The sequence below is a fragment of the Loxodonta africana genome, chromosome 24 (assembly GCF_030014295.1).
Source record: "Loxodonta africana isolate mLoxAfr1 chromosome 24, mLoxAfr1.hap2, whole genome shotgun sequence".
Taxonomy (NCBI): Eukaryota; Metazoa; Chordata; class Mammalia; order Proboscidea; family Elephantidae; genus Loxodonta; species Loxodonta africana.
Genome location: NC_087365.1, coordinates 6,303,947 through 6,448,125, shown reverse-complemented (window position 1 = coordinate 6,448,125; position 144,179 = coordinate 6,303,947). Strand labels below are relative to the sequence as shown.

Genomic DNA, 144,179 nt, shown 5'->3' with positions numbered 1-144,179 from the left:
AGTGTCATCCTTAGGGGGGTTAAGGATGAACATGGGAACAAAGCTAGGGGTGCTACTTGCAGAAGAAGGGGGAGTAAATGCTGAATGGTCATAAACATCAGAAAATGTTGACCTTACCTACCTTAGTTTCTGGCACCTCCTTCCACCAGTTGCTCATTCTAGAACCTTGAGTCCTTCTTCTTCCCTTACCCTCCATCCTCCAATTAATTTCCATGACCTTCTTATTGATTGACCTAAATATTTTGCTAACCCATCCACTTCCTTCCATTCCCATTGCTAATGTCTTTATCTTGCCCAGGCCACCCAATGGCTTTAGTAGCAGTTAGAAGGTGGAAGCCTTGCCTGTTATTTTAAGAGACAACTTAATGCAAACAGTTGTTAACGTTGTAACTGAAAGGGTACACAGTGAACTCTAAGGTGTCATGAAGGTAGCAACTGGAGGAAGCAGTTACCATTTCCAGGGCTGGGGGATGAAAGGGAAGTGGTTGGAACTATTAAAACTTAGTATGGATAAGGGACTCCCTAGAGCTGAAATTTTCACCACTGAAAGGGGGCCCTGGCCACCCTGGGCTGGTACCTTCAAGCACAAGCAATAAGGCTAGCTCTGCAAGTGTTATTAAAACTGCAAAGTGCTACTGCTGGGGTGAAGAAGCAAGACTGGGAGATGCTGTCAAGAACAGGAAGTAATCAGGGCCAGGAAGCAATCAGGAAGCCAACTGAAAGGAGTAACTTCCTTCTTGCTGCAGCTTTGCGGTCTCCTTCGAGCACCCCCATATTGCCAAGGCCCAAAGGAGAGTGGTTGGCAAAGCAGACACGAGGTTTGCATGTTTGCAGCCCCAGGATCACAGAGCAAAGTCTAAAGGAATGGGCTTGGAGCTGAGAGACAATATCTTAATCACTGTCTTCCAGTCTATCCTTCAACCCCACCACCCAACTAATAGCTAAATGTGTCACAGCATCATGGCTGGACCAGTAAAGGATCAACAGTAGTTCTAACAGGGAAAAGTTAGGTATCTTGGGGGCTGGACATCTTGGAGGACAGATTAGCGCAGCCACGCTGGAAGTGAAAGAAGGTACACTCTAGTGATCAGCACTCTACTTGTGTTGTGAGTGAAGACTTAGATTTTGCAAAACAATCCTTGATGTTAGATTAGTCTAAACTGAACAATTCGAATGTTGTTGAATTCGTAGGGTTCTTTTTGTACTGGATTTGCAAAATCTTTAATAGTTGTTTAAGACCTATACTCGTAGATGTTAGTATGCATTTGTACATACTTCAGTAACAGTTTTGGAGACCCTGTGGTGCAAAAGGTTAAGTGCTCAACTACTAACCAAAAAGTTGGCTGTTTGAACCATCCCAGAGATGCCTCAGAAGAAAGCTTTGGCAATCTACTACTTCTGAAAGCTCACAGCCTTGAAAACCACATGGAATCCAATTCTACCCTGCAATACATGAGGTCGCCATGAGTTGGAATCAACTCGATGACAACTGGTTTAAGTAATGGTTTTATTATAGTAAGAAAAAGTCAACACCGGGGGTTCACGAGAATTTTTTCACTTTAAAATGGATCCATGCATTATTCAAGTTGGTGAAAAGCAAAATGCTGCCTCTTGGCCAGGAGGTATTATAGCACCTACTCCATAGCCCCCTCACCTGGAAGGTGGGAAAATGGCACAATCGTGAACACGTGTGAAGCAGAAGATAATCGGCTACACTTTGGGTGTGTTGATAGCTTGAGATGGTTGGAAGGGATAACAGCAATGCGGAGGGCAACCGGATGATAGCCCTGGATAAGTGACTCAAGAACAACAGACAGCAAAACACTTGGTACCTTTAAGTGTGATCCTTTTTAAAACGTTGCTTCTGATTAATCTGCCATCTGTATGTATTGGATGAAGGCACAGAAGTTGTGCTAAGGGCATAGAGAAGAAAGATTAGGGACCGTCAGAGAAGAGAGATGCTGTGGCATTTGAGTTGGGCCTTAAACGATGGAGACCTGGGGTTCAGGACAGACAGGCTGAGAGATTGGCATGGCAAAGGTGCAGAACTGACTGGGCCAGAGTGTGAAGTGGTGGGTGAGGACACAGAAAGGCCAGAAGGCTTTGTCACTGCAGGGCTGGGATTCCAGGTAAAGGAGTTGGGCGTCTATTCTGCAATAAAGCCAGAGGCCCTCTACGGTTTTCTGAGGAAGGGAGGCCAAAATCCAAATCTGTTGTCATCAGTTTCCGTCTTTCCATGGAAGAGGGTGAACTTCAGAGATGCTGGTGACCTCCCCAACATCACAGAGCAATTCAAACCCTTGTGCAGATGCTGCGCCTTTCTCCTGAATCCTTGACTTCAAGGGGACATTGCTTCTATTCCCGTTTTGCAGGATGCTCAGGGAAAACAGGTTAAAATTCTATGTTTGACTTGAATCCCCATCAAAAGTCTTATTTGCCTAGGGATGGCCGAGGGGATGGCCAGGCCAGGGAGGAAATCGACCACCTCTCTCCAGGCTCTGTTCTTGGTGCACTGGGGATTGGAGGTATTCCCAGGCTCACTGCAACGTAGAGTCGCACAGACTTCGCTGAGGTGCCATTAGCACTTTATCTGAAAAGGCCACACCGCTCCTGCCCTGTAAATTGTATCTCATTTCTTTAAAAAATGTGTGTGCAAGGGGTAGGGGTAGGGGTAGTGGGAGGGGAACTGGGAAGAGGGCAGTGAGGAAGGCTAAATAGATAAAATAAATGGGCTTGGTGCATGCCTTTTGACCATTTTGCTTCAGTCTATTGATTTGGATTTCTCCCCCTACTCTGAGAGTAATCAATTTTTCGGTAGATGGGCAGAATACAATCATTTCAAGCAAACTCTTCAAATGGGTTGTCATTAATTTGCCTTTTGCCGGTCCTTGTTCCCTCGGAGTAGCCAGTTGCAGTCACATTTAGCTTTCTCCAAACACCACTGGAGGTATACTCTGGGGACTTTCGGGGGCTGACTGGCGAGGGGCAGGGCGTGTGGGATCTGGGAGTGGGGAGAGAGCTGGTGCAAACTAATGAAGATACTGTGTTTGCTCATCTTTACAGAGTCACTTATTACTGCTAATTGGGAGGGACAGCTCAAATAAGCACAGAGCAGCAGTTGTCACACGAGCGTGACATGGTTTTAAAGAGGCCTCCCTGATGCCCGGAACTACTGCCACAGGCTGGCTGGACGCCGCAGTCCAAGGCCTCCAAAGAGCAGAGGCTTTGTCAGAAGCCCCACAGAAGTCAGCAGTCTTGAGAAACCTGGGCTTGGCAAGTCCTCGTAGGGAGCCGCGGACAGACACGCAGCTGCCTAGGACACTTAGAAAGTCAACAGCTGACGGAAGGGGAGGACTCTGAGCTTGGCTGTAAATGGACTTGAAGATGTGCTCAGAATTAATCTGCAGAACATAGTTAGAGGTTGTTTTTTTGTTTTGTTTTTTTAAAGGGCTCAATTGGTTTTAAAGAATATTCATTAGTGTGAGTGTTAAAATATTAAAACCCAACATACATTTCTGAGGGCTTCACCACTTTATTTTATGATTGTGTTCTTTATAAGAAGACACATTAATCTCCTCTCCAGTCTGTTAAATAGATATGAGTGAACACACCACGCATCCTCCATGTTAGGGCCAATATTTTCAAAATTTTTGGTTGCACTGTTGCTGACCAATTAGTCATTCGTCAAGGCTACCAAAAGACACCTGGGTGATCCAGATGTCCATGAGGAACAAGTCACAACCCCCAACTCATTCATTTCGCAGAAGTGTTAGGTGCCACAAACCAATTTAGGCGCTGGGGACACAGCCTCGAATGAAATGACGTCCCTGCTGTGGTGGGGCTTTCATCCAAATGGAAGGTGAGAACACTGAGAGAGAGCACGCAATGAGCAGGGCCATTTCAGAGTGATCCGGGTTGAGGGAACAGTAAAGCAGGAGGCAGAGTTGTTCCATATCTTACTTGGATTTCAGACTCTGGCGATGGCTTTTGTGGAAGACATAAGCCAGTGCTGACCACAGGCACATGGTAAAGCCCATACCTTTGAAAGAGTTTGGTAAGGCTAAGTGCAGTTGCAGGAAATACAAAATCTTCTGATTCAAGTTATAATCCCTCCCTGGGAAAATCTGTATAAGAGATTCTGGTGATACGTTATTCTCACCTGGGAAAATTTATCATACGCCACGTTTTTTGGTCAAAGCCGTCACACCTTTCCTTTCTTACGACCCAGATTTTTAAAAATGTCCTTACACACACAAGAAGCATTCTGTTTCAACAGCATGTGTAAAATTAAAGGATCCAGCCTTATAATAACTGTCATGAGCTTTGAGGCTATGGGGCCATGTTGGACGCTACAGTACAATGGACGCCACAGGTGGTAGAGAAGAGGATGAGAGAGGGACTTAGGTGGGGGCTGGTTTCATCGTCACTCTAGCTCAATCTGTGGTTGTCGACATGATGTACAGTTTGAAAGAACACACATACATCATAATCGTCATCACCACACATATCCGTATGCTCAAATGGAAAATTGTAGGCGGGAGCACCTTGGGAGAAAAAAGTCATTCCTTTTCTACTGAACACTGAAAATAGCACTATTTGTGCCGCAAGCAGATGGTATGTATCTGGACTTTTGCTTTGAAAGTATTTTCAAGAAGGGTGACAGACCTCCCCCAGGGAAGAGAGCATACCTAAAAAAGAATACTTGTTTATGAAATTCACATAAAGCTATTCCTGCAAACCTTTGTATTTGTTTTGAGATTTAAATTGGGATAATGAGCTATTAAAGCAGACCAGTGGGTAAGCAGTCAAATGCTTTCCTGGAAAATGTAAGCCTTGGCACTTAACAAAAAATTAGGTTTGGGTTTCCCGGCATGTAAAATAGAAAGTTATTTGCTGGGTGATACATTCCATTTTAGATTTCCTGTGATATATTAAGAATGAATTTGTTGTTCATTGATACCTTCCAAGAGACCCCAACGTAAGGAAAAACAATGCCCCCTTCACTTTTGCGTGAATGCATTCTGTTTTTTCTTCCCATCTGAAAGTCATTTATTTTACCCTGAGACATCTGCAGGGGCTGCTGACATACGATGGAGGCAGGGAGCTGGCGAGCATGGCGAGACCTGGGGCCGTCATCGTTCTTGGTGAGGCCTGGCTTTGTTGGTGCCCAGAGGAAAACCTGCCTCCCCACTGGGGTGGTGAGTACAGTTTGACCAATTAAGAAGCCAATTGAATAGGCCATTGCAGAAAAAGGAATTTATGTTGCTGAAATGAAACCTTCATTTTGAGACCTAAAAGGAAAACTTCTGGCTCAGCTCTCTGTGGGATTTCTTTCTTAATGGGCCTAAGCAGAAAATGTCTTTTTGGCGACAGAGATGTATATGTATACATGAATAGATGTGTAACAGTGAAAATTTGTTATTGAGAAGTAACTGATGCGATGACCACTTTGGCCTCTCTGCACACCCTTTGGTCAGAAGCAATGCCTGGGATTTCAGTTTGGGAGCAAGTATCAGGAGCACTGAGCTGGGTGTTTTGGGAGGCAACAGGCATCTGTTGAAGCCCATGGAGAGTCTTCGTCTGCTTTCATGAGCAACAGAGCTTACGGAATTATCCATGCCCCTATGTCACAAGCTGGAACCCCCGGGTGGCCCAAAAGATTAACTGCTGGTCTACAAACTGAAAGGTTGGCAGTTCGAATCCACCCGGAAGTGTCTTGGAAGAAAGTCCTGGTGATCTTGGTGATCTACCTCCAAAGATCACAGCCCCTGAGAGCCCTGTGGAGTAGAGCTTACCCCGACACATACGGGGCTGCCACGGGCAGGATTTGACCAACAACAACTGTTTTATGTCACAGGCTATGCTGTCAGGCTGTGCCATGTTTAGGATGAGCATCGCACTCCAAAAGGTTGGCCCCAATATGGAAGGAAGGACAAAGGAAGCCTGTTGACCACCCCCTGACCCCAACATCTCACTTCCTAGCCTGGAATGCCGTCATCAGAGTTTACAGATGTTGTGGTCATTGCCTTTTCCTCTCCACCTTACTGAACATGCAAACACCCCTGCTAGGGGCAGTTCCTGGGGTTGCTAAGAATCTACTGGGCCTCTCCAGTAATCACAGCAGCTTGATATGGAGAGAGGAAGGGAAAGCATGAGAATGCTATTTGAGGCTGAAGGTTAGAAAGGGAACTCCAAAGACTGGCTGGACCTACTATGTAATTTTAATAAAAGCTGTCCTGCTGAAGGCTCAAGGAAGGCATTTGAATGGCTGAGAAGAAGAAGCAGGATGTGATATAGGAATTGTTCCCAATAATGCTGAGTCCTTGAAGATTTTCACAGAGCACATTGCGGGGGAGGTGGCAATGTAAACAGGCTGTCGGAATATGCAGCAGGAATGCAGTGAAGCCGGTGGGGTAGAGAGATGTTTATGGTGGGAACAAAAGGAAGCCACAGAGGAGGAAGTTTGGCTCTAGGGAGCCAAACGGTGAAACCTCAGGTTGGGCCACAAAGTAAAGGCCATGCCATTAGCCTAAGGCTAATGTGATGAGACAGTAGTTGGTAGTATTCATAATTGAAACTCTCTACTTGAAACCCAGGAGCTTCTTCCAGCCCCTAGAAAAGAATTGTGTACTTCTGAACAAGAAACCAGATCTACAAATATTGCCTACTGGGTGAAAGGAAGACAGGGAGAGGGGAGACCATGGCCATGGCCAGGACAGAAGATTCGAAGGCATAATTCTCACAGTATTCCAGCTCTGACTGAGAAGATAAGAAATTGCCATGATATGATCACAAAAGGGAAGGGAAGGATGAGCTACAGGGACAACAAAAGGTGTGGGTGAGAAACCAAGAGATAACACCAGAGCAGTCGGTTAACCATGCCAGTGTATTGCAATGAATTTGTTCATTTATTCAGTACCTAGTATTTACCAGCTACTGTTCTAGGCACTTAGGAGTCCCTGTGTGGTTCAAATGCTTAAGTGTTTGGCTGCTAACCAAAAGGTTGGTGGTTTGGAACACATCAGAGGCCCCTTGGAAGAAAATCCTGGAGATCTGCTTCCAAAAGTTCACAGCCTTGAAAACCTTACGGAGCGTAGTTCTTCTCTGAAGCACATGGAGTTGCCATGAGTCAAAATCAACGGTATGTCAACTGGTTTACTGGTTTGGTTCTAGTCCCAGCCCCTGTGGAAATTTTATTCAAGCAGAGAAGACAGACAGTACCAGTAAACACAAATAAATAGTGGATAGCTGGTTAGAGGGTAACACATGCCAAGAATAAAGGACAAGGACAGAGGATGAGGTGCTCTGCAGTGGATTAAGGGAGTTATAACTTAAAGTGGAGATTGCAGCCAGAACATGAGACAGGAGAGAGAAAACCAGGCCAGCTGTGTGCCCAGGGATCACTGCGCTGTCCAGTAATGCCCTTGCTCCCAGTCCACAGCCTGTCTATTGCTTACTTTGAAAACAGCTTGTCTGTATCCTCAAAATTCCACCCATCCCTCCATGACCTGTTCCATGAAAACCACTACCTTCTAACAGCCCAGCACACACCCAGAATGAAGGGAGAGGACTGGGGCTTTGAGAAGGTAGAGTGGAGTATAGAAAGCCATGATGGTAAGCAAAGTGCATGAGGCAGAGACAGGGTTACAGAATCAATCGCCCATGAGCTAGGACATAGGTGGAACCTGCAACCAAAGCTAATTATCTTGTATTTTACAACATCGCCCAAAACGCAACCTCCAAGTGAGATTTTAGAGACTTGGCAGTTTATGTTTTTGTTGGTTTCGTCCTAATAGGGTTTACATTTTAGAACTGACTGTGCCCAGGACTCAGCCTACATCTTGTGATATTTTCCCCCTGCTGGAGGGCTGATTTCACTTTGACCACTGAGTCACTACACTTCATACTAGTTAAGCATCATATTAATACTTTTTCTTGGCATAGATGCTGTCAATTGCTCTATTTGAGAAGCCACAAATTCATGAAGAAAAAAAGCAGGGTGTAAGATTTATGAAGTCCTTGTATCCCCAATTTTCTCAGGTTGCCTTAATTTAAAAATCTTGTTCCCAGCAACGTGACCATGTACTAGAAATTCAAACTTTATCCCCCAGCCTGTCGCCCACACTCACAAACCAGTTGCTGTTGAGTCAGTTCTGACTCATGGTGACCCCACGTGTGTCAGAGCGGAGCTGTGCTCCATGAGTTTTCAGTGGCTGATTTTTTGGAAATAGATCCAAAAAAAAAGCAGCCTGGAAATTGGTTGTTGACTGGAATCACCAGGTGTCCTAATTTTTGTCTTAGAATGTGTGGCCATGGGAGATGTGTGTGTGTGTGTGTGTGTGTGTGTGTATGCATGTGTGTCCATTTTGTGGACTGTCCTCTTTATGAGTCCTCAGGAATATCTGAGCCTTTTTGCTTTCTTTATTTGGGAACAACCTCAAAGACTAACATCTACAGGAGTTGAGATTAGGTTCCCAGAGTCATGAATTCCAAGTTTTCATGGGCCCTTGTTCTTTGCTGATAGAATCCTTCCTTTGGGTAACAGCAGGATTTCCCTTGGTACATTTACAGTGATAATCAATCACATCTATCCAAGGAGCCAGTTTAATGATCAAGAGTGTGGGTTAAAATACTCAAAAGCTCAAAGCTATATTTCTGAATGGGGTCCCACCCCATTCTTGCCATCCCCCATTTTCAGTACCATTATGGGGTACTTGGAAACCCTGGTGGCGTAGTGGTTAAGTGCTACGGCTGCTAACCAAGAGGGCAGCAGTTCGAATCCACCAGGCACTCCTTGGAAACTCTACGGGACAGTTCTACTCTGTTCTATAGGGTCGCTATGAGTCGGAATCGACTCGATGGCAGTGGGTTTGGTTTGGTGTGGGGTACTTAAAATAAAGTAGAGAAACTGGAGTCCAACCTGGATTTATCGGTGCCATAATGACTTTTAGCATGAAAGGAGTATGTACAGCTGGAACCTAGCTCAAAGGAAATGCGGCTCCTCCCACTGTTCCCCCCCAGGTTCAACCATCATCACATCCACTTAACTCCCATCACAAGCAGTGGAAGCTCAAATAGAAGACCTTCATCCGCGTTGTAGCCACTCTTCTTTTCGCACTCAGCATCATATTGCATACAGCACCATTCATGGCCCAGAGAGGTTTCCAAAAGAATACTCACTTTCTTCCACATCTTGACACCAAAGGGCATTATTTGGCTCTTTTTTCACATTCTATATCAGTAGGTCTGATTGTACCATAAAACCTGTGAAGGGCAAGAAAGGCAAATGGTGGAAAGTGAATGGAAGTGAAAAATATTAACCAAAGTAAATTTGACTGCAGACCCTCATCAGTTATGCAAGCAGTAGCTGATAGCTTCCCAGTTCTGATCACAGCCCCCAAAGCTGTTCTTCTCTATGGGAATATGGTGTTTCTTTATGTCCCATCCCTTCCCCTCTGTGACCTCCCGCTTCATCAGGTGTAAATTTGAAAAAGCATGATCCACATTACAGGGTTGTTGTCAGGGTTAGATGAGAAAAGATCTATAAAAGCCCTTATACACTTTCCTGCAGGTAATAAAACAGAATAAATGGTGGTGATGATGATAAGTAATGAATGGAAGTCAACTTTAATTATTTCTAATATTATTTCTTGATTCAATTCAACAAGCGTTTCTTAAGTGCATCCCCAAAACTTCTGCGAGTGCACATGGGGAAGGCCACATGCACTAGTTAGGAAAACTCTGGAGTGAGCAAGGAGGCATGAGCGCAACAGGAAACTTCACAGGTATTCCCGGATTTCTCATGGTGGTGGGTAAAAGCCTGGAACCTTCATTCCCATCTAAAAATGGGCTTAATCCCCACCTGCACTTATAGAGATAAAAGTTTATTGTGGTTACTAGGGGCAGGAGAGGAAGAGAAGGAGTGGGGAGTCATTGGTTAGGAAGCACGGAGTATCTGTTAATGGTGATGGAAAATTTGGCAAAGGATAAGGATTATGGTTGCACAATATGGCTAATGTAATCAAAGCCACTGAACTGTATGTGTAAAAAATGTTGAATTAGAAACTTTGTGTGTGGAGGGGGGTTGTAAATGCATTGTTGTTAGGTGCCATCTAGTCAGTTCTGACTCAGAGTGACTCTATGTACAACAGAACAAAACACTGCCCAGTCCTATGCCATCTTCCCAACCTTTGGTTTGTTTGAGCCCATTGTTGTAGCCACTGTGTCAATCCATCTCACTGAGAGTCTTCCTCTTTTTCAATGACCCTCTACCTTACCAAGCATGATGTCCTTCTCTGGGGACTAGGCTCTCTTGATAACACATCCAAAGTACGTGAAACAAAGTCTCGTCCTCCTCTCTTCTAAGGAGCATTCTGGCTGTACTTCTTCCAAGATGTAGTTGTTCATTCTTCTGGCACCTCATAACCCAATATTCAATATTCTTCTCCAACACCATAATTGAAAGGCATCATTTCTTCTTCCATCCTCCTTATTCATTGTCCAGCTTTTGGCGTAGGAGGCAATGGAAAATACCATGCTTGTATCAGGCACACCTTAGTCCTCAAAGTGAATTCTTTGCTTTTTAATACCTGGAAGAGGTCTTTTGCAGCAGATTTGCCTGATGCACTATGTCATTTGATTTCTTCACTGCTTCTTCCATGGGCGTTGATTGCAATGCAAGTAAAATGAAATCCTTGACATCTTCAATCTTTTCTCCGTTTATCATGATGTTGCTTATGGGTCCCGTTGCGAGGATTTTTGTTTTCTTTATGTTGAGGTGTAATCCCAACTGAAGGCTGCACTCTTTGATTTTCATCAGTAAGTGCTTAAAGTCTTCTCTACTTTCAGCAAGCAAGGTCAGCTGTAGAGGCTGGAAAGTCCCAAGTCAGGCTGGAGAGTTCTCCTGACTCACGTAGCTGCAGGGCTGAAGAACCCAAGGTTGGCAGGTCAGATGGAAGGCCTCTGGCTCACAGGCTGTGAAGGCAAACAAATACCAAGGTCAACAAGTTAAACAGCAAACTGCTGGTTCACAGGCTTTGGAGGCTGACAATCCCCAAATCAGCAGGTAGGCTGCTAGCTCAAGTACCAAGAAATGGAGATCAGATGCAGGATCCAGAGCGAGTAAGAGCCACCGAGCTTTGTCAGAGGGTCAATATCAGATACAGGCAGCACCCCCAAGGAAACTCCCTTTCAACTGATTGGCTGCTCGTAGCAGATCTCATCACGGAGGCGGTTATATTATCAGATCTCGTTATGGAGGTAATTACATCATTACATAGCTGCAAAGCTGCATCATAACTGCCAAACCACTGAGAATCATGGCCCAGCCAAGTTGACACATGAACTTAACCATCACACTGTCTATAAAATTTTGGTGCAGTGTTTCAGTGTAAATTTATTATTTTTTGAAAAAATATCCTGGCAGTCAGTTATAAGAACAAAAAAACTTCTGGTAAGCCCAGCTTACATGTATCAGTATAGCTACAAGGCTAAAACTCTATGCTAATTGACTTTTTGAGCTTTCTAATGGGCTCTGGTCAGAGTTGTCATTATTATCTAGTTACAACGATGCTTTGAATCACGTGGTTTCATCTGTAGGCGCTACAAGCTTGAGCTGTTTTCGCTGCTGCCTATGTTTTTATAGTCACTGATTTTGTCAAATTTTCTGGGTTTTTAGCTACAATATTGTGGTAATTAGCATAGGGAGGAGGCGACACCAACCCTAGAGATGCCACTGAGCAAGGCTGTGGTATCTGCATATTGCAGGTTATTAATATGCCTTCCTCAAATCCTGATGCCTCATTCTTCTTCAAACAGTCCACCTCCTGGGATTACTTGCTCAGCATACGGATTGAAAAAGTATGGTAAAAGGATACAACCTTGACATATATATCGTATATACGTGTGTGTATATGTATGTTTAGGTATATATATATTTAAAAAAACAGACAGCCACATGTGGCTAGTGGCTACCATGTCGGCTATCACAGGACCAGACAATGAGGATTCAGCAATGAACAGAACAGTTAAAAATCCTTGCCTTCTTGAAGCTTATGTTCTAGTGGGGTGGGTTGGAAACAGACAATAAACAAGATAAATAAATAAAATACATAGTAAGCCAGATAGTGAAAAGTGTTATAGAAAAACAAACAGAACTAGAAGGGAGTTAGAAAGGTCAGAATTCTAAAAGCAGTAATGTACTTAAATACTTTTGTGTCCAAAGAACATCCTGTAAAGGTGCACCTCTCGGCTTTTATTTCAGGTGTTTCCTAAAACAGACTGTGGAGTCCAGAGCACACAGTTTATTAATGTATCCATGAGTCCAGCCTCTGATTTGGACTGTTGCTTTCATCCTTCTCCCCTCTGTACTCAAAATGTACCACTTCTCACTCGGCACAATAATCAGGAATAATATGTATCTTAATGAAACTTCTCCATTAAAAGGTTTTGGAAATAATATATAAAATTAATGGTTTACAAGAATAGTTTTAGACACTTGAAAACATAGCTAACCTAAAGACCTCCAGTGCAGCATGAATACATTCATTCCCCAGCTAAAAATGAATCCCAAAATTGGTTTTGATTTTTATTTAAAATTCAAATGTATGATGTCCTTAAACTGAACAAATGATATTTAAAAATGTCACTATCAGCTTCCAACATCTGCAGATTGCGATTTGCATTTTGAAATTGGCTGCTTGAGATGAGCACTGTCACCCTGCCGTCCTTCCTCCGGCTACTTAATGAAATGCAAGAGGTCAACCCTTTGTCCTTAACTTAGTTCCCATAAAAATCTTTTTGTATTTTGCAGCTTGTTATGATGTCTTGCGGCTGAAGGAAACGTTGCCATTAATTACGTCTTTGTTGAATATGGATATCTATTCAGAATTAGTTGAACAGTTTCAAACAAAATTAGCATTGAATGACACTCGGGCCAGCTTTGGGTTGGTTATCAAGAATATTTCTCTCTCTATTTTTTTTTTCTTCTCTCTTTTCCTTTAATTTTTTTTTAATAGCTAAGAGAAAGCTCTTTGGCAAGCGTGTATTATCTAATATATTCAGCTTTCCATTGCTACTTTTTCCAGATGAAGATGAGCTTAATTGAGGTTGTCCTTTTAAGTTTGTAGAGCTCTTCAGCATCTCACACAAAAGCATCTAGAGGCTTTTCATTTGTCTGGAGTATGTTTCAGATGTATAAATATTATTTACTTTAAACTCCAAATCAAAAGGTGTGTCATAACTGTTTTAAATAAAACATTAGTCAAGACTGAAATACATATAAATTCAAAGGAAGACTTTTTTTTTTTTTTCCATTATCAAATCATTTATGTGGTGGGAGCTCAGCTGATAAATTTAGGACACATTGAAGGAATCGTTTAGCAACTAACTGCAGGCAAGCACTTAATAAAGAAATTTGTTCTCAGCTCTCCAAGGATAAATACTGCAAGTCCACTCTACCACTAAGCTACCGGTGAGTTTCCTGTGCAGACTCTCTTAAATGTTTGCATGGATTAAAATGAGGTAAAATTTGGTTTTGAAGAAGTGAAATTCGTCAGTGAAATGCTCCCAGTGGGTTCATTTGTAGGGGCATTTTGAAGAAATGAAGAAAAAAATTCAGCTACAAGTTGAGCTCCATAGAGTCGATTTGTAGCATGAGGGTCCTGAGGACTGGTGAGTGGCGCTGAACCCGGGGAGCCAAACTCCACCCTGTGAGTATCTAAATCAATACTTTGGAAATCACAGTACGTCCTCGGGAACGTAAAAGAAATCATGAAAAACAGGATAAGATCTTTTTGTTAAAAGAAAGAGAAAGGAAAAAAAAAAAAAAAGCCCCAAGTGCTACCCTAACAAAGTAGATTAATTGGTTTAGGAATAAAATTCTCCAACAGCCCAGTGAAACATAATTATCCCCTATTTTAGGAAAGACAAAGGGTATGGATTTTCTTTCCGTCATGAGGGGCTTGTTTAATATCTTAAAAAGATTTTTTAGTGATTTTTCTTTTCTTTCATTTTTCCTCCAGCTCCTGACCACGGAACAGGAGCGTCCCTTGTTAAGCGTGCCGGGGAAGAGGCGCTAACCTTGTATCGCTTTTAAGTGCAATATACATTTTTCCTTCTAAATGCGAGCTCATAATGAGAGTGTATAGAAGGGATTCCAAACCTCCTGATTACCACCACGTCTCCTTGAGCTACGCCTCTGGGGGGAAAAAAAAATGTGAAGGGGCTAGCCCTCCGGAATGAATACATTCTATAGCTGCCTGTAATTATTTATTAAAATAGATTAAAGCAATGGGCTAAAAAGGAACCTGCCACCCATGTTAGAGATAGCATAATAAGAGTACACAGAATAGGAAAATTAACGCCAGGGAGGAAAGAATGTTAGCTATGTGCCTTCAGGAATAGGGCCCTGTCTGTGTGGCTGGCTCACCCGCAGACACACTCCGCGCCGTTCATTGGCGGGGCGGGCTGTGCTAATGAAGACGTGGGTCACTAATATGGATGTGTGTGTGTCTCTAATTAACATTAGAATTGAGTGGTAAACATAACCAGGAGAGAATTCAAGACAGAAATGGGCTAAGAGAGAAGCTAGTGTATTGGTTGGGGGCGGGGGACTTGGAGAGAAGACATCGGTCAGCTCTTGTTCAGATGGGTTTAATTTTGTCACTTGAGTCAAAATTAGAAACTCGTTTTCTAGTACAATTGCTTCTGTGTTTAGTGGGCGCTGTACTTATAGGCTCCTTTTATTGCAGGAGAATTTTATAAACTTAGCACCGCCATCATCAAACCATCTCGGAGGTCAACTTTCCACTTGTGCCTTTAGCTCTCACGCAAGTACCTTTATAGTGTCTTCTAATATATAGGATTTATCTTCCGTTCTGAGGAGAGCTTTTAAACTTAATCCCTTGCTGGAGTACTAATTTGTTTCGTCATCCTTAAAACAGCACTTTCAATTAACTTTCCTCAGATGCAGCGGATTTCCGTGGTATAGCCTCTTAGGACACGTAGGTCTGTGTTAATTTTTTGTATTGTTGTTTGTGATGGCTGGGGGTTTCGTGTGTGAGGGGGATTTTGCTTACGGATGCTGATATAGTAATGTATTTTTTTTAAGTCCCAGAAAATTAGGACTGAAAATGATATTTGTGAACAGGTGCCTCAAAATGCTTCAAATCATATTTGACTAAAGAAAAAAAAACCTATTGAGAAAAAGGAAGCCTTTAAAGATATGTTTTAATATGCCACAATTTAATTTCGCTTTTTTATTTTTGCTTATTTACTGGCTTTTCCCATGATATTTGAGTGGAATAATTTGCTATGATGTTTATGTATGAAAAACCCAGAAGACACCTGCATATGTTATACAGGAGAAAGGTCTTCCTAAGAAAATGAACATTTTACCTTTTCTTATGTTCTTGGACATGGTTTATCAAAGTAACAAAAGGATTCATTGGGAAAAGCTGTGTTATCTCTAAAAATAATCCATGTTTTATCTCCTGTTGTATTTATAAGGCTAATGTAACCAGGGTGTTGCAGAGGCAAAATGCGTTAGGATCCATTTAGCCATACAAACACTTAGGAATTTTAGTAAAGCTCATATGTAACCACTATATTTAACCAGATTAATAAAGTGTGTGCTTTTTTTTAATATTTAATTCTCAGCCCCCAAAAATGTGTTCAAGGAAAACTGACATTTCCTGAATACTGTCTGCCCTACCTTGTTAATTTGTTGGGGGAAAAAAATGAATGCACTCACAGAAACGCTTTGGTTTTGTTCTGGAAGTAACACATAGACGTGCACAGAGCAGCGGTCTACGCTTACACACGTGAACGGAAAGCAGAGCGCACCGGGCTGCAGTTTCGAAAATGAGGAGGACTTATAAAAACCTGCAGCTGGAAACGCCATTCCAGTGGATCTCCCACCGAAAAATTATTACCGTGTGAACAATTTTCATTAGCTTCACCAATATTGTACTTCTGTTTATCTGCCTATTACCATCCTAACAAAGTCAATCATTCCAGTTCTTCCCCTGTCTCGTCCCTCCCCCGCCTTCTGAAAACCAGCATTTGTTCCCCATAAACAGGAGGAAGGCTCAGTGATTAGTATAATAGCATAAATTGAATTTTCCTCCGAATGATTTAGTGAAGACTAGAACACATTTTTACTTTGTTGTTTAGACTCAAGAAGGCATAAAATCTCCACCATCTATTTATCATGTAGTTATTTTAATGTAAACATGTGTCCATTTAGATGAAGTGTTTTCATTATTAAGCTAATTCCAAGGCATCTCAGCTAGACCCTGAGAAGGGAGCAGAACTCTTGCTGATGGGGACCTGAAATCTGCCTTAGCTCAGCCGGCTGTCAGCTATGTCTTCATTAGTTCTTTTGTCATTCACCGGTGGCAAATGCTGTATAAATGGAATGACGATCCGCCCGCCTTGCTAACTTGTCTTATCTCATTAGTTTTCACACCAAAGTTAATCAGCAATGCGAATTGTAATTGCTCGAGGAGACAATGCATAGATCACTGGTCGCTTCCCCCCCCCCCCCCCCCCGCCCTCCCCTGTATGGCATCTTGAAACATCAGCAGGCTGGTTGGAGCAGATAGGCTCGGGAGGAAAATGATGTGGAAGGCATAATAAGCAAGCTGCTCAGAATTAATGAGCTAACCCAATAAGAAAAGAATAGCCAATCAATGTGAGTTAGGCAAATATAATTTAGAAATAATTGCTTGATTGGTTGCCCATAGTAGACTGATTTGACCACACACAAGGATTGAGAATTAAGATGTCAAGGCAAAAAAATAATTTGGCGACTGAGGGCATGTAATTTTTTGTTTCCTTCCCTTTATGATTGAAAGAGATGGGCGTTTGATATGTTTTTCGATGAAATGAAAACATTACACATTCTCTCGCTCTTATTCTCTTCCCGTCACAAAGCAGGCCCACTCAGAACACAATCAAGGTCCTCCTGGACAGGACATGGAAAAGGTGTGGAACAGGAGAGAGAGTGTGTGCGTTCCCATTTACGGCAGTTACGCCTAAAGGATGAATGGGTTGGTACACACGGTGTTCGTGTTTGCACTGAGCGGCGGGCAACATCATTTGGAGGTATGGCAGTGTTCCATGTGGATATTTGCAAAATTGTCTCTCCCAGTGCCGAAGAACCCTGACAGCAGCCTGCATACTGCTAATGCAATCTTCCCTACAGCTATCACCAATTAGCAAAGGGCCCTTGCTACAGTCTTCTGTCTCAGCTATTGGAAAGGTTCAGCCAGAAGGTAAATTTGCTTTGATCTGCATTACACCTAATTGAGTCACCAGCAATGTCTCTATCCCAACATCAAGAAATGTGAAAATGTTAGATTATTTCACTGGGGATTAAACCTCATTTTCGCGTGTTCTGCATTAACCTATTAGGCTGGCTAATCTGCATTGCTAATATGGCTGAGGCAGCTGTCACTGCTAGAGAAAAACATGATCACGCAATCCTTGAATGAATGATTCTCAGCCTGATTAGTCTTAGTGAAGTTAGCTGAGCCCTGGTGATAAGGAAGGAAAATTCCCAGGTTGCCAATAGCTTTGAAAATTATCAGACTGTAGGCAAAAAATATACCTCATGATTCACAGGCTTCGGTCCAAATGCCCAGTTGAGTGACATTATTTAGGACTGACGAAGGCTAACTCGAATCGTCACTCGCATAAATGTTTGTGTTTATTTTAAGGGACTAATGTAATGCATGCAGATTTAAATGCTAATAGAAGCCAGCCAGACACATAAAACCCCAGGCGTTGTTACCCTGTTGGTCTTTTATTAACACAGATTAAATTGTAATATTTTCTAGATAAATTGGCAAAATCAGAAAGATGCATGGCTACCCAGAACTCTCGATAAGGATGACTTTTGCAAGACTGCAGGTTTTCCGGAAGATGCACAGATCATGTCTGCACTTCACGGTTCTCCTTTGTTGTCAGTTTTAAAAAGAAGTTTAGAAAAAATATACAGATACTTATAAGGATGAAAATCAGTGTCTGCAGCTCATTGGCCAGGACGGCTTTCTCTGCCCATCCACTTAATTGTAAGTGTCTGGCGTGTATTTTCCTCATCCTTGCACTTTGCTCATTTGGAGACAGGCTTTGCTGTGATTTCACCTCTCCATTTGATTTAAACACCATGATGGGCATCCTTCAGATACGAAAATGTTCAAGGGAGTTTGGTGGCCACAAGTAGAGCAAGAAGTCCACTTAATCCGATTAGCAGTTTCAAACAATGGGCCGGCCCAACCCATTGTGGACAGACGCCTTTATTTGTTTCTATTAGCCCAAGAATCAGATATCAAAAAAGTGGAATTTTGCCCCATCAGATTGCCCAGACAATCAACAGAAATAGCCTGATGTGTCAATATTTACCTTTGGGCCCTAATTGTCTGCAAAGAGGACTTGTTGAGTATGCACAATGGGCACCCAGTTTATCTGTGTGCTCTTGGTTGTCTTTTCCATTGTTTGGGTGCTGTGGCAGCTCTTGCAGGGCAATGATGTCCCAAAGGCCAAGAGTGCCGGCGGGAGATTAAAGGCATTTAAAAAGTCTACAGCCACTGAATGGGGAGCCAGGGAGAACCCTTGTGGACGGGAGGAGGAGAAAGCCCAGTAGATTACAGGGCATCTGCGGCTGGATTTCAAATGCTGAGGAAATGTGAGACGAAAGGATCCCTGGCCTGGTTCCTAGCATGTCTTCCTCGTCCCGGCCCAGGAAGCAGAGTGAGCTATAAGCCTGTGGAATACAGCTGCCTTCTTTCTTTTGTTGACTTTTGTTGGTTGGAAAGGTTTCATGCCTAAAATGCCCTCAAATCGTCTTTAATGATAATGATAATAAAAGCAATTCTAGCTAACAATATTTGAGCATTCACTACATACCAGAGACATTTAATTTTTTCCCCAGGCCCCATGGGATGACCACTATCATTGGGCCCATTTTACAGACAGGGATCTGAGACCCAAAGAATAACTTGCTAAGGTCACTCAGCTAGTGGCTATGGGGGGTGTGGGTGGGGCTAGGACTTGATCCAGGCAGTCTGACTCCATACTCTGCATTACTACTGGACCCCAGAGTCCAGGGCAGGGACTAGAGGGTGACTGTCTCAAATTTTGTACCCTAGGTACCTCACTTGCCTGTACACCCACTGGAGTCTTCTTACCTGGAGACCTCCTCCCCTTTCTGTGAGGTATCTTTCTCTCAGCTATCTTGAAAAGCTCGAGCTCACAGGAAGGGTACAAATGGTATGTATGCCATCTTGCATAGTCCACTGACCAACTCTTCCGAATAACACAATCCCACTGAGCCCTTACAGCCTCTCTTCAAGGAAGTCAGGGAAGAATTTTTGATCATTCAAGCTTCCATGAGGCCTCTCGGATCACGGTGACACTCCTGTCCCGAGTCACCTATAGATCACTCCAGAGGTTCATGCCTCCACAACTTATCTGAGCTGTGGACAACGGCTGTGAACGTGACCCCCTTTCCCTCACTCAGCTGAAAGGCAGCTGTCCTCTGGTTCCCTGAGATAAGCTGTGGCTCCCCATTCATTCTGAGAAGAGCAATTGGATCTAATCACTGAGCACAGCACCTGCTGGACTGACCCGTAGCAACAGAGCCATAACCCTTGCCTGGACTTCCTCCGTAACTCCAGCAAATTGCACAGAGGTAGCAGGCTCCTTTCTACCCAGACTGGATCAGATAGCGCTTCAGGGACCCTTTGTATCCCTTTGTATCACAGGATCACTCTACCTATGTGGAAATGTTAACAAACCTATGGTTATAAATTCCTGATATTATCTTTCAGTAAATTAAATTTGCCTTCCTCCTGAATAGCAGAGTTAAGAAAGCTGAGACAAATTATTTTTTAGAAAAGTATTTCTTTGAATTTTACATTACTCACACACAAGTTATTTTCTGTCTTCCTAGCAATTATGCTGGGCTCTTTCCTTCTCTAATAATGTGAGGCATCATCACGATGCCAAACATATGTTTGACCTCCAACAATAGCTTTTCACAGACACAGGTGAGGGTCACTAACGTCAGCATCCATCTCTATACCAGCCGAACATCCATGAGCTGCCCAGTGACATTTGATGTGTATGTTAGTTTCCTGTGTTGCCGCAACTAATTACCACCAAGTCAATAGCTTAAAACAACATAAATTTATTCTCTTACAATCCTGGAGGTCAGAAGTCCTAAATGAGTCTTCTTATTGTTGTTAGTTGCTGTCAAGTTAGCTCTGACTCATGGCGACCTTATATGTAACAGAACAAAATGTTACCTGGTCCTGTGTCATCTTCATGGTCAATGGTATGTTTGAGTCCATCGTTGTGACTACTTGTCAGTCCATCTCATAGAGTCTTTTTCTAGCAATTGGTCCTTCCCAATCATGTACAAAGTCTCGCCATCCTTGCTTCTAAGGAACATTCTGATTGTACTTCTTCTAAGACCGACTTGTTCATTCTTCTGGTGATCCACAGTGTATTCAATATTCTTCACCAACACTACAATTCCAATTCTTCAGCCTTCTTTTTTTATTATCTAACTTTTGCATGTGAAGCAATTGAAAACACCATGGCTTAGGTCAGATGTGCCTTAGTCATCAAAGTAACATGGTTTTGCTTTTTAAAACTTTAAAGAAGCCTCTTGCAGCAGATTTGCTAATACAATACATTGTTCGATTTCTTGACTACCACTTCCTTGGATGCTGATTGTTGATCCAAGTAGAATGAAATCATTAACAACTCCAATTTTTTTCTCCACTTATCATGATGTTGCTTATTAGTCTGGTTGTGAGGATTTTCATTTTCTTTATGTTCAGGTATAATTCATACTGAAGGCTATATAGTCTTTGACCTTCATCAGTAAGCGCTTTAAGTTGTCTTCATTGTTGACAAGTAAGGTTGTGTCATGTACATATTGCAAGTTGTTAATGAGCCTTCTTCCAATCCTGATACCATGTTCTTCTTCATATAGTCTGGCTTCTTGGATTATTTGCCCAGCATACAAAATTGAATAAGTAAGGTGAAAGGATACATCCTGCTGTATTCCTTTCCCAATTTTACACTATGCAGCATCCCCTTGTTCTGTCCAAATGACTGCCTCTTGATCCATGTACAGGTTCCACATGAGCACAAGTAAATGTTCTGAAATTTCCACTCTTTGCAATGTTATCCATAATTTGTTATGATTCACTCAGCCAAATGCCTTTGCATAGTTGATAAAACACATCTTTCTGGTATTCTCTGCTTTTGGCCAAGATTGATCGAAGAACAGCAATGATATCTCTCATTCTATGTCCTATTCTATCCAATTTGAACTTCTGGAAGTTCCCTGTCAATATACAGGACTAAAATCAAGGGATAAGCAGAGCTGGTTCCTTCTGGAGACTCCATGGGAAATTTTATTCCTTGCCTCTTCCAACTTCTAGAGGCTACCTGCATTCCTGGGCTCCTGGCTGCATCACTTGAATCTCTGCCTCCATCTTTACATTGGCTTCTCCCTTCTGATCTGCTCTCTCTTTCTTATAACCCTGCAATTACATCAGGCCCATTCAGATAATCCAGGATAATCTCTCCATTTTGAGATCCTTAACTTGATCCATCTGCAAAGTCCCATTTGCCATGTAAGGGAACATTCACAGGTTCCAGGGATTAGGATATGGACATTTCTGGGGGCACGGGATGGGGGGGGGAGGGCATTGTTCAGCTGATCATGACATGCAATAGATTCTGGGAAGATAGGCAGAGTGTTTGTCAATCATTCATTCAATTATTTGCTTGCCCATACACAAATACTTATTGACTGGCACTGTCCTGGTCACTGGGGCTGCAGCAGTGAGCAGACCAACCATCACTTTGCAAAGCCTTAGATACAGTGAGACAGCTGGACACCTAGTCAACCATCACTCTAAAAGGAACAGTAGAGAGTACGGATGACAGGGCAGCTAACCCATTCTGGCGTAGGTGCTGGTGTTCAGAAGGTCTTCCCTGAGAAAATTACGTTTAAGCATGGACCTGAGAGATAGGTAGGAGTTTGTAGGGGAAGATGTTGGGAAAAAGCAAAAACTCACAAAAATAAAATGACTACCAAGGCTCAAATAATTGTTGACCTAAAGGAGAAGCTTTTATTTGCAGTGGCAGAGATTGTTAGTGTCTACTGTAGTCTAAGTGATGGTCCCTGCCTTGAGTGAGTATCAATGTTTCTGTTATTTCCTAAAAAGGCAAAGGACACCTGGGGGTGGGAGGAAGATAGGGCAAGCTCTGTGTGTGCTCAGCAGGAAAGGGGGCAGAAGACTTCCTCTGTCGTCTACTTCTTGAGCTCTGGTGGCCTCTGTCTCAGGGAAGGAGGGCTTTGGTTAAGTGTCATAAGTTCTGTACAGAGCTGAGTTGCCTGCTTCCCAGAAGGGCCAGGCGTACAGGAGTGTGGGACAGGCAGCTTCACTCACTTTTTACTGCACTCATGGGTTGCATAACTTCCATGACCAAAATGTCAAGGATATTTACACAGTTCTCAAAATAGCTCCCAACAAGATACTTAGTAATTACAAAGAGAAAAACAGTAAACTTACAGTGAAGAAACCTGGTGGACACTACCTTAAAATCAGAGTTAACATTACCAGTAACGGGACAAAATGACATGAAGAAGCATCGCATGAACCCAAATCTAAGGGCATTCTCCAAAATAGGTGGCCTGTGTTCGTCAAAACTATTGTCAACATCAAAGACAAAGACAGTCACGGGGGAAGGGCTTTTCTAGATTAAAGGAGACAAAAGAGACATGACAACTGAGTGCACTGATAAATCAGGAATTTCTTTTGGTAAAAGGACATTATTGAGACAATTGGTGAAATTGTATTGTAAACTCTTCATCAGATAATGGTATTATATCAAAGATTAACTTCCTGGTTTTGCTAATTATACTATGGTTATATAAAAGAATGTTCTTGCCTCTAGGAAATATACATTGAAGTATTTAAGGGTAACCACCACCTGTCTGTCAGTTTGTCATCCTGTGGTGGCTTTCATGTTGCTATGATTCTGGGAGCTATGCCACTAGTATTTCAAGTACCAACAGAGTCGCCCATGGTGGGCAGATTTCAGCAAAGCTTCCAAACTAAGATGGACTAAGAAGAAAGGCCTGGCAATCTACTTCCAAAAATTAGCCTATGGAACACAGAATATTATCTGAGACTTTGACTAGTTTACTTGGGAAGTACCATTATGAGGGACCAGTCACTGGAGAAGGACATCATGTTTGGTAAAGTGAAAGGATAGCAAAAGTGTAGGAGACCTCAACGATGCGGATTGACACCATAGCCACCACAGTGGACTCACACACACCGAGGACCACGAAGATGGCAATACTTCATTCTGTCATTCACGGAATCACCATGAGTTAGAGCCAACTCTACGGCAGCTAACGACAACATTTAAGGGTCATCATGTTCACAACTTAATGGTTCAAGAACAAATTTTATATAAAAAAATTACTTCTGGAACAATTTGCGAGTGTATATATTTGTATATATATGTATGTACAAATCAATAAGAAGCCCCGGTGGCGCAGTGGCTAAGAGCTATGGCAACTCACCAAAAGTTCAGCAGTTCGAATCTACCAGCCACTCCCTGGAAACCCTATAGGGCAATTCTACTCTGTCCTATAGGGTCGCTATGAGTCGGAGTCAGCTCGGCGGCAACAGGTTTGGTTTTGGTTTATATATCAACATACATACACAGGTAGTCCCCGACTTATACCGGGTTCCGTCATAAGTCGATTCTGATGTAAGTCAGCATCTCTCTCTCTCTTTTTTAGTTTTCTTTATTGTCCGCTATATGGCAGTGATTTGAACAGTAAATCATAACATTGAACACCTGCAGTTGAGCATCTGAGAGTAACATCAGCGAATTACGTGCTGCAACGTTGTATGTAGTACATATTACTAACAATAAGATGTACAAAAAAAGAGACGGTCGTAAGCGCAGTTCGTCGTTGCTCAAATACGTCCTAACTCCGGGACTATCTGTATACCCATGTGCGTGTATATAAAAATAGAGACAGAGAGAACCCAAATATGGTAAAATGTTAAGATTCGGAGAATCCGAGCAAAGAATATAAATAAGGTAATTCTTTACACTATTCTTCATAATTTATTTTAAAGATAACAGTACAAGGTTAAAGAAACATGTAATTTCAATAATAATAATTCAAAAATAACGTACTACCACCTTCAACACAAGACTTCACCGTTGCATCAAATCCTCCACAGATATACGTTCCAAGGAGTGAGCCTACAGCCTAGTGCCTGGCCCCTGGGGTGAACCACTCGGTCAGGGTCCTGGCTCCACCACTCAGGCAAGTGGACCCTGGGACCTTGGGAAAAGTTCTGAACCTCTCTGAGCTTCCATTTTCTCGTGGGTATGATGAACCTACCTACGTCCTAGGATTGTTGTCAGGAGGGTTAAATGAGTTTATACATAAAGCATTTTAAAGTGCCTGCCAGAAAGTTAGTAGAGGTTGTTGATAAGGGCGTCCACACGAGGGTTTCATTTCCTTTGCAATAGCTGTTATCTACTTGCTCTCTAACACTGATGACTCTCTATATTCTTATGCCCTTAGTTTTTCATTTCTACTTGTCTCCTTGTACTTCTTCCTGCAGTAGTCCCTCCACGTCACCCACATTCACAACTTATTTGCATCCTACACTTTGTCTCTGCTCACCTAATCATATGCAAACTTGCAGAGAGGGAGGTGTGAGTACGTGTTTGAGACATCGAGAATGTTTGTTTTTAAATAGGATTGTAATGTATGCATTTTTTTCATATTTTGAAATAACAGCTTTATTGGTACACCATACAATTCATTCTCTTAAAGTGTACAATTCAATGGGTTTTAGAATATTCACAGAATTGTGCAACCAGGAGCTCTGGTGGCGTAGTGGTTAAGAGCTTAGCTGCTAACCAAAAGGTCGGCAGTTCAAATCCACCAGCTGCTCCTTGGAAACCCTATGGGACGGTTCTACTCTCTCCTACATGGTGGCTATGGGTCACAATCAACTCGACGGCAATAGATTTGTTTTTTGTTTTTTTTTTTTGGTTTTGTGCAACCATCACCACTACCTAATTTTCATCACCCACATCCATTAGTAGTCATTCCTCATTCCTCCTCAAGCCCATTAACCCTAGACAATCACCAGTCAGCCTTCTGTGTCAATGGGCTTGCTTAGTCTAGACATTTCATACAGATGGAGTCATAAAACATGTGGTTTTCTGTGACTGGTATCTTTCACTTAGCCTAAGGTTTTTAAGGTTTGAAGTGTATATCAGAACTTCATTTCTCTTTATGGCTGAGTAATATCCCATCAGATGTATACACCATGTTTTCTTTATCCATTCATCAGTTAATTGTCATTTAGGATTTTTCCACCATTTGCCTGTTGTGAATACTGCTACAATGAACATTCATATACAAGTTTTTATGTGGCCATATGTTTTCATTTCTCTTAGGTATATATCTAGGAGTGGAACTGCTAGGTCGTGTGGTAACACTACCTTTAATCTGTTGAGGAACTGCCAAAGCTACAGCACCATTTTACATTTCCACCGGCACTGCATGAGGGCTGCGATTTCCCCACATCTTTGTCTACACTTGTTATTATCTGTCCTTTTTATTATAGCTGTTTTAATGGGTGCGAAGTGGTATCTCAATGTGGTTTTTATTCTTTATACTATCCTTTTAATTCTTCATAACTCTTAAATTATGTCAAAATAAAAAATGAAAGAAAAAAGTCCTGTATCATAATTACTCTGTAATTAAAGGATTTGGGGAAAAAGTCCTCTCTTTATCTTAACCTGAGATGATAAATCAACAAAATAGACCTTGAGAAAAAGTGCAGAGCTGGTGACCTGAGTTCCAGGAGTCTGAATATTTCCTAAGTTCAGTGTTTCCATTCATTTACTCAACAAGCATTCCCAATGTGGGAATGAATTCAGATCACACCCCATATACAGAATTCCTCTAAACTATTAAAAACCTATTAAAATACTACAAAAGAGGAAACAAAATTTGCCAAGATATTTGCACACTACCCAGACTCATGATAGCTACTGTTTCCTTCTTCTTGTTGGTATTGTTAGGTGCCACCGAGTAGGTTCTGACTCATAGCCACCCTATGTACACAGAACAAAACACTGCCTGGTCCTGCACCATCCTCACAATCGTTATTGCAGCCACTGTGCCAATCCATCCTATTGAGGGTCTTCCTCTTTCTCACTGACCCTATAATCTACCAAGCATGTTGTCCTTCTCCAGAGACTGGTCCCTTCTGACAACATGTCCAAAGTATATGAGATGGAGTCTCACCATCTTCCTTCTAAGGAGCACTCTGGCTGTGTTTCTTCCAAGACAGATTTTTTCATTCTTCTGGCAGTCCATATTATGTTCGATATTCTTCGCCAACACCATAATTCAAAAGGTATCGATTCTTCTGTGGTCTTCCTTAGTCAGTGTCCAGCTTTCACATGCCTATGAGGTTATTGAAAACACCATGGCTTGGGTAAGGCATATTTTAGTCCTTAAAGTGACATCCTTGCTTTTTAATACTTAAAGAGATCTTTTGCAGCAGACTTGCCCAGTGCAATACGTTGTTTGTTATCTTGACTGCTGCTTCCATGGGACTTGATTGTGGATCCAAGTAAAATGAGATCTTCGCAACTTCAATCTTTTCTCCATTTATCATGATGTTGCTTATTGGTCCAGTTGTGAGGTCAAACTGAAGGCTGTGGTCTTTGATCTTCATCAGTAAGTCCTTCAAGTCCTCCTCATTTTCAGCAAGCAAGGTTGTGTCATCTGCATATCGCAGGCTGTTAAAGAGACTTTCTCAAATCTTCAAGCCATGTTCTTCTTCATATAGTTCAGCTTCTCAGATTATTTGCTCAGCATACAGACTGAATAAGTACGGTGAAAGGATACAACCTTTATGCACACCTTTCCTGACTTTAAACCACGCAGTATCCCCTTGTTCTGTTCGAACAACTGCCTCTTGGTCTAAGTACAGGTTCTTCATGAGCACAATTAAATGTTCTGAAATTCCCACTCTTTACAATGTTATCCATAATTTATGACCCACACAGCCAAATGTCTTTGCATAGTCAATAAAACACAGGTGAATATCTTTCTGGTATTCTCTGCTTTTAGCTATGATCCACTTGGCATCAGCAAAGATATGTTTCATTCCACGTCCTCTTCTGAATCCAGCTTGAATTTCTGGAAGTTCCCTATCGATGTACTGCTGCAAGAGCTTTTGAATGATCTTTGGCAAAATTTTACTTGTGTGTGATATTAATGATATTTTTTGATAATTCCTGCATTCTGTTGGATCATCTTTCTAGGGAATGGGTACAAATATGGCTCTCTTCTAGTCTTTTGGCCAGGTAGCTGTCTTCCAAATTTCTTGGCATAGATGAGTAAGCGCTTCCAGTGTTACATCCATTTGCTCAAACATTTCAATTGGTATTCCATCAATTCTTGGAGGTTTGTTTTCACCAATGCCTTCAGTGAAGCTTGGGCTTCTTCCTTCAGTACCATTGTTTCCTGATCGTACGTTACCTTCTGAAATGGTTGAACATCAACCAATTCTTTTTGTTACAGTGTCTCTATGTATTCTTTCCATTTTCTTTTCATGTTTCCCACGTAGTTTAGTATTTTCCTCGTAGAATCCTACAATATTGCAACTCGAGGCTTGAATTTTTTCTTCAGTTCTTCCAGCTTGAGAAATGGTGAGCATGTTCTTTCCTTTGGGTTTTCTATCTCCAGGTCCTTGCACATGCCATTATAATACTTTACTTTGTCTTCTCGAGCCACCCTTTGAAATCTTCTGTTCAGCCTTTTTATTTCATCATTTCTTCCATTTGCTTTAGCTACTCTACTTTCGAGAGCAACTTTCAGAGTCTCTTCTGACATCCATTTTGGTCTTTTCTTTCTGTCCTGTCTTTTTAATTACCTCTTGCTTTCTTCATGTATGATGTCCTGGATGTCGTTCCACAGCTTATTTGGTCTTTGGTCACTAATGTTAGATGGTTTCTAAACTCAGGTGGGGTATACTCAAGGTCGTAGTTTGGCTCTCGTTGACTTGTTCTAATTTTCAACTTCAACTTCGACTTGCATATGAGTAATTGATGGTCTGTTCCACAGTCAGCCCCTGGGCTTGTCCTGACTGATGATATTGAGTTTTCCATCATCTCTTTCCACGGATGAAGTTGATTTGAATCCTGTGTATTTCATCAGGTGAGGTCCACGTGTATAGTTGCTGTTTATGTTGTTGAAAAAGGTATTTGCCATGAAGAAGACTTTGGTCTTGCAAAATTCTATCATGTGATCTCCAGCATCATTTCTATCACCAAGGCCATATTTTCCAACTACCAGTCCTTCTTTGTTTCCAGCTTTCACATTCCAATCACCAGTAATTATCAATGCATCTCGATTATGTATTTGATCAATTTCGGACTGCAGAAGTTGGTAAAAAATCTTCAATTTCTTCATCTTTGACCTTAGTGGTTTGTGTGTAAATTTGACTAATAGTCGTATTAACTGGTCTTCCTTGTAGGTGTATGGATATTATCCTATCACTGACAGTGTCGTATTTCAGGATAGATCGTGAAATGTTCTGACAATGAATGCGATGCCATTCCTCTCCAATCTGTCATTCCCAGCATAGTAGACCTGTCATGGATTGAATTATGTCCCCCCAAGAATGTGTGTATCAACTTGGTTAGGCCATGATTTCCAGTATTGTGTGGTTGTCCTCCATTATGTGATTGTAATTTTATGTTAAGAGGAATAGGATGGTATTGTTACACCAGCTTTACTCCAGTCACCTCCCTGATCCAAGGTAAAGGGAGTTTCCCTGGGGTGTGGCCTGTACCACCTTTTATCTTTCAAGAGATAAAAGGAAAAGGAAGCAAGCAGAGAGTTGAGAACCTCATACCACCAAGAAAGCAGCACCCGGAGCAGAGCATGTTCTTTGGGCCCGAGCTTCCTGCACTAAGATGCTGCCAGGCCAAGGGAAAGCTGATGACAAGGACCTCGCTCCAGAGCTGACAGAGAGAGAAAGACTTCCCCTGGAGCTGGCCCTCTAAATTCAGACTTCTAGCCTACTGGACTGTGAGAAAATAAACTTCTCTTTGTTAAAGCCATCCACTTGTGGTATTTCTATTATCGCAGCACTAGATGACTAAGAAAAGACCATATGATTGTCTAATTCAAAATGGCCAATATCAGTCCATTTCAGCTCACTAATGCCTAGGATATTGATGTTTATGTGTTCCATTTCATTTTTGATGATTTCCAATTTTTCTAGATTCATACTTCATACATTCCTTGTTCTGATTATTAGTGGATGTTTGCAGCTGTTTCTTCTCATTTGGTGTCATGCCACATAAGCAAATGAAGGTCCTGAAAACTTGACTCCACCCACATCATTCAGGTTGACTCTTCTTTGAGGAGGCAGCTCTTCCCCAGTCATATTTTATGTGCCTTCCAAATTGAGGGGCTCATCTTCTGGCATTATATCAGTCAGTGTTCCACTGTTATTTATAAGGTTTTCACTGGCTAATTTTTTCAGAAGTAGGCTGCCAGGTCCTTCTTCCTAGTCTGTCTTAGTCTGGAAGCTCAGCTGAAACATGTCCACCATGGGTGACCTTACTGGTATTTGAGTACTGGAGACATAGCTTCCAGCATCACAGCAACACGTAAGCTCCCACAGTATGACAAATTGACAGGCGCTTGGGGTGTTTCCTTCTTAATTCTCATAAATTATCTGCTTATTAATTCATTCATTTTGCCAGAAATTGACATTAATTCTCATAGCATCCAGTTGATTGCAAATAAAACAAATTCAACTAAAACTGGCTTAAGAAAAAAGATCAAAGAGTGTATTGGCACATGGCTTTGAAAATTGTAGGATCCAGGGTCCTTCCACAGCTCAGCTCTGGTGTTCTCTCTTTTGGTTTCATTCTAAGGAATGCCTCCATGTATTGGGTTCAATATCTCCAGGCCCATACCTTCTTCGCAATCCCAACAGTTCAAAAATTAGAATTGAGTATCTTTAGCTTATCATCTTTACTTCTGTCCTACTCCCTCACATCTCACTTTCAGTCTGTCAGTAAATCATGTCAGCTTCCCTCAAATTGGATCCTGGACCTGATAAATCATCACCGCCTCCACCAATCAGCTATTACTAAGCCGTTTTTACCTCATCTTGACCTTTTCCATAATAATTAGTATTCTTGATTTTCATTCTTGAACTCAGCAGTCTATTATTTATACAGTAGCTGGAGTGGACCTTTCAAACTTTGTCAGATCTTGTCACTCTGTACAAAAATGTCCAATGATCCATCTAGGACAGAGTGAAATCCAAGTCCTTATCAAAGCCTCACCTGATCTGGCCACCAACTTCCCATAGCCTCGCCCTCTGCCTTTTCCCATCTCACCCGGTTCTTATTTCTGGCTTCCTCGCTATTCCTCAAACATGAGAATCTTACTCCTAACTCAGGGGTTTTGCACTTATATAATTCCCTTTGCCTGGAATACTTTTCCAGATACACACACTCCTCTTACTCGTTTTATTCAGGTCTCTGCTCAAATGTCACCTTCTCAAATGTTTCCAGGCCTTCCCTGATGACTGTATCCAAAATAGCTATGCCTGTCAAGCTTTATCCCCCTGCCCATCTTTATTTTTCTTCACTGCAATTATCAGCACCTGATATAAAATGTCCTTATTACTTATTGCCTGCTGCCCCCAACTACAATACAGAGGAAAAGACTTTGTTTACTGCTAAATTCCTAGCGTCTACAACAGTTCTTAGGCACTACATATTTATCTAATGTTAAGGTTATTCCTCCCTTCAAACAATTATTATAGCCATGGGAAAGAAACATGGTGATTGCCTAGTCTGCTTTTCATACCCTAGGGCTGGTGGACAGAGGGATCAGCTTATCCCAAATCTTATGGAATAAGAAAAACTAAGAGCCAGAATTGGCTTTCTTTCTTAACCTGGCATCTCCCAGAAAGCAGAGCCTGAAACAGGGGCTTGGTGCTACAGTTTCTTTTGGGAAGTACTCCCAAAGAGTGAAGTAGAGGCTGGGAACAGTAAAATGGGGGAAAACTATTATAGGTGTGCATTTAAAGTAGTTTACTGTTGTGGGAAACAGGATTTCTTTCCAAATGGATCCTCTGAAGAGTTCTGTTGAATGCACCTCAGAACTTTCTGCCCAAAGGACAGAAGATCGAAGCATTTATTCCCACCGGTCAATGGTTTCCCTATGAAGTGGTTCACAGCTCAGCACTTCCAGTTTGCTCATGTGTGTGAGCTAAGCAGATTTCCACAGGTAGCCTGTGCCCCAAGCAGAAAGTGAGAGATAATGGTACAATTGAAGCATGATGCTTTCAGATTTCCCCTGCGTGAAGCTGGTTTCCACATCATGTGTTGGAGTAAACAGTAGCCAAAAAAAAAAGTAGACAGGGCACAAAAAGTGACCAATACAGTTTATTGCTTTACCATTTGGATATGCTAATGCTCTCCATTAAGGCCAATTCAGCATAGAGCCTTCAAGATGGCCACTGGTTGATATCTTTACAAAAGACAGGAGGATCCGTGGGACAAGTGGAGTCCCTGGGTTATACAAATGGTTAAGCACTCAACTCCTAACCAAAAGGTGGGCAGCTCCAACCCACCCAGCGACACCTCAGAAAAACAGGTCTAATGATCTGCTTCTGAAAGATCACAGCCTTGAAAACCCTATGGAGCAGTTCTACCCTGCACATACCGGTCATCATGAGTTGAAATCAACTCAATGGCAACTAACGACAACAGTGGAGCAAATAATGGATCCTGAGTCTGTAATTGATATTCATTATCTCCCTTCTTTGCTGATCGTTCTTAATTTCCCTAACTTAACCAATAAGTTGGAAGGTCTAGGTTACTTGCCTGGTGAGATGACTTAGACACTCATCCTTGAAGGGCCCTAGTCTATAGTCACTTTACCCTTAACAGATTGCTATAGTTACACCAACTCTTAATCTACTAGAAAGCTACTAGGGCTAATAAATAAATTCAACAAAGCAGCAAGGTACAAGATCAACTCAAAAATCAGTTACATTTCTATATACCAGCAGTAATCAGGCTGAAATGGAAAGTAAAGAAAAAATTCCAGTTAGGATAACATCTAAAAGAATAAAATACCTAGGAATAAATTTAACTAAGGAGGTGAAAGACTTGTTCACTGAAAACTATAAAACATTGCTGAAAGAAATTTTAAAAGACCACAATAAATGGGAAGATATTGTGTGTTCGCAAATTGGAAGAAGACTTAATATTTTTAAGATATCAACACTACCCAAAGCAATCTACAGATTCAACACAATCTCTCAAAATTCCAACAGCTCCAATTGCATAGTCACTTGGGCTAGGTGCTCAATCCCTCCTAATGACTAGAAATATAACAGGGGCTGTTTTTCAGGTGGCAAGTAGTTCCCTGCTGCAGATGGCCTCGCCTTACTCCACAACCCTAAGGATGGGTGCTGAAACCCTGATGTTGGTGTTTTCTAGAAATTCCACAGAGCATCCCTGCCTACAACAGACACCTCTAAAATCACCAGATCTGATGGATCGTAGGGCCTGGGCAGCTTGGACCTACTTCAGAGCCCATTTTCATTAGCAGTCTCAGAGTCATGTAATAAATGGTTCAGAGCAGTATTCTCAAGCGCAGTATAAGCTGTCTCCAAATGCCAAGGAGGCTCATCAAATGCCATGCCTCTTCCCTAAGGGCAGGAGGTGTGAAGCCCTCAGACCCAGCAACTCGGTCCTGTGAAGTATTTGGTTGTGTCTAGGAAGCTTCTATGACTGCCCAATGTGCTCTATTATATTTATGAATATATGTGCTGCACATACAAGTATGTATATAAAAATATTCACAGCCAAACCTATATATGTACGTGGGTGTGCTGCTATACTCCCTTTACCCCTCCGCATTCAGCATACGTATCTACCTATGCATCCGCTTGTAAATTATTGTTTGTTTTTACTTTTATCGTAGGGTTGTAGATGTTATAGTATTTACTGTGGTTGTCTTTTTTTTTTTGCATTCTCCTCAGTCTTTCCTTTGCCTTGGTCAGATTGTGCTGACTTTCCCTATACTATGTATTGCCTTTCCCTTCACCAAAGTTAACATATGTCTACTATCCAGTTAGTGATTTTCCCTCCACCTCTTTCTCCCACCTAGTAACCATCGAAGATTGTTTCTTTCTGTGTGTAATTCTTTTCTTTTTTTTTCTTAATTTTTATTGTGCTTTAAGTGAAAGTTTACAGATCAAGTCAGTCTCTCATACAAAAATTTATATACGCCTTGCTATATATACTCCTAATTGCTTTCCCCCTAATGAGACAGTCCGCTCCTTCCCTCCACTCTCTCTTTTCTTGTCCATTCCATCAGCTTCTAACCCCTTCTGCCCTCTCATCTCCCCTCCAGAGAGTAGATGCCAACATAGTCTCAAGTGTCTACATGATCTAAGAAGCTCATTCTCCACCAGCATCTATTTCTATCCCATTTTCCAGTCCAATCCCTGTCTGAAGAGTTGGCTTTGGGAATGATTCCTGTCTTGGGCTAATAGAAGGCCTGGGGGCCATGACCTCCGGGGTCCTTCTAGTCTCAGTCAGACCATTAAGTCTGGTCTTTTTACGAGAATTTGTTCCCTGTCAGGGCTGTCATCGGTTGTAGCCAGGTCTCAGGCTGATGCAGTCTCTAGTTTATGTGGCCGTTTCTGTCTCTTGGGCTTGTAATTACCTTGTGTCCTTGGGGTTCTTCATTTTCCTTTGGTCCAGGTGGGTTGAGAGCAATTGATGCATCTCAGATGGCCGCTTGCTAACGTTTAAGACCCCAGATGCCACTCTCCAAAGTGGGATGCAGAATGTTTTCTTAATAGATTTTATTGTGCCAATCGACTTAGATGTCCCCTGAAACCATGACCCCCACACCCCCACCCCTGCCACACTGGCCTTCCAAGCATTCAGTTTATTCAGGAAACTTCTTTGCTTTTGGTTTAGTCCAGTTGTGCTCATCTCGCCTGTATTGTGTGTTTTCTTTCCCGTCACCTAAAGTAGTTCTTATCTACTATCTTATTAGTGAGTACTCCCCTCCCACTCTTTCTCCCTTCCCCCTCTCGTAACCATCAAAGAATATTTTATTCTCAGTTTAAACTAATTCTCCAGTTCTTATAACAGTAGTCTTATACAATATTTGTCCTTTTGCAACTGACAAATTTCACTCAGCATAATGCCTTCCAGATTCCTCCATGTTATGAAATGTTTCACAGATTCCTCACTGTTCTTTATCAATGAGTAGTATTCCATTATGTGAATATACCATAATTTATTTATCCATTCATCCATTGATGGGCACCTTGGTTGCTTCCATCTTTTTGCTATTGTGAACAGTGCTGCAGTGAACATGAGTGTGCATATATCTGTTCGTATAAAGACTCTTATTTCTCTAAGATATAATCCAAGGAATGGGATTGTTGGATCGTACGATAGTTCTATTTCTAGCTTTTTAAGGAAGTGCCAAATCGATTTCCAAAGTGGTTGTACCATTTGACATTCCCACCAGCAGTGTATAAGTGTCCCAGTCTCTCCACAACCTCTCCAATATTTATTATTTTGTGTTTTTTTGATTAATTCCAGCCTTGTTGGAGTGAGATGGAATCTTATTGTAGTTTTGATTTGCATTTCTCTAACAGCTAATGATCGTGAGCATTTCCTCATGTACCTGTTAGCTACCTGTATGTCTTCTTTATGTAAACCTTTTCTTGATTTTTTATAGTAGTGGTCTCATACAATATTTGTCCTTTTGTGATTGACTTATCTCCTTCAGCATAGTGTCCTCCAGGTTCATCCATGCCATGTGATATTTCACAGATTCATCATTGTTCTTTATCATTGTGTAGTATTCCATTGTGTGTATATACCATAGTTTATCCATTCATTTGTTGATGATCACTTAGATTGTTTCCATCTTTTTGCTATCGTGAATAATGCTGTAACGAACATGAGTGTGCATATGTCTATTCGTGTGATGGCTCTTAGTTCTTTAGGGTATATACCTAGGAGTGGGATTGCTGGATCATATGGTATTTCTATTTCTAGCTTTTTAAGGAGGTGCCATATCATTTTCCATAGTGGTTGTGTGATTTTACATTCCCACCAGCAGCGTATGAGAGTTCCAAGCTCCCCAAATCCTCGTCAGCACTTATTGTTTGTTTTTTTGATCAGTGCCATCCTTGCAGGGGTGAGATGGTATCTTAATGTAGTTTTGATTTGCATCTCTCTGACAGCTAATGGGAAACCCTGGTGGTGTAGAGGTTAAGTGCTATGGCTGCTAACCAAAATGTCAGCAGTTCAAATCTGCCAGGCGCTCCTTGGAAGCTCTATGGGACAGTTCTACTCTGTCCTATAGGGTTGCTATAAGTCGGAATTGAATCTACTGCAGTGGGTCTGGGGTTGAACAGCTGATGATCGAGAGTATCTTTTCATGTATTTGTTGGTCATCTGAATGTCTTCTTTGGTGAAGTGTCGATTCATGTCCCTTGTCCATTTTATGATTGGGTTGATTGCCTTTTTTGTTGTTGAGTTGTTAACGTTTTCTGTATATTTTAGAGATTAAGTCTTTATCAGGTATGTCATTGCCAGAGGATTTGGTTCTCTTCTTATGCTCTTGGTAAAGTCTTTTGATGAGCATAAGCATTTAATTTTTAGGAGGGCCCAGTTATTTAGTTCATCTTCTTGAGTTTGCATTTTAAGTTATGCTTAATATTCTATTTATGCAGTAGATTATGGCCAATAATGTTCTCTCTCATGATCTTTATAGTTTTAGGGTTTACATATAAGTCTTTGATCCATTTTGAGTTGGTTTTTGCATATGTTGTGATGTATGGATGCTGTTTCATTTTTCGGCAAATGGATATCCAGTTTTGCAGCACAATTTCTTGAAGAAACTCTCTCTTCCACATTTAATGGACGTCAACCCTTTGTCAAAGATGAGGTGTCCATAGGTGAATGGATTTACTTCTGGGCTCTTAATCCTGTTCCATTGTTCTATGTGTTTGTTGTTGTACCAGTGCCAGGCTTTTTTGACTACACGGTATAGTAGCTTTTGAGATAGGGAAGTGTGAGACCTCCTACTTTGCTCTTTTTCAATAATGCTTTGCTTATCTGGGAGTTCTTTCCTTTCCATATAAAGTTAGTGATTAGTTTTTCCATCTCATTAACAAATGCTGTTGGAATTTGGGTCAGGAGTGCATTGTATCTATAGATCACTTTGGGTAGTATTAACATTTTTCACAATGTTAAGTCTTTCTATCCATGAGCATGGTATGTTATTCCATTTATGAAGGTCTCTTTTGGTTTCTTGTGGTAGTGTTTTGTAGTTTTCTTTGTTCAAGTATTTTACCTTCCTAGTTAGATTTATTCCTAAGTATTTTATCTTTTGGGGGGCTATTGTAAATGGTATTATTTTCCTGATTTCCTTTTTGGAGTTCTCTTTGTTAGCGTAGAGGAATCCAACTGATTTTTGTATGTTGATCTTATACCCTGTCACTTTGCTGAATCCTTCTATTAGTTCCAGTAGTTATCTTGTGGAATGTCTGGAATTTTCTATGTTAGGATCATATTGTCTGCAAATAGGGATAGTTTTACTTCTTCCTTACCAATTTGGATGCTGTTTATTTCCCTTTCTTTTCTTATTGCTCTAGCTAGGACTTCCAGTACAATATTGAACAAGAGTGCTGATAAAGGGCATCCTTGTCTGGTTCCTGTTCTCAAGGGGAATGTTTTCAATCTCTCTCCATTGCAAATAATGTCGGCTGTTAATTATGCTAAGGAATTTCCCTTCTATTTCTATTTTAGTGAGAGTTTTTATCGGGAATACATGTTGGGCTTTACCGAATGTCTTTTCTGCATTGATTAAGATGATCATGTGATTCTTTTCCTTTTTATTATTTATGTCTTGCATTGCATTGATTGCTCTTCTAATGTTGAACCATCCTTTCATGCTGTTGTTCTGGTTAGATGCCGTTGAGTCAGTTCTGACTCACAGCAACCCTATGTACAGCAGAACGAAACACTGCCTGGTCTTGTGCCATTCTCACAATCATTGTTATGTTTGAACCCATTGTTGCAGCCACTGTGTGAATTCATCTCTCTGAGGGTCTTCCTCTTTTTCACTGATCCTCTTCTTTACCAAGCATAATGTCCTTCTCTAGGGATTTCTCCCTTCTGATAACATGTCCAAAGTACACGAGACAATGTCTCACCATCCTTGCTTCCAAGGAGCATTCTGGCTGTACTTTCTCCAAGACAGACATGTTCATTCTTCCGGCAGTTCATGGTATATTCGATATTCTTCACCAACGTCATAGTTCAAAGGCATCAATTCTTCTTCGGTACCCCTTATTCATTGTCCATCTTTCGCATGCATATGTGGCAATTGAAAATACCATTGCGTGGATCAGGCACACCTTAGTCCTCAAAGTGACATCTTTGCTTTTTAACACTTGAAAGAAGTCTTTTGCAGCAGATGCACCCAGTGCAATACATTGTTTGATTTCTTGACTGCTGCTTCCATGAGTGCTGATTGTGGATTCATGTAAAATGAAATCTTGACAACTTAAGTATTTTCTCTGTTTATCATGGTGTTGCTTACTGGTGCATTTGTGAGAATTCTTGTTTTCTTTATGTTGAGGTGCAATCCATACTGAAGGCTGTGCTTCAAGTCCTCTTCGCTTTCCACAAGCAAGGCTGTGTCATCTGCATATCACAAATTGTTAATGAGTCTTCCACAAATCCTGATGCCACATTCTTCTTCATATAGTCCAGCTTCTTGGATTATTTGCTCAGTATACAAATTGAATAAGTATGGTGAAAGGATACATCCCTGACACACACCTTTCCTGATTTTAAACCACACTATATCCCCTTGTTTTGTTCTCACAACTGCCTCTTGGTCTGTGTGCAGTTTCTGCATTAGCATAATTAAGTGTTCTGGAATTCTCATTCTTCATAATTTTGTTCATAATTTGTTATCCACACAGTCAAATGCCTTTCCATAGTCAATAAAATGCAGATAAATACCTTTCTGGTATTCTCTGCTTTCAGCCAAGATACATCTGACATCAGCAATGACATCCTTCATTCCACATCCTCTTCGGAATTTGGCTAGACTTTCTGGCAGTTCCCAGTTGATGTACTGCTGCAACTGTTTTTTAATTATCTCCAACAAAATTTTACTTGTATGTGATATCAATGATATTGTTGGATAATTTATGCATTCTGTTGGATCACGTTTCTTTGGAATGAATACAAATATGGATCTCTTCCAGTCGATTGGCCAGGTAGCTGTCTTCCAAGTTTCTTGGCATAGATGAGTGAATATCTCCAGCATTGCATCCCTTTGTTGAAACATCTCAATTGGTATTCCATCAATTCCTGGAGGCTTGTTTTTTGCCAATGCTTTCAGTGCAGCTTGGACTTCTTCTTTCAGAACCATCAGTTCTTGATCAGATGCTACCTTCTGAAATGGTTGAACATCAACCAATACTTTTTTTTTTAATTGTGTTTGAGGTGAAAGTTTACAGCACAAATTAGTTTCTCATTCAAAAATTTATACACAAACTGTTTTGTGACATTGGTTGCAATCCCCCCAATGTGTCAGCACTCTCCCCCTATCCCTTTACACCTGGGTTCCCATGTCCATTCGTCCAGATTTCCTGTCTCTTCCTGCCTTCTCACCTTTGCTTTTGGGCAAGCGTTGCCCATTTGGTCTTGTACACTTGATTGAGCTAAGAAGCACATTCCTAAGGTGTGTTATTGTTTGTTTTATAGGCCTGTCTAATCTTTGGCTGAAAGGTGGACTTTGGGAGTGGCTTCAGTTCTGAGTTAGCAGGGTGCCATAGTCTCAGGGGTTCCTCTAGTCTTTGTCAGACCAGTAAGCCTGGTCTTTTTTACAAATTTGAATTTTGGTCTACATTTTTCTCTCAATCTGTCCAGAACCCTATATTGTGATCCCTGTCAGAGTGGTGGGTAGTGGTAGCCAGGCACCATCTAGTTCTTCTGGGCTCAGGAAGGTGGAGGCTGTGGTTCATGTGATCCATTAGTCCTTTGGACTAATATTTTCCTCGTGTCTTTAGTTTTCTTCATTCTCTTTTGCTCCAAACTTGATGAGATCAATAGGTATATTTTAGATGGTCTCTCACAAGCTTTTAAGAACCCAGGCGATACGCACCAAAGTAGGATGTAGAACATTTTCTTTATGAACTATGTTATGTCAATTGACATAGACCATGGTCCAGAGACCTCAGCCCCAGTAACTCTGTCCCACAAGGTGTTTGGATGTGTCTAGGAAACTTCTATAGCTTTGTCTTAGTCAAGCTGTGCTGACTTCCTCTGTATTGTGTGCTGTCTTCCCTTCACCAAAGTTAGCAATCATCTACTATCTAGTTAGCAACTTCCCCTCCCTCGTAACCATCAAAGTTTTTTTTTTTTTTCTGTGTGCAAACCTTTTCTCCCTTCCATAATATTTCTTAACTCACATAAATGTGAACCAATGAGAGGATTCTGTTAGCTACTAAGAATTTTCATCCTGATTATGCATGTGGCTGCTGGGAAAACAGTACAAGGTGGACTGAGGATCCCCTGGACACACTGAGATGGGCTTGGGTTTATCTCCTGATATCCATAAACCTCAGCTCTAATAGGACTACAGTGCTGTATCAGTGTCAGCTCAGATGTATATCAAATCACTTTCCGAAGGTCTGGGTATTTCCTTTTCCCTAGTGCACAGATATTACGGCAAATGGCCAGAGTGGTCTAATTAACTGAAAACCAAATATGATGCAGGGAAACTGTGGAAAAGAATGCAGAGGAAACACAAAAATTTCCAGACCCATAGAAAGAACATGGACTTTTAATCCAGGCATATCTGGGTTGGATCTCTGCTCCTCCGCTCATTGCCATGTAAGCCTCAACATTATCATCTGTAAAATGGGACTGTTAATACCTATCTTTCAGGGAAATTTCAAATCAGGGACATTCCAAATACATGTATCCCAGAAGGACGTGACACAGAGGCAACCATCACTAAACAAGTAGCTCTTTCTATGAATATTACCAATAGGATGCCCCCCACCCGCCGCTGAGGTTCTGGCAGCACAGTCTTAGCCAGTTGAATTATGAGAACCTTGTGAATATGGAACAGTTTCACTTGGTGACTCTGAAGTAAAAGGACAATGAGTACCTTCATATAATAAAGAAAGTGTACCTTTGGGGCAACTGGACTTTATGAAGGAGTAGGAATTTATTCTGGGTTTTTATGGCAATGAAAACAGGAAGCTCGATTTCTACACTGCCTTAGTTTGGATTCTACAAAAGCAGAGACCTAGTTGGGGACTTGGCTGCTGGTAGTTTATTTAGGAGGTGACCCTAAGAAGCAGGAGAGTGTGATAGAGGAGAAAACCCAATAAAATATGTGTTATTAACCTTGTTACTGCTATGGGCAACTGAGGCTCAGTTCAGCTGGGAAATCCTGTAGAACGCATTTCATTATTGTCTCTTCAAAAACTAGAAGTTGGAAATTTTCTCTTTAACTCCTGTCAGCTTTCGTTTGATGGTTACCCCTGGAGGCATTGCTCTCAGCCTACTTAGGAGCAGCTGTGACTGAGCATGCTTCCGTGGCTTCAGAGAACCCTAACAAAGACAAGTGGAGCTGTGTGGTAGGAACTTGATTTGGGACACTGAAACGTGCTGAGAAGACGTCTAAAAGAAACCACTTGCCATCAAGTTAACTACAGCTCATGGTGACCCCATGCATGTAAGAGTTGAACTGTGCTCAAAGAGTTTTCAATGACTGATTTTTCTGAAGTAGATTGCCAGGTCTCTCTTCCAAAGACCCAAAAGTCAAACTTTTTGGTTACCAGCTGAGCATGCTAACCATTTGTGTCACCCAGGGACTCCAAGGAGATACCCACCACAGGTAAAACGAGAGACAGAACACATCGTGCAGGGCACAAAGAGTCTTTGTCATACGCAATCCTTTTATTCCTTCAGATTTCACTTTACTCCCTTGACCAAACAACTGAGATGTTTTTGTTACTCAATTAATTTCGGTTTACCCATCTGCAGTAGTCTCAAGGAAGACCACAATGATTTTGATCTTTTTTTTTTTGTCGTTTACTTCTGAGAATACCTAACATACAGCAGCAAAAGATTGCTTGAGAATCTTTTGAACATTCTGGTCTTTCCTGATGTACAGTCTCTATAAATGACAAGAAGTGAATAACGTGGAGTAATAAGTCCATCACAAATATCAGACACAAAAAGTGGTATTTGGATTTGAGCTGTACAGGCATAGCATTGTTGGCAGTTTGGGACAGCTATACTCCTCTGTCCACAAATTTCAGTTTTATTTTAAGAGGAACTGTGCCTATTTTCCTGTAGCTGATAAGAAATCCCCTTACATTATGAATAAACTCCAAAGCTTATGAGAAAATTCATTTGGCTCTACCTCAGAAATTTCCCAGTTTCCCATTTCAGGCCTGTGTAGAATGGAAATAGCTTTTGTTTAATTGATTCTGGAGAAAAGTATAATAATTTCTCTTTGACTTGGGCCTTGCAGCTTTAGGAGGTGAAAGGGTTTTTGCTATGATTCATTTTCTAGCTTCTTGGTGGCCCCACGGAGGATGTACACAATGCTGGGGGTCATCTCCACTTCCTCTGAAGCCTGGGCTATGGGATGACAGCGGAAGAAAAAGGGCCTGGAGCCTCCATGTCATCAAGTTTTCCTAGGATTATCCCACCCCATTACAACTTGAGTTCACATCCTGACTCTTCCACTCACAAGCTGGTGACTTTGATCCAGCTCCTTAACCTCTCTATGCCTCAGTTTCTTCATCCTTAAAATCGGTCCACTGATAGCACCCAGTTCAAGTGGTTGTTTTGAGAATTAAATGAGTTAACACAGGTAATGTGATTAGAGCAGTGTTTGGCATGTGGGGACACTCACGAATATTTACTGTTATCATTTACATTCTTGCATCAGTTACTGCTGGGACACAGTCTTGCTGAGCTCTTCAAAAATGTGTCAGACAAAGCGTAGATTGGTTATTTCCAAAGACCCCAGGTCTGAGTTGTTTGGTCTGCTTAGGCCTGGCTCCTGGAGCAAGCAGGTAGCAGAGAAAGGTCACCCTCAGCAGCCCCCTCATCCCATCTGGGGACCTTATCCCTCTGTCACATGGCCCTCAAGCCCTGGGTACTGGGGGCCCTCACGCTGTCCCTGGGTATCCAGGACTCCACCAATACCCTCCTCCCCCACTGGTCGCCTGTCCCAGGCTCAGCAAAGCCTTTAGGTCTGGTCTCTTCGTGGACACTTCTCTATAATAAGGATATCAGTCAGTCCTGCATCTTACTGTCAACAAAGGTGATAAACGAAAAAACCAAACGTGTGGTGATCCCATGTGTGTCAGAGTAGAACGGTGCTCCTTAGGTCTTTCAATGGCTGATTTTTCAGAAGTAGATTACCAGGTCTTTCTTCCAAGGCACCTCTGGGAGGATATGAACCTCCAACCTTTGGTATTGTGGTGGTGGTGGTAAGAGTTTCTTGTGTTTCCCTTCCCAGTGAATAAGTTATGTTAATAGCTGCCTTTCTGTATAATACTTTATTCCAAAAGAGGCCATCTGGGGTAAGAACTTGAGACAATGAGGGAAACCAAGAAAGGGAATATTCTGAGTGGAAGGGCCTTTCATTACCCCTTAAATTCACTGCTCTCAGCAGTGATGAATGGATGGAGCAGGAAGGGACCATTAAAAAGATACTCAGTTGGGATCAGCCATATCCCTGCTATGCCTTTTCCTTGACCTCCTGGTTACCCCTTGTTTTAGTTTGCTTCCCCCAGAAGTAGACCCTGAGACAAGGAGATTGCAAGTAGTTTCTTTGGGAGGTGATCCTAGGAAATACTTGTCAGGGAAGAGAGAAGTGAGACCTTGAGAGAAGCCAGCCAATGCAGACGTGTTGTCGAGGTGGCTACCCTGGGGTACCCAGAGCTTAATCCTGCTGGGGAGCGTTAGGAGCAGTGAAGACCTCACACCTCACAATCATCCCATCTTGGAGGATTCTGGGGAATCATCTGCCCATGGAGGACCCCTCTCAATCTCCTGTGAGCAGGTGCATCATCAGGTGACTGTGGGGAGGCCTACGGGGATGTGTGTGACCCCACAGCATCTGCTGCCCATCTTCTTGGATAAATGGGTCTCTGCCTTTGGGAAGGTTAATGCCAGATTTCACAGGAGGTCACTTTTCCACAGTGTGAGACCCAGCAAATTAGACTTTCCAGCAATGCAGGGTATGTCTGTGCAGGAGACACTTGTGAGGCCCTGACCACATTTGCTTCCTAAACCACAATGTCCCTCAGAAGCAAATTGGGCAAAATCAGTCCTGAGGCTCCTTATGTGTGTGCCTCCCCCTCCAGTGGCACTTGCCATGAGCTGGGCTTGGGTGGGAAGCATGCATTCCTGCCATGATGTAGATAGGTCATTCTGGCAGATTCTAGTCCCAGAAAAGTTTTAAAAAATAGCCAGGCATACTAATCTTCACTGAAGCACTTTTCACAATAGCCAAAATATGGAAACAACCTAAATATCCATCCACAGATGAATGAATAAACAAAATGTGGTATACACTTACAATGGAATATCACTTAGCCATTAAGAGAAATGAAGTTCAGATATGTTCTATGACATGGACGAACTTTGAAAACACACTGAGTGAAGTGAGCCAATCACAGGACAAATATTGTATGATTCCACTTACGTGAAATATCTAGAATAGGCAAATGTATAGAGGTCAGAGTTTAACAGTGGTTACCAGGGGCAGGAGGTAGAGGGGACGAGGGGCTCATCGTTCAAGAGGCTTTCAGTGTCTTTTTATGGTGATGGAAGCAGATACTGGTGATGGTTGCACAACAAGATTAATTGAATTGGTGTCACTATATTGTACCCACGAAATAAGTTGAACTGGCAAATGGTGTGTTATATATATTTTTACAATTTAAAAAATATGTTTTTTAAATAGCCAGGAAGTTAGGGAATGCAAATCTTCCTCACTCCCATTTCTCCTTCCTCCTCCACTAAATAAAGGTGGGAACCTCACCCAATGGGATCATAGGGTTGGTGACACCCAGTGCAGTAACTCATGGTGTCACTCCACCCTGTTAATTACCACAATATTATAGCTAAAATCCCAGAAAAACTGACAAAATCATCAACTATAACATAACCAGCAGCAACAAAAACAACAGCGCATGCTTGCATGCAGATGAAACCACGTGACTCGAAGCGTTACTGTAATCGGATAATAATGTCAGCTCTGACTGGAGTGCATTGGAAGGTTCAAAGAGTAAATTAACGTAGAGTTTTAGCCTTGTAGTTATTGATACATGTAAGCAGGGCTCATAAAAAAAAAGAAAGAAATTAGTTGTTCAAACTAACTACAGTGATATTTTTATAAAAAATAATAAATTTCTACTGAAACACTGTACAAAAGTTCTGTAGATAGTCATTTTGATGTCACCCCTCTGACAGTGTCACCTCATGTAGTCCACAGCCCCCTAGTGACTCCACTGACCACAGCATGCTGCCTTCTCCCCCTTCTCCTTTGGTGAACTTGGGGTGTAGGTTTCTTAACGTTAACAAATGTGGCACCTAAGGAACCAGAACAGTGTCCCAGCTCTCGGATGTGGAGCCAGACACCATTCCCTGGGGTGGGAATTTCCAAAACCACACAGGAGCAGCGTTGTCTTTTCAGCCCTGCTAGCTGAGATGTGTGGTTTCCTGAACCAATCTCCAGTGCTCGTTGAGAGAGGTGGAACCAGTTTAGGGCCATTTTTACAAGGGAGTGGGGAGGAAGAACAGACTTGAAAGTGTATTACCACCTGACCCCTTTAAGATCTTCTCTACTATACGCCAGCACAGTAACACAGTGGAAATGTGTGCTAATTACCCCTGTAGTATCCGTGTGTGTATGCTTGCTGTGCAGCCTCTGACCTTTACGTCGATGACTTTACCTTATATTCTTTGACCTGAAACAAACTGAATTCGGTGGCACTCACTCAAGAATTGAATTACATAGTCTTCCTAATGGATCTGTTCTTTACATGTGAAAATGTAACAGCTTGCCACCAGTCGTATTATTTCCAACAACAAAAATAAATAAATAGAATTTTAATTTTTTTCCTCAACCTAGATGATTTCCACAAGAATTGGCTATGAAACTATAGTTCTAGTATTATCTCCAAAAAGAAACATATATATATTTTTTGCCACTGCCCTGAAAATGTCGGTATAAATATCAAAAACCAAACCTATTGCCGTGAAGCGACCCTATAGGACAGAGTAGAACTGCCCGTAGGGTTTCCAAGGCTGTAATCTTTATGGAAGCACACTGTCACAGTTTTCTTTCGAGGAGTGGCTGGTGGGTGGGTTCGAACCACTGACCTTTTGGTTAACAGCCAAGCACTTAACCACTGTGCCACCAGGGCTTCTTTGATACAGCTGTTTTTAATGAGGGGAGATTTATGTAAATCAGCTGGGCTAGGCAGGCTTTTCTGGAAGTGGCCCTCAGAACACGTGGCATGCCATCTCTGAGCACAACAGGTACACTGTCTCACCCTCCCCAGCTCTTTGGAGCCTTCTTACATGATTTAAAACACCTTTGGCTGGCAAAATAGGGAGTGTTAAGGTAGGAGTACGTTAAGCATGTGAAGATATTTTCCACTGCGTTTGTTAGTTTTAAGTCCTTAAGCCTTATTGTCTGTGGGCTGGAGGGGTGGCAAAGATCTAATTTAGGAGTTTAGTGATGTTCTCCTATCAACGGTTTCACAGGCAATAGATACTGCTGCGAACGTTGTTCTTAACACTGTTCACTCATCTCCTTCCTTGGAGGATTCTTGCAAGTGATTGAAGAGATAGAAGCCGCTGGAAATTTTGGCTTTGCTTTCTAATTCCAGTGTGAAATTAATTGTCCCAACTGCAAAGAACTACTTACTCCTTTACTTACTATATTTAACTTAAAAATGCAAATGTTATTAGCGGCCTGATCACTGATAAGGGTGCCTTTGTGCTGGGCTTCACCCTCGATTAGTGAAGATTATGAGGACGTAGCCACAGTGGCATTTTCTGAGTGTCACCGTGACAGCACTTGCTGCACAAATGCCTAGCTGTCACCGTGAGGTTTATCACTTGGTTCTCCCTCCGAATGTAGACTAATAAGCCCAGAAATTACAATTGCCTCCCTGCCGAATCTGTGATAGGCGGAAATAATGATATCAGTGCCCTGCTAATCTTCTTGCTTCTGCGTTTGGCACTGTCCTATTGAGTCACCTGTCACACTCTGCTTTGATGAGGCAAATTCAATCTCCCTGCTGTAATGACAATGGGGCCATTTTAATGTTTGGAAATGATTATGTGGGAGCTTCTCTGAGCTCCCTCTTGGCAAGCCAGCCAGGGCAATGTGCACACCGGAAGAGCAGGCTGGGGCTGTTGGCTATGTGTAGGCAGTGGGGATGCTAAGTCATTAGGAAGTAGACATACATTCTGCCTAATCGTGGAGCCGTCTGGGGTGGGCTTACAGGAGGGAGGCATGGGGAAAGGGAGAGGCAGTGTCACCCTTGCAGAAGAGTAGCCATTGGCCAGTCTCTCCATTGTCTGCAAGAATTCGCCTCTAGAAGAATTTCCCGGGACTGTCTCTGTTGTTCAGGGAGGCAGGAATGGCACGAACTTATGAATAATTACTGTTACATATCAATAGCACTTCCTGGATTAAGAGCAAGGCGGGGCGTACGGATGGTGGGGTACATCGCCAGGACATTAACCAAACTAAAGGAAATTACTCTTACCCCAGGCCTAGTCTTCCCTTATTCATTGAGAGCGTACTGCTGCAAAGCCAAAAGTATAAAACTTGGAAACTCTTAGGTATTGGTGAGGACTTGGAGCAGCCAGAACCCTACGCTGCTGGTGCCGATTTCTAAAACCACTTTGGGAAACTGGCAGTCTTTACTAAAACCAAGCATGCAAACCCAGCAATTTTACACCTAGGTAGATACCCAACAGAGATTCATATATGTTTTGAACAAAAGACATGAGCTGGAATGTTCATAGCAACCTCATTCATAGTAGCACCAAGATGAAATCCATCCAGATGCCCATGAACAGAACAAATTAACCAGCTAGGGTGTGCCCACACAGTGACGTACTGAGCAGCCATTAGAATGAATGAATTACAACTACATGGGTAGATTTCACAAACACAATGCTGAATGAAAGAAGCCAAACTTAAAGGATACATATACATAAGGATTGTTGGTGGTGGTGTTAACAGTTGTCAAGTCCATTCTGTACAATAGAACAAAATGCTGCCCAGTCCTGTGACATCCTCACAACCACCAGCATGTTCGAGTCCATTGTTACAACTATTGTGCCAGTCTTTTGCACCGAGGGTCTCCCTCACTTCAGTAAACGTGATGTCCTTCTCTTCCAACTCATTTCTCTTGATGATGTGTCCAAAGGAAGCAAGTTGGATAATGTTTTGTTGTGATCCATAAGGTTTTCATTGGATAATTTTTAGCAGTAAATAGCCAAGCCGTTCTTCCTAGCCTGTCTTAGTCTGGAAACTCTGCTAAAGCCCATCCACCATGGATGACTCTGCTGGTATTTGAAATACCAGTAGCTTAGCTTCTAGCATCACAGCAGCACATATGCCATGACAGTACAACAAACTCACAGAAGAGTTCAAAGGCAGGCAAAACTACCCTCTGGGGTGAGAAGCTGTGATAGTGGTTGTCCTTGGTGGAGGAAGTGTCTGAAATAGGACACAAGGGGGAGCTTCTTGGAACTGGGAATTTTCTGCTCCTTGATCTGGGTGCTGGTTACACTCTTGTATTTGGTTTCTGAAAAATCAATCATTTGTGTATTTTTCTCCATGCACCTTCAGTAAAGTTTTAAAATCACATTAAATTTAATGTTTTAGTATCCATATAAGGCATTTGAGTTACTCAAAATACAACTGGGGAAGAGCTCTACCTCCTCAAAGTAGAGTCAACCTTAATGACATGGATGGAGTCAAGCTTTCCAGACCTTCATTTGCTGATGTGGCATGACTCAAAATGAGAAGAAACAGCTGCAAACACCCATCAATAATTGGAACCTGGAATGTATGAAGTATGAATCTAGGAAAATTGGAAATTGTCAAAAGTGAAATGGAATGCATTGATATTCTAGGCATTAGTGAGCTGAAATGGACTGGTATTGGCCATTTTGAATTGGACAATCATATAGTCTACTCTGCTAGGAATGACAGAATGAAGAGGAATGGCATTGCATTCATCGTCAAAAAGAACATTGCAAGATCAATCCTGAAGTACAATGCTGTCAGTGATAGGATAATATCCATACACCTACAAGGAATACCAGTTAGTACAACTATTATTCAAATTTATGCACTAACCATTAAGGCCAAAGATAAATTGAAGATTTTTATCAACTTCTGCAGTCTGAAATTGACCAAACATGTAATCGGGATGCGTTGATAATTACTGGTGATTAGGATGCGAAAATTGGAAACAAAGAAGAAGGATCAGCAGTTGGAAAATATGGCCTTGGTGATAGAAACAATGCCAGAGATCCTGTGATTGAATTTTGCAAGACCAATGACTTCTTTATTGCAAATATCTTTTTCACCAACATAAACCGCAACTATACGTGTGGATCTTGCCAGACAGAACACACAGGAATCAAATCAAATCAAATCAAATCTGTGGAAAGAGATGATAGAAACGCTCAATATCATCAGTCAAAACAAGGCCGGGGCCAATTGCGGGACAGACCATCAATTGCTCACATGCAAGTTCAAGTTGAAACTGAAGAAAATTAGAACAAGTCTATGAGAGCCAAAGTACAACCCGTCTGAATTTACAGACCATCTCAATAGAATAGATTTGATGTGTTGAACACTAATGACTGAAGACCAGAAAGTTGTGGAATGACATCAGGAGCATCATACATGAAGAAAGCAAGAGGTTATTAAAAAGACAGGACAGAAAGAAAAGACCAAAATGGATGTCCAAAGAGACTCTGAAACTTGCTCTTGAACGTTGAGTAGCTAAAGCAAAAGGAAGAAATGATGAAGTAAAAGAGCTGAACAGAAGATTTCAAAAGGCAGCTTGAGAAGACAAAGTAAAGTGTTATAATGGCATGTGCAAAGACCTGGAGATAGAAAACCAAAAGGGAAGAACATGCTTGGCATTTCTCAAGCTGAGAGAACTAAAGAAAAAATTCAAGTCTTGAGTTGTAATAGTGAAGGATTCTATGGGGAAAATATTAAACAATGCAGGAAGCATCAAAAAAAGGTGGAAGGAAGACACTATACCAAAAAGAACTGGTCGGCATTTGACCATTTCAAGAGGCAGCATATGATCAGGAACCAATGGTACTGCAGGAAGAAGCCCAAGCTGCACTGAAGGCACTGGGGAAAAACAAGGCTTCAGAAATTGACAGAATACTAATTGGGATGTTTCAACAAACGGATGCAGCAATGGAAGTGCTCACTCTTCTATGCAAAAAATTTGGAAGACAGCTACCTGGCCAACTGACTGGAAGAGACCCATATTTATGTCTATTCCGAAGAAAGGTGATCCAACCAAATGTGAAAATTATGGAACAGTGTCATTAATGTCACACGTAAACAAAATTTTGCTGAAGATCATTCCAAAGCATCTGCAGCAGGGTATCAACAGAAAACAAGCAGAGATTCAGGCCAGATTCAAAAGACGACGTGGAACCAGGGACATCATTGCTGATGTCAGAGGGATCCTGGCTGAAAGCAGAGAATACCAGAAGGATGTTTACCTGTGTTTTACTGACTATGTAAAGGCATTCAACTGTGTGGATCATAACAAATTGTGGATAACATTGCAAAGCATGGGAATTCCAGAACATTTAATTGTGCTTTTGAGGAACCTGTACATAGATCAGGAGGCAGTTGTTCAAAGAGAACAAGAGAATACCGCATGGTTTAAGTCAAGAAAGGTGTGTGTCAGGGTTGTATCCTTTCACCATACCTATTCAATCTGTATGCTGAGCAAATAATCCAAGAAGCTGGACTATATGAAGAAGAACGGGGCATCAGGACTGGAGGAAGATTCATTAACAAACTGTGTTATGCAGATGACACAACCTTGCTTGCTGAAAGTGAAGAGGACTTGAAGCACTTACTGATGAAGATCGAAGACTACAGCCTTCAGTATGGATTATACCTCAACATAAAGAAAACAAAAATCCTCACAACTGGACCAATAAGCAACATCATGATAAATGGAGAAAAGATTGAAGTTGTTAAGGATTTCATTTTACTTGGATCCACAATCAACACCCATGGAAGCAGAAGTCAAGAAATCAAAAGACACATTGCACTGGGAAAATCTGCTGCAAAAGAGCTGTTTAAAGTGTTGAAAAACAAAGATGTCATCTTGAAGACTAAAGTGGGCCTGACCCAAACCATGGTGTTTTCAATCATCTTGTATGCATGCAAAAGCTCAGTGATGAATAAGGAAGATCCAGGAAGAATTGATGTCTTTAAATTGTGGTGTTGGTGAAGAATATTGAATATACACATGGACTGCCAAAAGAATGAACAAATCTGTTTTGAAAGAAGTACATCGAGAGTGTTCATTAGAAGTGAGGAAGGACTTCAATACTTTGTCTCACATACCTTGGACATGTCATCAGGAGGGACCAGTCCCTGGAAAAGGACATCATGCTCAGTAGAGGGTCAGCAAAAGAGAAGAAGACCCTCAATGAGGTGGATTGACACAGTGGCTGCAACAATGGGCTCAAGCGTAACAACAATTGTGAGGATGGTGCAGGACCGGGCAGTGTTTCGTTCTGTTGTACATAGGGTCACTGTGAATCAGAACTGACTTGACGGCACCTAACAACAACATGAGGCATTTGTGCCTCAGTTGCGTGGCACTCTGTGTGTTCTCCCTACCTCTATAGCACAGAGGGACGAAGGACAGAAAGACCACGCTGTAGCAGGACCACAGGCTCCCTCACCCACCACAGGCTGATGTTTTGCTTACACAGAATCTGGGAGTAGGCTATTGTTGGAACCAGGCACATTCCCCTCTCAAAGGTTGCTAGTTGTTGTTGTTAGGTGCCATTGAGTTGGTTCCAACTCATAGCGACCCTATGCACAACGGAACGAAACACTGCCCGGTCCTGCGCCATCCTTAGAATAGTTGTTAGTGACTGAAAATTGGAGGGGAAAGTGCTGAGCCATCTGAACATCTCCTTGTCTATGGGTGAGAAAGCGAGAAGGGGCTGAAACCCATGGCAAGTGTGTTCATGGGGTTGCCACTCTGCAGGTTGTGGGTCAGGTACCATAGTCACAGGAGTGAAGAGTCTTTGCCCCTGGACTATTTCCCACTACTTTTCCTGTGAACACATCCCCTTTTGGAGCTTCTACTGATATGTAGCTTCCTCATTTGAACATTAAAGCTCAAGGAAGGCATTTTTATCTCTAATAATCACATCCCAGAGGAATAGCAGCAGGTGGAACATCCAGACGCACAGCTTCTGATCTTTCTAGAAAGACAGCTCCCAAGTTGTCTGTTAACATGATAAAAAGACATGAGGAAACGAGCCACAATTCAGCAGGCAAAAGCACGCACCTTTGGCCTGGGCTCTGTAATGTCAATTGCTTGACTTGTTTCCAAAGCAAAATGGAAATGTCCTGGGCCCATTACCTAGTCTTCAAACTCATCTCAAACTTCATTTGTTTCTCTGGCAATCCTTTGATTCGTTTTATCTGCCCAGACATAGAGTTCATTTAGGTTGGTGTTCACTGTTTTTCAGATGCATTAAAAGTCAACTACATACTTATTTTTATCTTATTACACAAGACTCTTTGCAGGTTCTTGGTCTTTCTTAAGCATCGAACCTGAACAATAATTAAAAAAATTATAATTACAGCAATTCACACAAATTTAAATTATGTTCAAGAAAATAGGGTTCTCCACTATCTGTTAGCTGTATGATCTTAGAAACATTATTTAACCTCTCTGAACTTTAGTTTCCTTATCTGTAAAGTAGGGACAAGAAAAGTATCTGCCCCAAAGGGTTCTTGTGAGACTAAAATAAAATGATACACATAAAGCACTCAAAATGATGCCTAGTACATTGAATCCACTCAATAAATGAAGGCTTCAAAAATGACAATTAAGGTGCTATTTTCTTGAGCAAAACTCATCAACAGGCTTCCACTGCCTGGAAGACAAAATACACACTTGGCCATGGCAGTTCAAAGCCCTTTATGATCTGACCCCAACAGGCTGCACAGCCGTAATGTCCCAGACAGTTTGGACCACTCCTTATTTTCCAAATTGCTCCATCTTTTTTCTTTTCTCCACCCCTTTTTCCACAAGCATTTGTGATAGAATTTCCTCCATTTATTTCTTCCACTTTGTTGTTGTTGTTAGCTGCCATCAAGTGGGCCCCAACTATAGCAACCCCATGCACAATGGAATGAAATGCTGTTCAAGCCTGCGCCATCCCCATAATAGGTTGAGAATTGGACCATCATCATCCGTAGGGTTTTCACTGGCTGATTTTCAGAAGTAGATCTCCGGGCCTTTCTTCTTGGTTATTCTTAGCCTGGAAGTGCCTCTGAAACCTTTCAGTATTGTAACAACATGCAAGCCTCCACTGACAGACAGGTGGTGGCTACTCCTGAGGTACATTGGCAGGGAATTTACCCTGATTTCCCACATTGAAGGCAAGCATTCTACCATGAACTACCACTTACCCATTCTTCCAGTTTGTTGTTGTTGTTGTTAGTTGCTGACAAGTCGATTCCAATCACAGCAATTCCATGTGTGCAGAGCAGCACTGCTCCATAGGGTTTCCAAGACTGTGATCTTTCAGAAGCAGATCGCCAGGCCATATTTCTGAGGAGCCTCTGACTGGGTTTGAACAGCCAACCTTTGTGTTAGTAGTCAAGCACTTGAAAAAGCACAGACAAAAAGCTGTTTCTTTCATAAACTCTTTGCTCCCTTGGGTGGGTACCCAGAGGAAGACACACAGCAGGATCTCATGAGTCTTTGTTTTGCGGCACACCAGTTATTACTTGACTATTACCCATGTGGTCACCTTTATTTCTAAGCCTCCCTTCTAATGTAACTTGTTCTGACCAATAAAAGAGTGAACAGAAGTGATGTCATATGTGTGAAGTGTGTGTGGTTTGTTGCTGGAGATGTGTGGGAGAGTGTGAAGTGTGTGTGCATGTGTGTGTGTGTGCTGTGGTGTGTGTGGAATGTGTGTGTGTGGTGTGGATGTGGTATGTATGTAGGGATGTGTGTGTATGTGTGTGTGATGTATGTTATGTGGGTATGCCTGTGTATGGCATGTGAGGTGTGTGTAAGTGTGTGCATTCAATTCCTTTCACTACTGAGTCAGTATGCATCATTGTAAAATGGCTATGTTTTTGTTGTTAGTTAGCTGCCCTTGAGTAGATTCCGACTCATGGTGAGTCCACGTGTGCAGAGTAGAACTGTTCCAGAGGGTTTTCAAGGCTGTGGCTTTTAGGAAGCATATCACCAGACCTGCCTTCCAAGGTGCCTCTGGGGGGTTTGAACCACCAACCTTTCAACTAGTAGTCCAGCACTTAGCCATTTGCTCCATCCAGAGACTTTTAGGGCCAAGCCCATAGTATCAGGGCTCCCTGATGCTGGAGCACGTGTCACTACCACCTCTTCATGCCAGTATGGCATAGAGAGGAAAGGAAATTCCTGCAATGCAGGGGACTTTTGTGTACCTTCAGTTTATTTGAATCTGTTCTTTACTGCTCACGACAAGTAGCCTCTTCATGTATAAAATAATCAGTGACAGTGGCCAGCCTTTCACTTAAATTTCAAAAAAGTTCAATGAGAATGGTTCAGGTTCTTTAGATAACCCTATAACACTCTGGTGGACCCCTGGTGGTGCAATAGTTAAGAACTTGGCTGCTAACCAAAAGTCAACAGTTTGAATCCACCAGCTGCTCCTTGGAAACCTTATGGGGCAGTTCTACTCTGTCATATAGGATCGCTATGTGTCAGAATCAACTTGCCGGCAACAAGTTTTTTTTTTAACAATCTGATTTTTTGTCTGGTTTGACAAAGGAAAAATAGAAAAGGCCCCAATTAGACTGAATTGACTGTGAATTTATTTATTTACATTGTGGAAAAACTGTGGGTTGAGCCATAAGCTTGGTCCAAGAGATCCCTAGAGGAAACAAAACACCAACTTGTCTAAGTTCAAATCAATTTGGTTTGAAGAAGTCATTAAGAAAAGACATGTCTGGAGAGGTGGGGCCAAGATGGCAGAGTAGTCAGACAATTCCTGTGGTCCTTCTTACAACAAAGACCTGAAAAAACAAATGAATCAATTATATACGACAATCTAGGAGCCTTGAACATCAAAGACAAAGATGAGGAGTCGAATTGAGTGGAAGGGGGAGGGAGAGGCAGTTCAGAAGCAGTGTGGATTTGCCAGACTTGACCTAGCCAGCAGCCTCATGGCTATATCAGCTGGTGTGTGCAGGCTGAGGCAAGCAGTAGTGCTAGGGACAAGTTTTCCACATCAGGAAAAACCAAACAGTAGAGAGTCTGCTCAAGCCTCCAGAACCAGGGAGAAGTGATGCTGAATCAGCAAAAGTTAAGTACAAGCCTCTAACATACTGCAAGGAATACAAAAAAAAACCTTCCCCTCTCTGAGAAGTACCTGTCTCCCATTTACCTGCTCCCACCCAGCACTTCTCCAGGTTCTGCTCCAGCTTCAGTGATTGCTGTACCCTCTTGGCGGGAAGTAGGACTCATCTTGCAGCCCGAGCCACTCTCCTGGCTTTGGAGAGGGAACAAATTAACAAACAGGAAAAAATAATCTGCCAACTCCCCTAAGCCAGGAACTCAAGGCAGGCACAGTCCCTTTGCTTAGGCACAGGCATAATGGGTCCACAAACTTTGAATCCCTTTCACCCCCACATAGACCTGTGTGTGCCCATTTCAACAGCAGATCCATCACATTTGACACTGCCCTGCCCGTTAAGCAGGGTCCTCACCCGTGCACATCCAAGACCTGAGAAATGGTGGCTCCATCCACTCCACCTAGTCATTCACGACAGGGGTGTGAGAATAACTGGTACTTCCCAGTCGTTACAGCCAACAGCATTGGGTGTCCAAATCCAGCTGCAAAACTCACCCACCCATGTACTCTAGGGAACAGGGACACGCCTCACACCCAGATACTGAGGGGCAACCGTCAGCCATCTGCATTGCTTGACACATGGCTCCCTACTGCAGCCGCATACCTGTGCCTACTCCAATCACCCCTGCCAATCTAGGACTGCAGGTGAGAGCCTGCACCACATGCTCGATGACCAATGACCTGGACACCTGAGCTGAATCCACACAAGAAAAATTAACAGACTCCTGGGCTCACATACTTAGTAACAGCTTTAACTACCTGATGACAGGATGTGAGAACTTCAAAGACACCAGTAATCAAAGTAGCTCACACAACCAGCCTATTTGGACATATCAAAACAAAACAAGAAGCTAGGACACAGTAAGCAAATGTAAAATAAATAATATGATAACATATTGATGGCTTGGGGCACCAATGAATATCAATAACATGAAGAGGCAGACAATGATGGCTTCAGCAAGTGACCAAAACAAAGAACCAGGAGGAAAATAATTTCTTTGAATTACCAGAGGCAGAATTCAAAAGATTGACATACAGAGCTCTTCAAGAAATCAGGAAGGAGAGCAGGCAAAACACAGAACAAGCCAAGGAACACACAGACAAATCAACAGAGGAACAAAAGAAAGTTATACAAGAGCGTAATAACAAATTTAACAGGTTGCAAGAAGCCATAGACAACAAACAGAAATCCAAAAGACCAAAAATAAAATTTCACAATTAGACAACTCAATAGAAAGTCATAGATGGAGAATCGAGGCAATGGAAGTCAGAATTAGTGAGACTGAAGATAAAGCACCTGACACCAATTTATTTGAGAAAAAAAACACATAAAAGAATTTTAAACAATTAAGAAACCCTAAGAATTATGTGGGACTCTATCAAGAGGAATAACCTACAAGTGACTGGAGTATAAGAACAGGTGGGGATAACAGAAAATACAGAGAGAATTGTTGGAGATTTGTTGGCAGAAAATTTCCCTAATGTCATGAAAGATGAGAAGATACCTATAAAAGAAGCTCATCAAACCCCACACAGGGTACACCTCAAAAGAATGTTACCAAGACATATTATAATCAAACTTGCCAAAACCAAAGATAAAGAGAGAATTTTAAGAGCACTAGGGATAAATGAAAAGTCACCTACAAAGGAGAGTCAATAAGACCAAACTCTCAACACTTAACAGAAACCACGCTGGCAAGAAGGCAATGGGATAAAATATAAAAACCCTGGAAGGAAAAAAAAATTGCCAACCAAGAACTATATATCCAGCAAAAGTGTCTCTCGAATATGATGGCAAAATTAGGGCATTCCCAGGTAAACAGAAGTTTAGGGAATTTGTAAAACCCAAGCCAAAATTACAAGAAATGCTAAAGGGAGCCCTCCGGTTAGAAAATCAATAACATCAAATTACAACCCAAGACTAGAACACATAACAGAACAACCAGACATCAACCCAGACAGGGAACTCACAAAAATAAATCAAAGCTAAAACACTGAAAATAGGAAAACAGAGAACAATATGTAAAAGATGATGACATGAAAACAGGGACTAAATAATATAGTCATAGAACTTTCATATGGAGAAGAAGTCAAGGCAACATCAAGAAATAAAAGATTGGTTTAAACTTAGAAAAATAGAGGTAAATATTAAGATAACCTCAAAGGAAACACCATCATACACATCAAAATAAAAAAAAGAAAAACATAAAGACTCAGAAAATAAAAAATCAACAATGAAAAAGTTGAAAAGAAAATACATAAAGAAAAATGACTTGTCACAGAAAATAAAGTGGAAGAAAGAAAATGACAAAAACACACACACAAAAAGTAACCAAAATCACAACACTAAACTCAAAAACTCATAGATACCAATAATTACACTGAACATAAATGGACTAAATACACCAGTAAAGGGACAGAGAGTGGCAGAATGGATTGAAAAAACACAATCTGTCTATACGCTGACTAAAGGAGACACACCTTAGACTTAAAGACAGAAACAAACTGAAACTCAAAGGATGGAAAAAAATATATCAAGCAAACAACAATCAAAAAAAGAGCAGGAGAGGCAATATTAATCTCTGACAAAATAGGCTTTAAAGCAAAATCCACCACAAATGAAAAGGAAGGACAGTATATAATGATTAAATGGTCAGTACACCAGGAGAACGTAGTCATAACAAATATTCACACATGCAATGACAGGGCTTTGAAATGCATAAAACAAACTCTAACAGCATTGAAAAGAGAAATACACAGTTCCACAATAACAGTAGAAGACTTCAACACACCATTTTCATTGAAGGACAGAACATCCAGAAAGAAGCTCAGTAAAGAAACGGAAGATCTAAGTGTAACAACCAACTAACTTGATCTGATCATATACACAACACCCCACTCAATAGCAGCCAAGTATACTTTCTTGTCCAATCCACAGGGGACATTCTCCAGAATAGACCACATATTAGGCCACCAAGTAACCCCTAACAGAATCCAAAACATTGAAATATTATAAAGCATCTTTTCTGACCATAAAGCCATAAAAGTCGAAATCAATAACAAAAAAAGCAAGGAAAAAAATCAAATACATGGAACCTGAACAACACCTTGCTCAAAAACTGCTGGGTTATAGAAGAAATCAAGGGTGGAATAAATAAATTCACAGAATCAAATGAGAATGAAAACACATCCTCCCAGAACCTTTGGGAATGAAAACACATCCTCCCAGAATCTTTGCTCAGAGGTCAACTTATAGCAATAAATGCACACATCCAAAAAGAAAACAAGGACAAAATGAAAACATTAATCATACAACTCGAACAAACAGAAAGAGAGCAGCAAAAGAAGCCCACGAACACCAGAAGAAAGGCAATAACAACAATTAGAGCAGAAATAAATGAAATAGAGAATAGAAAAACAATTGAAAGAGTTAACAAGAGCAAAAGCTGGTTCTTTGAAAAGGTCAACAAAATTGATAAACCACTGGCCAAACTAACAAAAGAAAAACAGAAGAGGAAGCAAATAACCCAGATAAGAAACAAAATGGGTGATATCACAACAAACCCAACTGAAATTAAAAGCATCATAACAGAATACTATGAAAAACTGCACTCCAACAAATCAGAAAACCAACAGGAAATGGACAAATTTCTAGAAACACACTACCTACCTAAACTAACACAAACAGAGGTAGAACAACTAAATAATCCCATATCAAAAGAAGAGATTGAAGAGGTAATTTAAACCTCCCCCCCTTCCCAAAAAAAAAGCCCTGGCCCTGACGGCTTCACTAAGAATTCTACCAAACTTTCAAGAAGAGTTAACACCACTACTGCTAAAGGTGCTTCAGAGCATAGAATATGATGGAACACTCCTGAACTCATTCTATGAAGCCAGCATAACCCTGATAAAGACACCACAAAAAAAGAAAATTACAGAACAATATCCCTCATGAGCATAGACGCAAAGATCCTTAACAAAATTCTAGCCCAAAGAATTCAACAACATATCAAAAAAAATAATCCACTATGACCAAATGGGATTCATATCAGGTATGGAGGAATGGTTCAACATTAGAAAACAATCAATGTAATCCACCATATAAATAACACAAAAGACAACAACCACATAATGTTATCAATTGATGCAGAAAGGACATTTGACAAAGCCCAACACACATTCATGATAAACACTCTCAGCAAAATAGGAATAGAAGGAAAATTCCTCAACATAAAAAAAAGTGTTTATACAAAACCAACAGCCAACATCGTCCTAAATGGAGAGAGTCTTAAAGCATTTCCCTTGAGAACAGGAACCAGACAAGGATGCCCTTTATCACCACTCTTATTCAACATTGTGCTGGAGGTCCTAGCCAGAGCAATTAGGATAGATAAAGAAATAAAGGGCATCCAGATTGGCAAGGAAGAAGTAAAAGTATCTCTAGTTGCAGATGACATGATCTTATACACAGAAAACCCTAAGGAATCTTCCAGAAAACTACTGAAACTAATGGAAGAGTTCAGCGGAGTATCGGGATACAAGATAAACATACAAAAATCAGCTGGATTCCTCTACAGCAACAAAAAGAACATCGAAGAGGAAATCACCAAATCAACACCATTTACAGTAGCCCCCAAGAAGATAAAATACTTAGGAATAAATCTGACCGGAGATGTAAAAGACTTATACAAAGAAAACTAAAAACACTACTAAAAGAGACCTATATAAGTGGAAAAACATACCTTGCTCATGGATAGGAAGACTTAACATTGTAAAAATGTGTATTCTACCAGAAGCTATCTATAGATACAATGCAATTCCAATCCAAATTCCAATGACATTTTTTAATGAGATGGAGAAACAAATCACCAACTTCATATGGAAGAGCTCCCAGATAATTAAAGCATTACTGAAGAAGAAGAACAAAGTGAGAGGCCTCACACTACCTGATTTTAGGACCTATTATAGTGCCAATGTAGTCAAAACAGATTGGTACTGGTACAACAGATACATACACAAATGGTACAGAATTGAGAATCCAGACATAAATTCATCTACCTATGAGCAGCTCATATTTGACAAAGGCCCAAAGTCTGTTAAATGGGGACAAGACAGTCTCTTTAAAATGGTGATGGCATAACTGGATATCCATCTGCAAAAAAATGAATCAAAACCCATACCCTACACCATGCACAAAAATGAACTCAAAATAGATCAAAGACCTAAATATAAAATCTAAAACGATAAAGATCATGGGAGAAAAAATAGGGACAACACTAGGAACCTAATACATGACATAAACAGAATAGAAAACTTTACAAACAATGCACAAACACCAGAAGAGAAACTAGGTAACTGAGAACTTCTAAAAATCAAACACCTATGCTCATCAAAAGACTTCACCAAAAGATTAGAAAGACAGACTATAGACTGGGGGAAAAATTTTTGGCTACGACAAATCAGAACAGCGTCTAATCTCTAAAATCTGCAAGATACTGCAAAACCTCAATAATAAAAAGACAACCCAATTAAAAAAATGGGCAAAGGATATAAATAGGCACCTCATCAAAGAAGACATTCTGGCAGCTAACAGACACATGAGGAAATGCCCATGATCATTAGCCATTAGAGAAATGCAAATCAAAACTAAAATGAGATACCATCTTACGCCAACAAGGCTGGCATTAATCAAAAAAACACAAAATAATAATTGTTGGAGAGGTTGTGGAGAGATTGGAACACTTACACACTGCTGATGGGAATGTAAAATGGTACAACCACTTTGGAAATCAGTTTGGCACTTCCTTAAAAAGCTAGAAATAGAACTACCATACGACGCAGCAATCCCACTCCTTGGAATATATCCTAGAGAAATAAGAGCCTTTACACAAACAGATATATGCACTCCCATGTTTATTGCAGCACTGTTTACAATAGCAAAAAGATAGAAGCAACCAAGGTGCCCATCAATGGATGAATGGATAAATAAATTATGGTATATTCACACAATGGAATACTATGCATCAATAAAGAACAATGAGGAATCTGTGAAACATTTCATAACATGGAGAAACCTGGCAGGCATTATGCTGATTAAAATTAGTCAGTTGCAAAAGGATAAATATTGTGTAAGACCATTGCAAAACTCTCATTCAAATATGATGGTGAAATTAGGATATTTCCAGATAAACAGAAATTAAGGAAATATGTAAAAACCAACCCAAACTTACAAGAATTATTAAAGGGAATCCTTTGCTCTGAGAACAAAAGACATCAGACCACAGCCTGAATCTAGGAGGCAAGACTGCACCAGCCAGATACCAACCTAGGAAATGAACTCTCAAGGACTGTCCAAAACCAAAAGAATTACAACCGGGAACCAGAGAGGTTAATCTGTAAATGACAACTATGTCAGAAGAATAAAAGAGGGTATAAACAGTATAGATATAAAACTTTTAATGGAGAGGAAGGCAAGGTGATACCAAGTAATAACAGACTGGTTCAAAGCTAGGAAGATAAGGGTAAATTTCAAAGTAACCACAAAGAAATATAACAAATCCTACTCATAAAAATAAAGAAGAACATGAAGTCTCAGTAAAAACAAAATGTACAAAACAAATGAAAAAGAAATCCACAAACAAAAGAAAAACAGTGCAGGATACTAAGAGAAACAAAGAAAACATCAGCACCACAAAAAAAGCACTACAAAATGGCAGCGATAAACTCACACCTATCAATAATTACAGAATGTAAATGGCCTAAATGCACCCATAAAGAGACAAAGAGTGACAGAATGGATTAAAAAAAAAAAAGATCCATCATTATTTTGTCTACAAAGAGAGACACCTTAGAAACGAAGACTTGAATTTATTAAAAATCAAAGGATGGAAAAAAATATATCAAGCAAACGGCTACCTAAAAAGAGCAGGAGTGGCAATACTAATCTCAGATAAAACAGACTTTAAGACAAAATCCACCATAAAAGACAAAGAAGGGCACTGTATAATGATTAAAGGAACAATCCATCATGAAGACATAACCATAATAAACACCTATGTACTCAACGACAGGGCTACAAAAGACATAAAAAAAAAAAAAAACTCTAACAGCACGGAAAAGAGAAACTAACAGTTCCACAATAATAGTAGGAGACTTCAACATACCACTCTCAGTAAAGGAAAAAACATCTAGAAAGAAACTCAACAAAGACACGGAAGAGCTAAAGGGCACAATCATACAACTTGGCCTCGGAGACATATATAGAACATTCTACCCAGCAGCCACAAAGTACACATTCTTTTCCAGTGCATTTGGAACTTTCTCCAGAATAGACCACATCTTAGGCCACAGAACAACCCTCAAAAAAATCAAAACATTGAGATAATACAAAATATCTTCCCTGACCACAACACTATCAAGGTAGAAATTAACAACAGGAAGAGCGAGGAAAAAAAATCAATTACATGGAAACTGAATAATACCCTGCTTAAAAACCATTGGGTAAAAGGAGAAATCAAAGACGGAATCAAAAAATTCCTAGAATCAAATGAGAATGAAAACACATCATACCAAAACCTTTGAGACACAGCAAAGGCGGCCCTCAGAGGTCAGTTTACAGCAATAGATGCACACATCAAAAAAGAAGAAAGGGACAAAATCAAAGCTTTAGCTACACAACTTGATCAAATACAAAAAAAAAAAAAATCCCACAGCCACCAGAAGAAGGGAATAGTAAAGATCAGAGCAAAAATAAATGAAATAGAGAACAGAAAAACAATAGAAAGAATCAACAAAACCAAAAGCTGATTCTTTGAAAGAATCAACAAAATTGACAAACCACCGGCCAAACTGACAAAACAAAAACAGGGAAGGACACAAAGAACCCAAATAAGAAATGAAATGGGCGACATTACAACAGACTCAACTGAAATAAAAAGGATCAAAACAGAGTATCATGAAAAACTATACTTCAAAAAATTTGAAAACCTAGAGGAAATGAACAAATTTCTAGAAACACACTATCTACCCAAACTAACACAAAATGATGTTGAAAATCTGAACAGACCCATAACAAGAGAAGGGATTGAAAAGGTAATAAAAAAAACTTCCAACAACTACAACAAAAAAAGCCCTGGCCCTAATGGCTTCACTGGAGAATTCTATCAAACAATCAGAGAAGAGCTAACATGAGTACTACTCAAACTATTTCAGAACACAGAAAAGGAAGCGATACTTCCAAATTCATTCTATGAAGCCAGCATAACCCTGATATCAAAACCAGGCAAAGACACCACAAAAAAAGAAAATTGCAGGCCAATATCTCTCATGAATATAGATGCAAAAATTCTTGGCAAAATTCTAGCCAATAGAATTCAGCATCATATTGAAAAAATAATACACCAAGGCCAAGTAGTATTCATACCAGTTATGCAAGGATGTTTCAAAAACAGAAACTCAATCAACATAATCCACCACATAAATAAAAAGAAAGAAAAGAATAACATGATCATCTCAACTGACGCAGAAAAGGCATTCGACAAAGTCCAACACCCATTCCTGATTAAAAAACTCTCAATAAAATAGGTATAAAAGGGAAATTCCTCAGCATAATAAAGGGCATCTATGCAAAACTAGGAAACCCTGATGGCATAGTGGTTAAGAGCTATGGCTGCTAACCAGAAGGTCAACAGTTCATAGCCACCAGGTGTCCCTATGGGACAGTTCTACTCAATCCTTCAGTGTCGCTATAAGTCAGAACCAACTTGAGAGCACCAGGTTTGGTTTTTTTTTTTTTTTGGTATCCAAAACTAATGGCCAACATCATTCTTAATGGAGAGAGGCTGAAAACACACCCCTTGAGAACAGGAACAAGACAAAGATGCCCTTTATCACTACTCCTATTTAACATTGTGCTGGAAGTCCTAGCTAGAGCAATAAGGCAAGAAAAAGAAATAAAGGGCACCCAAATTGGTAATGAAGAAATTAAACTGCACCTACTTGTGGATGATATGATATTATACACAGAAAACCGAAAAGATTCCATGACACAACTACTGGAATTAATAGAAAGATTCAGCAGAGTGGCAGGATACAAGATAAACATACTAAAATCAGTTGCTAAAATAGCAACAAAGAGAACAATGAAAAGGAAATCAGGAAAACAACACCATTTATAATAAAAAAAAAAATAGCCCCTAAAAAAACAAAATACTTAGGACTAAATCTAACCGGGAGTATCAAAGACCTGTACAAAGAACCCTTCAAAACACTACTTCCAGAAACCAAAAGAGATTTACATAAATGGAAAAACATACCATGCTCATGGATAGGCAGACTCAACATTGTGAAAATGACAATTCTACCCAAAGCAATTTACAAATACAACACAATCCCGATCCAAATATCAATAACATTCTTTAAAGAGATGGAAAAACCAATCATTAACTTTACATGGAAAGGGAAGAAGCCAAGGATAAGTAAAGCATAATTGAAGAAGAAGAATAAAGTAGAAGGACTCGCACTACCTAACTTCAGAAACTACGATACAACATCAGTAGTCAAAACAGCCTGGTACTGGTACTATGACAGAAACACGGACCAGTAGAACAGAAATGAGAACCGAGATGTATATCCATCCACCTACAGTCACCTGATCTTTGACAAGGTCCCAATGTCCATCAGATTTGGAAAAGACAGTCTTTTTAACAAATGGTGCTGGCAAAACCGGATGTCCATCAGCAAAAAAATGAAACAGGTCCTGTACCTCACACCATACACAAAAATGAATTCAAAATGGATCAAAGACCTAAATATAAAACCTAAAACTATAAAGTTCATAGAAGAAAAAATAGGATCAACACTAGAGACCCTAATACATGCCATTAACAGTATACGAACCATAGCTTACATCACACAAACTACAGAAGATAACCTAGATAACCAGGATCTTCTAAAAATGAAACACTTATGCTTATCAAAAGACTTCATCAAGAGTAAAAAGAGAAACTATAGCCTGGAAAAGATTTTTTGTCTATTACAAATCAAAGATCTAACCTCTAAAATCTATAAGAAAATCCAACACCTCTATAACAAAAAGACAAATAATCCAGTTAAAAAATGGGCAAAAGAAATGAGCAGACACTTCACCAAAGAAGACATTCAAGTGGTCAACAGACACATGAGGAAATGCTCAAGATCACTAGCCGTTAGAAAAATGCAAATCAAAACAACAACGAGATACCATCTCACTCCAGCATTACCCGCACACATTAAAAAAACAGGAAATAACAAATGTTAGAGAGACTACGGGGAGATTGGAACTCTTAGGCACTACCAGTGGGAATGCAAAATGATGCAAACATTTTGGAAAATGATATGGTTCTTCTTTAGAAAGCTAGAAATAGAAATACCATATGATTCAGCAATCCCACTCCTAGGAATATATCCTAGAAAACTATGAGTCTTCACATGAATAGATATATGCACACCCATATTCATTGCAACATTGTTCACAATAGCAAAAAGATGGAAAAACCTAGATGCCCATCAACAGAGGAATGGGTAAACTATGGTATATACACAATGATGTATTATGCAACGATAAAGAACAATGATGAATCTGCAAAGCATCTCATAACGTGGATGAATCTGACAGGCATTATGCTAAGTGAAATAAGTCAATCACAAAAGGACAAATATTGTATGAGACCACTATTGTAAAAACTCATGAAAAGGTTTACACACAAAAAGAAACAATCTTTGATGATTATGAGCGAGGGGAGGGGTGAGGATGGAAAAACACTTAATAGACAATGGATAAGTAGCAACTTTGGTGAAGGGTAAGATAGTACACAGTACTGGGGAAGCCAGCACAACTTGTACAAGACAAGGTCATGGAAGCTCCACAGATACATTCAAACCCCCTGAGGCCCTGAATTGCTGGGCTGAGCACTGTGGGGACCATGGTTTCAGAGAACATCTAGCTCAACTGGCATAACATAGTTTATAAAGAAAATGTTCTACACTCAACTTTGGGGAGTAGCGTTTGGGTTCTTAAAAGACCGTGAGAGGCCATGTAAGATATTCCATTGGTCTCACCCCTTCAGGAGCAAGGAATAATGAAGAAAACCAAGGATACAAGGGAAAGATTAGTCCAAAGGACTAATAGACCACATCTACCACAGCCTCCACCAGACTAGTCTAGTAAAACGAGATGATGCTGGACTAACACCACTGACTGCTCTGACAAGGATCACAGTAGAGGGCCCCAGACAGAGCTGTAGAAAAATGTAGAACAAAATTCTAACTCGCAAAAATAGACCAGACTTACTGGCCTGACAGAGACTGGAGGAACCCTGAAAGTATGGTACCCGGACACCCTTTTAGCTCAGTAATGAAGTCACTCCTGAGGTTTGTCCTTCATCCAAAGATTAGACAGGCCCATAAAACAAAACGAGACTAAAAGGGTACAATTAAAAAAAAAAAGACAGGAAAGAAAGAAAAGACCAAAATGAATGTCAGAAGAGACTCTGAAACTTGCTCCTGAATGTAGAGTAGCTACAGTGAATGGAAGAAATGATGAAGTGAAAGAGCTGAACAGAAGATTTCAACAGGCAGCTTAAGAAGGCAAGGTAAAGTATTATAATGAAATGTGGAAGTTAGAAAACCAAAAGGGAAGAACACACTCAGCATTTCTCAAGCTGAAAGAACTGAATTAAAAATTCAAGCAATATTGAAGGATTCTATGAGTAAAATATTGAATGATGCAGGAAGCATCAAAAGAAGATGGCAGGAATACAGAGTCACTGTTCGAAAAAGAATTGATCGACGTTCAGCCATTTTAGGAAATAGCGTATGATCAAGAACAAATGATATCAAAGGAAGAAGTCTAAGCTGCACTGAACTCATTGGCAAAAACAAAGCTCTAAGAATTGACAAAATATCAGTCAAGATGTTTCAACAAACAGATGCAATGCTGGAAATGCTCACTCGTCTATGCCAAGAAATTTGGATAACAGCTACCTGGTCAGCAGTGTGGAAGAGATCCATATTTGTGCCCATTGCCATGAAAAGTGATCCAACAGAATGCACAAATTTTCCAACAATATTATTAATATCACACACAAGTAAAATTTTGCTGAGGATAATTCAAAAATGGTTGCAGCAGTATATCGACAGGGAACTGCCAGGAATTCCAGCCAGATTCAGAAAGGGGCATGGAATGAGGGATATCATTGCTGATTGTCAGATGGATCTTGGCTGAAAGCTGAGAATACCAGAAAAATGTTTACCTGTGTTTTATTGACTGTGTATAGGCATTCAACTGTACGGATTATAACAAATTATGGATAACATTGCAAAGAATGGGAATTCCAGAACACGTAATTGTGCTCATGCAGAACCTGTACATAGATCAAGAGGCAGTCGTTAGAACAGAACAAGGGACTACCGTGTGGTTTAAAATCAGGAAATGTATGCATCAGGGTTGTATCCTTTCACTATACTTATTCAATTTGCATGCCGAGCAAATAATCTGAGAAGCTGGACTACACGAAGAATGCAGCATCAGGTTTGGAGGAAGACTCATTAACGGTGTGCAATATGCTGATGACACAATCTTGCTTGCTGAAAGTGAAGAGCGCTTGAAGCACCTGCTGATGAAGATCAAAGAATACAGCCTTCAGTATGGATTATACCTCAACAGAAAAAAAATCCTCACAACTGGACCAGTAAGCAACAACATGACAAAAAGAGAAAATATTGAAGTTGTCAAGGCTTTCACTTTCCTTGGATCCACCATCAATGTCCATGGAAGCAACAATCAAGAAATCAGTCAATACATAGCACTGGGCAAATCTGCCACAAAAGACTTCTTTCAAGTGTTCAAAAGAAAGATGTCACTTTGAGGGCTAAGGTGCGCTTGACCCAAGCCATTGTATCTTCAATTGCCTCTTATGCAAGTGAAAGCTGGACAATGAATAAGAAAGACCAAAGAAGAATTGATGCATTTGAATTATGGCATTGGCAAAGAATACTGAATACACCAAGAACTGCCAGAAGAATGAAAAAAATCTGTCTTGGAAGAAGTACAGCCAGAAAGCTCCTTGGAATGAGGATGGCCAGATTTTGTCTCACATACTTGGACATGTTATCAGGAGGAACCAGTCCCTGAAGAAGGACCTCAGGCTTGGTTAAGTAGAGGGCCAGCAAAAAAAAGGAAGACCCTTGACAAGATGGATTGACTCCGTGGCTGCAAGTGTAGCAAAGATTGTAAGAATGGTGCAGGACTAGGCAGTATTTCATTTTGTGTCGCCATAAGTCAGAACTGACTTGACAGCACCTGACAACAACAATAACACATGGGAACTTAAATATCCAGGTATCATTGAAACAACCAGAATAAAAAGATGCAAGCATTAGTGGAAGACCAAGAACCCATTTTGGTGCTTACTATGAAGAGTGGAAAAAGGATTTCAAGAGGGGAAATAGTACCAAGTTAATTCAGAGGGAGGCAAGAAGGGTTTCCCCAGTAGGTCTGAATAAAGGCCTATTGTTTCTAGCCTTCTGAAGACACAGAGACTTCTGTAGAAAATAGCTGTGCTGGGAGAAATGAATGTCAACAGTGGTCTTGGAAATGTTTATGCTATGTTGGGAGGCTGTTCCTGTACAGACATTTGTTCCCGATGAACGTATCTCATTGGGGAGAAATGGATCCCAGTTTGAGGTTTTCAAAAAGCAAATGAGTCCCAAAGGAAGTTCCAGAAAGTAGATGGAGGAAATATGGCTCCCAGGACAAACTGCAAGTTTAAGAGATATCTGCAAAAATGTTACAGTGGTTGCTACAAGAGTGAGATTCAAAGTATTTGCAGAGTGGTGGCTGCTGTGAAGGAACCATCATGGTCCAGGTTGCAGGCCAGGTGGGCAACCTCTGCATTGAGGGTCTATGGGATTCACAAGTGGTTCATCGGTATTATAGAAACACTAGAAATTACAGATGTCTGAAAAGGCGAGAGCTCACTTCTCCTCTGTTGACAAGCCAATGAAGACTTCTTTTAACCCTCCTCCTGTGCCTTGTGTAAAAAGGTGGAATCGTCATGATAAACATGTGCTGGTGTTCAAAGATCCTTAGTTATTCACAAACACATGTCTCTTGGAGGTAGCAATTTTGATCTCCCTCTTCATATTTCTAGAGACTTGGGAGCAGCCAAGAGGGCTCCTAGAGAAACATTTAAGTGAGCTTAATAGCTCCTTACTGCAGAGTAGGTTTAGCATATGCCCTCCAAAAGTTAATGGCCCTACTAATGTGTCATTAGTACATGATGTCAGGCTCTCTGACCCTCTCTAGGCACTGAGGATACTGGTAGCTTGAGCAGAGAAGATAGGCAGGAGGGGTTTAGAAGATAAATAAATGCAATGCACATTTTTCTGTCATTCGGGCACACTTTTTAGCATTTTAATATATGTAGGTATGTCTATTTTAAGAAGCCCTGGTGGTGGCATAATGGTTAAAGCACTCAGTTACTAACTGAAAGGTCAGTGGTTAGAACCCACCAGCCACTCCACAGGAGAAAAAACCAGGCAATCTTCTCTCATGAAGATACAGCCTAGCAAACCCTATGGGGAAGTTCTACACTGTCATATAGTGTCGCTATGAGTCAGAATTGACTCGGAGATATAAAACAACAATGTCTATTTTAGTTTTGTTGTTTATTTTGAAATCTCAACTGTAACCTTATGAGGAACTTCTCTACTGTTCCTTTTCAGAGAGAGCTAACAAACACGTATGCATAGTTCACAAACACAAGGAGATTGCCTACTCTAATAACAACTGCTGTTTTAGGACAGGTGCCCCGAGACAAGGATTCTTAAACTACTGTTTTATTAAGGAAGTGCTTCCAGGGAAAATCAGGAAGGGGTGGGGAAAGAAGGAAAGAAAAAGAGGAAGCCGAGCAAGGGTGTGGTCTCAAGCAAAGTCCTACAAGAGGTTAGCTTGAGCCTGGACCTGCAGTTGGGGTGGGGGGTGGGGTGCTCTGGAGCATAGTTACTTCTCAGTTATCTCAAGCTGAGGCAAGGGGGGAAAGAGCCCAAAGCCAGGGGAAGAGCCACAGCAGAAAAAGTTAAAAGGGATCTGAGAGGATACAGGCAAAGTGCTAGCAGCATGTGCAGAGTGGGTATCTTTCAGAGGCATGTGATAAAAAGGGAGGGAGAATAAAAAAAAAAATCAAAAAGTTGGAAAAAGTGTGAGGGAGAGCACAGGGGGCTGGCAGTGTTGTTAAACTTGGTAGTCAACCATCAGAATGGTCCTAAAGACCCTCCCTTCCTGGTACCCACACCCTTGTGTAGTCTCTTCGCACATGGGATCAAGGTCGGTCCGTGTTATTAGTAATGGCAGAGTGATGGTATGTTGTTTCCAAGGCAAGATTATAAAAGACCTATGGGCTTTTGCCTCTCTTGCTCTCTTTCTGGGGATAAGCCAGCTGCTTTATTGAGGAACTTAGGCATCCCTGTGGAAAGGCAAGGAACTGAGGCCTGTCAATAGCCAGCAATGAACTGAGGCCTTCAGCCAACAGTCACGTGAGTGAGCCATTGAAACGGGATCCTCTAGCCCCTGTCAAACCTTCACATGATGGCAGCCCCTATCAACATCTTGACTACAAACCCACAGAGAGACCCTGAGCCAGAACCACCTTGCTGAGTCACTCCCATATTTCTGTCCCTCAGAAACTGTGTGAGACAATAAATGTTTGATGCTTTAAGCCACTAAATACGGGAGTAATTAGTAAATCAGCAACAGACAGCTAACACATGAAGCGTTTATCAAAGCATGATTTAGTGCCCGTATGGGTGGTACCAGGTGCTGGAACTCGAACAAGTCCAGACACCAAACTGAAAGGGGAGTCCAGAACCAGGTCAGGGTGATAATATAGGGGACACCACGGATGGCAATGTCTACAACAGAACAGCCCTCAGGCGGGCTAGGGATATTTCCCATGCAGTTAAATGAACAGCTGCTTCCAGTTTAGATTCAGTGTCCCACAAGAGGACAGAGCAGGTTCCAGGTAGTTAAAGGATCCACCAGGGAATTTACAACAGAAAATATTTTAGAATGATTTTAAGCATAAATGGTAAAAATAAGACAAAATTTTTCTACCTGGCAAGGTAACTTTCATTAACTGGAAAGTTCATTTCTAGAGAACAATATTGGTTATTTATTCAACAACCACATCCAACCCTCTTTTTCATGGTGGCAGGGCTCATCTCCTACTTTATTGTTGTTGTTAGTTACCATCAAGTTGGCTCTAGCTCATGGTGACCTTATGTACAAAAGAAAGAAATGTTTCCTTGTCCTGTACCATCATCACAATCATTGGTATGCTTGAGTCCATTGTTGCAACAATTGTGTTGGTCTGTAATGTAGTAGTAATAGTAATGAAAAAGGTCCTCTAACTTCAGGAGGGGGAATAAGAATCACCACCACAACTCAAAGCTGATTATTATGAGGTGGAAGTCAGACATACCTCTTCCAACTTTTTGTCAATTCTGGCGCTAGCCATCCTCCTCACTGCAGAACTACAAGCCCAAGGCCAAAAAGGCCATGTAGAAAGAGAAACCCGTTGTCTTGCACAAACCACCTCATTAAGGGTTTCCCTTGACTTCTTGTTGTTGTTGTTAGGTGCCGTCAAGTCAGCTCCAACTCATAGCGACCCTGTGCACAACAGAACAAAACACTGCCCTGTCCTGAGCCATCCTTACAATCGTTGTTATGCTTGAGCCCATTGTTGCAGCCACTGTGTCAATCCACCTCGTTGAGGGTCTTCCTCTTTTCTGCTGACCATGTACTTTGCCAGCATGATGTCCTTCTCCAGAGACTGATCCCTTCTGACAACATGTACAAAATATGTAAGACCCAGTCTCGCCATCCTTGCTTCTAACGAGCATTCTGGTTGTACTTCTTCCAAGACCGATTTGTTCATTCTTTTGACAGTCCATGGTATATTCAATATTCTTTGCCAACACCACAATTCAAAGGCATCAATTCTTCTTCAGTCTTTTCACATGCATATGATGCGACTGAAAAATACCATGGCTTGGGTCAGGTGCACCTTAGTCTTCAAGGTGACATCTTTGCTCTTCGACACTTTAAAGAGGTTCTTTGCAGCAGATTTACCCAATGCAATGCGCCTTTTGATTTCTTGACTGCTGCTTCCATGGCTGTTGATTGTGGATCCAAGGAAAATGAAATCCTTAACAACTTCAATCTTTTCTCCATTTATCATGATGTTGCTCATGGGTCCAGTTGTGAGGATTTTTGTTTTCTTTATGTTGAGGTGCAATCCCTACTGACGGCTGTGGTCTTTGATCTTCATTAGTAAGTGCTTCAAGTCCTCTTCACTTTGAGCAAGCAAGGTTGTGTCATCTGCATAATGCAGGTTGTTAATGAGTCTTCCTCCAATCCTGATGCCCTGTTCTTCTTCATATAGTCCAGCTTCTCAGATTATTTGCTCAGCATACAGATTGAATAGGTATGGTGAAAGAATACAACCTGGAGCACACCTTTCCTGACTTTAAACCAATCAGTATCCCCTTGTTCTGCCCGAACAAATGCCTCTTGATCTATGTAAAGGTTCCTCATGAGCACAATTAAGTGTTCTGGAATTCCCATTCTTCACAACGTTATCCGTAATTTGTTATGATCCATACAGTTGAATGCCTTTGCATAGTCAATAAAACACAGGTAAACATCCTTCTGGTATTCTCTTGCCTTCTTTGCCCTCCACTTTACCAAACATGATGTCCTTCTCTAGCATTTAGTCCCTCTTGATGATGTGTCTAAAGTAAGTGAGTCAAAGTCTGCAACAATATTCTGTGGCCCACAGTGTTTTAATTTTCTAATTTTTGAAAGTAGATTGCCAAGCCTTTCTTCTTAGCCTGTCTTAGTCTGGAAGCTCTGCTGAAATAGGTCCGCCATGGGTGACCCCGCTGGTATTTGAAATACCTGGGGCGTATCTTCCAGCATCATAGCAACGCAAAAGCCACGACTGTATGAGAAATTGACAGATTGATGGTAGGCCTCCTACTTTAGAGACTAGAATTATGAGATACTCACTTTCCCTTCCTTCCTCGCAGCTAGGTCAAGACCAATGCAACCCAAGGGTAGTATGCAGAACAGATTTGTAGAAAAGTTTTCAATAAAGAGAGAGACGCATAGTGTGAAATGCCCCTTCCTGCCCACATTTGGATCTCTTGAGAATGCGCAACTTGGATTTGTAGCAGCGGTCTTGTTATCATGAGGAAAAAGGCAAAATGTTCACTGAGAGGCTAAGCCAGGGCCTTGACATCACTGAATAGCTGGATTAACTAGCCCCAGGACAACCTACCTCCAGACTTTGTGTCAGTGAGAAAACTAAGATCCACATTTTAACTGGATATTCTGTCACCCACCAAATACACTTGTATAGAAAAAGGCCCTAAAATTAATTGTGACTTAAAACAAAAGCATTTATTTTGCTCATCAATCTGGTGGTTGGTTTCGTTCAGCAAGGTTGTTCTCTCATGAGGCTGCTGTCAGGTGGCAGCTGTTGCTGGGGTCATCTTAAAGCATTTTTCACTCATATGTCTAGCACCTGGGCTGAGAAGACTCAACAGCTAGGGGTTAGAAGAGCCAGGACCCCCAAAACATCTCTCTCTCTCCCTCTTTGTTTGCTCTCTTCACATGGTGGCCTCAGGGGAGTGGAGTCAGGCTTTTCACCTGGCAGCTAAAGGCTCCCACAGAGAATGTCCCAAGAGAAACCAACCTGGCCTTTTCTAACCTACCGTTGGAAGTCACACCGTGTAACTTTCACCACATTCTCTTCATTGAGGCGGTCACAAAGGTGGGCCCTTTTTTCAAGGAAGAATAGCATACACTTCACATCTTGATGGGAAGAATTTCAAATAACTTTTTAAAACCACCAAAAGCATTCTAGCTGGCACATTTGCATCTAGCTGACAACTCTAGACAAATATAGCATCTCTGTTTTTATCTGTGCGATGACCTGGGAGAGACACCTCACAAGACTTCTTACATCTTCCTTATTGGGAAAACTGCTCTTCTATTCAGAACCCTTATTGGTCCCTCCACCCCCTGAGAAGCTCCTCCAGAGTCCAAGACAGTCCTTGACCCCAGGGTGACTCATTCCAAATAGTAGCATAGAGCCCCCCAACAGCAACTCTTGAGGAGGAGTGAATGACCCCTACAATGCAAAGGTGATTAATTGAAAAAGGAGAACATTTTAATAACTAATGGTTTATACTTATCTCTGCCGAAGAGTGAGATTTTGTTTTCCTTAACCTTAATTGCAAGAAGCTAAACATTAATTGAATATCATTTATGATAATTCTGTCTTAGTTTGAGTTTCCCGCAAAGCTGACTCTGAAATGAGAAAATGGGTGCAAGTAGTTTCTTTGTGACATGATCCCAGGAAGCACCGTAAGGGAGTGGGAAAGTGAGACAGGGGAGAAAGGAAAACTAACATAAAATGTGTTAATGAACAGGTCGTCACTAAGAATTAAGTGACTGCAGAGAGCCCATCTCTAGTTGTCCCTCTATGGGTCCAGATGGATTTTTGCTCCCATCTCCTGTTCCTCATTGACTGATGGTCACTCCAGGGCATTTACTCCCTTTCAGCTCTGGAATGCTCCACACAGAGAGACACGAGAAGCCTTTAGCACGGACAGTAGCTGTTTACAGGCGACCGCACAGTTGACCGAGGGGATATTGGCAGAGCACTGGCAGGTTCTCACCACCAGCACCTGATACAAATGTCTTTATTATAACAGACTTTCTACCACATCAAATTCTTTTTTAGAAGCAGGCAGAGTACACATTATTTTTCATAAACAAGATTCATGCATTAGAATTTATCACATATTACTTCGGAGTGTATTTAAGAAGTAAACCTTGGATTGTATAACTTGAGAAGCCACAGTGCATTTTAGCTGATTATGAAGCAAGCTAATCAAAAGCCTGAAGGAAAAACCAGTGCTCACCGATAATAGACCCTGCTGCTAGTGAACTCATTAACCGGAACCTGATTTTCCAGGTCTCGTTTCTCTCTCCCTCCTACCAGCTGCTTGCCTGTCTCCCTGTCACTGCTCATTAACATCCATTGCAAAGGAGACCAGATCCACAGGAGTCCTTTTTTTTTTTTTTTAACTTGATTCAGGCCAGAATAAATTTGAAACTAGCAACTGATAATAGAATTTTGGGTTGTCTATGAATTTTGGTTTTCCATCATTCCTATTCCTCATTTATTCAGATATTCAGAATTTGCTGTAAATTCAAAAGATATCTGTTATTTTGGGCATTTTTATGGACATCAAATACTAAAAAGCAAGGATGTTATTCTCAGTTAGCTGACGCCATATAATAAACCATCCCAAAATATAGTAACTTAAAACAACCACCATGTGTTTAGTCACTACTCTAGGAATAGCAATTTGGACTGGGCTCAGCTGGGTGACTCTCCCTATTTAGACTACACTCAGTTGACCTTAGCTGGGCATACTCATGTGATGGCTGTCTGCTGATTGTCAGTTGCCAGGTCAACTGGGGACTGGTTGGTATATGATGACTCTTCCAGGGTGGCATACTTCTGTTCCATGTGGTGTCTCATCCTCCAGCAGGCTGTTCACATGGCAGCTTAGCAGGATCCCAATAGCAGGGAGAGGGCCATTGCTCAAGGGCTTTTCGTCACATTTGCTACAGCCCCATTGGCCAAAGCAAGTTACATGACAAAGTCTAGAGTCAGTATGAGAGAGAACTAGCAAAATTCATGGAGACAGGGAGGCATGGACAAATTGGGGCCATAAATATAAATAATCCACCAGTGATGTCATCCTCTATGGCTTCTGAGATCTCCTTAGTTTAGGTTAAGTTATGCCAACCGTTCTGTGATGCCCAGAGAGACGTGCTCAAAAGCTGAATTTATATAACTGACATAACTGAACCGTAGGCATCTTGATCCTTGTGGTCAGCCATCTTTATAGTTCAACACAACCGCTGAATCCAAACCATATTTTTGCTCTGACCCAACTAGGTAGAGATCTGGTTGACCCTTGTGGTAAATGTTGTCTCTTCTGATGGTCATCTTGCATCATATCTTCAGCTCTTGAAAAAAATCCTGGGGTTGGAAGAGGTTTGTGCCCCTGGAGGGGAAGAACTAAAGGAGGGGAGCACTGAGGACCAAGTTCCAGGTTTCTCTCTCTTATTTTTAAACATATTTTCCCATCTCCAATCCATGCCATGTTCTCACCAGTAGAGTGGGGCCTGTTTTTGCTAAATGATCCTTCTTGTTTCAAGTGATCACAGAATAAAAGAGTAAATATAGTCTGTTCCTCACATCAGAGGAAATGAAAAAGACGACCTGATTTTATTTTTTAATTTGGATCAAGAGTCTGTCCTAAGGTGAGAATCCTGAAACCTCAGACTGAAGGTGTCAATTACATTTCTCTCTTTTTTTTATTACTTTTAATTTACAAAAGTCATACTTGTTCCTGGTAGTAAATTCCCTATCTTTCTTATCCCAGACCTCTAGTCTCCAGGCACCTACCCAAGGTGAACCCCCCATTACCAGTTTCTTCTGTATTGTGTGTATACAAGAAAACATATACAGGTGTCTATTATGCATATACATCTGAATGAACCGTATGAAATGACCACCATTCAAACAGTTTTGGCCTACAAAAGCAGCAATTCATATCACTCAATCTATCTTTTTTAACATAAATGAAAGCATAACAAATATATTTGATCTGCACCTTTTTTTTCTAACTAACTGTATGTCTTAGAGGTCGTTCTACATCAGCATGTAGGACTTGGTCTTATTACTTTTCAATTTACATTTATAAGAATAAAGGCTTTGTTCTTCCCACTCCGTGGAGCTCTTGGATTGGTTTGATTTGTAAAATCAGATTTGAACACCCTGGGTAGTCTTACCTCTGTGGGCAGGGGTCTTTCTTCTCTGGAGACAAACAGACCCGGTTTCAGTTCTTGACTCTGTCACTCAGTAGCTGTGTGACCTTGGGTCTCTTACTTACCCTCTCTGAACCTTAGCTTCCTCACCTGTAAAATGGTATACCCATCCCGCAGGGTTCTGATGAGAATTAAATGAAATGATTTACTTGTCACATTGTAGGCACTCAACAAACTGGCCATTTGATCCTGAAACCAACTTTGTTTTCACAGCCAAATCACTTAATGTTTTCCTAGTAGAGCTGGACCAGTGATGATTTTCGAGTCTTGTTTGTTTTAATTTTATTTATTTTGTCATCATTGTTGACAGTATACACAGCAAAACATACATCAATTCAACAGTTTCTGCATGTACCATTTAGTGACACTGAGTACATTCTTCAAGTTGTGCAACTATCCTCACCCTCCTTTTCTGAGTTGTTCCCCTCCATTAACATAAACTCACTGCCCCCTAAGGTTCCTATCCAGTCTTTCAAGTTGCTGTTGTGAATTATAGACAGTTCTAAACTAGTGATATTTTTCAAGGAACTATGAAAAGGACAGTCTTCTGCAGGCACCCCTGCTTGCTGCATGAGGCAGGCAGATTTCTAGTTTCAGAGGTATTCATGGATTGTGATTCCTAATCTCTGATCTGGCCCTACCCCTGGCACAGAGATCTTGGCCTAAAAGGCTTCATTCCTAAAAAGTTAGAAGTCAGCAAGCAAGACAGCATATTAACCTTTGCAACACCACCAGATGACCTGTCTCATTCTCTTGCTTCTAATTCAGTTAGCATGCTCTTTGGGCAAGTAAATAATCCACCGTCTAGGCCAAACCACCTTGTGGAGCACCACAGGAGGAGCAGAGCAGGGACACAGGACAGGGATGGAAAGGAGGTGTTAGTCAGCTGGCCCTGACACTAGGCTTCTAGGTGTTAATTTTAGAATAATGTTTTTATTTGGACTTTAAAGCACATGCTTATTAGGAAATACTCAAGTGATGTAGAAAAGTACAGAAAAAAGAGCAAACTCTTTCTGCCTAGAAATAAAAATTTTCAACAATTGTTAAACACCATCCTCAACACCTCTCTATGCACTTACACAGATCAGAGTTTCAAAATATGGATAGATAGTGTTTTAGGGAAAAAAGATCACGCTAAATACCCTATTTGTTTACTTGTTTATTCTGTTTTCTAATCCTCCTACCCGTACCCCAACACTAGAAATTCCATGAAGGCAGGAACCTTGACTATCTTGTTCATCATTGGAATCCCAAGCCTGGTATAGTGCCTGGCACATAGCAGCTCTCAAAAAAATATTCAATGAGTGATGAAATATTTTTACTTGGATGCCCTTATTATTCTTTCTTTAGCCCTAGAGTTTAATGACTTCCCCAGGATAAATCATTGTATATCATTTTTTTCTGGGACATTCTGTTCTATAAATGTTTCCTTATTTTAGTAAAGTTTTCTATTACATCCTTGAGCATCCATTTCTTTATCCTTTTGTTCAGAAAGAGTAATTATGGCTATGTGGCTCACCTTTGTCTCCCATATCTATCCTCTTTGCAATCATCATTTGTAGTTAACTTCTCCATTTTATTTTGTGTGATGTCCTCAGGTCTCCACACCATCTCCTTGTCTTTATTTTCAGGTGCTTTTTCCCCGTGTGCATTAAGTCACATCTTCCGTAGATTTTGTGTTCCAGGACCAGTGATGCTCACAGCAAAGTTCTTTAGGTTACACTCAGTGTCGTAATCAGACTCTGGCTATCCTTCCCCAGCCCTCTTCTAGCTTCCTCTCTGAAGTTTTTCTTGAGTAGGAGACCAGATCATAGAAAACAGAAAAAGACTAGCAGCACACTGATTTTTTTTTTAGCTACCCCTCCATCTCTGGCCGCTCTATAAGCGGTAGACAACTTCTTATGGAAAGGAGGACATTCCCAACCTCTCCGCTGGCCCATCCACAATACTGGATCTCAGCCCTCCAAGATTCCTTGGATATGTTTCTCATGGTGTTGACAAATACCTTAGAAGAAATACATATCCTTGTCAAAGTTTGAGATAGCATGTGTCAGCTCATCTGTTCTCATCTCAAGCAAGATTTCTCAGTATTTGCCAGGAATGTTTCAGGAATAGTTTGTGGTGTGATGCTGCTGCAGTTTCCAACTTCTTTCTTTTCCCAGCCAGAAGCTTTCCTATTTTCTGTGAGGTCCGAGGCAGAATTTATTCCAGTTTCCTAGTTTCCCTCTTTACGCACCCAGATTCCAGCTCTTTGCCCTTAACATGTCTCTTACTTGTAAGCTTTTCTTCAATGTTTAAAACTTTAGTTATTATAGTATTATTAGTTCTTATCCATAGGCAGTTCACTGGTCTATATTGCCTACAAAATGCCACCTCTACAAGTCTTTAGTTTGTTATGGAGTCCTGACAGCAGAAATGAGCAACCAATCCCATGGGGTGGGGTCAGAGCACTGTGAATTTCTGACTGGGTAGATTTCCTCTGGCCCGTTATTTCCAACATCACTTGGTGTACACTTTTACAACAGGGCAGGTTGGAGTAACTACTATTCAATGAATTAAAGGTGCTAAAGTTTTATATTTTATGTAGTTTCTGTTCACTTTAAATATCTGGCAATATGCATTTTAACGGATTCTGCTAACCACACATAATGACTTTCCCTATGTGCACGTTTACAGTGTGTCATTTCACACTGTGCATAAAGTAGGAGATGGTGTGAATCTTGATCTACTAAGGCTCTTGCTCAAGCAAAGATGCTGCTTGGCTTATGTAATGCAGTGATTTTAAAGCAGGTCGGCAAATTTTTTTGACTTTCATCCCATCCAAAGGTGGGAGTGTCATTCCCTTTTTATTTAATATGGGCTGGCCGTTGGGAATCATTTCTAATAAATAAAATGGACTAGAAATGACTCTAAGTGACTTCTGAGCCTGGGACATAAAAAGTGGCATAGCTCCCACCTGGCTCACTCTCACTAAGGACAGTCACTCTCAGACTTGTAAGAAGGTCCAGGCACATGGAGAGGTGATGTGCAGGTGTTCCAGCTGACAGCCCCAGCTGAGGTCCCAGCCGACAGTCAGCATCAACCACCAAACATGTGAGTGAGGAGCCTTTGGATGATTCCTGCCTTCGGCCTTCTAGCTGCCCCATCTAATACCAAGTGGAGCAGAGATGAGCTGCCCCTGCCAAGCCCTGCCTAGACTGTAGATTCATGAGCAAAATAAATGATGTCATTCTTTTTAAAGGAAATTTATTTTATTCTAGTTCTAAAGCAGTATAGGATAGCGATACAAAGATGTCTTCAAAAGCTGCATTATGGGTGGACCTCTCTACCACTAACAAAGAAGAGCCAGGAGTAGAGTGCATCATTTGGACCCAGAGTCCCTGTGCTGAGAAACTCCTAGACCCAGGAGACAGAGAGCTGTGCTGGAGAGGAAACAAGAAGGCAAGAAGTTGCAGCAGAGAAACGGTGGCTGCAAAACCAGCAGACCAACACCAGATAGCGTAGTGGGCTTCCCAGCCTATGGAGCAAGGCAGCTACTGTGAGCATGCCAACCCATGGAGCGAGGGAGCCAAGCGACTTTGGGCAGGAGGCTTACTAGCAGAGTACGGTGCCTCTGGGCACTTACTGGTGGAGGTAAAACACTTGGTAACACTTGCTCAAGCAGGGCAGAGGCGAGGCAGAGAAACCGAAGGCCAGAGAGAAGCCTGCCCGCCTGAGGGCCCAGCTGAGAAGAAGCTGTCCTGGTCAAAGAACTGTATCCTGAGTTGTTCCTGATCCTGAATTGTAACCTGTTACTTCCCTAATTAACATCATCATTGTGAAAAACCAAACAAACAAAAAAGCTGTCTTATAACTTATTTTTTTCAATAAGCGAGTCCCTTGGTCTAATGAAAATGCATAAACCACTTTGTTCTAACTTGTACCTATCTACTTTGTCTGAGGAAACTAATTGCCTAATTTTTCCCTTTGCCTTATAAATATGTCTATAAATAGCCAGTACAGGGCTAATTCTGGCTGCTGGCGTTCTAACAGAGGAGCCACAATTATGTTCCTGGATGAATACTCAAATCATGGTAAAATGTGCATACCCTTAAAATTGTAATATGAGGACCCATTGAAGGGGCTAGTTCATAGCAAAGAGTTGAAGCATATTACTGTGGAAGCCATTAATATGGGATCTTCTTTCTGATTCACCCCAATATAAATCCTTTCTTGTCTGTCCTAGGCGATAAAATGTATCTGAAAACAAAATGGCTCCAGACCATCTTTACTTTCCTGGAGACTAATACCTTTTTTTAACATGAATTTATTCTCAGTCAACAGATTTTGTATCTCTGATGAAAGTAATCAGATTTTCACTATACTACTCTTTTTTTTTTCTTTTTTAGTCTTAGGGTCCCTATGAGTCAAAACTGACTCAATGGCACCCAACAACAACAGTTTTAGTAAAATGTAAAATATTAAAATATGGTGCATTTCATACATGTTCTTTCCATAAGTTATTTGGTATGAATGAAGGGATAAGAAGAATGAAGATTGTTCCTTTGTAATTCAAAAATATTTTGATATCTGAAACCTATTCCATCTTCATGGCCTGACTCAGAGTTGTTCATGGCTATTCCTAGCATACACACACACACAACTTTGTGCAAAATAGGAAGTAGTGCCCCCCCCCAGCCAGGTGGGTTCAGGCTAACATGTATCACATTAGTGAAATGATTGTCTTTTTGTTTTCAAGTTGTAGAAAATTTTTTATGTATTTTGGATATTAGACCCTTATCACTTTGTCATACTGTGGTGCCTTGTGTGTTACTGTGATGTTGAAAGCCATGCCACAGATATTTCAAATGCCAGCAGGGTCACACAAGTTCAACAGAGTTTCCGGGCTAAGACAAGCTAGAAGAAGGACCTGGTGATTTACTTCTAAAAAAAAAAAAAATTGTTCAGTGAAAACCTTATGAACAGCAGCGGAACACTGTCTGATATTGTGCCAGAAGATGAGCCCCTCAGGCTGGAAGGCACTCAAAATGCGACTGGGGAAAACTTGCCTTCTCAAAGTCGACCTTACTGATGTGGATGGAGGCAAGCTTTTGAGACTTTCATTTGCTGACGTGGAACAACTCAAAACGAGAAGAAACAGCTACAAACATCCATTAATAATTGGAACATGGAATGTACAAAGTATGAATCTAGGAAAATTGGAAGTCATCAAAAGTGAAATGGAATGCATAAAGATTGATATCCTAGGCATCAGTGAGCTGAAATAATAGACTAGTATTGGCCATTTTGAATTGGACAATCATGTGGTCTACCATGCCGGGAATGACAAATCGAACAGGAATGGCATTGTATTCAACCTCCAAAAAAAATTTCAAGATCTATCCTGAAGTACAACACTGTCAGTGATAAGATAATATTCATATGCCTACAACGAAGACCAGTTAATATGACTATTATTCAAATTTATGCATCAAACACTAACGCCAAAGATGAAGAAAATTAAGATTTTTACCAACTTCTGCAGTCTGAAATTGATCAAACATGCAATCAGTATGCATTGATAACTACTGGTGATTGGAATGAGAAAGTTGGAAACAAAGAAGGATTGGTAGATGGGAAATGTGGTGATAGAAATGAGGCCAGAAATCTCACGATAGAATTTTGCAAGGTCAACGACTTATTCATTGCAAATGCCTTTTTTTTTTTAACAACATAAATGGAGAGTATACATGGGACCTCTCTGGGTGGAATACACAGAAATCAAATTGAGTACGTCTGTGAAGAGACAATGGAGAACCTCCATATCATCCGTCAGAACAAGGCCAGGGCCCAATTTCAGAACAGACCATCAATTGGCCATATGCAAATTCAAGTTGAAGCTGAAGAAAATTAAAACAAGTCCATGAGAGCCAAAACCCAATCTTGAGTACATCCCACCTGAATTTAGAAACCGTCTTAAAAATAGATTTGATACATCAAACACTAATGACTGAAGACCAGAAGAGTTGTAGGATGACATCAAGGACATTATACATGAAGAAAGCAAAAGGTCATTAAAGAGACGGGAAAGAAAGAAAAGACCAAAATGGATGTCAGAAGAGACTCTGAAACTTGCTCTTGAACGTAGAGTAGCTAAATTGAACAGAAGAAATGATCATGTAAAAGAGCTGAACAGAAGATTTCCAAGGGTGGCTTGAGAAGACAAAGTAAGGTATTATAATGAAATGTGTAAAGACCCGGAGTTAGAAAACCAAAAGGGAAGAACATGCTCAGCATTTCTCAAGCTGAAAGAACTGAAGAAAAAATTCAACCCTCAAGTTGCAATATTGAAGGATTTTATGGGCAAAATAAAGCATCAAAAGGAGATGGAAGGAATACACAGAGCCACTGTACAAAAAAGGATTGGTCAACATTTAACCATTTCGGTAGGTAGCACATGATCAAGAATTGATGGTGCTGAAGGAAGAAGTCCAAGTTGCCCTGAAGGCAGTGGCAAAATAACAAGGCCCCAGGAATTGATGGCATACCAATTAAGACATTTCAACAAATGGATGCAACACTAGAGGTCCTCACTCGTCTATGCCAAGAAATTAAATTTGGAAGACAGCTACCTGGCCAATAGACTGGAAGAGATCCATATTTGTGCCCATTCCAAAGAAAGGTTATCCAACTGAATGCGGAAATTATGGAACAATATCATTAATATCACACGCAAGTAAAATTTTGCTGAAGATTGTTCAAAAGCAGCTGCAGCAGATATCGAGAAGGAACTGACAGAAACTCAAGCTGGATTCAAGAAGAGGACATTGAATGAGAAATATCATTGCTGATGTCAGATGAATCTTGGATGAAAGCAAAGAATACCAGAAAGATATTTACCTGTGTTTTATTGACTATGCAAAGGCATCAAACTGTGTGGGTTATTATAAATTATGGATAATGTTGAGAAGAATGGAAATTCCAGAACATTTAATTGTGCTCATGCAGAATCTGTAGAGAGACCAATAGGCAGCCACTCAAATAGAACAAAGGGATACTCTGTGGTTTAAAATCAGGGAAGATGTGCATCAGGGTCATATCCTCTCACCATACTTATTCAATCTGAATACTGAGCAAATAATCCAAGAGATGGACTATATGAAAAATAATGAGGCTTCAGGCTTCTCATTAACAACCTGTGTTATGCAGATGACACAACCTTGCTTGCTGATAAGCGAAGAGGACTTGAAGCACTTACTAATGAAGATCAAAGACCACAGCCTTCAGTAGGGATTGCACCTCAACATAAAGAAAACAAAAATCCTCACAACTGGACCCATGAGCAACATCATGATAAATGGAGAAAAGATTGAAGTTGTTGAGGATTTCATTTTCCTTGGATCCACAATCAACATGCATGGAAGCAGCAATCAAGAAATGAAAGGACCTATTGCACTGGGCAGATCTTCTGCAAATGACCTCTTTAAAGTGTCCAAAAGCAAAGATCTCACTTAGAGGACTAAGGAGCACCTGACCCAAGCCATGGTGTTTTCAATTGCCTCATGTGCATGTGAATGCTGAACAACAAATAAGGAACACCAAAGAAGAACTGATGCCTTTGAATTATGGTGTTGGTGAAGAGTGTTGAATATACCATGTATGAACTGACAGAATAACAAACAAATCTGTCTTGAAAGATACTCTTTAGAAGTGAGGATGGTGAGACTTGTCTCACGTTATCAGGAGGCACCAGTCCCCAGAGAAGGACATCATCCTTGGCAGAGGGTCAGTGAAAAAGAGGAAGACCTTCAACAAGATGGATTGACACAGTGGCTGCAACAATGGGCTTCAACATAGCAAAGATTGTGAGGCAGACGTAGGACCAGGCAGTGTTTCATTGTAGCACATAGGGTCACTATGAGTCGGAACCGACTCAACAGCACCTAACAACAACATTGGATATATGGTTTCCAAAATTGTTCCCTCAATCTGTGGGTTATCTTTTCAATTTTTTGATAAAATCCTTTGATGAACAAAAGTATTTTTTTCCTTTTCTTGTCTTTTTATATAAGTGAGTTCATATAATATTTGTCCTTTTGTGATTGACTTCTCTCACTCAGCATAATGTCTTTAAGTTTCATCCACACTGTAGCATGTATCAAGATTTTGTTTCCCCTACTGGCTGAGTAGCATTCCATTTTACATATGTACCACATTTTGTGTATCCATTCATCTGCTAATGGACATTTATGTTGCTTCCAGGTTTTGGCAATTGTGACTAGTGCTGCAATGAACACTGGTGTACAAGTATCTGGTTGAATCCCTGTTTTCAATTCTTTTGGGTATAAACCTAGGAGTGGAATTTCTAGGTCATATGGAAAAAAAAAAAAATTTTTTTATGGTAGTTCTATTTTTAGTTTTTTGTGGAACTGTCACACTGTTTTCCACAACAGCTGTCCTATTTTGCATTCTCACCTGCAATGGATAAGGGTTTCAATTTCCCTACATCTTGCCAACATTTTCATTTTTTTTTTTTTTTACTCTATCCATCCTGTTGTTGTTGTTCTTAGGTGCCATTGAGCCGGTTCCGACTCATAGTGACCCCATGCACAACAGAACGAAACACTGCCCGGTCCTGAACCATCCTTACAATCATTGTTATGCTTGAGCTCATTGTTGCAGCCACTATGTCAATCCACCTCGTTGAGGGTCTTTCTCTTTTCCGCTGACCCTGTACTCTGCCAAGCATGATGTCCTTCTCCAAGGACTGATCCCTCCTGACAACATGTCCAAAGTGTGTAAGACTCAGTCTCGCCATCCGTGCTTCTAAGGAGCATTCTGGTTGTACTTCTTCCAAGACAGATTTGTTCGTTCTTTTGGCAGTCCATGGTATATTCAATATTCTTTGCCAACACCACAATTCAAAGGCGTCAATTCTTCTTCGGTCTTCCTTATTCATTGTCCAGCTTTCACATGCATATGATGCAATTGAAAATACCATGGCTCGGGTCAGGCGCACCTTAGTCTTCAAGGTGACATCTTTGCTCTTCAACACTTTAAAGAGGTCCTTTGCAGCAGATTTACCCAATGCAATGCGTCTTTTGATTTCTTGACTGCTGCTTCCATGGCTGTTGATTGTGGATCCAAGGAAAATGAAATCCTTGACAACTTCAATCTTTTCTCCATTTATCATGATGTTGCTCATGGGTCCAGTTGTGAGGATTTTTGTTTTCTTTATGTTGAGGTGCAATCCCTACTGAAGGCTGTGGTCTTTGATCTTCATTAGTAAGTGCTTCAAGTCCTCTTCGCTTATCAGCAAGCAAGGTTGTGTCATCTGCATAACACAGGTTGTTAACGAGTCTTCCTCCAATCCTGATGCCCTGTTCTTCTTCATATAGTCCAGCTTCTTCTATTATTTGCTCAGCATACAGATTGCATAGGTATGTGAGTAAGAAATGATATCTCATTATGATTTTGATTTGCATCTTTCTGATGACTAATGACATTGAGCATCTTTTCATGTGTTTCGTGGCCATTTCAATGTTTTCCTTGGTGAAATGTCTGTTCAAGTCCTTTGCCTATTTTGTGATTGGGTTAGTTGTCTTTTTGTTGTTAAGTCCTTTTTATGTTGTTAGATTCTCATCGGTTATATGGTTTCCAAAGATATTCTCCCAGACGGTTTTTTTTTTTTTTTTTGGTAGATTCTTTTATGAACAAAATTTTTAACTTTTATGAGGTGAGTCACTAAGATTCGGAGTAGTTTGTTATTCAGCCACGCCTAAAGTAAAGCTGGTAACTCAGTTCCTGGTGACTATCTCAGAATTTATTCAGCAATTGCCCCAACAACAGAACCACACCATTTGGGGATACTGCCTGAGAGGCCAAGGCCATGTCACAGGCAAGACATCTGAAAGTGAGTTGCAGGGATGTCATGTTCTATGCTGCCTCTGATTTTGTTTTTAATTTTGCTCTTTGATTGCAAATAATGGGAGCCACTGAAGCTCTCTCAAGTTAAGAGGACAAAGAGAAGAAGATGTTATAATAGTAAGCATGGAGCAGCAGAAGGATGCGGCCAAATAAAAATCTAAGACCAGACATGAACGGGGTAGGGCCATGTGGTGGTTGACCGTAGAGCTGTTCTTGATGCCAGGAGGCCTGGGGCTCTTAAAACCAGTCCATTTGCTGATCACCTTGTGTGTCAGGGTAGAACTGTGCTCCATAGGGTTTTCAATGGCTAATATTTTGGAAGTAGATCACCACACCTTTCTCCCGAGGTTTCTCTGGGTGGTCTCAAGCCTTTAAACTTTTAGTTAGCATTTGAGCACATTAACTGTCTGCACCAGCCAGAGGTGGGAGCTCTTAGCAGCAGTGAAACATAGTACTAGAGCAGACTTTTGAGAGCCAGCCTGGTTCCAATCCCGGCTCCACTACATACCAGCTGTGTTCTCCTGGGCATTACTTAATGTGTCCATGCTTCACCTGTACCTTACATAAGGTTGTAATCCAAGGTCATTCACGTGATAGGTTAAAATATCATAGGTATTTTTATCTCCCTTACCTTACCATAAATGAGTTTTGCTTCTGACTCTTCCTTCTCCAACTGGTCTCCTCTGTTAACTCCCAGTTACTGTTCTTCCATTACTTCAGTTTGCACAATTGATTCATTCACTGATTGGGCAAATGTTTGCTGAGCATCTTCTATGTGCTAAGCACTATTCCAGTTCCTGGGTGTACAGAATTAAATCTATCAGACAAAAATTCTGAACCTCACTGACCTTGATTCTATTATGCCCTTTACAGCTCTGATTCTTCTGGCTGCTGCTCCTACCATTCATGGGCACGATGTCCCTGCTTCTTAGTTCAGATTCTTGAAAGAGGTACTCTGATTAGCCCAGCTTGGCTTTCCAAGTCAAGCCACAAAATGTTTCTAACCAGCTTTCTGATTGGTTCCCTAGCATCAGATGTCCACTCTGACCCAATCAACTATGTTCTAGAAGGGGAAGTGGTATGAGGTCCAGGACATAGCCACAGGCGCAGCACAGCAATCCCTGTGATAGGGAACTCAGGGGGAAGTCCTTACAGAAGTACTTTAAGGGTGAGGAAGAACAGTATGGACTCCCATTAGAGCTTGGAGCAACCTAAGGAATCTCTTAGTCAATTTCCACATAATACAGGCCAAGGAAGGTACATGACTCCCAGAGTCTCACACAGTCTCTTAGCACACAACCAGGGCTGGGAGCCAGGGATTTGGAAGTGTATGTTGGCACTGTGTGTATGAGGTCAGCCCACCTTGTGTTGCATAAGCTGTTGGTGCTCCTCCCATACCCTCTCAGCGCTCACCATTCCCGTGCAAGCCAGCAACTTCACAGGATGTGTTCTCTGGTCAAAGGAGTGTACTCGCCCCTCACCCAATGATGAACAAGAGTTGGTAGATATGTACCCCAGCTTCCGTATCCCTTGGGTGGAACAAATCAGATGTATTCCACACAGCCTCCCAGAGGTCCCCAGCAGGACTGAGCCCCAGTTGCCCACACCTATAACCTTCTCATTAACGCAAACATATTGATTCTTTCCCTTCCCTGTCTCACTTCTGTTCTCTACCTGCGCTTTCTGGAGTGAATTCATTGCACTCAAATCCTTGACGAAGGGTCGGCTTCTGGAGAACTGCAAACGAAGAGAGCAATAAGAAATGTGAGCATGAACAAGAGGCCTGGATAGAGACAGAAAGAAATACAGACAATCTGTGAGGTGCAATGTTGCAAATTCTACCCCATCTGGAGCTGCAGAGAAAAGCAGGCTGCAGATGGGGAGGTAGGAGCCGGTGTGGGAGGGACTGCCTGTAAACTGATTGCCCTGCTACCTACCATTCTTAAAGTGTTTCATTCTTCCATTTTTAATCCTACTCATTATTGAATTATTAATAATGATTTGTATGACATTGATGACGTTGACTTTTTTCAGCAATCTTGACTAACTCTTTGATAAGAGATTAATAAAGAGTGGGACTTCAGATGTCAAGTTTTTATGAGCAAAAGTGTCCAAGGCCGTCTCTAGATGGCTATTCCTGGCTGCATTCACCATGCTCTCCAGTGTCTGAAAAGCAATTGTTTAGCTGGTTAGAGAGAGCCAAGTTGAATTAAATTGACCTACATGATACAGAAAGTAGCACTGAGCACATTTAACTAAGGGGCCTTTGAAAGAAATCTATTTTACTGTGGCTGAGTGCTGAAATTATTAATAATTTAAAGTATATGAATAATGTCAGCATCTAAAATTAAGACAGAATGGGAGAACATGCATGACCTTAAAAGAAAAAACTAAATGAATCTTTATTTCTTCCTGCTTTTTTCTTTTCAGAAGCACGGATTTGTCTGCTTTCAAAAGCCAGTTCATGTGCCTACATCCTGCAAAGACGAAATTTCCATTTACAGAAGACTGGCGGCCCCACTTAATCCAGACACATATATACCTAAAAGCATTTTTCTCCCAAATGCATTTACAACTCTGTAGGAAAATCTGGTGCAATTCTCTTGATTCGGGGGCATTTTAAGCCTGTCTTTAATTTCAAATAACGTATTAGAACCCCTAAGGATGAGAGGAGGTATCTGTAGGAAAGGCGGATGTCATAACAAGAAACACCCAGGGCTTCAAACTAGTTCGTTCCAGTTTAAGCCCTTGCTGATAATCTGCATTTCTGCCCCCGGCATACTGAATCAGAATCTCTAGTTTAACAAGATCCCCAGGTGATTCTTATGTACAGTAAATTCTGAGAACCACTTACATAAGAATCACCTGAAGATCTTACGGAACCCCCCCCCCCCCCCCCCGGTGACATAGTGGTTAAGTACTATGGCTGGTAACCAAAAGGTTGGGAGTTCAAATCCATCAGGTGCTCCCTGGAAACTCTATGGGGCAGTTCTACTCTGCCCTTTGGGGTCAGTAGGAGTTGAAATCAACAGGACAGCAATGGGTTTTTTTTTTTTTTTTGGTTTGGGGATCTTGTTAAACTGTAGATTTTGATTCAGTGTATCTGGGGTGGAAATGCAAATCCTCAGCAGGGGTTTGAACTGGAAGGAATGGGTTGGATGCTTTCACTCAGGCTTCTGGTTGAACTTATTAACTCAGATGTGGAGTTTGAGCTTTCTCACCACTTAGGCGATGAATGAACCAAACCAAAAAAACTAAACCCACGGCAGTCGGGCCGATTCCGATTCATAGCTACCCTATAGGACAGAGTAGAACTGCCCCATAGGGTTTGCAAGGCTGTAAATCTTTAAGGGAGCAGACTGCCACATCTTTCTCCCAGGGAGCAGCTGGTGGGTTCAAACCGCCGACCTTTTGGTACCAGTTTATGTTAAAAACTCTCTGCACCCTGCCAGTCCTGCCTTGTGACTCTCAGAGCTGTGGTTGTGGTCCAAGCAAAGCCGGACTGCCCGTGGAAATGGTTCCTCTGGTAGACTTCGCCCAAAGCAAATGCTCCCTGGCAAACGCAGCAATTTTTTCCTCTTCAAAAGGACCTTTATGTACTAAGTCGCTCCCACCTACTGTGAGCGTAAATTATTCATCGGTGATACGGCCTGTGTCTACGCCTGCGTCTACGACTTTGATCCTTTCCTTTCGCTGGATGCCACAGGAGCATGATAAAGCGGGTGTGCTACCAGAGCGCCTTTGATCTTCTACTTGCAAATGACATTTGAGGGTGGAACATCTGAGCTCCCTCAGTAGCGGCAGGGTGGGTCCAAAGGGACCAGATTTAGGGGTTCTAAGGTGTCCATCTCCTGGCATCAAACTGTCTTCAAGACAAAATGAGACGGGACAGAAATAGCCCACTTCTTCCCCAGCAGCGACTGTGGACACAATGATTAACAGGCACCCCTAGCTGCTCTCTCCAGCGGACAGGAGAGGACTCAGTAACTCAGGGACAGTTCTCACCTGGAACCTGTTTCAGAAGAATTACATAATTGAGGTCTTCTGCTATGGGGTTTCAGAATAAATCAAAATCATCCAGGGAGGAAAGGATGGATAAATGAGGGACAGGCCCCCCAGATTGTTTCCTCCTTCTTGCAGGGTAAAAATGAGCTTCTCCTTGTAAAAGGGAATAAAATGTAGGGTACAGAGACTGCTGCAAAGAATGAAGAGGGGAGGTCTGCATTTCTCACCAGGCAGAAATTATGCCTCCCTGCCGTTTGTCATCCAGCTCTTCACGCCTGCCGATTGTGTGGTATTGAATCTGCAGGCACTCACGGTATGGAGACCAAGGACAGTGGACTCCCTTTGAGAGCAGCAGCGTAAACCACTTTGCATTAAGAAGGAATAATAACCTTTTTTAAAAGAAGGTGTCAAAATAATTACATTCCTCGTTACTTCTTTCTTCCACATCACATGAGCAAGCACATCAACCTCACTTGAGCGGGTGAAAGAAGGACTTTTTTTCAGGGAGAGCTGTTCTCAGAGGAACCTGCACCCCCAGTTAGCACTCCTTTACACGGTCCTGTTGATGGGAATTCTCAGCACTGTGGGATGAGCTAATGCTGCCCAACACGGGGAGGCCGCTTGCTCCTCTGCTTTCCCAGGTGACTGGGAAGCCGTGCCCTCAGGATTGTTTACTAGCTGGAATCTGAAGTGTCGTCAATACTTCCACCACTACATGGACCTCTCTACACTCACTCCTTTCCTATATTCAAGGTGCTGTCCTTCTGAAACATTAATTCTTTAACTTAGAAGCCAGACTTTTTTTTTAGTAGTAGGCCAGGGGTGGATTATCCAAAAAGCAAGGTAAGCATGGGCTCACTTGTGCTTACTTACTAATCTGTAATGAATTTCACATTTTTTCACCACATCAAAGATTCCACTTCTAGGTATGGCTGGCATCTGCCTCTCTCCCAACCCCACAGCACCTGCCTACAGAATCAAAGCCTCTTTTCAACCCTGGTAGCATACTGGTTAAGAGCTATGGCTGCTAACCTGAAAAAAGGTCGGCAGTTCAAATCCACCAGGCGCTCCTTGGAAACTGTATGGGGCAGTTCTACTCTGTCCTATAGGGTTGTTATGAGTCGAAATCGACTCGATGGCAACAGGTTTTTTTTTTTTTTTGGACGGGGTGGATGACTCAGTAAGCAAGGTAAACACAGGCTTCCTTGTGCTTACTTATCTATAGTGAACAACTTCACATGAGTTTCACCACATCAAAGGCGTGAAATTGTTCACCACAGATTTAAGTAAGCGCTTTGCACTTTTCTACCTTGCTTATTGGATAATCTGCCCCTGAGTAGCTTTGAGGTAAGTTTCATCATTTTGTGAAGAATTCTATTCAAATGCATTTGAAATCCAGTTTTCGAATTTCAAAATAAAGCCTACTGATGTTTTTCAATGGTACATTAAAAATTCAACAGCCTTGTCCTCGGCGTGGTCTGTTTTGATGCAGGTTACCTGGTCGGCTTAGTTTAAAACTGATATCATAAGTGGCTTGAAGTGTGTTTCATCAAATGTTTATATCTAATGATGTGTTTAGGGGACAGATCATTTTTTGTATCTTAAATGGCCTGATGGACAGTCACCTCATCTCTCCAAAGCCAGGGATTCATTTTAACTTGGTAAATGAGGATACATTATTGGAATATTTTTGAGTTTTCTAATAGTATGTAAAAACAGCTCTGACGTGCCCGAAAGCAAAAATCACTGAGCTGAGAAAACAATCAACATAGGGACAATGGAATTTGCATTTCCACTCGCACGCATTTAGTTTCTCCCTGGCTATGGGGGGGGGGCTGCCACCCCCCCCGCCCCCAGTGTGTGCAGGCTAAGTAAACACATGAGCTTTTGATGCATTGTGACTTCTTCCAGGAGTGAGGACTCAGTAAGCAAGGTAAGCACGGGCATCCTTGTACTTATTTACCAATCTGTAGCGAACAACTTCACATGGGTTTCACCACGCAGTGAAACTCACGTGAAAATTATTCACTACAGATTAGTAAGTAAGCACAAGGAAGCCTGTGCTTACCTTGCTTATCGGATAACCCACCCCTGCTCCCTCTCTCCTTCCGGCCACTGTGGATACTGATTTTTGAAAGGTTAGATCTGGTTCTTCCCTTAACCTGCAGCTCATGCTGAAGCCACAATATTTAGAACCCTGAGCTTTGCAACTGTTCAGTAAATAAGTGCTTCAAAATAGTGGGCGCATTTCTCCCAAACTGTGTGCTGTGCCTACAGCCCCCTCACTGCTGTCCCCAGCCCACCACCACTCCTCCAGTCTGATTGTAGGATCAGACCACCACGCTTCTAAATGTGCTTGAAGGCCCCAACTGGCGGGGTTGGACAATGAAGCCCTTAGTTCCTGAAGAGTTAAGTGCTTCTTGGGATGTTGACTTCTGTGCTGGGGCAGGGGGCTTAGAGGGAGAGAAATGCCATGGTCCGCAAGGAAGCCCCACCAGGCCACCATCGTGTCCCTCCTCACAATCTCAAAACATGCCAGAAGAGTGAGCTTCCGCAGGGCAGCACGTTTGAGTTTTCCGCGTCTGCCTTGTTATGACAGTGAAGAAAGCCAGATGCTCCTGACTGCTGTCGTTTTGGCAAGCCCAAGGGCTGCTGCGGGGGAGGGGTGGCAGGCATCTGGGCCCCCCCCCGGACCCGCAGAGCCCGCAGCCCCCTTCGGATGTGCAGACACCCCACATGCGTGTGCTCAGCAGGCAGAGCTTTGTGTCGTGGTCTCCTGGGATGAGGCTTGCAAGCTTCAAATCCCAACACAGTCCTGCTGGCTTCCCTGTGCCCACAAACTCCTCCTAATTAAGCCAGTCCACCTAATGACAGGGCGTTCCATCAAAAATTTCTCCAGATGCTCCCGATGCAGCCGGTGGGCACTGGTCAAAGCCGGTAAGGCTTCTGATGAGGGAGGCCTGCCCTGCTCAGCCGACCTGGCCGCGCCTGACTCCCAGCGCTCCGTCTCCGCCCTGGCTCATTTGCTCTGCTGCCTGTGGAAAGCATAGAGCGTAATTACTAAAGTTAAGAAAACAGCCCTGTAATTAGCCAGGCAACTCTAAGCACAAGAAATGGAAATTAGTCACAGTATCATAAATTATTTTGTGCATACATTACTTCCAAGGATGCCCCTGGGCCCGGTGTTTGCAGTCTTTGGCGCAACCCCGGGTATCTCAATAAAGCATCCCTCCCCAGGTGAGTATGTCTCAGGAAGGGGAGTTTTACTTGAATTGCAAATCTCTTAATTCTTTCGTGGATGACAATGAAGTCTAATATTCCAGCTGGGGAAAGGCAGACATGAAAACAGTGATTGTCCTGTGGGTTCCATTTTCCTTCATGGGCAGTTAACCTCGGGCCACGAGGTGTCTCCAGACGGTGGGCTCATCAAGTACATTGTTTCACTCATTAGGAACAGTAATTACAAACTCTTTAAATAATCCTGATTTTGAATGATGTTTGCAGTCACTTCTCTTGCTGGCAAAAGCCAGGAAATTGGACTCAGGCACACACAACATAGCATTTGCATCAAAATAATACAGGCAGCAACAGCAAGCCGCAATCACGTCACTCAGAAGGAAGGAATAGAATACAAATTAAAGGAAGAATGTAAATTTTTTGCCATTAAGCTTCAATGACCATTTGAAATGGTGCAAGGCACAAAGGTTCTTGATGAGCGTCATCCAGTTTGATTATTCATACTTGTGTTTCTGCTTGAATTACAGCAGGAGTGCTGGGCGCCTGTTGAGGGAAAATATTTGAATTGATAGTGAACTCTCACCTTGCCGCGCATCCATTTACTTTTCAAATGAATGCCAGATAAGTTAGTGCATTTTATAATCGGCTGTTTTCCAGTGAGTGCTGTCATTACATACCAATTTCTTTTAGAAGTGCTTGCTAAGAAACATTAACTACTCACAAATAAGGAGCTGCCTGTCACCGGCTGCAGCCTGAGCACCCTGCTCCTCTCAGCCAGGACAGCGGAGGGCTCTATGGTCCTCAGCCTCCAGACCAGGCCTGGCTTCGGCCTTTCCCTCCTTCCCAAGCAAGGACGTAAGTGTGGACAGGGCATTGCCACAATTCATCCTTCCAGAGCCAGATGCAGTCCTGCTCTAGTCAACGCCCAGCCCATGAGGTGACTATGTAGTTGAGTGGAGATGGCCCGGGGCCCCCCATCCTCTGCTGGCCACTGCCAGGGATGGACAGCCAGAATCAATTCTGACCCAGGCTCAAAGCTGCCTGGGGACATGTCAGTGTACTGTGCGTTTCTGGACACGAGCTCCACAGCTGGTAGGTAAATTAGTTCAACAGAGACAAAATGGAGAGAGCAGATTCTGAAAGTTGGGTCGGGGAGGATAGGTTCTCAGTTAAAATATATATATCGTCAAGTTTTGGACAAGAGCAAATAAGCAGAAACAGTTCCTCCTAGGATGGGGAAGGCACCGGAGCATCGCTACACCTCCAGAGGGGACTTAAAAGGAAGGTGTTTGTGCTTAGTCAGGCACAAGAGAAAAATAGATTGCTATTATTCGGGGCCTACCTTTGGCTCCTAGGTTTACTTTCCTGTACGTCAATTATTTTGTTATCAGAATTTTTTAGGACTAATCACAGGGGAAATCTAGGGTGTACCCGGGTGAGTGAGGCAACACTGACAAGCATGAGGTGCTCTTGCTTCCCAACGGTTTTGTTTGCAAACTCTGGCTTGTTCACTGACAGAACAAGATGCACATTGAGTTACCACAAATGAGGAGCAAAGAAGGTAAAATGTGAACACTTCACATGTCCTCAGCCAAGGCAAAGAGAAAAAGGAAATGCCTAGAAAACTACCCTCCTGAATGGAGAACAATCAAACTCCAAATGAGGAAAGGGTCTCATCAGGTTGTGATCCAAGTGTGATTATTTTTAAAATAAAATATTGAAGCAGATATACAAATTGCCAACAAGCACATGAAAAGATGCTGAATATCATTACCCATACCCACTGCCATTGAGTTGATTCCAACTCATAGCAACCCTATAGGACAGAGTAGAATAACCCATAGGATTTCCAAGGGTGTACTCTTTACAGAAGCGAACTGCTACATCTTTCTCCCATGGAACAGCTAAAGAGTTCAAACCACTGACCTTTAGGTTAGCAGCTGAGTGATTTAACCACTAAGCCACCAGGGGTTCTATTAGCCACCCAAAAAACCAAACCCAGTGCTGTTGAGTCAATTCCGACTCATAACAACCCTATAGGACAGAGTAGAACTGCCCCATAGAGTTTCCAAGGAGCGCCTGGTGGATTTGAACTGCCGACCCTTTGGCTAGCAGCTGTAGCACTTAACCACTACGCCACAGGAAGATACAAATCAAAATCACAACGAGATACACTTCACCCCCACCAAGATGGCTAAGATTGAAAAACAACAAACATTGGCGAGGATGTGGAAAAATTGGAACCCTCATTCATTGCTGGTAGAAACACAAAATGGTACAGCCATTGTGGAAAACCATTTGGCAGTTCCTTAAAAAGTTGAACATAGAACTACCCTATGATGCAGTAATTCTGCTTCTAAGGTATATACCCAAGAGACTTGAAAGCATGGACTCAACAGACACATGTACAAAGATGTTCATTGCAGCATTATTCACAATAGCCAAAAACTGGAAACGACCTAAACGTTCATCAACAAATGAATGGATAAACGAAACATGGTGTATCTATACAATGGAATATTACTCAGCCATAAAGAGAAACGAAGTCCTAATACATGCTACGACACGTATGCACCTTGAAAAAGTTATGCTGAATGAAGTAAGTCAATCACAAAAGGACAAATGTCTCATGGTCCCACTTACAGGAAAAATCTAGAATAGTCAAATATACAGGCACCAAAGTTTATTAGTGGTTACCAGGGGCAGGATTATCAGGAGGGCTCAGTCTCTAGAGAAGGACATCATGCTTGGTAAAGTTAAAGGCCGGGGAAAAAGGGGAAGATCCTCAAAGAGATGGATTGACACAACGGCTGCAACAATGCACTCAAGCGTAACAACGTTTGTGAGAATGGCAGGGACCGGGCAGCATTTCGTGCTGTTGCACAGAGGGTCACTGCGAGTCTGAACTGGTCCCACGGCACCTAACAATAACAACAGGTGCAGGAGGGAGAGGAAAAGGGGCTCAGTGTTCAGGAAGCACTGAGTATCTGTTTATGGTGATGGGAAATTTGGCAATGGATACTGGTGATGGTTGCACATGATTAACGTAATTGCTATCATTGACTTGTACATGTAAAAAATAATAAGTAAATATTGCAACCCCAAAAGTCCGATTAAGACAGAAAGCAAAGGCCCTGAGATCGGAGGGTGTCTGAGAAATAGCGAAGAGACTGGTGTGGTTAGAGGAGAAGCAAGTAAAAGAGAAAAAGGCAGTACTATCTGGGAGGTATTAGGGGGTTGAGTGCAGAACCTAGAGACTTAGTAAGACAAGGAATAGAGGGGCCCCCAAATCTGCAAACCTAGTAACAAGAAATGGTCCAGGGCACAGAAGCAAAGCCATTCCCCAGAACAATGGGGCAGGGTATCTAAAAATAGTCCAAGAACGTCTTTAAAGTTTCCTTTCAGAAGCAGCTGGAGAAAGCCAGGTGCAGGGACATGCACAGAACATCCAGCTGTGACCGCTGTGTGACCTTCCACCAGGGGCAGTGAGGGGCTGCAGCCCAAGCCAAGGAATCGAACCCAGGGAGCAAGAAACTGCACAACCGAGACACCCCATAATAAGTCCTGCTATGAATCCCAGAGGCCTCCGGGACAGGAGCCATCTTAGAAAGCTACTGCACCTGCACCTTAGTTAACATATCCCCGCCTGTGTCTATGAATAAGCATGAATCTTCTCACAGCTGGAGACCTTTTAAAAACTCAGGCCTGTCTTTTGTTTTCTGAGCCAGGGGCTATGCGTTACTCTAAGCCATCCTTGTCTCCACGTGCAAGCCTCTTCAATAAAGCTTTGCTCATGTGGAAAACTACATCCCTTACCTGCTCAAGAGGAAACCCTGGTGGTGTAGTGGTTAAGTGCTAGGGCTGCTAACTAAAGGGTTGGCCGTTCAAATCCGCCAGGCGCTCCTTGGAAACTCTACGGGGCAGTTCTACTCTGTCCTATAGAATCGACTCCACAGCACTGGGTTTTTGGTTTTACCTGCTCATTCTTTTTCTTTTTTTTTAATAATTTTCATTGTGCTTTAAGTGAAAGTTTACAAATCAACTCAGTCTCTCACACAAAAACCCATATACATCTAGCTACACACTCCCAATTACTCTCCCCCTAATAAGACAGCCCGCTGTCTCCCTCCACTCCCTCTTTTCATGTCCATTTTGCCAGCTTCTAACCCCCTCTGCTCTCTCATCTCCCCTTCAGGCAGGAGATGCCAACATAGTCTCAAGTGTCCACCTGATCCAAGAAGCTCACTCCTCACCAGCATCCCTCTCCAACCCATTGTCCAGTCCAATCCATGTCTGAAGAGTTGGCTTCAGGAATGGTTCCTGTCCTGGGCCAACAGAAGGTCTGGGCGCCATGACCACCGGGGTCCTTCCAGTCTCAGTCAGACCATTAAGTCTGGTCTTAAGAGAATTTGAGGTCTGCATCCCACTGCTCTCCTGCTCCCTCAGGGGTTCTCTGTTGTGTTCCCTGTCAGGGGAGTCATTGGTTGTAGCCAGGCACCATCTAGTTCTTCTGGTCTCAGGATGATATAGTCTCTGGTTCATGTGGCCCTTCCTGTCTCTTGGGCTCGTAATCGCCCCACGTCCTTGGTGTTCTTCATTCTCCTTTGCTCCCGGTGGGTTGAGACCAATTGATGCATCTTAGATGGCTGCTTGCTAGCCTTACCTGCTCATTCTTGACCAGTGAGAGGCAAGAACCTTATTCCGGTAACAAGATAATCTTATAACTGATTTAAAAGTCAAGCAAAAATGTGGGGAAAGTTGAACATTAAAGAAGCTATCGAATGTGTTCTGTAACCACATATTAAGGAAGATTATAAAACTTGAATGAAGTTGTAGATTTGCTCTGACAAGATGCAATGCACACACAAAAGGAGGGGGACTAAAGAAGGTGTACTAGTCTCTTAAAGCTAGTTATTATTCCTTTTTAGAAATGTATAGACACTCATGTATCTAGAGACGCTGGAACACCCAAAACCATTTTTTTTAAATCTGCTTTTTAACATATATATTCACCTGCATTTAGGCCTCAAAATCCTGACATCCTATTTATGGATTTACAATTCATAAATACCATATATATGTCGAGACTTCAAATAAATAATTCTTATACAAAGGGATGAGGCTTAAACAAAAAAAGAAAACAAACCCACTGCTGTCAAGTCGATTCCGACTCATAGGGACCCTGTAGGACAGAGTAGAACTGCCCCATACAGTTTCCAAGGAGTGCATGGCAGATTCGAACTGCCAACCTCTTGGTTAACAGCTGTAGCACTTAACCACTATGCCACCAGGGTTTCCAGGATGAGGCATAACCCTGTTTTGTTCGGGTAAGTTTTCTGAGAAACTATATATAATGTAAAGCACCCACCAAGTATGACTAAAAAAACTCTTTGCCATCCATTCAATTCTAACTCATAGCAACTCCATAGGACAGAGCAAAACTGCCCCAAAGGATTTCCAAGGAGCAGCTAGTGGATTCGAGCTGCCAACCTTTTGGTTAACTGCCAAACGCTTAACCAATACACTACCACATCTCCACAATGACTAAAAAAAAAAGTAGGTTGCAAATGGTCACAAAATCCTCCCCTGCCTATACTCACACCCTTTGGCAATGCCCTCCAGCTCTAGCTCTGAGCTTGGGCTTGTGACTTGCTTTGGCCAATGGACTTCAGCAAGCATGACACAAGCAGAGACTCCAAAAGCATTTGCCCTCACCTTCCTCTGCACTTGGAGAGCACCACGTGAACAACCCTGAGCTAGCCTGCTGGAATATAGAGGAGAATCAACAACCTGCCAACCATCAGACTTGCAAGTGAGGCCATCTTGTATTATCCAGTCACCAGAAAGCCAACAGATGTGCGAGAGTCCAAAAGGGGTCAGCCAAGCCAACCAGACCAGAAAAAACCACCCAGTCAACTCACAGAATCATTAGCTAAGTATAATATTCAGGGTGCTATATATGCAGAGTATGAGACCTAGGCCCATTTTCGTGGACTCTCTTTTTATATATAATTATTAAATAATTTTTATATTCTTAAATCATCAAAGTTGTAATAAGTATGCTGTTATAAGTGCCACTGAGTCTTGGTAGCATTTTTATGACTCTCTCATTCCTAATTGTCTACCAATTACATCAGACCAGCTGACAAAGCTGTCCCTTAACCATATAGACAAGTGTATGAAAAATGACAGTTTTCAGTATTTTGAAAACTGAATAAGAGCATGTGTGTGACAGATACTATCAGTGCTCTGCTGTGTCCCCTAGAATTCCTTTTGTCATTTTGATGAAAACCAGCACCGTGCATGTTCTTTTCCAACAGCCAGCACCTGCCTCTCTGTGTGGGAGGACAGCACTTGAGCTGCTGGAGTCCACTTTGCTGGAGAGCATGGAGAATGAAAGTGCCTAGAGATTACATCTTTTAATTAATGACTGATGGGCACAGGCTGTTTTAATATTCTAGCTCCCTCCCCCGACCAGGACATCTCTGGGATGTGACCCTGATGTCAGAGCTCCCTGAAGGACTGAGCCACAGTTCTTTGAGGGATACCACATCCTTGTCAGTCTTCTTCCATTGCTGGTCCCACTTCCCCACTCCCCTATTGAATTTTCCTGGAATCATTTCTTAATAATTCAGGGTCTGAGAAAAACCAATTGAACTTACCTGATTTCTCCTCCAGAACAAAATTCCCTCCTGCCCCTGGGAGAAGCTTCTGGCTGGTCCAGAAACTTCATCAGAGTTAAGGACACTCTATGAGTTCTGTTTGCTTGGACAAGATGTTCTAACATTCGTGGCTATGCTGCTTGCACATGGCCAATTCCAGTTCATTACTAGACAACGCTAAGGACTCCTTAACCCATGACTGATATGAAAGTATTGACAACTCTTTTCTTTTTTCCTTGCATCCATCCCTCTTTCTCCAAGCAGATTCTTTCTCTGTTCCTCACCCAGCCCAATCATCAGGTTCTAATGGGTCCTGCCAATCCTACGCCAGACCCACCCCTGTCACAGTTGATTGGTCCATCAATGGGCAAGTGACCCAAATCAAGCCAAATGAAACCCTTCCCTGGAAGTTTGCAAACTGGAGCTGAGGAAACAAAGGTGGTTAGACCAGGCACCTCTCAGAGGCCATGTTTCCTGCCAGTCTGACATTCAGAGAAAAGAGAAGAAAGACCAATAGAGAATGTATCACTGCTATCTCTGAGGCCTTTTCCGATCATTAAAACAAAAACAAGAAACCCATTGCTGTCGAGTTGATCCTGACTCATAGAGACAGTGTAAAACAGAGTAGAGCTGCCCCATGGGATTTTCAAGGCTGTTAATCTTTACAGAACACTTAATTGTGTTCACGAGGAATGTGTACATAGACAAAGAGACAGTCATTTGAAAAGAACAAGGGGATACTGTGTGGTTTAAAATCAGAAAAGATGTGCATCAGGGTTATATCCTTTCACCATACTTATTCAGTCAGTATGCTGAGCAATTAATCCGAGAAGCTGTATGAAGAACACGGCATCAGGACTGGAGGAGCATTAACAACCTAAGATATGCAGATGACATAACCTTGCTTGCTGAAAGTGAAGAGGCCTTGAAGCACCTATTGATGAAGGTCAAAGAATACAGCCTTCAGTATGGATTACACCACAACATAAAGAAAACAAAAATCCTCACAACTGGACCAATAAGCAACATTATGATAACAGAGAAAAGATCCAAGTTGTCAAGGATATCATTTTACTTGGATCCACAGTCAACACCCATGGAAGCAGCTGTAAAGAAATCAAAGGACATTGGGAAAATCTGCTTCAAAAAACCTCTTTGAAGTGTTCAAAAGCAAAGATGTCACCTTGAGGACTAAGGTGTGTCTAACCCAAGCCATGGTATTTTCAATCACTTCATATGCATTTGAAAGCTGGACAATGAATAAGGAAGACCAAATAAGAGCTGATACCTTTGAATTATGGTGTGGGAGAAGAAAGTTGAATATACCATGGACTGCCAGAAGAATGAACAAATCTGTCTTGGAAGAAGTAAATCCAGAACATTCCTTAGAAACAAAGATGGTTAGACTTCATCTCACACACATTGGACATGTTATCAGGAGGAATCAGTTCCTAGAGAAAGACATCATATTTAGCAAAGTAGAGCGTCACCAAAAGAGAGGAAGACCCTCAATGAGATGGGTTGACACAGTGCCTGCAACAATGGGCTCAAGTATAGCAATGATTGCAAGGATGGCGCAAAACCAGGCGGTGTTTCATTCTGTTGTACATAGAGCGGCTATGAGTCAGAACTGCTCGATGGCACCTACCAACAATCTTCGCAGAAGCAGACTACCACGTCTTTCTCCTGCAGACGCACTGGATGAGTTCGAATCACCAACCTTTCAGTTAGCAGCTGAGCACTTAATCACTGCACCACCAACGTGTCTTTTTACCCCAAGTGAGTTTAAAATGTGTTTCTGTCACTTGCAACCAAAAGATTTCTGACTGGCTGATGCCTCTGGACTGCTGCTGGTTTTCTCATCATCCATGGTCCTGTGTTAAATCCAGTTGCTGAATCCTCCTGCCAGAGCTGTACTCCGACTGACACCCCTCCATCCTTCTTGGTCAGGTCTTGGGGATAGAATTTTCTCTCTGGAGTTCTTAAAGTCTGTTCTTTGACAGCTCATAGAGAATGACCCTGAGAAGAATGTGCACACTATCTTCATTTCCTGTGAACAGTAGCTTCTGGCTCCTCCCTAGCCAAAACTGTTACTCTGTTAGACTTTAGTTCCTTCTGCTTTCCTTACTCTCCTCAGCCATGGTGACCAGCGTTAACCTCCTTGAAGTTGTCTAAAGATGAAGGGGAGAACTAGATAATCCATGAATCAAAATAAAAACCATAGTGACTCTGATGTAGAGAAAAATTGGACAACTTTGGGAAGTTCTAAACTTTTCCTCGGGATCATTCATATGACTATGTACATGTTTAATCAAGATGACAGGGGCAAAGCTTTTGCCATGTAACAAAGGAGTTCTCAAACTTGACTTGCTTAAGAAACATCTGCAGATGCCTGGGTTTCTCTCCAGAACTCTTGGATTACAATCTTTAAGACTGGGTTAAAAATGAGAACTCTCAGGTAACCGGGACCTTCCAACAATGAAAATGTCTTCTTCGTTGACCATATCAGATAAAGGAGAAAGTGTTTTCTGTTTGTTCTAGTCTCCCAGTCCTCCAGAATTAGACTATGATATGAGGAGGAGGACCAGACTTTGAGAATACAGCATTGGAGTCCATATAAATTAACATTAAAGTGTAAACTCTAGAGCTTTCTGTAAGTATTGGCTCATTGATTTAAAAAATTATCTATTAAATGCTTAAAATGATTCTAGCTCTTAGGTACACAAAAGGAAATATGCCAAAATTTTTTAACTCAATACCTATTGTGCACTTAGGTTTAAAAAATCCTTTGACGGAGAAGATGCAGGTTATTCTAGCAGTGTTTTCCACATCTCTTCACTTATGCCTTAGCCAGACTCTGGAGAAACCACCCCTGGGACAAAAGTGCCCTTGCATGCTGGAAAATTATTACCTAAAACTAAAGGGAGATGTTTAATGAACAGGAAACAACATTGGCAAACCCTGACTCTGCACCACCCAGAGAAACTACCTCACATGTCCATAGTTGTGAGGTCCTGCAGTTAGCAGCTCTTAGGTCAGCTGTGGTATCTAGAGTAGGAGCCAGCGTTCTCCCAAAGAATGGGTCCACAGGAGCCCTGGATAAGCCCTCAGCCTTGCAGCTGGTTTCCAGGTTTCTCCTGACCTGGGATTCCCTTGGGGTATTTCTTGGCCTGACCTCAGGTCTCCGAACACTTCACGTTTGTGAGTTGCAAAGGGGCAGGTTCCAGCTGCTCTGTGAGTTCCTCTCCTGGAGGAAAAAGGCAGGTGGAGAACACGGCCTCTGCCAATATGTTTCCTTTCTCGTGTAATCTTCACAACAACCATGTGAAGGAGGCAGGATTACGACTTGGAGCATGGCTCCACACTGGAGAATTAGACAGCGTGGACACACAGAAACAGAAACGCAGTGCACAGAGCAGACTCCTTCACTAATGGACAGAAGTGAGCCACCACGATAGGAGAATGCCATGGGAAAGCAATAGGTTTAGATTATGTTATGGAATGAATTATGTTCCCTCAAAAGCTATGTGAAAGTGCTAATCCCTGTACCTGTGAATGTCACCCTGTTTGGGAATAGGGGTTTTATTTTGTTATGTTAATGACGGCATGCCAGAATAGGATGGGTACTAAACCTAATCCCTTCTGAGAGGTGTCTTATAAAAAGAGCAGAATAGAGATGGGTACACGTACAGGGGGAAAACAGATACCATATGAGGACCCATCTACAACCAAAGGACCCCAAGGATTACTGGCAGATACCATAAACTAGGAGAGAACCCCCAGAAGAAATTGACATGGCAAGACCCTGATTTGAACTTGCAGCCTCCAGAACTGTGAGAAAATAAATTTCTGTTCTTTAAAGCCACCCATTTGTGGTATTTTTTGTTATGGCAGCTGATTAGGTGACTAAGACAGATAATATGATTTCAACCCCTAAGTACATCCACTTCTCATCTCCCTACCTCTCAAATCCTTCTGTTGTGGTCTACTGGACCCTTCCAAACATGAGTATACATTAGAGTCCCCTAGGGTGCTTGTTAAAACTCAGACTTCTGGGCCCCTGCACCAGAGTTTCTGACTCGGTAGGTGGATTTGTATTTCTAGAAAGTTCCCAGAGGATGCTGATGTTGCCAGTTCGGGCACCACATTCTGAGAACCACTGATCCACTGTTTCTAACTCTAAACTATTTCTAGAATTAGGCCTCTACTTTCTATAGTTCAGACTCCCACTTCCACCTGACTGTTCCCTACCCCCAGCCCATTCTGCCATCCATGCCAGGCTACCTGTTCTAAGCACACCACTGCTCTCCCTAAAAATGCTCAGTTGCCTGTTACTCAAGATACTTGGCTTTAGCTTTCCCTTGTGTGGTGGGAAGAGTTCAAAATCAGAGACAAGGATTTAAATGCTTGAGGACCTGCCCCAAGCAAGCCATGTTGTCTTGGGTAAGTTACCTCAACTTTCTGTACATAATTTGCTCATCAGGAAAATGGTGATGATAATATCTTCCTTGTAGGGTTGTTCTGAGGATAAAAATGAGAAGTTAATGAAAATGCTGAATACACAGTAGGTCTGGCCCACAGGCCCCCATCATCAGTTGTTCTCTCTTCCCTTTCATCTTGATAGCCCACCATTCTCCCATGGGGAACTTTATGTTCCCTTTTCCTCAAGCATACCCTCAATGTGAACATCTCTGAAACTTTCTGCTTTCCTTTCTTTCCATGTAGATATTGTCTTCATTAATTTGGTTTGTTTGTTTGGTTGGTTGGTTTTCTAGTAACAGAAACTCACTTTTTTGGATCAGATGATCCCTGGTTTGGTAATGTGAGAGCATACAGCACAAACAAGCCTACCTAGCCCCGCTCCTGAGAGTTGAGACAGGGTCCTGAGTAATGGGGGTTGGGAAGGACAATGCCCAGCCAGGGCACCCACCTAGGAAACTGTCCAGCGTAAGTATTCTTCATAAGCACTGCCTCAGTCTACTTCTGATTAAATCCCTCTTAACCTTCAAACCCCATTGAAATGCCCCCTCCTATTTGAAACCTGCCCTTGTGCTTAGCCAGATGTGATCTCCCCTTCTTCAACTGCCATTGCTTTCTATATATACTTCTCTGCCAGCCCCTGCCCCATCTTACCTAGTGCTTTCTGGGAATACAGCTACATATACAAGCTCTGCTGCTTGCTGATTCTGTAGGAAAGTTACAGTTCCTCTCTCAGCCTCAGTTTTTCCATCTCTGAAAAGGGAATAGTAATAGTGCCTCGAAGGCTTGCTGTGAGAATCAATTGAATTAAAATATATAAAGTGATTCAAATAGTACTCACATTGTCGTTGTTGTTAGGTGTTGTCAAGTTGGTTCCAACTCACAGCAACCCCGTGCACAACAGAAGAGCACACTGCCCAGTATTGTGCCATCTTCACAATCATTGCTACATTTGAGCCTATTGTTGCAGCCTCTGGGTCAGTCCATCTTGTGCAGGGTCTTCCTCTTTTACACTGACCTTGTACTTTACCAAGCATAATGTCCTTCTCCAAGGACTAGTCCCTCTTGATAACATGTCCAAAGTAAGCCAGACAAAGTCTCAGCATCCTCACTTCTAAGGAGCATTCTGGCTGTACTTCTTCCAAGACAGGCTTGTTCATTCTCCTGGCAGTCTGTGGTATACGCAACTTTCTTTGCCAACACCATAATTCAAAGGCATCAATTCTCTGGTCTTCCTTATTCGTTGTCCAGCTTTCACAAGCATATGAGGGGATTGAAAATACCATCTCTTGGATCAGGCTCACTTTAGTCCTCAAGGTAACATCTTTGCTTTTCAACCCTTTAAAGAGGTCTTTTGCAGCTGATTTGCCCAACGCAATGATGAAGAAGGATCTGGAGATCTACCACTGAGAAAACTAGCCAGCGAAATCCTTATGGATAGCAGTGAATACTGCCTGATACAGTGCCAAAAGATGAACTCCTCAGGTTGGAAGGCACTCAAAATGTAACTGAGAAGAGCTGTCTCCTCAAAGTTGATGCAACCTTGATGACATGGGTGGAGTAAAGCTTTCGAGACCTTCATTTGCCAATATAGCATGACGCAAAACGAGAAGAAACAGCTGCAAACATCCACTAGTAATCAGAAGGTGGAATATACAGAGCATGAAGCACGGAAAATTGAAAGTCGTCAAAAACGAAATGGAATGCGTGAAGATTAATATCCCAGGCATTAGTGAGCTGAAACGGACTGGTGTTGGCCGTTTTGAATTGAACGGTCATATGATCTACTATGCCAGGAATGACAGAGTGAAGAGAAATGGCAGTGCATTCATCCTCAAAAAGAACATTTCAAGATCTATCCTGAAGTACATCGCTCTTAGTGATAGGATAATACCTACATAATTATAATAATACCTAAAGATTATTATAATAGAATTGATCTGAGTCAGAAGTGACTCGATGGCACCTAACAACAACAAAGATTATTGAACATTAATGTGCAAAGTCAATTTGGTTCCTATGTATTAACACATTACCATGCTTGAGGAAGACCAGGTAATACAACGATTATTCAAATTTACACAGCAACCACTAATGCCAAAGATGAAAAAATGGAAGTTTTTACCAACTTCTGCAGTCTGAAATTGATCAAACATGCAATCACTGGCAGTGGCATATCTAGGGTATTGCACCGACCCTGAGCATGTGATGCCACTGAACAGTTTATGTTAACCCAGTTGGGCCCAACATCCTTCCTCAAGCATGCTAACATGTTAATACACAGGAACCAAATTGACTTTGCACATTAATGTTCAATAATCTTTGTTGTTGTTAGGTTCCATCGAGTCACTTCTGACTCAGAGCATTCTATTCTAATAATCTTTAGGTATTATTATAATTACGTTATTATTAATTTTCCTGCCCTTACCTATGAACCCTAACAATTAAGGGTTACTTTTTTATCTTGGTATCTCATGGTACTTTATGCATGAAGTAAGCCCTCAGAAAAACAAACAAATCAATAATTAATTAAATGTGACTAGAATTTATTGTTGTGGCCTTTCCAATAATGGTAATATGCCTGGGGGTGCTCTTCCTTACACAGAAGCAGTCCCCACCCATACCCAACCTAGTCTGGTGGGCAGTCGAGTTTCCCACCCAATTAAATCTTTGTCCCAAGTCATCTTCTTCTATTTCATGGAATGTTTGGCACATTTGCTTCACTCCGAGAATCCTCCATTAATGACTCTTAGCCAATGCTTTCACTCCAGCATATGAGCCTTTCTGTGTTTCAGAGTTTTGTAATAAAGACCCCAAGCTATAAGTCTGAATTTCTGACACATAAGAACCGACATTCAACGTATACTCGGAGATGTTGTTTGTCAAGTGACACCATTATTATTTTTCCCTCTTTAATTGGTCAAATTTGGGCTTGGGCAAAGATGTCTTTATTTGCTGTTCATCTGATTATCTGAGATTCGGTGGGATGGTGTCTCTTTCAGCCTTTGAATACTTTTCCCCCATTGTCATTTGCAGACAAAACCCCCAAAATTATCTGCACAAACTTGTGCCAGGGTTGGGAACTAGGCACAAGAATGCTGCTCTCGCTTCTGCCACAGTATATTGCCTTCAGGCATCATTCCACATGGCTCTCCCGGGAAAAGTGCTCAGTTGAAAACTATTCTGTAATACTTGAGAACTTCACGACAACATACGTAGTACCTACAGTGTGATTTATTCTAATGTACATGGGTGGACAACTATTACTCACCAAACCAGAACATGGAACTGTGTGATTGTTATGGCCGTGTGTCAACTTGGGTGGGCCACGTTCTCAGTGGTTTGGCAGTTAGGATGTAGTTTGGCAGTCCTATTATGATGTAATCACCTCCATGTTGAAATCTGATGTAATGTGATCACCTCCATGATGGGATCTGTTGTGAGTAGCCAATCAGTTGAAAGGGAATTTCCTTGGGGAAAGACGCTTCGCTGGATTTGCCTCTCTAGAGAACCCAGTCTAAAACAAGCTGCCTCTTCAAAGGTGGTTAAAATCGAGCCACTCCAGGTTCATCCTTTGTTGATGGGGGCAGGGGTCTGGCGTGGTGGAGTGATCAGCCTTCATGAATAGCCGGACTGTTCTGTAAAGCAAGTCTCCTGTGTGGTGAAAATGAATCTTTCTCATGATGGAAGGGTGTTTATGTAGAAATCCTGGGTTATAAATGGAGGTATACCCCAAACAAGTTGCACAAACTTGTTTCCTTGTATTTTCAGGGAAAGCACAGCAAGCAATACGTATATAAATTCAGATCCCACTGGTAGGGTAGGGGCCAGGCCACCCCACACCTCCCACATGCCCCTTATTTGCTTGTGCAGGAATGATTCAGAACATGTTCACAAAGCCAGTGTTAGAAAAAGGCATCAGCTGTGTTTTGGCCAGTTCACCTATAGCTGTTAAATGAAGCAGATAAGAAAGCGTTTTTATTGGAATGCAGAACTTCTGCCCGGTGGAGAAGGAACTTGAGAATCCATTGGTGGGCATTGGGATAGTGATTACATAATTAACACGACTAGGTATGAAAACCTTCACTCAATTAGTTTGTCCTTTTCAAGTCCTGATTATCTTTTTAACTTGAGAAGACAGACTTTTTTTAGAGCCCGCTGAAAGTGCCAGCTGCCCAAGGCTAGGTTGTGAACATTGGAAAGGGTGTTTAATTACGTTAAGTTGGGTTTAAATTTCGCTTTTGAAACAATAAATGCAACTTGGAGTTAAGTATGGATGTAACTTGGGTTCAAGAAAGATTAATGAGAAAGCTGCAGAATCGCCACACCACAGGCAGAAGTTTATAAAGTGCTCTGCTCCTCTCTCATCCCACCCCCACTCTTTCTAATCTTTGCAGGGTGGGGGAGGAGAAATGGGAGTGATGTTAAACTAACCCATGTGTTCCAAGAACTCTATGCACAAATTACATGTTTGTTTTACAGACTCCACTTTGCTTTTTCCTTTCCTGCTGCCATCTCTCAACAGCTAAATTTCTCCTGCCATTGGGTCTCAGAGTTACACTCAGGGGAGGGGAGTTAAACCGCGGCATTAGCCAGACTCTGTGCTCTCCCCCACCCTGTGACCCAGATGTTGGATTAACGAGGACATATGGCCTGATCCCGCTTGTAAAGCCTTGGGGGTCAGCCTGGAGGCTGAACTGGAACCTCTCGCTGGTGGTCTTCATTGTTCGGCCTCAGGGCCCAGGGAGATTATCAAACTCTGACTCTTAGACAATTGTGTATCTGACCTTCCTGCAGCCTGTGAGGCATGATGGGGAAGAGGTCAAAACCCACACAGGGAGAAGGACTTGCCATTCTCTTACATCCCCAGCCAACCCACTTTGGCTCTCGGTAATCAGCAGCCCAGTTGTACAGAGACCAGCCAGCCAGGCCGAGGGAAGTCTCCTCACAGTATCTGCAGGCTATTTATCTGCAGGCATCTCTTGTTTATTTTATGGACCGAGGATTCTCACCTAACACACACCTTCACTCCTGATCCTGCTTCCACTGCTGGCCCTAACAAAACCTTTATTCCCTTACTGTGTTTCTGTGAGGTTCTGGGAAAACAAGCTGACTAATTCATACAAGGTAGCGAGTGATTTGCTGCAACCCTTATCTTTCATGGGTAGATAATTATTTGTTTGATAAAATGAATTTTTAATTAGTAGTATTTCAAGCACCATAAGGAAGGGATCTAGGTATACTGGTGAAGTGTCTACTAAATCCACAATACTCAGCTTTCTTTGCTGTTTAAAATTGGCCCTCGGTAGGAAGGGTTCACCACATGTACCACCTTTTATCTCCCTAACAGACTCCTTCCCCAACAAAATAAATGAGTTGGGCATTCATTACCTTTTAGTCCCAACTGCCCTGTCTGATCCTCATTCTTCAATGAGTGTGGGCATCTTCCAGAACAAACAGCTGTCAAAACCAAAAAAAACCCTTGGCTGTTGAGACAATTCTGACTCATAGCGACCCTAGAGGACAAAGTAGAACTGCCCCATGGGGTTTCCAAGGAGCAACTGGGGATTTGAACTGCCAACCTTTTGGTTAGCAGCCATAGCTCTTAACCACTGTACTACCATGGCTCCAAATGGTTGCCATCAATTATATAATCTAAAACTCAATATCTGCCCTGTCCCTGTTCTCCATACCTGTATGTAGGTGGACTTTTGAGTCCAAGCTCCAGCATCATCTGGTCATAGGTGCTCCTGGAAGAAACAGAAGAAAGCTAGGCCCCCTCATGTTATTACCCAGGGCACTTAGAGACTCAAAGGTTGAATGATGCACAGAGCACCTCTCTGCTCCTTTCTCCTTTCCCACACCTCCACCTCTAAAGTCTCACAGAAAGACAACAGAAAGCCATTCATCTGACCACCTAATTCACACTCAGCCCAGAGAGGATGGTGCATTTCATTAAATGTGCCGTATTAACTCTGATGTAGGCTTTATTTGACTACAATACCATTATTCCTTTCCTTTTTGCTTCTCCACGTTTTTCAAAGACCCTGGTCAGCTCTCCACCACTGCCATCGATGCTGCTAAAATCTGGGGCCAATGAAGATAATAGCTGCCATCCTGGCTCCAGTGAAACTGTGTATAAGGAAATCCACAGTGTTGTTAGTCAAAACTATAACTTTGTGCTCCCAGCTCATTAAACAGAGAGTTTACACAGTTGCCAAATTCACCAAATAATCCCAGGCTGTTAAATCCAACTTCTCCTTTAACCCGTTTCTCCAGCAATGCTAACAGGGAAGTTGTCTGATTAGCCTTTCCTTCTTCTCTCCTTCTCTGACCACGCTCAGTAATACAATGATGCTGGCTACCCTCAAGGACTATGTGCCAAGCCCTAAACTGTAACCTTCATTGGCCTTGGGAGATAAGAATCCCCATGTCTAGGCTCAGATACACACAGCCCATAAGGGGCCCAGCAGGATCCAAGCCCACACCTGTTTCTCCAAATGCTTTGTGCTACAACAATACGCCATGCTATCAAGTAGCAAAAAGAGGAAGGGTCGTGTCTGAGTCAGGAAAAGTAGAGTTTGGACTCTCTGGTACATGAGTCGGAATCGACTTGATGGCACTGGGTTGGTGGGTGGGGTATACCCCATGAAGGCCTGGAAGCACAGTGATTAAGCATTAATGTTACTAACCAGCAGCTCCTTGGAAACCCTATGGGTGGTTCTAGTCTGTTCTATAGAGTTGCTAAGAGTTGGAATCAACTCCATGGCAACAGGTTTGTTTGGGGGTTTTAGGTACAACCCTACCCCACCGTCCCTACCTAGATGACCCTGGCTAAAAGAATATCCAGCACACGAACTTCCTAAGGCTGAACCTCTCAGCATTATTTCTCCTGTTAAACTTTAACTACTCTGGTCAACTTATCATTAAGGAACAATAGATGGGCACTTATGAAATTGTGGATGTCAGTTAGAAATACCCTTGAGTTTGCTTTAGAATGATAGCAAATGGGGAAGGAATGTTTTAGGAAGAGCTGAAAAACAAATAATAGGAGGAGCAACATACGCCAGAGATGACCAAGAAGGTAAATACATCCACTCGGGTTTGCCCACAAAGCAAAGAAGTTGCATTACTAACAAAGTTAGCAGATAGCCAAGCATACATTAAAAAAAGGGAGTGACGTTTGGGCCCTGCCCATGAAGAAATAACAAGTTCTTCCTACATTCGCATTTGCCCGTTAAATTCCTTCAGAAGATGCAGACAGTTTCCTGCATTGGTATACCTGGCATTGTCATAGAATAAAACAGAAAAACACTTCATTTGGGCAAGAAGCCCAGATTCACAGTCCCACTTGCAGTAGGAAGGAAAATAACCTGTGCTGGGCACTGTGCTGGGAGCTTTCATATGGGTCGTATAATTTAATTATCACAACAAGCTGCAAGGCAAGAGTAATTGTCTCCATTTTTTTCTATTATGATGAAAATATACACGTGAAAACATTCGCCAATACTACTTCTACATTTACAATTCAATAGCTTTCATTACATACTTCATGTTATGCAACCATTCTCACTACCCTTTTCCAAAATATTCCACCACCATAACATAAAGTCAATGCCCCCCAAACAAAAACTCCCCCTCTTCCCCTCCCTCCCACCTCTGGTAACCATTAATAAGCTTTGGTTTCTATATATTTGCTTATTTCATGTTAGTGAAATCATACAGGATTTTTTTTTGTGTGTGTGTGATGACTTATTTCACTTACCATGATGTTTTCTAGGTTCATCTATGTTGTGACATGCATCACAACTTCATTTCTCTTTATAGCTGCATAATATTCCCTTATATGTATATTCCTAATTGTCTCCATTTTATAGGTAATAAAACTGAGCCTTGGAGGAGTTAAGTAATTTACCCAGAACTGGAATTGGAACACACATCTACGTGATTCCAAGGCCATATTCTTCCTACTACAGCACCTTGTGATTAAACCACGAGAGTAATCAGGTGTCATTAGCAAATTCACTCAAGAAGTCCACATTAGAGAATGTGTCATTCTATAACACATACAAGTGTGCCCATGGCTGTGGGTCACTGCCACTCAGATAACTTTTTAAACACTACTAAAAATATTGTTTAAAATCCTGGGCTTTTGCAGCTCAAAATGGTGAATTGAGCACACAATTTTGTCTCTACTCCCTTCAGAGACCCTATTAAAATTGTAATAATGAACTTAAAAACCTAGTAACAGCAAAGAATTTGCAGCTAGTGAGATTTCGACACATTTCTGGGAGACAGAAAAAGGTGGAAAGCGGTTAATGAGAGAAATAAAAAGAACTGCAAGTGAAAACACTGCAGGAGGGCCAAGGCAGGAGAGGGCACCCACATGCTGGCAGAACCCTGCAAAGGCTGAGGCTGGAAGTGGCCAGGCCTGGGGGACAGAGAAAAGAAGTGGGCTCAGCACCGGGGAGTAAAGTGGTGGCACCCAGTCTGGGCTGCATGTTAGAATGTCCAAAGAGTTTTAAAAACAACAGTGCCCAACATGAAAAGCATAATCAATATCATTGAGTTGTAAAATGTGGAAGTTGTTGTGTTGGCAGATGTTTTGGTATGTCTGTTTTCACCACAGCAAAAAAAGAGAGAGAGAGAGAAGCAACAACACCAGTGCCTGGATGTCACTCTGAAAAATTCTGATTTAATTGATGTCAGGAGCAGCCTGTGCGATGAAAGTTTTAAAAAGCTCCCCAGGTGATTCTACTGTGCAGCCAGGGTTGAAAGCACTGGTGTCAGATCTGTATAGAGACTAGTGGTTCCCCTATTCCCTTCAGCCTGCTTCTACACCTTTAATCAAGGAAGAATCTACCTTGAGTGGTATTGGAAATGTAGAAAAAGAAGTATGTTGTTGTTGTTAGTTGCCATTGAGTTGTCTTTGACTCCTGCGACCTCGTGTATAACAGAACAAAGGTTTCCCTGGTCCTTTCCATCTTTGTGATCATTCGTAAGTTTCAGTCCATTATTGTAGCCATCGTGAGTTCCCCTTGTCTTCGCTGGCCCTCCACTTCACGAAACATGATATCCTTCTCCAGCAATTGATTCCTTCTGATGACGCATTCAAAGTCAAAGTCTAAAGAGTATAGTCATAGAACACCCATATGGAGAGGAAGTTAAGATGATATCAGGAAATAAAAGACTAATTTACACTTAGAAATATAGAGGTAAATTTTAAGGTAACCTCAAAGGAAACTAACAAATCTACCCATCAAAGTAAAAAAAGAAGAAAAACATTAAGACTCAGAAAACACAAAAACAACAATAATGAAAATGCATAAAGAAAAATGGCTCAGCACAGAAAATTAAATGGAACAAGAAACTGTCAACACCACAAAAAGATACATCGAAACGACAGCAGTAAGTTCATACCCATTGATAATTACACTGAATGTAAATGGACTAAATGCACTGATAAAGAGACAGAAAGTCGCAGAATGGATTAAAAAAACGTGATCCTCCCATATGCTGCCTATAAGGGACACACATTAGACGACTCAAGGACACTAACAAACCAAAACTCAAAGGATGGAAAAAAATATATCAAGCAAACAACAACCAAAAAACAGCAGGAGTGGCAATATTAATCTCTGATGAAACAGACTTTAAAGCAAAAGCTACCACAAGGGTGAGGAAGGACACTATATAACGATTAAAGGCTCAATACACTAGAAGGACATAAGCATAATAAATATATACACACCCAATGACAGGGCTCCAAATACATAAAACAAACTCTAACAACATTGAAAAGACAAATAGACAGCTTCACAATAATAGTAGGAGACTTCAACACACTGCTTTCAGTGAAGGACAGAACATCTAGAAAGGAACTCAATAAAGACAGGGAAGATCTAAATGCCACAGTCAAAATCAACTTGACCTCATAGACATATACAGAACACTCGACCTAACAACAGCCAAGTATACTTTCTTTTCCAATATACGCTGAACATTCTCCAGAATAGACTACATATTAGGCCACAAAGCAAGCCTTAACAGAATACAAAACTTTGAAATACTACACAGCATCTTTTCTGACCATAAAGCCATAAAAGCAGAAATCAATAATAGAAACAACAAGGAAAAAAAATCAAATACCTGGACACTGAACAACACCTTTCAAAAACTGCTGGGTTATAGAAGAAATCAAGGACAGAACAAAGAATTTTATAGAATCAAATGAGATGAAAACACATCTTACTACAATCTTTGGGACACAGCAAAAGAAGTGCTCAGAGGTCAATTTATAGCAATAAATGCACACATTCAAAGAGAAGAAAGGGCCAAAATCAAAACATTAGCCCTAAAACTCAAACAAATAGAAAGAGAGCAGCAAAATGAGGCCTTAGGCACCAGAAGAAAAGAAATAATAAAGATTAGTGCAGAAATAAATGAAATAGAGAATAGAAAAACAACTGAAAGAGCCAACAAGACAAAGAGGTGGTTCTTTGAAAATATCAACAAATTCGATAAACCATTGGCCAAACTGACAAAAGAAAAATAAGAGAGGAAGCAGATAACCCAAATAAGCAATGAGATGGGCAATATCACAACAGACCCTACTGAAATTAAAAGAATCGTAACAGAATGCTATGAAAAATTGTATTCCAACATATTTGAAAACCTAGAGGAAATGGACAAATTTCTAGAAACACGCCACCTTCCTAAACTAACACAAACTGAGGTAGAAAAACTAAATAAACCCATAACAAAAGAAGAGATTGAAGAGGTAACAACAACAAAAAAATCCCAACAAATAAAGGCCCTGGCCCTGACAGCTTCACTGGAGAATTCTACCAAAGCTTCAGAGAAGAATTAACACCACTACTACTACAGGTATTTCAGAGCATAGAAAAGGAAGGAATACTCCTGAACTCTTTCTATGAAGCCAGCATAACTTTGATATCAAAGCCAGGCAAAGACATCACAAAAAAAAGCAAATTATAGACCAATACCCCTCATGAACATAGATGCAAAAAATCCTCAACAAAATTCTAGCCAATAGAATACAACAATGTATCAAAAAAATAATTCACCATGACCAAGTGGGATTCATACCAGATATGCAGGGATGGTTCAACATTAGAAAAACTGTCAACGTAATCCATCACATAAATAAAACAAAAGAACCACACGATCTTGTCGATTGACTCAGAAAAGGCATTTGACAAAGTCCAACACCCATTCATGATAAAAACTCTTGACAAAATAGGAATAGAATGGAAATTCCTCAACATAATAAAGGGCATTTTACAAAGCCAACAGCCAACATCACCCTAAATGGAGAGAGTCTGAAAGCATTCCTTTTGAGAATAGGAACCAGACGAGGATGCCCTTTATTGCCACTCTTATTCAACATTGTGCTGGAGGTCCTAGCCAGAGCAATTAGGCTAGAAAAAGAAATAAAGGTCGTCCAAATTGGTAAGGAAGAAGTAAAAGTATCCCCATTCGCAGATGATACTATCTTATACACAGAAATCCCCAAAGAATCCACAAGAAACTACTGGAACTAATAGAAGATTCAACAAAGCATCACCACACAAGATAAACATACAAAAATCAGTTGAATTCCTCTACAACAAAAATGAGAACTTCTAAAAGAAAACCACCAAATCGATACCATTTACAACAGTCCCCAAGAAGATACTTAGGAATGAACCTAACCAGAGATGTTAAAGATCTACACAAAGCAAACTACAAGACACTACTGCAAGAAACTGAAAAAGACCTACAGAAGTGGAAAAACACCATGCTCGTGGATAAGAAGGGTCAACATTGTAAAAATGTCAATTCTACCCATAGGATTCAGCAATCCCACTCCTAGGAATATGTCCTAGAGAAATAAGGGCTATGACACCATTAAATATATGTACACCCCTGTTCATTGCAGCACTGCTCACAACAACAAAAAATAGAAACTACCTAGACGCCCATCAACAGACAAATGAATAAATAAATTATGGTAGATTCACACAGTGGAATACTACGCAACAATAAAGAACAACAATGAATCCGCAGAAAATCTCATAACATGGATGAATCTGAAAGGAATTATGCTGAGTGAAATTAGTCAATCACAAAAGGACAAGTATTGTATGAGACCACTATTATAAGAACTCAAGAAAAAGTTTAAACACAGAAGAAAGCATTCTTTGATGGTTACAAGGGTGAGGAGGGAGGTGGGAGAAACTCACTAACTAGACAGTAGACAAGGATCGTCTTTGGTGAAGGGAAGGACAGCACACAATACAGAGGAGGTCAGCACAAAGCAAAAGCTAAGAAGTTTTCCTGAACACATCCAAACACTTTCAGGGACAGAGTAGCTGGGGCTGGGGCCTGAGGACCATAGTTTCCAGGGACATCCAGGTCAACCGGCATAACAAAGTTTATTAAGAAAATGTCCAGCATCTCACTTTGGTGAGTGGTGTCTAGGGTCTTACAAGCTTATGAACAGCCATCTAAGATGCATCAATTGGTCCCAACCCACTGAGAGCAAAGGAAAATGAACGTCAAAGGCACAAGGAAAACATTAGCCCAAGAGACAAAAGGTTCATATTAACCAGAGACTCCATCAGCCTGACACCAGAACTAGATGGTACCCGGCTACAACCAATGACCTCCCTGACAGGGAACACAGCACAGAGTACTGCATGGAGCGGGAGAAAAATGTGGAGCAGAGCTCAAATTCATGAAAAAAGACTTAATGGTCTGACAGAGACTGGAGGGACCCCTGAAACTATGGCTTCTGGAAGCTCTGTAAACTCTGAACTGAAACTATTCCTGACGCCCACTCTTCAAAGATTAGACTGGACTATGTGACAAAAAATAATATTTGTGCGGAGTATGCTTCTTAGTTCAATCAGATACATGAGGCCAAATGGGTGGCTCCTGCCCAGAGGCAGGATGAAAAGGCAGGAAGGGACAGGAGCTGGTTGAATGAACACAACAAACCCGGAATGGAAAGGGAGAGTGTACTGTCACATTGCAGGGATTACAACTAATGTCAAATAACAACATCTGTATAAAGTTTCGTATGAAAAATTAACTTGAGCTGTAAACTTTCACCTAAAGCACACACACAAAAGTTATGTTTAAGTCTTAATTGCCACATCTGTGAATGTGACCCTGTTTGGGAATAGAGATGTTCTTTTGTTATGTTAATGAGGTTATACCAGGGTAGGGTGGGTCCTAAACCCAATCCCTTCTGAATGGTGTCTTATAAAAATAGCATAACAGACACAGAGACACATCCATGGGGGAAGACAGATACCAGGTGAGGACCCATCTATAAGGAAGGGAATGCCAAGGATGGCCAGCAGACATCAGAAACTAGGAGAGAGACCCTCAGAAGGAATTGACACAGAAGAGACCGTAATTTGGACTTTTAGCCTCCAGAGCTGAATGAATAAATTTCTGTTCTTTAAAGCCAAGAAAAAAAGTGAGTCAAAGTCTTGGACAATAATCTGTGATATGTAGGGTTTTCATTGGCTAATTTTCAGAAGCAGGCCACCAGGTCTTTCTTCCTAGTCTCTCTTAGTCTGGAAGCTCTGCTGAAATCTGTCTACCACCGGTGATCCTGTTGGCACTTGAAATACCAGTAGCATAGCTTCCAGTATCATAACAACATGAAAGCCACCATACTATGACAAACTGATAGATAGGCGGTGGAAAAGAAATATAGTATCCCTCTATTTAACATTTCGGTAGACACCAAATAATCATATAAACACAATGATATAAATATTTGTTTTATCGGTTGAATTGTGTTCCCCCAAAATATATGTTGATGACCTAAGCCCTGTACCTGCGAATGTGATCCTATTTGGACACAGGGTTTTCTTTTGTTATGTTAACGAAGTCATACTGGCATAGGGTGGGCCCTAAACCTAATCTCCCTCTGAATGGTGTCTTAAAAAGGGGAGTAGAGACACAGAGAAACACAGGAGGAGGCACCATGTGAAAAAGGAGACAAGCATCTACGAATAGCAAAGGAACACCGAGGATTGCTAGTGGTCACCTGAGAGGCCCACAGAAAAAAAAATCAGCATGTCAAGACCCTGATTTGGACTTTCAGCCTCCAGACTGAGAAAATAATTTTCTGTTCATTAAAGCCACTCACTTGTGGTATTTTGTTACGGCAGTACCAGCAAACTAAGGCAATTGATTATTGGTTTTCAACTTTTAACCTTACATGGATGGAAAAAAATGGTTTGGAACAAAATATCAATATGTTTAACCTGACTATTATAAAACTCAGACTCTCCTTACACTGCTGAAGGAGAGACCCCATACATGGGACACAGCCAGGTACGTTTTGTAAAACATTCTGATAAACAGCCAGGATGGAAAGAAGCTGACTTACTTTTACCATTTTTCTTCTTCACAAATTATTTTCTAAAATAGGTATTATGGAATGTCCCTCTCAATCTGCCCCCCCCACCCCCAGTCAGGCACACACCCCAAGCAGGAGTAAGTGTTTGTACACATATGTACACAATGAAATTCCAAATTTCCCATGCATTCAGCGAGTTCAGCCTTTCCCCCATCTTGAGACTCACCCATTCTTCTATCCACCCCACCTTAGTCCAGCAAGTCTCCCTCCTGATTCCACTAGAGCCAGGCCCATGGCTCTAACACCACCCCGTTACCTGCATACTCCTCCCCTCAAAGCTAGGCATCACCAGTGCTCAGCCTCTTCTGGTTGTTTTGCCTGGATCTTGCTGGCCTTCCGAGAGATAAAACAAGTAGCACTCATGTGGCAGTGCATTAATGTCCCTGATTCCTCACCCTCCCTTTTCCCGGTGACATTGCACTTCTTCCCACTAGAGAGGCAGAGTATATGCCCTAACCTCATCATGTTAGGTGTGACGATGTAACTGCCTTTGGCTAATGTTAGCAGATGGGACCTGATTGAAGGCTTGAAAAGTGCTGCACAGGTGGGCATGCACCTCTGTCATCATGAGAAGAGCTCCCCAGGGTAGCTACTTCCCTCTCAGTCTCAGCTCCAGAGTGGACACTTGTAGAGCAGACCTGAGCCCAACCCTCAGGGAAGAGCCAAGCTGAACCAGATACGTGTCTCACTGGACAGTACAAAGCCAAGACAGTCCTACTCAGCCACCCTCAGATGTGTGATTCAGCCTGGCCAAGACCAGCCAAGGCCAGCTGGCCCCTAGCCAACCCACAAACAGATGAGTTAACGAATGCTTATTGTTGTACATCACTGAAATTTTGTGGTTGTGTGCTATGCAGCTTATTTTAGCAATTGCTAACTGATACAGAAAATCTCTAAATTCTGTGAAGAAAGACACTCTGTCTTGTTAACTGTTATACATCCAGGACCTAGCATAGTGTCTGTCAAACAATAATGTGCAATAAATAATTGTTGAGTGAATAGGTAAATGAACGAATACATGACAACCAGAGGAACACACTGAAAGAGTAGAATGCAATCCCTATTTTGAGTTGCTGATTTTATACGTGTCAACATGTTTTAAGTGGTGAGTCCAAAGGTAGAGGTGGCTCATTTTCCGGAACAGCTTCCAGAACTCCAAGTGTGAATTGTTCGACTGCAGCATCTCTGCTGTGCTTCTACCAGCCAGAGTCTGTTGTCATCGGAATCTGAAGGCAGAAAGGGGGAGGGCAACTGTTGAGCAATATCAGCCCTAAATTCTGGGGAAGCTGTGTGTTTTGTTAAAGGCTGGCTCTCCATTATATGTTTTGATGGGTTTGAAATTGGCCTGATGGAAGCCAACAATGAGGGAGAGTGGAGCTTACATAGCAGAAAATCTATGCTCTCTAGACACCTGCTTACTGCCGGAGAATCCAAGGTATTGACCTTCCATTCAGCTCCCATGTGAACTGATGCTGAGATAAGGGCAGCTAATCTGTCTACCCTACAAGACACTGTCGTGTTGACTCTGTGAAATTCCAGCTACAGCTTTGTAAGTCATCAAATAGGAATCACACCCTGTTGGCCCTTCAGTGACTCAAGCATGGGTTACATCCCAGGACAGAACAAAAGGCTTTAACCAAAACTGAAAAAAAAATCCCATTGCCATTGAGTCAATTGTGACACATAATGACCCCATCAGACAGAGCAGAACTGTCCTATGGGGTTTCCAAGGAACAGCTGGTGGATTTTGAACTGCCAATCTTTTGGTTAGCAGCTGGAGCTCTTAAACACTATAAGCCCAATTCCTCCCTATCTCCTCAAGGTTGCCTGAAATTCCCTTTGGTTGAGATTTAAAAATGAAATAATGATGGAAGAAGAAATAAAGAGTTTCAATTCACAATTTAGACTTTTATAAATGGGGATTTTTCACCCCACTACCTCCTGACTCCACACTCCCTGCAAATGAAGAACCATACTAGGATTGGTCCATTTTTAGAACACTGATTGGGGTATGATTATTTGTGAACAGGATCCTGCCCATTGTCAATCACACACATGACTGTGTGGGCCTCTTGTCCTCTTCCACCAGAAGAGAAGGGCAGAAGATGTTTGAGGCCTTGCCCACAGTGAAGGAAGCCTGGCCCTTTAGCTTCATCTTGTCTGTGCCCACATCCCATCTTCCACTCCCTCCTTCCACACGGCTAACACAATAAAGAAGGTCAAGACATTTCCATACTTGGAAGGAGGTCTGTCTACATGCTTTCTATTCTCTCTAATGCACATTGGTCCTCTCTTTCCTTGGGCTCCCTGGCCTCTGCGTGGCTGACCAGAGTGTGAAGTAGAGCAAGGTCTTGTGGGGGATGGATCAGTGCTGAGCTGGGCTATATTCTCCAGCCCAGCATACCAGAACTCTGTGTCCTGCATGTTAGGGGCCCAACCATGACTAACAGCAATGAGGGATTCATGGACTCACTTTCCTTGGCCACTGTCCCCATCTATATTCCTAATAGCATCCTTGAGATCCCCTCGGCTGGGGTCCAGGGTAGAATTCAGCAATGCCTGCTCTCCTGGCCCCAATAGCATTCACATCCCATAATTATGTTTAACAACAGCAAGGTGTAAATGACTTACAACAGATTCTTCCCATGGTTTGGTGGCAGAGAGGGAGGGTGTCAAAATGGAACAAATGTAAGGAAGAGATTATGCTCCTGAAAGGCTGAGGTGTCAGTAAAGGACACACCTAAGTACAGACAGATAGTGAAAACTCTCCACTACACAATTTGACCATCCACCTCCCATGAGCCCATAGGAAGAACGAACACTCCATCCAGTCCTGGCCACTCTGTCATGCAATGTGTGCAAACCAGAGAGTTGCATTTCTGTGCAAGGCTAAACATCACTTGTTAAAGAATTCTCATTAGTGGAAGCTTCCATATTAAAACCAATGTTAAGGAGTTATGTCATTTGGTGAGGCAGAGGGGGTGGGGCAGAGATGGCAGAGTAGTCAGATATTTCCTGTGGCCCCTCTTACAACAAAGACCCAACGAAACAAGTGAATTGGTTATATATGGCAATCTAGGAGCCCTGAACATCAAAGGCAAAGCTGGACCAGCTAGTGTGCAGGCTGAAGAAAGCAGTAGTGCTCAGGACACATTTTCCACATCGGGAGAAACTGAGAAGTAAAGAGTCTGCTCAAACCTCCGGAACCAGGGATGAGCGGAGCTCAGTTGGTGAAAGATAAGTACAAGCGTCTAACCTACCATGCAGATCAAAAAAAACCCTTCCGCCCTTTGGGAAATACCTCTATACCATTTACCTCTCCCCTCCCCACTCTGTTCTGGGTCCCGGTCTGGCTTTAGTGATTGCTGCACCCCCTGGGCTGGAAGTAGGACCTGTCACACACCCCAAACCATTATCCTGGCTTTGGAGAGGGAACAAATTAAAAAACAGGAAAAGATAATCTGCCTAAGCTGGGAACTCAGGGCAGGCACAGCCTCTTTGCCTAGGCACAGGCATAAGGGGTCCACAGACTTTGAATGCCTTTCATCCCTGCATAGACCTGTGTGAGCTCATTTCAACAACACAGACCCTTGTCAGCACAGTACTACAGAATATATACCTGAAACCTGTTTTCAACTGCAACAGCTATAAAGGGGAGTGGCAGGTTCATGATGTTTGACACTGCCCATTAAGCAGGGTCCTCACCTAACCACATCAGGGACCTGAGGGCTGGTGGCTCCATTCACACCACCTAGCCACCCATGACAGGAGTCCAAGAATAAGTGTTGCCTCCCAGTCCTTATAGCCAGCAGTATTGGGTGCCCAAAGTCTGACTGCAAAGCCCACCCATCTACACACACTAGGGAACAGGCACACACATTCTACCCACATACTCAGGGGCAATCGTCAGCCATCTGCCTTGCTCAACACACGACCCCTACTGTAGCCAGATACCTGTGCCTACTCCAATCTCCCCTGTGCATCTAGGACTGTAAGAGAGAGCTATACCACACACTCAGTGATCGACAATGTGGACAACTGAGCTGAATCCACACAAGAAAAGTAAACAGATTCCTGGGCTCACATACCTACTAACAGCTCTAACCACCCAATGACAGGATGTGAGAGCTTCAAGGATGCCAATAATCAAAGTAACTCACACAACCAATCTATGTGGGCATATCAAAACAAAACAAGAAGCTAGGACGCAGTAAGCAAATACAAAAATATATATATATAATAACTTATTGATGGCTTGGAGACAACAGCCAGTATCAAATCACATAAAGAGGCAAACCACGATGGCTTCAGCAAGTTCCCAAAACAAGGAAGAAAGAAACCTCCCAGAGGAAGTTAATTTCTTGGTATTACCAGAGGTAGAATTTAAAAGATTAACATACAGATCTCCTCAAGAAATCAGGAAGGTGATCAGGCAAAATGCAGAACAAGCCAAGGGACACACAGACAAAGCCACAGGGGAAATTAAGAAGGTTATACAAGAGCACAATGATAAATTTAACAGGCTGCAAGAATCCATAGAGAGACAGCATATAGAAATCCAAAAGATTAACAATAAAATTTCAGAATTAGACAACTGAATAGAAAGTCACAAGAACAGAATTGAGGCAATGAAAGTCAGAATCAGTGATACTGAAGATAAAGCACTTGATGCCAATTTATTTGATGAAAAGTCAGATAAAAGAACTTTTAAAAATGAAGAAACCCTAAGAATTATGTGGGACTCTATCAAGAGGAATAACCTATGAGTGATTGGCATATGAGAAGGGGTGGGGGGGGATAACAGAAAATACAGAGAGAATTGTTGAAGATTTGTTGGCAGAAAACTTCCCTGATATCCTGAAGGATGAGAAGATATCTATCGAATAAGCTCATTGAACCCCACACAGGGTAGATCCCAAAAGAAAGTCACCAAGACATATTACAGTCAAACTTGCCAAACCAAAGATAAAGAGAGAATTTTAAGAGTGGGTAGGGATAAACGAAAGGTCCTCTACAAAAGAGAGTCAAAAAGATCAAGCTCTGACTACTCACCAGAAACCATTCAGGCAAGAAGGCAATGGTGACATATATAAAGCCTTGAAGGAAAAAAATTGACAGCCAAGAATTATATATCCAGCAAAGCTGTTCTCTCAAATATGATGGCAAAATTAGGGCCTTTCCAGATAAACAAAAGTTTAAGGAATTTGTAAAAACCAAACCAAAATTACAAGAAATGCTAAAGGGAATCCTTCAGTTAGAAAATCAATAACATCAGATAACAACCCAAGACTGCAACACAGGACAGAACAACCAGATATCAACCCAGGTAGGGAAGGCACAAAAATAAATCAAAGTTAAAACACTGAAAATAGGGAAACAGCGATGTCAATATGTAAAACATGACAACATTAAAACAAAAAAAGAGGGGCTAAAAAATGTTATAGGTCTTTCATATGGACAGGCAGTGAAGGTGATATCAAGAAATAAAAGATTGGTTTAAACTTAGAAAAATAGAGGTAAATATTAAGGTAACTACAAAAGAAACTAACAATCCTACACATCAAAATAAAAAACAAGAAAAACATAAAGACTCAGCAAAAACAAAATCAATAAAAATGAAAATACATAAATGACTCAGCACAGAAAATTAAGTGGAACAAAGAAACTGTCAACAACAACAAAAAAGACATCAAAATGACAGCACTAACCTCATATCTATCAATAATTACACCGAATGTAAATGGACTAAAAAGAGAAGAGAGAGGCAGAATGGATTTAAAAAAAAAAAAAAAGATCTGTCTATATGCTGCTTACAAGATACACACCTTAGACTCAAAAACACAAACTAAAACACAAAATTTGGGGAAAAAAATACTTTAAGCAAACAACAATCAAAAAAGAGCAGGCATGGCAATAGTAATCTCTGACAAAACAGGCTTTAAAGTAAAATCCACCAAAAAGGATAAGGAAGGACACTATAATGATTAAAGTGTCAATATACCAGGAGGACATAACCATAATGTTTACACACCTGATGACAGGGCTCCAGAATACATAAAATAAACTCTAACAGCGTTGAAAAGAGAAATAGACAGCTCCAAAATAATATAGGAGACTTCAACACATCACTTTTGGTGAAGGACAGGACATCCAGAAAGAAGCTCAATAAAGACACGGAAGATCTAAATGCCGCAGTCAACCAACTTGATCTCATAGACATATATTGAACACTCCACCCAACGGCAGCCAAGTATACTTTCTTTTCCAACACACGTGGAACTTTCTCCAGAAGAGACCACATATTAGGCCACCAAGCAACCCTTAACAGAATCCAAAATATCAAAATACTACAAAGCATTTTTTCTGACCATAAAGCCATAAAAGTAGAAATCAATAACAGAAAAAGCAAGGAAAAAAATCAAATACAGGGTAATTGGACAACACCTTGCTCAAAAATTACTGGGCTATAGAAGAAATCAAGGACAGAAAAAAGAAATTCACAGAATTAAATGAGAATGAAAACACCCTACCAGAACCTTTGGGACACAGCAAAAGCAGTGCTCAGAGATCAATTTATAGCAATAAATGCACACACTGAAAAAGAAGAAAGGGCCAAAATCAAAACATTAACCCTACCACTTGAACAAATAGAAAGAGGGCAGCAAAAGAAGACTTGGGCACCAGAAAAAAAGCAAATAATAAAAATTAGAGCAGAAATAAATGAAACAGAGAATAGAAAAATAATTGAAAGAGTTAATAAGACCAAAAGCTGGTTCTTTGAAAAGATGAATAAAATTGATAAACCACCGGCCAAACTGACAAAAGAAAAAGCAGGAGAGGAAGCAAATAACCCAAATAAGAAATGAGATGGGCACTATTACAACAGACCCAACTGAAATTCAAAGATTCATAACAGAATACTATGAAAAACTGTACTTAGACAAATTTGAAAACCTAAAGGAAATGGACAAATTTCTGGTGAGGCAGAAAAAGAGGAAGTGGTTGAGAAAGAAGTTTCTGAGGGAGGCAGAGGAGGTTAGGAATTTAAGTTAAGGAAGGCTGTAGAAGGGGTCCCAAAGTCGTTCTGCTTTTCTTTGGTTAAGTGCTACGGCTGCTAACCAAAGGGTCGGCAGTTCAAATCCGCCAGGCGCTCCTTGGAAACTCTATGGGGCAGTTCTACGCTGTCCTATAGGGTCGCTATAAGTCGGAATCAACTTGATGGCACTGGTTTTTGTTTTTTTTTTTTTCCTTTGGTTGCTTAGCTGGATCCCAGTAAAATCAATGTAATGAATTCTCCACCCAAGGCAGCAGCACCTTGCCACTTTCTGGCACAGACCTGCCCTTGGGAACAAGTGCCTTGGGTGAGATCATTACTTGGAGATAGAAGAGAGAAAACATGTAGTGTTAGATTTTTTTTTTAATTTAAATGAATAATTTTACAAAAACACACACACACACACACAAAAACACAACAGTTACCTTTATTTGTTAAATACTGCTGTAGAATCTTCAAATGCTCCCTACAAATTATGGTGACTATTAGAAATATTTCAGAAGATGAAGTTGCAAATATAGACAGGAAGTCTAGAGAGATTGTCAGATGACGTGTCCTCCTTTTAAGGGGAACTATGATGCACTTTATGTGCAGCCACACTTGTCTGTCAGGCTTGTCTGTGCCTATGGTGCTGAATAGGTTTCAGTGGCGCTTCCAGATTAAGTCAGACTGGGAAGAAAGTCCTGGGGACCTACTTCTGAAACTCAACCAAAGAAAACCCTCCAGGTCACAATGGAACATTGTCTACTGCAGAGCCAGGCATTGTCTCATTCCGTCGTGTATGGGGTAGTCATGAGTCTGAGCCAACTCGACAACAGTGAACAATAAGTTTGCACTGTATAATTAGGATTGGTAAATGCTAAGGGCCAGAATTTTGACATTTTATGCCACAGAAATATTTTGAACCAAAATTTCGTTGCCAGTTGGTATTCCTGGTGGCATATCAATCTTAAGAATAAGTCAAAGAAATAGACAGAAAACTTCTAAATTATACGTAGAAATGCTGTCTAGGAAATAAATCAGACATAATAACAACAATAACGTAACAGTAGTATATTAATAACAGTAATAGTCAAGCCTGATTCCATTAAATCAATTCCAAGTCACGGCAAACCCATGTGTTAGAGAGTATAACTGCTCCATAAGGTTTTCTTAGCTATAATCTTTACAGAAGCAGATCTCCAGGACTTTCTTTTGCAGCACCTCTGGGTGGGTTCAAAATCACCAACCTTATACCGTGCTCATGGATAGGTAGACTCAACATTGTGAAAATGTCAATTTTACCCAAAGCAATCTACAAATACAACACAAACCCCATTCAAATACTAACAGCATTCTTTAACGAGATGGAAACATTAATTAACTTTATATGGAAAGGAAAGAGGCCCCGGGTAAGCAAAGCACTATTGAAGAAGAAGAAAAAAGCAGGAGGATTCGTACTACCTGATCACAGAACCTACTATACAGCTACCGTAGTTGAAACAGCCCGGTACCAGTACAATGACAGACACACTGATCAATGGAACAGAATCAAGAACCCAGATGTAAATCCATCCACCTACAGCCACCTGATCTTTGAGAAGCGCCCAAAATCCATTAAATGGGGAAAAGGCTGTCTTTTTAGTAAAAGGTGCTGGCAAAACTGGATGTCCATCTGTAAAAAAATGACACAGGACCTTTGCCTCACACCATATACAAAAGCCAATGCAAAATGGATAGAAGGCCTAAATATAAAACCAAAAACTATAAAGATCATAGAAGGAAAAATAGGATCAATGCTAGGGGCCCTAATAGATGACATAAATAGCATGCAAACAATAACTAACAATACACAAACACAAGAAGATAAGCTAGAATCCTAGAAACTTCTAAAAATTGAACACTTAGCTCATCAAAAGACTTCACCAAAAAAGTAAAAAGAAAACCTACAAACTGGGGGAAAAAAAATTTGACTATGACATATCCAACAAAGGTCTAATCTCTAAAACCTATATAAAAAACTAACACGTCTACAACAAAAAGACAACTAATCCAATTAAGAAATGGGCAAAGTATATAAATAGGCACTTCACCAGAGAAGATCTTCAGACTGCTAACAGACACATGAGGAAATGCTTGCAGTCACCAGGCCTTAGAGAAATGCAAATGAAAATTACAATGAGATATCATCTCATCCCAGTATTACTGGTACGAATGAAAAAAACAAAATAACAAATGTTGGAGAGGCTTCAGGGAGATTGGAACTCTTACGCACTGCTGGTGGGAATGCAAAATGGTACAACCATTTTGGAACACAATATGATGTTTCCTTAGAAAGCTAGAAATAGAAATACCATACTATTCAGCAATCCCACTCCTAGGAATATATACTAGAGAAATATCAGCCATCACACAAATAGACATATGCATACCCATGTTCATTGCAGCATTGTTCACAATAACAAAAAGATGGAAACAACTAAGTGACCATCAACAGATGAATGGATAAACAAACTATGGTACATGAACACAATGGAATATTACACAATGATAAAGAACAATGATGTATCTGTAAAGCATCTCACAAGATGGATGAATCTGGAGGGCATTATGCTGAGTGAAATAAGTCAATCTCAAAAGGATAAAAATACTGTATGAGAACACTATTATAAAAACTCATGAAAAGGTTTACACACAGAAAAAAAATTTTTTTTGATGGTTATGAGGAAGGGCAGAGATGGGGAAGGGAAAACACTAAGTAGACAACAGGGAAGTGGTAACATTGGTGAAGGATAAAACAGTACACTATACTGGGGAAGCCAGCACAACTTGTCCAAGGCAAGGTCATGAAAGCTTCATAGACACATTCAAGCTCCCCGAGGGACCGAGCTACTGGGCTGAGGGCTGTGGTCCACGGTCTCAGGAGACATCTAGCTCAATTGGCATAACACCGTTTATAAAGAAAATGTTCCACATCCTACTTTGGTGAGTAACATCTGTGGTCTTAAAAGCTGTGAGCAGCCATCTAAGAAACATCCACTGGTCTCACCCCGGAGCAAGGGAGAATCAAGAAAACCAAAGAAACAGGTGAAAGATTAATCCAAAGGAATAATGGACCACATCTACCACAGCGTCCAGCAGACTGAGTCCAGCACAACTAGATGGTGTATGGCTACCACCACCAACTGCTCTGACAGCAGGGATCACAATAGAGGGTCCTGGACAGAGAAAAATGTAGAACAAAGTTCAAACTCACAAAAAATGACCAGAGTTGCTGGTCTGACAGAGACTGAGGAAACCCTGAGAGTATGGCCCCAGGGTACCCTTTTAACTCAGTACTGAAGTCACTCCTGAAGTTCACTCTTCAGCCAAAGATTAGATAGACCTATAAAACAAACAATAATACACATAGTTCAACCATGTATGTGAGACTGAGTGGGCACACCAACCCAAAAGCAAAGACAAGAAGGCAGGAAGGGACAGGAAAGCTGGATGAATGGAAATGGGGAACCGGAGGTTGGGAAGGGGGGAGGGCTGACACATTGCAGGGTTGGCAACAAATGTCACAAAAGAATACGTGTATTCATTGTTCAATGAGAAATTAATTTGCTCTGTAAACTTTCACCTAAAGCACAATAAAAAATAATTATAATGAAAAAAAGACACACACACAAAAATATCTCCAAGTTTAGGTAAATAGTTGAGTGTAAACCATTTGCATCACGCAGGGTATTAAGACTTACTGTATGCTGGGCACTGTACTAAGCCCTTTACAAACATTACCTCCTCGTTTATTCCTTACAACAATCCCATGATGTAGAAACTTTTTTTTTTTTTAATCTTAATTGCCAGATGAGGAAACTGGGAGTAGAGAGGTAACTTGCCCAGGGTTACTCAGCTCTAGGTGGCTGAACTGAAAACAGCACATGATGTCTACCTTCAAACCCTGAGCTCTTAGTGCACAGAAGAGCTACATAGGACCAGTTGCATGATGAGGAATGACAGACCAGGAATTTCACAGTCAGCCCTAGTCTGTTCCATGTGGGTTGGTCCCATCTTTATTAGGTGAAGGCACTTAATACTAGACTTTACTGTCCTCACAAATGGTTACCAGAAAAGCAGACGAGAATTTGGATATAAGTAGATTATTTGGAAGGTGATTCCAAGAAGGATGGTAGGGAAAAGGCGAAGGGACACAAGGAACGGAAGGAAGCCAATTCGAGCTGCATTAACAAGCATGTTGCCACTGTGGGCAACTGGGGCTCAGTCTCACTGGGGACATCTGGGTGACTATGCTGAACATACCTGAGGGTTGTCCCACCTGAGAGGTGAGGAAGCTGGGCTATTTATCCACCAACCCCTGCCTGTCCATGGTTGAGAATGCCTCCCACAGCATTAATTTCTGGGCATTTTTGGCCTGTTCTTGCTTGGGCTGGGCACTCTCCTTCTCTGCCTTCAGGCTGAGAGTCACAGGAACTGATATGCACAAAAATAGGGAGGGCAAGAGGACATGGGTGGGCACTGTATGTGCCTCTACAAGGGTATCTTGGATTCAGTTTTGAAGAGTAAATCGCTTGCCTCACACAGCCACCATTCTAAGAAAATCGTCTGGCCAGGGTCTTGGAGTTATGACCACACCCTCTGAAGTCAGAATATTCTTTGTTTTCTAGGCCCTTCCAGGTTTTCAACAGTGAGATAGGACGGGATTAGGCCTCTCTCTGCATAAGAATTATTTGGTACCAAAGAGCCAAAGTCCATTCCAGAGAATTCTCAAGATGTCAACTTCCACTTTCTTCTCTCATTAGGGGTTCTTACCTTCTGAGGGGCTGAACAAAGGGATTGAGGGTAAAACAAATTAGGGAACATATTCAAAGCAGGCAGGGAGATTGTTAAATGTTCATGTCCCTTCTTCCTAAGAGAATATGGATTTAAAAGTCAGAGCAAAAGCGATGAGACACTTTGGTCAAAGACATTTAAGCCTTGGAAGTCCAGACAGGAAACATTATGAATATTTTATGCTACATTGATTTTGGTCCACTTTTTAGCATTTAGAAAGAAAAGATGAGTTTATTTGTATCACATTATATCTGGCCTTGTGGTGTGCAGGGGTGTGTGTGTGTGTGTGTGTGTAGTATTGTTGTTAGTAGTCGTCAAGTCAGCTCCAAATCGTGGAGACCTTATGTATAACAGAACAAAACAGTACCCAGTCCTATGCCATCTTCATGATCTTTGGTATGTGTCTTAATTATCTAGTGTTGCTATAACAGAAATACCAAAATGGATGGGTTTAACAAACAGAAATTTGTTTTCTCATGGTTTAGGAGGCTAAAAGCCCGAATTCAGAGCACTGGCTAGAGGGGAAGACTTTCTCTCTCTATCGGCTCTGAAGGAAGGTATTTGTCTCTTCAGCTTCTGCTTCCTGGTTCCTTACAGATCTCCATGTGTCTTGGCATCTATTTTGCCCCATCTTGCCTCTGCTTGATCGTTTAATCTTCTTTGTATCTCAAAAGAGACTGATTCATGCGGGGAACCCTCAGGTACCATTCCTAGGAGCAGTGGCAGCGGGATGGTACTAGCTTTTGGCCACAGTTTCTTCAGGGAGAAGCAGCCAGCCACACAGCCTACTCACACCTCTGGAACCAGAGAAGAATGGCGCTCTCGACAAAAGCTGAGTATTTGCGTATATTTTACGGCGCCCCATGTCCCCAAGCTGGCTTCAGTGGCTATGAACTTCCCTGGGCCTGAGATAGGCCCATTTGAGCACCTGAGTCATGCTCCCAGCCTTAGAGAAGGAAAAAATTCACATCAGGGGGAAAAGATAATTTGCCGCCTCCACTAACCGGGGGAGCTCAGGACAGAAGCAGCTCCTGTCCAGGCATAAACAGTCTATGGATTTTCAGTACCTTTCCCCTGGGCATGGACCTGTACAGACCTATTTCAGGAGAATAGGTCCTTGTTGGCAGACTCCAACCATTTCAGCTGTACAGTGGGAGAGGTGGGTGTTTGATGTTTCACATTGTTTTGCCTATTAAACAGAGTCCTCACCTACCCACATCAGGGGCCTAAGGACTGGTGGCTCCACTCAGGTCACCCACCCACCAGCGACAGGGGTCCAAGGATAACTGGTACCTCCCAGCCCATATGACCAAAAACATTGGGTGTCCATGGTCCATCTGCAGAACCCACACACCTGTACGCTCTAGGGAACAGGAACATGCTTTCCTCAGAGACCCGTGGGGGACAATTCTCAGCTCTCTGCCTTGTTCAGAGTGTGACCCCCTGCTGCAACCAGAGACTGGTACCTACACTAATCACCCCTGCACCTCTAAGGCTGTAGGACAGAGCCTGTACCACACACTTGATGATCAGCTACCTGGACACCTGAGCTGAATTCATACAAGGAAAGTGAACCGACTCCTAGACTGCTATACCTGATAAGAGCACTAGCCATCTGGGGACAGGACGTCAGAGCTCCAAAGGTGAAAATAATCCAGCTTGCTCACTCAAGCAACTCATTTGGGCATATCAAAACAAAACAAAGAAGCTATGACACAGTGAGCAAACATAAAATGAACTAATACACTGACTTATAGATGGCTCAGAGACAACAGTCAATATCAAGTCACATAAAGAAACAGACTATGATCTCCTCAACAAGCTCTCAAAACAAAGAATCAACGGACCTTCAAGATGAAACTGCATTCCTGGAACTACCACAGGCAGAATACAAAAGATTAATATACAGAACCCTTCAAGATATCAGGAAGGAAATGAGGCAATACGCAGAACAAGCCAAGGAACACACAGATAAAGCAATTGAAGAAATTAAGAAGATTATTCAGGAACATAATGAAAAATTTAATAAACTGGAAAAATCCATAGACAGCAATCAGAAATTCAGAAGATTAACAATAAAACTACAGAAGTAGAAAACTCAATAGAAAGTCAGAGAAGCAGATTTCAGCAAGTAGAAGGCAGAATTTATGAACTTGAAGATAAGACACTTAGCACGAATATATTTGAAGAAAAATCAGATAAAAGAATTTTTTTAAAATGAAGAAACCTTAAGAATCATGTGGAACTCTATCAAGAGAAATAACCTATGAGTGATTGGAGTACCAGAACAGGGAGGTATAACAGAAAATACAGAGAGAATTGTTGAAGATTTGTTGGCAGAAAACTTCCCTGATATGGTGAAAAATGAGAAGATATCTATCCAAGATGCTCATGGAACTCCTCATAAGGTAAATGTTAAAAGAAAGTCACCAAAACATATTATAATCAAACTTGCAAAAACCAAAGATAGAGAATTTTAAGAGCAGCTAGGGAAAAATGAAAAGTCACCTACAAAGGAGAGTCAATAAGAATAAGCTCGGACTACTCGGCAGAAACCATGCAGGCAAGAAGGCAATGGGATGACATACATAAAAAATTGTAGGAAAAAGATTGCCAACTAAGAATCATATATCCAGCTAAGCTGTCTCTCAAATATGAAGGTGAAATTAGCACGTTTCCAGATAAAAAGAAGTTTAGGGAATTTGTAAAAACCAAACCAAAACTACAAGAAATACTAAAGAGAGTTCTTTGGCTAGAAAATCAATAATATCAGGTATCGACCCAAGACTACAACACTGGGCAGAGCAACCCAGACAGGGAGATCAAAAAAATAAATCAAAATTAAAAAAAAAAAAACACTCAAAACAGGGTAACAGCGATGTTATTACGTAAAGGAAAACAACATTAAAACAATAAAGTGGGATTAATAAATGTAGTCGTAGATCTTCCACATGGAGGGGAAGATAAAATCATACAAAGAAATAAAAGTTAGGTTAAAATTTAGAAATACAAGGGTAGATAATAAGGTAACAACAAAGGGGACAAACTATCATACACATCAAAATAAAATACAAGAAAAAAATAGAGGCTCAGCAGAAACAAAATCAACAATGATGAACATGAGGAAAGGGCAATATATAATCTACTTAGCACATAAAATTAAGTGGGAAAAAGCAACTGCCAACAACACACAAAAAAAAAACATGAAAATGATAGCACTAAATTCATACCTAACCAGAATTATGCTGAATGTAAATTGACTAAATGCACCAATAAAGAGACACAGAGTGGTAGAATGTACTAAAAAACATGATCCATCTATATGCTGCCTACAAGAAACACACCTTAGACTTAGAGACACAAACAAACTAATGGGAAAAAATGTATCAAGCAAACAACAATTAAAACAGAGCAGGAGTGGCAATATTAATTTCTGACAAAACAAATTTTGAAGTTAAATCCATCATAAAGGATAGGGAAGGACGCTACATAATGATTAAAGGGATAATATACCAAGAATATATAACCATATTAAATATTTATGCACCCAATGACAGGGCTGCAAAATACATAAAACAAACTCTATCAGCGTTGAAAAGTGATAGACAGCTCCACAATAACAGTAGGAGACTTCAACATACCACTTTTGGTGAAGGACAGGACATCCAGAAAGAAGCTCAATAAAGACACGGAAGATCTAAAAGCCACAATCAACCAACTTGACCTCATAGACATATACAGAACACTCCACCCATCAGCAACCAAGTATACTTTCTTTTCTAGTGCACAGGGAACATTCTCTAAAATAGACCACATATTAGGTCGTAATGCAAGCCTTAGCAGAATCCAAAACATTACAAAGCATCTTCTTTGACCATAAGGCCATAAAAGTAGAAATCAATAACAGAGAAAGCAGGGAAAAGAAATCAAACACTTGGAAACTGAACAATACCCTGTTCAAAAATGACTGGATTATAGAAAATGTTAAGAATGGAATAAAAAATTTAGAGAATCCAATGAGAATGAAAACACTTCCTATCAGAACCTTTGAGACACAGCAAAAGCAATGCTCAGAGGTCAATTAATATCAATAAATGCACACATACAAAAAGAAGAAAGGGCCAAAATCAAAGAATTATCCCTACAACTTAAACAAATAGAAAGAGAACAACAAAAGAAAACCTCAGGCACCAGAAGGAAACAAATAATAAAAATTAGAGCAGAACTAAATGAAATAGAAAACAGAAAAAGAAATAAAAGAATTAACAAGACCAAAAACTGGTTCTTCGAGAAAAATCAACAAAATTGATAAACCATTGGCCAAAGTGAAAAAAAAGAAAAACAGGAGAGGAAGCAAATAACCCAAAGAAGAAATGAGATGGGCGATATTACAAAAGATCCAACTGAAATTAAAAGAATCATATCAGATTACTACAAAAAATTGTACTCTAACAAGTTTGAAAACCTAGAAGTAATGGATGAATTCCTAGAAACACACTACCTGCCTAAACTAGCATAAACAGAGGTAGAACAACTAAATAGACCCATAACAAAAAAAGAGATTGAAAAGGTAATCAAAAAAATCCCAACAAAAAAAAGCCCTGGCCTGGACGACTTCACTGCAGAGTTCCACCAAACTTTCAGAGAAGAGTTAACACCACTACTACTAAAGGTATTTCAGAGCATAGAAGAGGACAGAATAGTCCCAAACTCATTCTACAAAGCCAGCATATCCCTGATACCAAAACCAGATAAAGGCACCACAAAAAAAGAAAATTACAGACCTGTATCCCTCATGAACTTAGATGCAAAAATCCTCAGCTAAATTCTAGCCAATAGAATTCAACAACATATCAAAAAAATAATTCATCATGACCAAGTGGGATTCATACCAGGTATGCAGGGATGGTTCAATATTAGAAAAACAATTAATGTAATCCATCATATAAATAAAACAAAAGACAAGAAACACACGATTTTATCAATTGATGCAGAAAAGGCATTTGACAAAGTTCAACACCCATTCTTGATATAAACTCTCCTCAAAATAAGAATAGAAGAAAAATTCCTCAACATAATAAAGGACATTTATACAAAGCCAAGAGCAAACATCATCTTAAATGGAGAGAGCCCGAAAGCATTCCCCTTGAGATCAGGAACCACACAAGGATGCCCTTTATCATCACTCTTATTCAACATTGTGCTGTAGGTCCTAGCCACAGCGATCAGGCAAGATAAAGAAATAAAGCACATCCAGATTGGCCAGGAAGAAGTAAAAGTATCCCTATTTGTAGATGACATGATCATATACACAGAAAACCCTAAGGAATCCTCAAGAAAACTACTGAAACTAATAGAAGAGTTTAGCAGAGTATCAGGATACAAGAAAAACATACAAAAATCAGCTGGATTCCTCTACACCAACAAAAAGAACATTGAAGAGGAAATCACCAAATCAATACCATTTACAGTAGGCCCCGAGAAGATAAAATACTTAGGAATAATTCTTACCAGAGTTGTAAAAGACTTATACAAAGAAAACTACAAAACACTTCTGCAAGAAACCAAAAGAGACCTACATAGGTGGAAAAACATACCTTGCTCATAGATAGGAAGATTTAACATTATAAAAATGTCTATTCTACCAAAAGCCATCTATACATTTAATGCAATTCCAATACAAATTCCAACGATATTTTTTAACGAGATGGAAAAACAAATCACCAACTTCATATGGAAGGGCAAGAGGCCCTAGAAAGTAAAGCATTACTGAAAAAGAAGAAGAAAGTGGTAGGCCTCACTCTACCTGATTTTAGAACATATTATACCGCCACAGTAATAAAAACAGACTGGTACTGGTACAACAACGGATAAATAGACCAATGGAACAGAACTGAGAATCCAGACATAAATCCATCCACATATGAGCAGTTGATATTTGACAAAGGCCCCCAAAGCAGTTAAATGGGGAAAAGACAGTCTTTTTAACAAACAGTGCTGGCATAACTGGATATCCACCTGTAAAAAAATGAAACAAGACCCACACCTCACTCCATGCACAAAAACGAGCTCAAAATGGATCAAGGACCTAAATATAAAATCTAAAATGATAAAGATCATGGAGACAACTTTAGGAATCCTAATACATGGAATAAACAGTATGCAAAGCATTATTAAGAATGCAGAAGAAAAACTAGATAACTGGGAGCTCCTAAAAATCAAACACTTATGCTCATCCAAAGACTTCAACAAAAGAGTAAAACGATTACCTACAGACTGGGAAAAAGTTCATAGCTATGACATTTCTGATCTCTAAAATCTACATGATACTGCAAAAACTCAACTATAAAAAGACGAATAACCCAATTAAAAAATGGGCAAAAAATATGAGCAGGCACTTCACTAAAGAAGACATTCAGGCAACGAACAAATACATGAGGAAATGCTCACAATCATTAGCCATTAGAGAAATGCAAATCAAAACTATAATGAGATTTCATCTCACTCCAACAAGGCTGGAATTAATCCAAAAAACACAAAATAATAAATGTTGGAGAGGCTGTGGAGAGATTGGAACACTTACGCACTGCTGATGGGAATGTAAAATGGTACCACCACTTTGGAAATCGATTTGGTGCTTCCTTGAAAAGTTAGGTATAGAACTACTATATGATTCAGCAGTCCCACTCCTTGGAATATACCCTAGAGAAGTAAGAGCCTTTACATGAACAGATACATGCACACCCATGTTTATTGCAGCACTGTTTACAATAGCAAAAAGTTGGAAGCAACCAAGGTCGCCATCAATGGATGAATGGAAAAATAATGGTATATTCACACAATGGAATACTATGCATCGATAAAGAACAGTAATGAATCTGTGAAACATTTCATAACTTGAAGGAATCTGGAAAGCATTATGCTGAACGAAATTAGTCAGTTGCAAAAGGACAAATATTGTATAAGACCACTATTATAAGAACTCGAGAAATAGTTTAAACAGAGAAGAAAATATTCTTTGATGGTTACGAGAGGAAGGAGAGAGGGAGAGTGGGAGAGGGGTATTCACTAATTTAGATAGTAGATAAGATCTACTTTCAGTGACGGTAAAGACAACACACACTACAGGTGAGGTCAGCACAAGTGGACTAAACCAAACCAGCTTCCTGAATAAACTGAATGCTTCAAAGGCCACCGTAGCAGGGGCGGGGATTTGGGGACCATGGTTTCAGGGGACATCTAAGTCAATTGGCAAAATAAAGTCTATTAAGAAAACATTCTGCATCCCACTTTGGAGAGTGGCGTCTGGGGTCTTAAACGCTAGCAAGCAGCCATCTAAGATGCATCAAGTGGTCTCAACCCACCGGGAGCAAAGGAGAATGAAGAACACCAAGGACAAAAGTAATTACAAGCCCAAGAGACAGAAAGGGCCACATGAACCAGAGACTACATCATCCTGAAACGAGAAGCACTAGATGGTGCCTGGCTATAACCGATGACTACCCTGACAGGGAACACAACAGAGAACCCCTGAGGGAGCAGGAGAGCAGTGGGATGCAGACCCCAAATTCTCGTAAAAAGACCAGACTTCATGGTCTGACTGAGGCTAGAAGGACCCCGGTGGTCATGGACCCCAGACCTCCTCAACAGGACAGGAACCGTTCCCAAAGCCAACTCTTCAGACAGGGATTGGACTAGACAATGGGTTGGAGAGAGATGCTGGTGAGGAGTGAGCTTCTTGGATCAGGTGGACACTTGAGACTATGTTGGCATCTCCTGCCTGAAGGGGAGATGAGAGGGCAGAGGGGGTTAGAAGCTGGCAAAATGGACATGAAAAGAGAGACTGGAGGGAGGGAGGGAGCTGTCTCATTAAAAAAAAAAAAAAAATTTTTTTTTTTTGGTCTCATTAGGGGAGAGCAATTGGGAGTATGTAGCAAGGTGTATGCAAGTTTTTTTGTGAGAGATTGACTCGATTTGTAAACTTTCACTTAAAGCACAATAACTCGATTTGTAAACTTTCACTTAAAGCACAATAAAAATTAATTAATTAAATTTTTAAAAAAGAGACTGATTCAAAACACACCCTATACTAATCCTGCCTCATTAAAACAAAGACAACCCATTCACAAATGGGATTATAACCTCAAGCATACCAAACTAAAAAACCAAACCCATTTCTGTCCAGTCATTCTGACTGTTAGCAACCCTATAGGACAGAGTAGAACTGCCCCATACGGCTTCCAAGGAACAGCTGGTAGATTCAAACTGCTGACCTTTTGGTTAGCAGCTGTAGCTCTTAGCTTTCAGGGCTCTACCACAAGCATAAAGGTTATGATTTATAACACATATTTTGGGTGGGACACAATTCAATTCGTAACAGTATGTTCGAGTCCATTGTTACTACTATTGCGTCAATTCATCTCATTGAGTGTTTCCCTCATTTGCTGTTCATCTACTTTACCAACCATCTGGAAATACTCAAGAGTTCGCGAAGAACAAGGGGGAGGGCCTGAAATTTGCCACAGACAGTTTAGAAAGCATGATACTACCAAATATAGTGCAAGTCAAATTTATATTTGAACCAAACCTAAATTCTGATTTTTTTTTCCTTTTTAACTAAAATAAAAAATATTTTCAGCAATAAAAGCTTTGATGAAATTCCCATAAAGAGAATATGGATGAAATTGTAAATAATTTTTAGTTTTTATTTTAAAACCTAAACTGAGTGTTACGTATTGCAAAGTAGTATTCTACAAATATTAATTGAATGTTGAGTCACCCAAGTGTATGGGAAAATGTGATCTTCTGAAGATCTGGGGTTTTTATTTCCTCCTGGAGCACCTTGTCTAGATAAGGTTCATTTCTGCCTTACATGACTCTGGTTTAAAATATGACTTTTCTTAACTTTGTAACCTTATTTTGAAGGAAAACATTATAAGAGCACAGGATAAAATTCAATTAACTGACATGACAGAAAATAATCTACTAAGCAAATATATCAGGCAGTGGGATGCTTTCATACCTTTCAAAAAGGAAATAACTATTTCTTGCCTTGTTATCTAATGACACAGGAGTTTATTTCTCTGAAGCTGTTACAAATCTTCCTAATGAGGCCTAAACACTGTTGCCAAGCAATGAGAGCCTTTTTTTGTCACTAATTTCCTTCGTTTCCGAAATTGCTGATAATCATTAGCCAGTACGGTCTCATCCCAGAGTACACACATGTGCCTGTGTGCACACACACTCCAGCTGCCTGAGAAACACGACAGCCTCCACGGATGGCCAAGCCAGTGGCCGTGGGTGAGCAGCCTCAGTTTCCAAACTTGGGCGTTTCTGCATAGCTTATTACTGTTGTTGTTGTTAGTTGCCACTGAGTAAATTCTGACTCCTGGTGACCCCGTATGTGTCAGAGTAGAGCTGTGTTCCACAGGGTTCTCAATAGCTGATTTTTCAGAAGTAGGTCACCAGACCTTTCTTCCAGAGCATCTGTGGTGGACTTGAACCTCCAACCTTTGGGTTAGTGACTGAGAGAGCGCCTTAATCATTTGCACCACCGAGGGACTTCCCGCATCAAGAAGTAGAGTCTAAACTCACTCCCCTTGATCTAGCCCAGCCTGTGACTCACTTGTAACTAAGAGAGTCCAGCAGAAGTGACACTGCATGACTTCCAAGGCTAGGCCATAAAAAAATGTGAGCTGGAATCCCCATACTTGAAGAGTTTAGCTGCCATATAAGCTGCCCAATGGTCCTGAGGCCGCCATACTATGAGGAAGCTTAAATTAGTCCATGGTAAGAAAGAGATTCCTAGCCACCTCTAGCTGCTCCAGCCAGCTACTCTTCCAGCTCCAGCCACTTTCTAATAACAACCACATGAATGCCGTGCCCAGCCAAGGCTTCCTGAATTCCTGACTCACAGAAACCATGAGTGGTAATGGTAATTGCAGATTAAAAACCAAACCAAACCCACTGCCATTGAGTCGATTCCGACTCATAGCAACCCTATAGGAACAGAATAGAACGGCCCCCATAGAGTTTCCAAGGAGCGCCTGGCAGATTTGACTGCCAACCTCTTGGTTAGCAGCTGTGGCACTTAACCACTATGCCACCAGGGTTTCCAATTGCAGATTATCCCATTAAATTTTGGCATGACAATACACAGCAGTACATAAGCAGAACACCACAGCCTACAAACATGCATATGGTTAAGAATGTTTCTATATACAATTTTTTTTTTTTTCCCTAATGGATATAGCAGACACTGTGGGTTCCCGTCTACATCTCCTCACCACTCATCATTCCAACATTAGCTGTTGACTTCTTACTGAAAACTACTGTGACTCTCTGCCTGGGGGTCTTTCTGGTTGGAGCACAGGTGGCCAGTGAGTGATAGGCTAGAAGTTTCAGGAAGTTATTACCTTCAGGAAACCTTTACTTAATGGCAAATGAAAGTTTCTGGATAAATCACCCCTCAGCTGGGAAAACTCCAATGCATGTTCCGTACCATCTTCCCAGCTGCCCACAGTGGTGGCACACACTCTGCCGGCCGCCTCCATCTCCTGCTCATCCCCCTTTCCCTACTGGTGCTTCCTGGCACCACCTCCCAAATAAACTACGTGCACACAAACCTCATCTTAGGATCTACTTCTGAAGGAATCTGGACTAAGATAACGGGGAACCATGCTGAGGGGCAGTGCGTGCGTGTGTGTACGTGTGTGTGTGTGTGTGTGCGCGTGTCTGTGTCTGTGTCTGTGTGTGAACTGAAACCCCAGCCATTCAGACTCATGCTCAGGCCACATGAAGCTTCCGAGGATGTTGAAAATGAAGGCTGTGTCCCACCTGAGATTGTTGTTAGTTGTCGTTGAGCCCAGGGGCCTATCCACAGAAAATAGCACCTATGGCAATTAGCTTTAAATTGCTGAATTATCTCTCACAGCTGGCGATGGAAACTTCGATGGCCAATAGAAACTGATAATTATCTCCTCTCCTCAAGCGGTGCCCAGGGCACGCACCCTACCTGCGTACCATCCTTACACCTCCGGGAGTCCATTCTGACTCATGGCAACCTCATGTGTGCAGAGTAGAACTGCTCCATAGGGTTCTCCACAGGAACAGATTTTTTAACCTTTCAGAAGCAGATCATCAAACCTGTCTTCCAGGGCGCCTCTGAGTTGGTTCAAACCACCAACCTTTTGGCTAATAGTCTATCCATTTGGGCTACCTAAGGACTCCTGAGACTTAGGAAGTGAGATAAATCATCTTTGTTCATTCTTATTTTTTGCATACCCAGGTGCCCATGGGAACATCCATTCAAACATACAGATAATACATGTGTCTTGTGTGGGTAATTTCCCCCTTTCTTGCTCCAAATTCTGAGAAACGTTTAAGCATATAAATACATACTACATATTAACTGTATACCCAGGGATCTGTTGGACAACATAAGGAATGCAAAAGAGAAAAGATTCTCAAATACGTGCACACACACACCCCAACCTCACAGCACTTGGAATTTGGCCAGAGAAGCAAACTGTACTCACAGGAAAAAAAAATGGGAACAGTGCCCCGCAACTCAGGTGAGAGGCTGCAGAGAAGGAATCTCCACACAGTGATATCAAGGCAGTATTGGGGTAGTACAGTAACCAGAAGATTGTGCAAGAGACACGCTGCTTTTCTATGCCTAGTGAGTCACTATCGGTTGGTGGAAGAGGACTCAAACAACTGCACTCGTGAGAACTCACGTTACGTGCTTGCTGACTGACTGAAGACTACGGCATAGCAAATGCCATTCATGGAGGACCCCTTTATGTCAGGCAGCATCCAAGGGCTTTTAATATTCAAGATGGTGGCACTCTACGCAAAGGGTATTACTCCTGAATCAATTGCACGATGCAAAGCCTACTTAATCCCAAGGAAAGAGATGAGACTGAGTACCAGCCATGTGGCAATGGTTTAAAACAGTGTACAATTTTGTCCTGTCAGCTTTCAAATCACACGATTCTGGATTAACTTTTATTTCATGGGGTCTTGCATAATACAAATTCAAGGCAAAAATATAAAGCATCTAATATTTTGTATTGTACTAAATTAAACTCTCGTAAAAAATGTGTCCTCACTATATAATTGTCATCTTCATATTTATTCTAATAATCAGGAGCTAATATATTTACTAGCTCTTACTATTTATTAATGGTAATATAATTTACCATATAATAATAGAGCTTTATATTTATTAAGTGCTTACCACGCCCCAAGCATGTATGTTAAGTCACTTAATCTACTACAAAGCAAATGCTATCATTATTCCGTTGTATGTAATCGTTGGTGCCTTTGAGTTGGTTTCGACTCATAGTGACCCCGTGTACAACAGATCAAAGCACTGCCCGATCCTGTGCCATTCACATAATTGTTACGCTTGAAACCATTGTTGCAGCCACTGTGTCAGTCCATCTTGTTCAGGGTCTTCCTCTTCTTTCACTGACCCTTTACTTTACCATGCATGATGTCTTTCTCCAGGGACTGATCCCTCCTGATAATATGTCCAAAGTATGTGAGATGAAGTCTTGCCATCCTTGTTTTTAAGGAGCGTTCTGGCTGTACTTCTTCTGCAAAAGCTTGGTTTGTTTTTCTGGCAGTCCATGGTATATTTAA

The 144,179-nt window shown here is 41.4% G+C and overlaps 1 long non-coding RNA gene across 15 annotated transcripts; it reads right to left on the bottom strand.

The window, feature by feature from the left end:
* Positions 1-42,585: 42,585 nt before the first annotated feature.
* On the bottom strand, positions 42,586-112,850 carry LOC111751103 (uncharacterized). Of its 15 annotated transcripts, none has more exons than XR_010319190.1 (9): positions 105,193-112,850; positions 93,996-94,621; positions 90,842-93,876; positions 88,774-89,002; positions 88,511-88,573; positions 54,391-87,633; positions 52,982-53,138; positions 48,202-51,985; positions 42,586-48,068 (listed from the first exon to the last, which is right to left on the bottom strand). It is a non-coding gene; the product is annotated as an uncharacterized LOC111751103 (long non-coding RNA). The 15 variants fall into 15 exon arrangements; XR_010319196.1 differs by having other exon boundaries at positions 88,511-89,002; positions 105,193-105,261; positions 105,874-112,850; XR_010319194.1 differs by having other exon boundaries at positions 88,511-89,002; positions 105,193-105,972; positions 106,061-112,850.
* Positions 112,851-144,179: the final 31,329 nt, after the last annotated feature.